Source organism: Serpula lacrymans (genome assembly GCF_000218685.1).
Source record: "Serpula lacrymans var. lacrymans S7.9 unplaced genomic scaffold SERLAscaffold_10, whole genome shotgun sequence".
NCBI classification, from domain to species: domain Eukaryota; kingdom Fungi; phylum Basidiomycota; class Agaricomycetes; order Boletales; family Serpulaceae; genus Serpula; species Serpula lacrymans.
The window spans coordinates 1,622,362-1,758,931 of NW_006763299.1; the positions used below are offsets into that span (position 1 = coordinate 1,622,362).

The following is a 136,570-nucleotide window of genomic DNA, read 5'->3' on the forward strand; positions in this document are numbered from 1 at the left end:
ATCCTCTTCAGTTCCCTACTACCACGTATGTAAGACTGTTCTAAAAAGTGTAACTAAAAGACTATCGTAAAAACTGAGGTCCGAACTGTTGTCTCAGTGTGACCCGCTTGTTAAGCTGTCAGTCCCTCTCCAACTGGCGGATGCAAGTGCACGGCCTGTTTAGAGGAAAGCGAAGATGAAAAGTATGCAAAGTTGTATCTAGTAAAACCTTAACAATTCCACATCGTCTCGGTCTCTAAGTACGGGGTTTGTGGGACGGGTGATAAGTGAAAGGGGAATGGTTTTGAATGAAGAGTTAGAGGGCGTTGTTTGAATAAATGTGATGATGGTAGATGGTCAAGGGGTAGGTGATGTGATAGGTGAAGGTGGTGTGGTGAGGAAAAAGTAGAGTTTAATTGTTAGGAAGAATAGGATTGTGATGGCGGGGATTAAGAATATGATGAGAATAGCCTCTGTTTGGTTCATACAACTAAGTGCTTGTACAAGCTTTTGATTATATAATGTTCTCACTATTCCGAACCAACGGAGTGATAACATCAATCTACTAGCAGGTAGTTGAACTTGGTATATTTAGAAGAAATCAAAAGCTGAGATATGTACAATGGAAACTAGCTACTTATATATGTGGAGGAATGTGTCAGCCTTGAGGCGCTGACTGAGAAACATGAGGATTGTGCATGACTGATGAGTAAGTAGATGAGTAAGTGGTTATGTGACTTTAGAGTCACGAGACAAGATAAGATAAATATTGTTACGTAATTAGATATGGCGATATGAATGTTTCTACTTCAGAGTTCGATAGATAAGATGAAAGTGTAGGTTGTGGAGTTGAGGATTGTGACAGCATGGCACAGTGTGTGAAAATAAAGAATGAAAGTTAAAGCAGAGAGTGAAAGTTAAAGATCCAAAAATTGTGTATTGTAACAGTAACAACCTTTGGCAGGAGCTCCCCATTTGGTAGTAATAAATAGTGATCCTTAATGAAAAGTTGTTCTATATAAATCTGTATAATTCATGAAAACGACGCATCAAGGCAAAAAACCAACAGGTCAGCTGAGTTTCGAATCAAATATCAATGTATATGGAATTGTATCAGCCTGTATTGAATTATATAGAAATTTGGCAGTATTCACGATATTTTTTGATATAATTCAATAGAGATTCTTCATAGCATTAGAATTATATAGAATCATATAGATCTTGTTGTAGCATATCTCAGGGTAAAAATTCGAGAATATCAATATAATTCTATTTGTTTCAATATAATAAAACACAGTGCAAGAACAATCTGAAGAGCATACAACTCACCACTTCTTTTACCCAACAGGTTGATGCAGCAGCAAGAGTAAAGTAAGAATTTAATGACTATATTAGCATAGTATATGTGAAACAGAACAGATACATACCTTACACCGCATATAGCCAATGTTACACCTAAAAAGAGTACAGCTGTGAACAGCAGTAATAGTATAGATGGTAGTGCATAATACCTTACAGCGCATATAGCCAAGCGCATGAATGTTGCTGGAAAGAGTATGGCTGTGAGTATAAACTTATACACATATAGTGGTGGGAAGTACTTACAGCAGAAACAAGGAACGAATGTGCAGGATGTAGTTCAGAGAGAAAGATCTAGAGTATTGTTTAAAATCTCTCAAAGTTGACAGAACACTATAAATGATATCATATTATTAACAAAAGTAAACAACTCACTGGGTCAGCATGTCTTGTGTTATGAGATAGAATCAGAGTTAACTCAAGTTGTGTTGAGCACTTGAACACATGTATTGAGATATACCATTGTGAGTGCACTGATGTCATGCGATGATGGGCCTGTGTTCGGACATTACCGAACATGTTCACAACTTTTCATATAGATTTATGCACAATTATATTTATATAGATCTATAACTAATTATACAGATTGACTTTTCACTGGGGGTGATCCGCTGGTTCAAAAATTGGCATGCCCCGGCACCTCGGGGTCAAAATGTTCGGCATTGCACCCAAGGAATGAGCAAGCACTTTTCCTGCAGGTGCTTTTGTGGAGGAACCATTCATAAGAAATATAGCCCCTGCATATAGGATGGGGGAGGAAATTTTCTGTATTATCGAGTCCCTATATTATTGAGTCCATGTCACTGTACATTATTGATCACCTACAATGAGCTCGAGTTGAGCTCTTGCTGTCAAAAATAGAGTTTGACCTGCTGAGTTGGAAAGAGCTTTGCGGAGTTACTCCTGAGCTCGGGCTTTGGCGGGAAAGCGTCAACAATTCGTGTTATTGACACCGAATGGGGGGCTCTCACACACCACCAAGGCTTACTATGAAGCAGACCTAGCCTTCATCCATTGGTTGTTAGTTTTGGTGATTCTGCACCTTTGTGCTACCTATATATTTTCATTCCTTTCTCTATCTATTCTTCTATCATTCACTATTGATTGTGTTCTCTATTATTTCGCCTTTGTGGCTGCTTTGTTTACCTTTGTTTACAAAACTTCGGACAGTACTGCAGAGTCCAATGCTTCCTATTCTCTAGTTACTCACATTGGACTCTAGGTACTGTATACCTGTCATATTCTCTAATAATATAGTTACTCACATTGGACTCTAGTTCCAGTCCCTGATTGCTCTCAGCAAGTGGCTAGACACTTCCTTCAAGCTTTGTTCTAAATATTGGTTGCCATCTACCCGTTGCTGAGGTATTCGGTGTTAAGGCTTGCTTACATTATACATCAATGCAAGGATAAACGGCCACATGATTAAGACACGTTGTGTTCAAATCAAACAGACAGACTGTAAACCAAGTAGACAGTACCCGACAACAATATATTTTATTTTCTTCAGCTCGAATGATGTCAGCCCATAAAGGACAAGATCATTCCTCACCCAATTTCATGTTTAGTACACCTGAGGGGACATCTCTTGTGCAACATATCCTTGCACCATTGCTTTCGTTCCAACCTCATGACTACCAGATTGAAGGTGTATGCAAATCCCTAGATGGAGTAGACCTCTTGGCCATTATACCGACAGGGGGAGGCAAAACTGCTTACCTGTTCATGTACATGCTCGTCCTCCAGGCTCTTGCTTCTGATCCCACTCTCAGGACACCATTCCGTATGCGTTGGGGAGGAGTGCATAAAGACAGTATGAAGTACCACAAGAGAGGCTGGTGTGTTTGTAATAGAACTTTTACGTGGCTGAATGTTGCTTTGCCTAGGATTGGCCAAGTCAATGGATCACTGGCTTTCCCCAGCGCAAGGCCATTTTTTGGCTGGAGGGCTTTGGTCTGCTCACGAATAAGATGACGGCCCACAATTTGAACAGAGAAAGTTGTAATTGCTGGACGTGCAGGTTTGATGTCGGAATAGGGAACTGAGGGTGAGTACATGCTTTGTTTCTCTTCCTCTGTTACTGGGCGGCCATCAGGGTGTTCCATCCACATTGCAAGTATGTCAATGGGCAGGTGCCGGTCACGACCTCGTAAAAATCGACTGATGATGGTAGCATGCTGTTTCGTTCGGTGAATTTCATTTCCATCATTGTCTTTTATCCGGAATGCATAGTACATGAATTCTGCGAAAGACCAGTGCATTTCCTTGATGATTGTGTTGAATATTACATCTAACTTTTCTTCTGGTGTTTGTCTAGTGCTATAGGACCTGGTAGATGCTGATGATGAAGGGGGGCGACTGTGAGGCGTCTGTATAGGGGTTTGTGGTGTGTTTAACGGTAGAAATGGCAGCTGTGGAAGTGACATTGAAGTCGACAGTGGACGGGCCTCGGCATTGGGGGTTGATACTAGGCTCTGAAGGATTGCCAGTGTATTGTTCACTCAGAATGAGAGGGTACATGTGTGGCTTGATTGTCATCCATGTCTTATTCAAGTCTACTACAATACAGAGGTAGTATACGCTTGCAAATTTGACTGGAAGGAATTGACGAGCCGTCAGCCACTGCTGACTAATGCTCGCTAGTACTTAAGACCGAGACTTCGTTGATGAATATCTTAGCAACGGTCAAGGTCTCACCAATAATCGCAGACCGTTACAAGATCAGGAACGACTGTCTTCCTGTCAATACGGTCTGCTTATAGGAGACTAAAGCAGACCTTATAAACATAGATATATCGACTATCATATATCTGTATTAGGTCAGCTACTGGAGACTACGTTTGACACACCTTTCTCAAATGACACAACTTGATGTGCTTATCCTAGGAGCTGGGTGGATTGGCGAATTCCTTATCCCCCTACTCCAGACACAGAGGCTTGCATTCGCAGCCACCACAAGAGACGGACGAGCTGTTGCGGGCGCTGATACTATTGCCTGGGGATTCGATCCGATTGACGAGGAGCAGAAGGACATTTCAAACATCCCATTAGCAAAATACGTCGTCGTCGTCTTCCCACTCAAAGGGGTTGGACAGAGCAAACTCCTCGTCGAGTCCTACTCCAAAGCTCATGGTGTCTCTACTAGCAATGTCCACTTCATCCAGCTGGGCAGTACCGGCATCTGGGATCTACCTCGCGACAAGCTCTCAGATCCGGAATGGCCTTGGGTCACACGCTACTCCCCATACAACACATCCAATGAGCGTGCCATTGCTGAAGACGAGCTGCTCACCTACGGCGGGTGTGTCCTCAATCTCTCCGGGCTGTGGGGCGGACAAAGAGACCCGAAGCACTGGGTCAGTCGTGGTACAATCGGTGGATCAAAAGAAGCGGTATCGTTGAAGAAGAGTCTACACCTGATTCACGGGGAGGACGTCGCCCGAGCCATCGTGGCTGTGACAAGCAACTGGGAGGCCGCGACGCGAAATGGAAATGGTCGATGGATGCTTACGGACGGCTTTGTCTACGATTGGTGGTCTCTTTTCGCAGCATGGGCGGACGAGACAGAAAGTTCAGGGGGTGGCGTCGACCGCTCGCCGAGTAAACAGGCACAATGGGTTTACGAACTCATGGTAGAGGAGGAAGTGCGAGCGCTTCCGCGTTCCATGGAGACACTGGGCAGATGTTACGACACGCGGGAATTTTGGAACACCTTCCGGCTAGCACCCTTGAAAGCAGGTCTCTGAGTGTCTTTGCAAGTAATCCTTTCCAAATAGACAATATACAGGAAGATCGTGAAACGTCTCCAATGTCGCTTCAGTGCATAGCGGGGAAGAGTGGAGTCGGAGCAGGTGATTGGATGAATAGCATGCCCGTTAAGCGCAGGAATTTTTTAAGCATATATCAGTGACGATAAGATGCAAAAGCTTGGAGTCTAGCATGATAAGTCCTAATCCTATCCAGCTTTACCCCCACAAGCACTACGAAGCTCAGGCCTAAATTACCAAACAGGTCATACTACCATCACTTGAAGATTTCTCAATGTAACGGGTTGCCTACAGGGGAATCAAAGCAACACATCCCAAGCTAATTTCCCATCCATACCCCAGTATTGACTTGCATTTTGCTAACCTTGAACCAAACACGAGCAGCTCGAGAACGGCCAAGCTGACGTTTGCGCCGCAATGTCTCCAGCTGTCATCTTTGGCTGCGGTCCATTAAAGTTTTAATTAGGTCCTACGAGCTCCAGTGAAGGCTAAAAGCCATTGGAAGCGACAGTTGTATTGCTCCGAGGACAAGGTAGCGACGCTTTTAGCGCGAACGATGGATCCAACACAAAGCAGAGCAAGAACAAGGTAGCCAGACTTGCCGAGGCGAGGTGTATTGACGCAATCTCAGCAACAAGACAAAGTTGAATTAACCCCACCACTCCCATTATATTTCTAGCAAATTTATCAGGGGGTAGCTATCAATGCTACTCTCGGATTTTGGGACTAAGAAAAAGAAAATACGTTTCTCCGATAAGAATATCATGTTGCCTGCCCATTTCTTCGCCTACACTAGCAGCTGGAGCCGCAATCTGAACGGCTGGGACAGCCAATTTCAGTAAGCTGCCAAGTTAGATCTGCAGCGTTGATCGATTAGCTTGCTGCAGTCACTCAGTGAGGAAGAACACAATAACACCTTCGCCGCCCATTCCTCGTCAATTCTCTTTCCAGCTACTGCCCCGACTATTCTCGACCGCGACACCCTCGTCCTTATTTATGATGATATCAAGCTTGACCTGTGATGAGTCAAAGTCAGCCGCTGAAACGGTTTCTTTGCACAATGTGAATCACCTTTGCCGTCGCTAATTCGATTTCTTTGCAGAACTCATCGGTGAAATTGTTCATGTATCCCCGAGCTAATTCTCCACAAGCATTGCATGGAAATGACTGGCTTACAACTCGAAATCCTGTAGCTTCCTCTACAGTATTTCTGGCTGGTTTTGTCATCAAAGCCGCGAATATATTTTCCTTATACTGGATCCACCATTCGGGGGATTCCTTAGTAGTGGTATCGCTGGACTTTGGCTTGCCTTTTTTCACTTTCTTCTTGCCCATAGCATTTTTCGGGGAATGCACTGGGCAGAGTGTCCATTCAGGCGTGTTCAGTAGAGGAAGGTTCTTCAAATCCCGAACAGCAAGAGTACACTGAATGCGGTAATCAAGCAGTTTTAGAAGGTCCATGGCTGAAATCAGGTTCAGCTCTGGTATTTTCGGGGGGATCAGTGGTTGGCGAAGTGTATATGTTGCTGCAAGGCGTGTCTCCTTTTCCAGCTGAGAATGGCGCGCAACGGCAAAGACGCGAAAAGGGTCTTTTTCCAAAACCTTTGCATCACTGAGGGCGAGTCCCACCTTCTTCGTTATCACTTCCACCGAATACTTCTTCGCTGCACATACGACCTCCGCCAAAATCTTAAAGATACCCGGGTCCCCCAGATCAGGATCATCCACTAGAGTGGAAGGGTAGCAAAATCTGAGCAGTATGTCGATTGTGCTGCTATTCTCCGGGAGCGACATAACTGATAGCTTAGCTTTGGCCTCGGGTCTATAGGGTGATTGTGGCGAATTAAAGACTGTGTCAAAATGTGGTGATGCAAGGGACAAGAATAATTTGAAGACACAGAAATCAATGTCATCCGAAGAACGCAGTATTACATCTGCCTTTGGATGATTGAAGGGCGGCGGAGCAAGGGTCATGGTCGGTACTAGCTATAGGCACTGGGGGGGGTATCTAGGGCCAATATGAGCGTTTTTACCGCGCTATATTGTTGCTTATAATGTTTGAACCTTAAGGCAGCAGCGAGGCATCAAACACTATTGGCACCTCATGCGGGATCTAGTTTCATGCCGTTTTATAGGAAAAGGGACTCCCAGCACCTCGAGTAAAAGCAAAACGTGCAATGATAAATAATTCTCGTTCGTGTTTCTTGTAGCTTCTTTTTGTGACTTCAAGCTCTACTAATTATGACCCACCACTTTCCCGAGAAACTGGATATCATACATGGAATCATTCTGCTATATCCTAAGAATTGTCACGCGGTTCTAGATTCTTCAATAAATATTTGTGACTGTCATACCCTCTATGTCAAGTCGAATCTGAAATAGAAATTGGTTAGTCCTTATTGCTTGTATATTCCGTTGGAAAATGTTTACCAACCTCTGCGGTCACCCTCTCGACTGCTTCTGAAAATACTTTCGTAAACTCGGTCATTCTTTCAAAAACATTCTGGCCACAGTGCGAGCATCTATCCCTAGCTTTGCTGACTGCTGCATCTAAACCTCCCAAAACTGTCGCGCCACATGGTTTATCCCGCAAGGAGGCCCAAGTTGTGTCCATATATTCGGCCCACCAATCTGGAGGAGTGTAACTTTGTTGGATCCTGTACTTGCTGCTACGTGAGCAATTGCAACGGTTGTACCCATAAGCATCTTGACCACTTGTTAGCCATGTGCAACCCGTATTCCCATAGTGATTATCAATCCAGGTCAACGACGTTAGTCCCTCCACTGCCGCTGCACATTGTATGTGGTAATCTAGAAGTTGACGAAGATCCATAGCTGTGATCAGATCCAATTCCTTAATCACCGGGGGGATAAGAGAGTAATGCAGCGTGGATTTAGCGGCAATCCTCGTCTCGTTCTCCAATTTGGAGTGGCAAGCAATGGCAAAGGCACGAAATGGCTCCTTCTCCAGAACAGCTGGACTGCCCAAAGCATGTCCTACTTTCTTCTCAATCAACTCCAACGAGTATTTCCTCGCAGCATCCAATACCTTCACCACATCCGTCAGCTCTTCCAAGTTGGGGTCCTCCGCCAAAGTCGACGGGTAACAGAATCTGAGGAATGTATTCAAGGTGCTGCTATCCTCAGTCACCGAAATGACAGCTAAACCATCCTTGACCTCATCTCCACTGCTTTCTGGTGAGGGCTGTGGGAGCTCAAACATCGCTTCAAAGAAAGGCGATGCGAGGGAAAGGAATAGTTTGAAGACACGAAAGTCGACGTTGTCTGAAGAACGTAATATGATATCTGCCTTTGGATGATCAAATGGCGATGGCGCATGAACTGAAGGTGGAACGTCAAATGACGAGGGAGTTTCAGGCGACGGGACGTCTGTCGACATGTCGGTCAAGGAAGGGGTGTAAAGGGAACTGAACAATCACTACGAATATCTCAGGCTGATTATATTACTGAGAACTCGAGGCAGCAGTGAGGCATCCAACCAGTGAGGTAAACAACATATTTAGGCAATCGTAGATGGCCGAATTTGTGAAATCGTATCTCTAAAAGTGTTGTGACATGGACAGGGGTGATTCGGACCTAGACTTAGAAAATCGCCATGATAGGGGTGGGCATGTGCTCACCCGAAAGGTATCACGCCAACATTCAATCTAAATCTTGGGGAATTAGTTCAATGTCAAAAGCCCTTTAGTGATATTGAGGACTCGCTTGAGAAGCAAGATGGGTTGCGTCCAGCTACCCAAGGTGGCGACGACAGGCTGATGATCAAACCTATTATATTTTACATGATATACATGATTAGCGTGTTAAAGCATTGCGACGTTCTGCTCTTTTTGAAGACAATGCACAGAAAAATTGTATACCCCACAAAATTCTACATAGATTTCAAGAAACTAGTCTTGTCAATCAACGGGCATCGTTACTCTTCATCGCTCTGGTCATCTAAGAACGCCGATATACTTTGCCAGGCCGTCTTCTGTTGAAAAAGGTGAGAGTTCTGTCGTAGCTATGGGCATTCACTCACCTTTTTTCTCGGTGGAACTTCTTCGTTAATGGAATCATTATCACTTGCACCTTCAGCTTCCACCGAGGAAGCCAGTGCAGTTGATCCTTGTTTACTTCGATTTTTTTCTGACTGACTGGCATGAGCTTCTCCAAAGGCACGTACATCTTCTGTACGATATACAACACGAGATTTAGTGCTGTCAGATGTAATTATATAATGTAACGGTAGCATTACCTAGTTCTTTCGCCAGTTCTCGTTTTGCTTTGATGGCCTTAGCCTTTTCAAGAGTTGGTCGTCCATTCATCCCTAATTCAGCGATGACGTCCTTGATTTTCTTGATTTGTTGCGAGGGTTTATCAATATTCTGGAATTCCTTGGACCAGACCTTGCGCACACCACACGCATAGACAATTGCCTGGCCAGAAATAGTCAGTTTGTCTTTATAATACTGACAACACCAAAGATAATTGCCTTTAATCGCTTAACAGTTTCTTCGTCTTTCGAAAGTTGAACAGCTCCTTTCTTCTGCTTCTTTTCTTTGGGTTGCTTTTGGCTTTCATCAGGTTCCTATAAACTTGCCATTTTTAGCCTATGGAAATCATTAAAATTTTAACCGTACCTTAATCTTTCTTTTACGTTTCTTGGGGGTTTCGTCAATGATAATAGAACGTTCGGATTCGCTCGCCTAGCTAAGTTTCGATAAAATGCTAATATGAAAACGTACAACGAGAACTGACCTCTCCATCCCCAGTCGTAGTATCCTTTTCCCCAGAGGAAGGTTTCGCTGGAGCCTTCGGGTTTGAACCCACATCCTGTGAATCAGCTCCAGACAGTCGTGCATTAGAAGGCGAAGGGTTGTCATCATTTTCAGAATCAGCTACAGGGGCTATCTTCTTGGGCTGCCGCTTGGGTTTCGCTTTAACCTGAAATGTGATCGGCATATACAAAGGCTATGGCGGAGGCGGAGAAAATACCTTTTTACCGTCCAACTGGTCCGCCTTGACGGGAACTTTCAGGGGTGACTTGGAGACTTTATGCATAGAAGGTTGGGATGATTTAGTTTTTCCCTCGAAATCTTCTTCATCTTCCGAAGAATCAACTATTGACTAATGATATCTTGAATAACAAGAAAACACTCCGAAGTATGGTGAAAAGCTTACCGACGCTTTTGCCAACTTTTTCTTCGCGCCACCTCTAGAAGTACCTTTCTGTTCCTCAGAGACGTGTATTGACTTCTCTTCTGCAACTTTGGACCGCGGTTTTCGTTTCGGTTTTGCCTTTGCGACATGAGTTTTATCCTGTTCGGATGGTCCGGGCTGGTCAACGCTAAGATCCTCTTCTTCAGCTTTGTCTCCTTCCTCGTGTGTCTGCTGATGAGAATTCTAACGTCCATTTAACAGGGGTGACACCAAGAAGGACGCGTCAGTGTTTACCACTTCATCTTGGACAGCCTCTTTGACAACACCCTTAAATGGCTGTTTATCCAATGTTCCCTTCTCTAGCGCGAATTTCGTTTCTAGCTTCTCGCGAACAATTCGCAGAGTGAGAAGGCTAAATGACTCAAGATTGACTTTCACAAAAGTACAAGAGTGTTGCAGTCTACACACCGTAAACTGTCATCCTTTCTAGCCGCCCTCACCATATCCCTCGCGGCATTATCCACTTGTTCGACATCTGGAGTTGCCATGTTTCTTGTTAGTCTGAGATGAACGTGAGAGCTTATTCAACTTTCGGTTTAGCACTCATACCGTGGTTCAATACCAGTGTAAATGAAGCAGAGTCTTGCAAGACGGTCGCGTCGAGTGAACTCGAACAGAAGTATTCATTCATTAGTGCACACGCGTGACATGAATGTGACATCATAATTATCATGTCACGGTAGTATACGATCGTTGACCAAATCCACAGACAAGTGCTAGTGTAATAAGAAGAGATAGATAATACAATGTGGGGACATGCAACGATAGGAGATGCTCAAGGTCTACATTCGAATAGCACCTACAAGAACGCGCAAAAATCATAGCTTCGCTTTTGCATTAACTAGCGATGCTCCGTGCAAGAGAATCTTCGATGCATCTGCTACCATCTCGTCAACAATTTGTTGAGCAGGAAGCACGTCATTGATCAGGGCAGCTACTCGTCCTATCAAAAATGTTCTAGCTTGCAACGACTTCTCGGGATGCTTCTCCATTTCGTGGTTGTTTGGAATGATGCCTTGCGACGTGAGTTCCTTGATTTCCGCTTGTCTGTTGTTGTTCCTATGAAAGAAACATTAGCGAATAGTCGTTGGATACTCTTTCTAAGAATGAATTTACCAATCTTCAACATAGGGAGTTCTCCTGACTCGCAGTGGCCTGCCAGTGTATATAACAGTAGTAATAGCGTCTTCATAACCAGCACTTGTTAGTGCATCCTTGTGAGCTTTGGGAGCGCCAGCTTCGACCGAGGCTACAAATCGCGTTCCAACCCACACTCCTTGCGCGCCCCATGCCAAGTTTGCGGCTAGTCCACGACCGTCATAAACCGCACCAGCACCGACGACATACACAGGTTTGCCAGTCAAAGGAGACTTGTGACCTTTGACGGCATCCACACATGCAGGTATAAGAACAGAAGCAGGTGTGTCACCCGTGTGTCCTCCGCCTTCTCCTGCTTGAGCGCAAATGAGGTCAACGCCAGCATCCAGAGCTTTGGGGACGTGTTTAGGGTGTCCAACCATCTGCACACTCGTGTGAGACAACTGCGCAGCCACTTAACGAAAGAAACGTACATTCATGATAGGGATACCAGCTTTGTGCAGCTTATCTACTACAAACTGTGGGGGTACTCCAACTGCACAGACGAAAAGAGAGGCTTTCTCTTCGATGATAATGTCGATTAGGTCGCCTAATTTCCCATTCTGGTAGTCATACTATCGCAACCAGATAAGTAATTCAACGGCGTGAAGACACTTCGAAAGACGCCTACATTCGTCTTCCTGGCAGAACCGCCAACTGCAGGGATCAAAAGGTCGACTCCAAATGGTGCATTTGGGTCTTTCAAGTCTTTCTTAATGGCTTGAATCTTGAATATTGTGAGTAAAGGCAAACAAGATAAAGATGACGACGACGACGGACCTGCTGCCTGAGGACTTTTGGTGTATATCCGTGCCCACCAATAACACCGAGACCTCCAGCATTCGTAACAGCAGCTGCCAGTTCTGGGCCAGCGGCCACATTCATACCTGTGCCTCGTCAGCACGGGAAAACGAGTGTCAAAATAACCACGTACCCGCCAAAATAATGGGGTGTTTGATACCAAACAATTCAGTAACAGGTGTGGTGATGAGAGACATTATGGGTACAACGGTACAACTGTGGTGAGTGGGAGCAGAGGTGCGATGAACAAGGAACAGAGTCAAACTTATTGTGAAGTGAGAATCACATACCCGGCTTCTTCTATAACCGGAGCCGGCTTCGTCCCCGAAGGTATGCCCGAACGCCGCAAAAGCCAAAAGGTCATGGCGGCCACTCAGAAATTACCATTATGATGAAAGTTCATGATGCTGGGCGTAGATGGTAGCGGTAACATAAATACATTTGCTTATTATCAGGAGCGACACGGGTATACGACAGAACTGCTAGCAGGGCAAATGAAAGGTGCGAAAATAAATGTGCAAGTTAAATGAGCGATAGAAAGGTTTTTGTAGTCATCGACTTAGATATGAATACTGTCCTTAGAACCTATGATTTCATGGATCCAAATTCAAATGGCAAGTGCGTGATTATGAATGAAAGCGATGCGTGTCCCCTATGTCCCATCGACTGATGGTGGTGGAGCAGACTGATCAGCGGTCTGCATGAGCCTTCGGAGGCGTGCCAGTTCACCCGACAAGTGACTACAATGTTCACGAGAACATCAGCAATGAACTAGTCAGGCAAATAGAATAGAACATACTCCGCAGTCCGATTTGATTTTTCACTTTTTTGTGAAAAGCTCTCCACTTGTTGCTTGAGCTGACCAATTTCCTGACGAAAACTGTCCTCGATCTGTTTCCTTACTGTGTCATCCTCGGAGCGAAGGCTTTTAATAGTTTCTCGGTCAGTCTCCGCGGCTTTCACTTCCTCCAGCAATAGTTTGTATTTTTTGCCAACGCTTTCCATCTCCTTCCTTGATTTCTCCTCTCTTTTCCGCATCTCTTCCCGTAGTCGACCTGTATCTGTTTTCCAGCTTTCTGTCATAGATTTCAAGCTATCTCGGAGTGTGATATACTCTCGTTCACATTTCTGAGATAAAGCACTAGATTCTGCAAGAGCTGTTTCCATCTCTCGTAAAGATTTTTTCGAGGTAGCCGTTTCTGATTTGAGCTGAGATTTGAGGGTAGCAGCCTCTGCTTCAGCTTTACGGGCCCGTTCGAGTAACTAACATATTGGTTGATAAACTCGATGCAACAATATGACGGATGGGGATAATCACCTCTTGAAGAAGCCGCTCTTTTCGAGCAACGACATTATTTAGCCCTTCATTCTCAAGTCTCAGGCGCTCTCGACTTTCCTTTAAATCTTCTGTTTGTCTAGTCAACTGAGCGACTGTTCTTTGAGACACCCTTAGTTGCCCTTTGGTGTTCTCAAGAGCATGTTTCGCATTGCTAACACCTGTCTGTAGGTCAGCCAGAACTCTTGTAGTGCCCCCAGGTGTCAAAGAAATACGTCGGTTTGGCGAAGCAGGAGGTTGAAGAGATGGTGTCGAAGGACTCAGTGTTGAAGAAGAAGAATTGGCTGCGTTGGCATCTATCGGAGGAACTGAAGGTGACCGGCGGCGAGGAGTTGAACCTTCATCGGCCAATGCCCGAGCATTGCCTATAGTAATTCGACCACAGTGAATGAGAAAAGAAAATTTCAAAATAAGATAGTATGATGTTCGACTGACCGACTGAAGCCTTAGGTATGCCTACATCATTGACTGCATGAGCTAGACGTTTTGTGGGTAGCGAGATTTGCAGAGTCAAAAACGGCAAACGTACGACTAAGAGTCCGCGTTGGGCTCGATATTCGCTTATAAGCAGTTGGCGTTGATGAACTAGGACCAAAATCCATTGGAATTCCTTCGCGAATGCCGTCTTGCTTCATTGATGCTATCCCATTACCATCTCGTCTCGGGAGCGGTAAACTTGATTCCGGGCCCGCAAGTCCGTGGAGAACGTCAAAGCTTGACCGCCTCTTTACTTTTGGAGAAGAGTCATAGCTTGGAGGACGGGAAGAGCAATAGCTTGGAGGAGAGCTTATGTCCAAAACCTCTACAGGTGAATGAGGGGGAGAAGACATAAAACCAGGAGGAAGTGGTCGAGGTCCGCGCAAGATAACGTTTTCTAGGGTATGTAACTGGGCTTGCTTCTGTCTAATAGAATGTTTCAACGAGGATACCTGGTTTCGAACGGCCACTAACACAAAAAGGCGGCCTTTAGAGGCAATAACAAGGGATATAACGAGATAAGCACACCTGAATCATCTATGGGGACGGAAGGACTGATCGCCCGCGCAGACTGAACCGAAGTGCGCGACGATGGTCTTGATAATGGGCGAGAAGACAAAAAAGGTGAACCCAAAGAGATGCTATTTGGCATTCAAGAACGCTGTTTGGGTTATTTGAGATGATATTGCACTGAGTTAGCTGGGTATTGTTCCGAAAGATGGTGTATAATTGTTAATCCAGTATCCGTATTGGCCTTGTACTGGTCCAATTGGTGTGGCCACCACGCGTCCGAGACTAAGACTACTGAAGGCACGGTGTCAGTTCAGTGTCCGTCACTGACACTGCCGCACACATGCTGTCCAGTTGCCACAGCTTGGGGGTCCTTATTTGGCTTTGTTTCACCAACGCGGTCACGTGTATCAATATACGTTCTTTTCCAAGTGCAACGCGACTCAACGAAAACATTCACCCGACACTAATTGCACTTAATGGCTGAGTGTGGTATCTGTTTAGACCAGCTGAAATCACCCGTTTCTATACCGTGTGGTAAGCCCTTTGTGATCTTCTCAAAGTCGTGCGTTTTATGTGCGTGTGGCAGGCCATGTACACTGTGAAAGCTGCCTGATAGCACACGTCAATGCCAGCCCAGATGCGATGAAGGCCGCTTGTCCCACCTGCCGGTCAAAATTCTATGTTGGTCAGTTTGCTCCGTCTTGTTTGCTTTACCATCTAATGCGAACTTATCCCTCAACCAGTCTCTCAAAATCTTGCTCTCGTGCCACCAAAATATCATGATTTCCTACTTCCCAGTGTTCGAAAACTGTTTATTGATATCCCATCGCAATCCCGTCTGAAAAAAGATGTCGCCATACTCAACGGGCGTGTCAAGTCGTTGCAAAAGGACAAAGATTTGCTAATGGAAAAATGCGAGGCATACATGGCTTCTGCAGACAAGCACGCACAAGGTGAAAAAGAAGCCAGAATGAGAGCCGGGGAGGCTCAGAGACAGCTCGAAGAACTACAGAAGAAGTATACGCTCATGAAAAAGAAATATCGAACTGAACCACGGTAAGTACGGTTGTATGGATCCCTAGAGTCGCACATCTGAATGGTTGCCTAGGGATGATTGTGTAAATGCGAGTAACGCGAGCACCTCTATGATGTCCGTCGCTTCTACTAGTCGTCAGAAACCCGAGTCAGCGGAAGCACCTTCGCAACGTCTTCCTGCCCGAAACTTCCTTGAACCCCTTAAATCCTCAACGTCTTCTCGACCCAAGCGCCCACTTCCTAAATCTAGGCTTTGGCTTCCTTCCCACTTGGCAGACAATAATATGCTTGACCCTCCTCCCATATTCAGGAAAAAATTGCGCACCATCAGACGCACGGACGTTCATATGAGTGGCAGCGATACCGAACATTCATAGCAATCAAATCAAGGACAGGTACTGGATTCCATCGCTTACTCGTTTTCCTACATGGCGTTCCTTATCTTTATGTCACTGACCAGTCTGAGCTGTACCAACAGTTAACCTTGCACTCTTTCAAACACCATTACATTATATTCTCATCGGATACTGGTAACTTGTGATTAGCCAGTATTTTATCTCACAAGCTTTCAAATCGCAATACAGTTTAATGATGACTAGCACGGTTCATATTTTGATATCAATCATGTATTTGTAGGCTGGGCATATAGTCGTCACGAAAGGCGGTCCAAGAACGGTCCAAGCTTTGTCCAAGTACGGGTCAGAATATCGGGACTAATTTCATCCTGAGAATACGACGCTTGACACTGAGAACTTGGCTGCAAATCAATATTCAATAGAAGCTTGTCCTCGAGGTCTCGTTGTGTATTACATATTCGTTCACAGCAGTGATCTGGGAATGTTCCGGGTGGGAAAATAGCATGCTATGACATTTATCCGATAATCTTATCAGAACATTGCTGTTTCCCATACCCCATTGCTCGACAGATCATACTCCACAAAACCGTCAATCAGTCAATCAGGAACACCGAGAAGGGAGCTTCACGGCGAGAGAAACCACACGGTGTGAATTATTACTGTGTTCTTTGTTATTTCGCTCGAAGCCAGAGACGACGTCTACAGTACTTAGCCGCGATGCGTCCGTAAAGTGGCCTGATTATTCCGGTTGCCTTGGAAAGAGTTGACTGACCCACCCTTGATATTGTATTAGGTCTTTGAGAGTTAAAGAAGATTTACGAGGCATAGATGGGAAACCTGATCTGCTTAAGAAGAAAAATGATCAAAATAGGCTTCATGGTTTTAGAAGCACCCGAGGTCGCTACCACGCTAGGCACACGCTGTAACAAGCGCACGCCATTCCAAGGATTTAGGGGGACCGCAAGGGAGTAGTCCTCGGGTACATCAAAAATTGAATGGTATTTTCCCGTCGGACGCGTTCCAATACAATGGAACAGGTCCCGAGGTTCGAAATCTTCGATGCTGTTGAATGTTTGATGGATGCCTCGTCGAGATACATATATCTCAGAATAACCTGACAATAAAGAACTCATCCCACCTAAGGTCCTCGAGAGAAAAACACTTCCCATCATGCACACCGCACGAGCACCATTCAACACCGCCAAAGCAGACATAGTCATCCGCTCATCTGACAACGTGTATTTTCGTGTATTTAGATGTCTGCTCGCTCTTGCCTCGCCATTCTTTGACGCCATGTTTGATCTTCCGCGACCTCTCACAGAAATACCCGACTACGAGACCTATGACGGTCTAGAAGTGATACCAATGACAGAGGGAAGTCGGACAATTGACATGATGTTGAGATTCTGTTATCCAGTGCCTTCCGTTGGAAGCCCAAGACTGGATAATTTGACGGATATAGAGAATTTGTTGGAGGCAGCCATAAAGTATTCGATGGATGGGATCGAGAAGAAAGCCAGCGAAGCGCTCATTTCTCGTCATCTTCTGGAGAAGGAGCCCCTTCGAGTGTTCGCAATCGCCTATCGGTATCGTCTCGAACGAGAAGCCAGGATTGCTGCAAGGTATACGTTGCACAAATCACCATTTCCACTAGACAGCCCCGAGCTACGATACATTCCACCGCAAGACCGGCTTAAGCTCGCGGAGTATCGTAAAAAATCTAGCGCAGCTATTCGGTACTTAACGACGAGTTTAGAATGGATAAAGCGCTCGGAGACTCACCAGTTCTACGAATGGTGGACGAGCTGTTGCCAGTGTCGTAGCAAATGCGACGTCAGATACCTACTACACAGCACATATGCGCGGGAGTGGTGGGCAGAGTACATGGAGGAGAGTACAACGGCATTACAAGAGAGGCCATGTGGTCAAGTGGTATCTGAACCATTGACGAAAGCCTTGGAACGTGCCAATGAGTGCCCTGCGTGCAGGCGGAGAGCTTATACACAGATGATGGAATTTACGACGAGATTTGCAGACGAGATCGAGAAAACAATAACCGAAGTGAGTGGATGTTTCCATCCATCTTGAAAAGTAACATGTCGGTTGAATATTCGCGGCTTTTCTGACAGGTTGTATTGGATATCAAGATCTAAGTAATCCAGTACGGTCAAAGAAGAAATGAATGCATTTTCATGCTGTGGGTGGGAGATCACGATGCCAGGCTGTCAGCGATAGTAGCAGAGCGAAGAGATATATCACTCGCAATCACGTTGGGTATTTTAGTGGCGATAGCGCAAGGGCATAAACTTGTACAGTAAAGGTTGGATTTATAGATCCTGATCAATGCGGTTAGGAGGTATGTTATCAGCTTTAGCCGGAAGTTGCCATGGGAGAGACAGCCCGAGCGAAACGGATGAGGAAGTTCCAAATTAGGAAGCCTTGATACGATTCGACACTTTGTAAGTTGCCGTGGCACCGGATGGTCAGCCTCATACCCGCCCAGGTAACTGCTTATCAGCAAGCCAACCAAAGCAAAGTGAACGAAAGTCGACAGCCCACCAAAGTCACTGTATAACTCAGAATATGTCAGACTCCGAATGCACGATGCTCGAAGCAGACGTTGAAGACAAAGCTATGGACGCCGCAGCCCCTTTCGACAGACCAGACGCAGACATGATACTACGCACCTGTGACAACGTCGACTTCCGTTATTACAAATTCTTGCTATCCCTTGCCTCACCCTTCTTCATGAATATGTTTGCACTTCCTCAACCCACTGAGTTAGCAAGTGACCAGACAAAGTACGGTCTCCCTATCATCCCTGTCTCGGAATCAAGCAGAGTAATGGAGAAGCTCTTGATGTTTTGCTCACCAGTGTACGACACTGATGTTCCTGCGCTGGACAATTTGGACATTGTCATGGCTGTGCTGGATGCGGCGGACAAATATGATATGAAGAGAGTAGGGAAATTTGTTGTAAAGATGATTATTTCCCCCCACTTTCTGGAGCCAGAACCCATGCGGGTATTCGCAATCACATGTCGATACAGGTCGGAGGTCGAGACCAGAGTGGCTGCAAGATATATGCTGCGTTATGCTATCTCGGAGCCGTCTTATGTGGCAGAGCTCGACTGTATTTCTGGGGGAGACTACCACAGACTAGTCAAATACCACGCAAAGTGCGGCCAAGCCGTACCACAGCTCATCAATCTCTGGTCCAAATACCCTCTACCGCAACTCGATTGCAAAGCTTGTAGGAAAAAGGGAATCTCGCGGTTGCCTTTGAAGGAATACCAGGACAGCGTTATCGAGGCTCTACGCGCTCGACCATGCGCTGAAACTTTGTTGAACCAAGATTGGATCGATGCGATGGTCAAAAAAGCCGGGAGCTGCACAAATTGTCGGGATAGGGCTTATCGAAACATGGCGGACTTCGTCAAGGAATTTGCCGAGCCAGTTGACAATATCATATCGCAGGCAAGCGTTTTTTTTTTGGTTTAACTCACAGCTTCATGTGTTGATGTAACTGGCACAGATTGAACTAGAAGTAAAGTTCTAGGAGGGAAACAATGTGGCTGGCACAATCCGTTGATAACTTAAAGTTGAATTCGACGGACTCGGACTCGAGGGACTTGTACTATAGTCAGGTATTTATATCATACCACAGGCCATGGACGCATAGGTTTTTGTATGTTGTTTTGAGGAGCATTGCTATATCTATAGTCTTCATATCACGATAGGGGATATATCAGTACTGATGAGCGGAAGTTGGAGGTTATGTTCGTTGAAACCTTGCATTGTATTTGTATCTTCGATGAGTTGTTATTATATTATCGGCGTATATGCGCAATACCGTGAATTTGTAGTGCACTTTAGCTTTAGTAACAATCCAGAACGATTTGAGATACTTGGGTTGTATTTGTATAAGCAAGGATAAAGGAGTCATGTCAAAAAAAATAATACAGTTTAGCGGGCACTCGGCGACTTACATTTCTCTCTCCACCTGTTGGTTGCTTCACAATGGGAGTTTGCGCATATGCCTGATGCGACACATCCATTTGATGGTCCTAGAGCGGATGTAATCCTTCGCTCGGTGGATGACCTCGACGTCAGATTTCACAAATTTTGATTACCGCTGGCATCCCCCGTATTCGAGATCATGTTGACGCTACCTCAATCCTGTGAACCAAAACCATCAGATTGTGATGACACTAAGGATGGTCCACCCATAATTAATTGACGAAGAGGAGTGTAGACCTGGCAGGTTTTCTAGACATGTGTCATCCTGCAGAAGGAGAGAACACCTTCGAAAATTGGAAGGTGATATTCGGCGTTGCAGAGGAGTACGAGCATAGAAAGACACCTATGCGGGAATCTGAAGTCATTCGTCGAAGCGGAGCCTTTCAGGATCTATGCTCTCGTAAAGCAGTACAAGCTGAGGGTGATTGCTCAAAGGCTGGAATACGCTTCAAGAACCAGTCAAATGGTTGGTACCTGGAACCAGAAAACATGACGGGAGGCGATCGCCAGCGACTGCAAGACTATCATCGCAGGTACGAGGACCTTGCTGGTAGCCTTTAGAAGACGAGAACTGCAGACTCGGAGCCCAGTGTGAGTGGTGAAGTTCAAACATTCATTAGCAGAGAAGATCGACATTGGGATTCCGGAGGTAGGGCATGCACATCATCATGACCAAGACTATAGAGTACTTTATAACACGGCTTTTATATCTGGAGTGGGGACTTACGTTCGACACGTTCACTATGAGGTTAAAAGGGTACACAGTTGTTTTTGAACTGGCATAGAGGTGTTTGCGGTCACACATTGGTAATGTAAACCCTAACCACAATATTATAACGCGGTGGCGTGACCTGGTAGTGAAACGTGACGCGCCTCGCGTGCAGACACACAATACTTGTCTTTTTCTTTGAGCGAGGTTCAGAATGGCGTTGCTGGAGACACCTTCGAGGGTTTGGAGACGCATACAAGCTGTGGATGATCATGACCTACCCTCTTTGCCATCCTTGCCTGCTTTCGACGATTCTGCCATCACCGAATCCGAGTCTGAGCATGCTTCAGACGACGTTCTAGTGCCCGTCCATTCAACTCCTGCAGCTGCGTCTTCTCATACAGCAACCACAACCATTCGTTTGCCCTCTAATAACTCAAGTACCGCTCGCTTTGCTAGCTCCATTGCATCACGCTCCGTTTCTGCAAAATCTTCCCTCTCTTCAGCATCTAGGGTAATTGGCAGGGACCGCTACGAAAGTTTCGATGTTAGCGCAATTCCTTCGCTTCCAGGTGTCGGTGGTCAAGATACATCAGAAGAAGACTTAGGCATGAGTAAAAACAGCGTTCCAGAGTCCTATCTTCCGCCCGAAGAAGATAACAATGGTGTAGACGATCTCTCATTAACAGACGCCCTTGAATCCATCAGTCGATCGAGTTCACCTTTTCCTCCTGAAATGCCCGACATGCAGCCAACCCCCAACAGGAAGTATGATTACTCGATATCACTCCGTGCAGAGCCCCAGGTGCGTAGTCACTATATTCTATTTTAGCTCGTGCCCAAAACTAGATCGCAGCCGTCTCCAATCGACAAATACCGCAATGTTGCGATCCGTAGACCTCTGTCTCGCACCCGCACTCCTTCGCTATCCCGTACAACTCCCTCGCCTGTGTCGTCACCAGCTAATTCTACACCACATAGCACAAGATCAATACCACTGCCTAGGTCTAGTCCCTCATCGCCTATACCAGGATTAACAATACCTCTCCCTCGTTCAGTGACCGCATCTCCTGTGGTCCAACATCCACCTAGCGTTGTGATCCAGCCACCAGAGGAAGACATAGCTGACCAATTCTACGCCAGTCAAGAGCAGTTGTCTTCAGAAGAAGAATCCCCGCCCCAGCCTTATGATCAACAGGAAAGCGAGCCCGAAAGACAATCGGATTATGAGGATAATCAATATACACAGGACATCGCTAGTTCTGAGCATGTCGATGAGCGAGAGCCCACTTTCTCTTCAGCTTCCTCCGACCCCAACCATTCCCCATATGAGACCTCGAACAATATAACTGTTATGAATCGGTCTCCTGCACTTTCAGCAGCCTTTTCTTCTCCAGGGGCTTCTACAGCATTTACTCCGACTCCTGCAATCCCTCCACGTCCCCGTCCTCGGTTTAACGTACCTCCTCCTCCGCCAGACCTCGTGGAGCAAGACGAGGAGCAAGAATCCGATGACCAAGAAGACCCTGTTACCCCTCGTACGAGGAGAAAGTCTTTCCTACTCTCCGTTATTAACTCCACAGCACGACCGCGGATGAAGTTCCCCACCCCACATCCTCACAGGCGTACTAGCGGCATTGGGGTGGATGAGTCTCGGGATGAAACCACTACGACGCCTGGTGCGGGGCTGAGAACAGCCTTTGCAGGTGCTACGCCAAGACCAACGAAAGGCAGGATGTCTCATCCTCTTGCTCAGACCTACGTCGTTGATACGGAAGCATCTGATTCCGCATCTGCGTCTGGAGAGGGCGAGATGCCAGTACAGCTAGCTTCTCCCTACGATTCGGGTGGAGAGCGCGCGTCGTTCATTTCTACGGCCTCGTCTCATGATTTGACGACCCATATGCGCGCGAACACTTCTTTTGATCCCGTCATGGGACTGGGTAACAGAGGGGGCGTCGGGCGGTTTAATGCAAATAAGTTGAACACGTATTTGCATGGGCTGAATAGGAGGCTGCAGGAAGAAAATGAAGTGCTCGTGCAACGCCTGAAGAAGTTGGAGGGAGACAAAGGCGAGGAAGGGGAAGGTGGGAGAAGATCAAGCATAGGTGCTTTCACGAGTGCGAGTGCTGCATTTAAGAGCAGGAGGATTAGCGCTGGCAGTGCATTGGGAGACGTAGAGGAGGATGTCGGTGCCGAAGGATGGGCCGAAGAGAGGAGAGAACTCGAGGAAATGATCGATCAGCTGAAGGAAGAGGTGGAAAGGTCAGCGGTGGAAAAGGACGAGGCGGAGAAGGCTTTGGAGGACGAGAGGATGGAAAGGTTAAGAGATAAGGAGAGATGGCGGGAGAGAATGGGAGAGGTGGAAAGGGGGGTGGAAGGTATTGTGGGGGGATTGGAGCGAAAACTTGGAGAGGCGGAAGTGAAGGCTAAAAATGCTGAGAAGGCTAAAGAGGATAGTATCAAGGACATAGAGAGGATGGTGGAGGAAATTCGGGATCAGAGAGATGAGGCCCTGGATAGGGCTGAGAAGGCAGAAGCCACGCTGGAGAGCGGGAAAGAACTAGGCGGAGCGCTGAGGGAGGCAAACGAAAGGGTCAGTAAGCTCATGGGGGATCTGAGGAATGCAAACAGCCAGATCAAGGAGCTTGAGGACGAGGTTATGGGCTCAGACCAGAGGATTGATGATCTTGAAAGGGAGTTGCAGGAAACACGAGAGGCCGCTCAGAAGTTTGAAGAGGATATGCACGCCGAAGTGAATGAGCTACGCGAACTGGAAAAACGCGAGCTGGAAAAAGATGCTGAACGGGCAACCGAGCTGGTAAGGCAAATGGAGGACGCACTCGAGGCAGCAGAAACAAAAATGCAGTCGGACGAGGAAGTTCTAGCGGATCTCCGATCAAAGCTCACCGTTCTTGAACGCGAGAGGGAGAGAGAACGTGACACAGCTAGTCTAAGTTACAGTCGATCCGCCCAACACTCACCGGAAGTACTCGCCGAAATTGAAGCATTGGAAGGAGAGCTGGACGAAGCCAACAAGGAAATTTCCAGGCTAAATACTGTTCTTCAACAATCTCCCGCACGTAAAGCTATTGAGAAGGCTAAAGATACTAAAATCGAAATATTAGAAAGAGAGAAGGAGGATTTGCTCGAACGGGTCAAAATGCTTAGGGTGACGGTTACAGATATGTCTACTCCAAGCAAGGTCTTCAACATCACGGGGATTTCTCCTATACATCGACAGGTTCTGTCTATGTCAATGAAGGCTCCCAAGACACCTGGAGGGCCACTTAGAGACGTAAGTTTATTTGATGGATCAGGCAGTAAACAAGGACTGACTTACATCCATAGCTTTCATGGCTCAACAATACGACTGCTGAGCCCTCCGTTTCTCCCCTTCTAACAGAAATATCTCGCCTGCAGCGTGAGCTGGACCGAGCCAATGACAGTATTGACGATAAACTGGACAAACTCGAAGATGCTGGCTTAGGGGTCGTTGGATTAACGCAGGACCTTGAGGATGCGCGCTCAAAGATCTTGGTTCTTGAAGAAGAGATCGCGCAGCTGACAAGACGAGAAGAAAGGCGCCTTCAGCGACTGGAGAGGCTCAGATGCCAAAAATGTCTCGTGAAATTTGACCTGTCAGGCTTGAATATTTTTGCGGATGAAAGGTATGAATCGTAAATTTGCTACCCAATATATCTGCTGACCCCCTTGTCCATTCAGCTCCGCAGAAATATCGCACAGCTACCTTCCATCCAATCCTCCGACACCTCCTACAAAAACGAGTGATGCTTTGCGCTCAGATCTTCAATCTGTCAATGCGCAACTCAGTGCCATGAAGAAGCAATGGAAAGAGGAAAAGTCACAACTGCTTGGTGAAAATGCTGTGCTTCAAGATGCCGCAAACCGACTAAATGCTCAAGTGCGTGATGCAAAGGATGAGGTAAAGAGGGTAGCAGCCATAGAAAAGGCTGGCGAGAAGGCGCGAGTCGGCATACAAGGGGTACGAGTTCTTATTTTTATTTTATCCCAGCTCTTGACAATACTTTATAGGAACTAGACCAAGCTAAGCAAGCGATCGCGGATCTTGAAGGCGAACTTACAGCTGAAAGGACCGGACTGAGACAAATGTCCACCGAGCAGAATCGCGTCCAACGAGAGCGGGAAGATATTGTTCACCAGCTACAAAGGACCGAAGAGGCAAGTGTACATTGAATGTTTCAGTTTGACTACTCACAGGATTTATAGGACATGAACGATGTAAAGCGACAACTGCAGAAAGTCAAACTGGAAAATCACGAGTTGGAAAATGAACTTCGCAGTGAGTAGTATAAGATCTCGCTCCTTAAACGAATCCTCACCCCATCCAGCGAACGCCAACGTTGAGCAGAAGGCTAGACTCCTCGAGGTCAAAGTTACAGAAAATGTCGAAACAATAGACCAGTTACGGCAAGAACGATCATTGCTAGCTACTAACTACAAAGATCTGCAGCGGAAATTCTCAGACGTTTCAGAGGTAAGTGTCCTACAAGTGCATTTGGCTATTACGCGATGTTGAGTGGATGCAGCGTGGTAACAAACTTCGGGAAGATTATGCTCTTTCCCAGACATCACACGACAATCGTCGTCACCAGCTAGATCTCCGCCTACTTGAGATTGAAGATCTGCGACGTACTTTGGCCAACCAGGCCGACGAGCTTCAAAGGACAGAGGCGGAGAAGGCTCGCATTGCTGCTGAGAAAAGCAACATCGACAGAACAGTAGCCGCACTTCAGGCAGACCTCAAACGTGTCAGAAGGGATGCCGAAGCTTTTGGTCGAGACCTGAAGCTCCTCCGCACTGAGAAGGAAAAGGTACAAGAAAAATCAAAGGAGGACGCTTCCAAGGCTGAAAGGGCGAAGAGACAAACTCAGACCCACATTCGTCTCCTGAACGAACAGCTTGATACCGAGCGTACTAAGGTACAGAAGGCGAAAGACGAATTAAAGGACCATGTGTGCCCAGCGTGAGCAGCATTTACCGTTCTCCGTATTCGACGCTAATATTTGATGGATAGTGATGACCGTCAACTAGCGGCTATGAAAGTTCAACATAACAAAGAATGCAAAGGTCTCATAGTTCAGATTCGATACCTAAAAGCGAAATTCACCCGGGAATCCTCCTTACGCGATGACTTGAGTTATCAGAAACATTACTTGTTGGTTTTATTGGCAAGGTTTGAAGCGAGGTGTGTAGCCTCAGGAACTCGTTCTCCGATTGATTCATAAACTTTTGTAGCGAGCAACGCATACTAGCTGCCATAGCTAGAGTAGGCTATCCCAAACCAATCCAGATCCCCACTGCAGCTAAGAAGAATCGTTCACTGAGAAGCGTTGCCTTGTCCTTGATATTTGTGCGACGCGCTAAGTAGGTTTCTCCTGCCTGTCCAGGTCTGAGAACTCGTTCTGACTTGTTAAACAGAGTTGCCAGCGACAAATGGCGAAAGGAGAGTGCATCAAAGCAAGCGGTCGCTGCTGCGCTCCAGGAAGTGCGACGTCGTAGAACCGTCACTACATTATAGATTACCGATATAAAGATGCATAATACCTCAGTTCATTATTTGCACGATCTTGTTGTATTCATTAGGCCCTTTTTGTCATGTATCACTGTATGAATATGTAAACTGTGTGTTTCTAATGTACCCATGACCAAACGGTTTGGTTTCCTTAACCTAGATGTTTAGCGTGGGGGAGGGTGTTTGTGCTTGTGCGTTTGCGATATTATACGAACTGCGTCCTTAGAGAAAACGTAAGACAACCCACTCCAAATAGTTGTTGCTGCCACGGTCCATCTAGGTTATATATGAGTTTACGAAACTTGCTTATAATCGGGGTGCTTACTGCAGCGATGGCAAGGAAAAGGCAAACGCCGCAGGGGCAATTGGTGAGATAGTGGTCACAGCCATGAGCACCAATTGCAGGGCTGTGTTTACCTGAATGATGGATTTGCGCACGGTCAATAGCGAATAATGAGTACTATGTTGTAAGCGAAACCTTGCTAATGAATGTCGGTCGGACTTCTGCTGACGGTATAGAGAAATCCCAGTATCTGGAGAGCGTTTTCTAACAAAGTGTTCAGTAGGTATTCGATATAGAGAGCGTCGTAGTTGACGTACCGGAGCAGGCAATGATGTGTACCTTATGTAAAATGCAGACAGACTCAAAAGCACATCGCGCCCAATAATAATGACAGCTAGTGGGACTAGAAGGCGGTTAAGACATGATATTTGGGTTAATAAACAAGCATACGAGGAAGTAATTCCTTCATGGTCAACGCGACTGTCAGAGTGGTCATTAGCGTTTTGTCCGCAGCGGGATCTAGGATAGTGCCCAACACGGATTGCATCTTGAACCTCCTCGCCAAATAACCATCGAGCTTTCAAATTTGTGAAATTCAGTGAACAGTCAGCAGAAGCAGAACTCAAATCACCAACCAAGTCCGAAAGCCCAGCATAGAGAAGCAATCCCGTTGCGAAGTAAAAGTCGTCGTGCAGGATCGACCAACCGAGCACAGGACATGCTAATATTCGCGAAGTTGTCAATAAGTTGGGTATAGTGTAAATGTTCTCTCTTATAGTTGGTTTGTGTTGTCCCTCTGCGTCATGGTGCTTCTGGGATCGCGACAGACTGGTTGCAAAGTACCTGGAGCTTGAGTAGAATGGCTTTTGGAAGAACTCTTGATGGTGGCATCGAGATAGATGACTCGGAATGCATGGTGAGTTTATTACGGTTCGACGTGCTGTTGCATAAAGACCCGCTCGAGTTGGGATAAAACGAAATTGAAGAAAAGTACGGGTAAGCATCAATGGAAGCTCTGGAAGCCTCTGAATCAGATGTGGCCGCAGCATGAGAAAACAGTGGCTCGACCAATTCTTTGCTTTGATCAGACCTAAGACTTAAGCTTAAGTTGCCCATACAAAAATTATAGATGAATACCAGGTTGAACTACTTAATTACTGTGATGCACCCGTCCAAAACATCATAGAAATTGATGTTCTCCAGTTGTTGCCCAGGATCGAAAATATGATCAAAAAAAAGTTCGGATACCGGGAATCGAACCCGGGGCCGCTGTGTGAAAGACAGCAATGTTAGCCACTACACCATAACCGACTTGTTGAGACAGATGACTTACAACATTATGGAGGGATATAATGCAGTAGCTCACTTTCAGCCAGGCCCAATATTTTTTGCCTAAACCATGTTTGCACTATCCCTGATGGCTGCCTTACTTTGGTGTTATTGAGGGGGACTGTAAGAAATTGGCAGTATTTAATAAAACTAAGTGAAACTCAGCTGCTGCCTAAGAGGCTATAGAAACAACTTTATTATTTACCTAAGTGAAACTACAATAGATGTTAGTTTAAGGTGATCTCTAATAAATGTAATGTAACATACCTCAGCCGCTGCCCGAGAGGCTATAGAAACGACTGAGGTATTCCTATACTAAACCCCCTACTACTTATAGTCGGAGGTGCTACTCGCTACAGTATAATGACTCCTAGGAGAACAATGGTTACTCCATGGAGTGGTGGCTATGCTCCATGGAGAACAATGGCTGCTTCGGCAGAGACCGGGTTTATCCAGTTTTGTCAGTATTCTTGATTCTCCTTAACATATTGTACATGATTGTTGGATGGATAATGTTGAGTGAGGAAGCAAGCTGACATGAAGCATTGTCGGAACCATGACCTCTTTGGAGTAACAGAGTACGGAAGACGAGATGGGGAATCGGCTTAGCTCGTGCGCTAGACCCTTCCATGGACCTTGTTCCCTAGCTCGTTGGAAGTGGACGGAGAAGAAGTAGAGGATGAAAAGGAGTAGAGTAAAGATCCTTTGGAGAAGAATCAGAAAGGACTTTAGAAAAGGACTGGTAAGAAAGCAAGGGAATCTAGTTGATATTTGAACTGCAGGAACGGAGTACAGGAGTTACAACTTATATACTGTCGGGGGAGCAGGAGCTCATAAGGAGTAACTTGTAATGTAGGTACAGAGTTCCATGAGCTCATAAACGTGACCAGTGTTTATCTTCTCAAGACACTCATTGTGACGGACATGATTCGGTTTACCCAAGTTTACACACTCCTGAGGGCAACGTGACAATGTGACAACCCCTGTCTGCCAGTTGATCTCAGGATTGTGTTTAAATAGCCAGGTCCAGCCCAAGATTAAATTAATCTTCCCCAGTTGGGTACCCTTGGTGGTGACTCATTCTCTGTGTCCTTGGTATTCGACAACAAAAGAACATTTGTGCGTGATGCAGCCACCCACGTTAAGCGTACCGTCAACGTTATAGACGGGAATAGATACATCTAATTTTACAAGGGGGAGTCTAATTTGCTCCGCCCAGACCTGATCTATGAAGATTCTGTTAGTGCCTGAATCAAGCAGTGCGCTGGTTGGGTGTACTATGCCCTGGGCAAGGTTTTCCGCACCAACGTCTAAACAGATCTCCTTTTGGAATAAATACGTGCGCATCAACACACACCTTGGGATTTTGGGAAAGGGTGGCTCCAAAGAAGAAGAAGGGGTATCGAAAGTTACATGTTTTTCTATTTTATTTTTACCAGAATCAAGCACCCTATTGTTTGTCTCGCTGGGGCCACACTCCAAGGAAGACGCTGGTACAGCGGTAGTATCATTAATTTTACAGTCACAATGCTTCATACAAGTACATACTTCAGATAACAAATTTAAAAATCTATTTACAAATTGGGGAGCCATCCCCGTCTTTCCTTTATTGCTCATGCAACACCCCGGAGCAGGGGCCACCTTGTTGTGGTTTACTTCATTGTTCGTAGGAGCGAAGGCACCCAAGTGACCTAAGCTCCAAACTCTTTTCCCTGAGCCTTCATTTCAGCAGCTTGCTGATCGTAGAAGAAGGCCCGGATTTCGTCATACAAACGATGTTATGCACCAAAGTTGATTGGTAGCATGGACAGGTGTCAATAACGAAGCGAATATTCAAAAAGACTCGCCTTTGCGCCACACAGGCACAGTGCCACGTGGAATAGTAATTAATATTGCCCTTTTTGAACTTGTGGCTGATCAGCACCACCTCTATTAGGCAATCCAGTCACGCTCACCTTTGCTTTTCCATCCGGTACTTTCCGCATTTCGGCATTTCGGCAAATTTTCGCGTCGCCACTGGCTACACATTGCATTGCGCCCTTGCTTTTGTCGTTTCCCTTACTCCCCTTCCTTTGCCTAGCCCCACCATGGGCCCCTTCCTCTCCTTTTTATTCTCACCCGACGGTCGTTTCTGGGTCCCCATTTTAGTTCACCTCCTCGTCACCTCCACCCTCCTCCTCCTCATCTTCTTTGCACCCCCACCATTTCTGATGTCACCACTTCCTATCCGCTTCCGTCGCCGATCCGTTGACTACCACGTGCCACTGCTGATATCAGCAAAGCCCCAGCGGCCGGTCCAAATAGGGCAACAGGTCCATCTTCATGACGTCGATCTGCCATCATATACTATCAAAACATCGGTTGCTCGTCTTGCCTGGTTGGAGCGTGGGTGGGTAGTTTTTGAGCTGGAGAAGGTTCATCCCCTTGCGTCGCCCATGTTCATCGCTGTCCCATTCACTTGGGTACACTTATCATTTGTCCATCGTCTTCGCTACAGCTACACCTACCACACGCTGCCTGGGACTCACTTGTTCCAAATTGGAACTACTCCTCTCCCTCCCTCGTTTGATCAGGTGGTCCAACACAACCAGTCCATTGGTAAGGCCATGGAACTGTCAGATTTGGACTAGGTGGTGGACCGGTGGCTCCAGTTTCTTTTTTTTCAGCAGAACATTCATTTACAGTGCGATTATTTTTGATTTTTGAATCATTTTTATGGACACATATTTTTTTAGAATGCCTGACTGACAATAAAGGAACTGTGTTGATACTGATAGTGTTTTGCCTTGCTCTTTTTTTTACTGCATCTTCCCATGACATCATGATTTTCCTGCTCTCTTTTTGCTATTGGACTTTACTTTATGGCTGTACAAACCTGTGATATTACTCACAGCATTTATTGTTCTATCCCTTTCTTTTCTTTTTTTTGACAATCTTATCCTGTACTACCTACGCAGGATTCGTCAGCGTACATTCCTTCCTTCATATTCTTTCTCATTCTTTTTGCACAGCTATACTGTGCATAGCCTACTTCTCTTTTACTATATAAACCCCTGTATTTTACCTTGTAAAAAACAACAAGAACTCGATTCCAGACTTCTTCTCTAATCTTAAGTCCACTTCTTACTGCTACTTGTGATCCAGTGTGGTCACAACACTTCCCACTTCTACCACTGTTAACTGCTGTCATCGTCACTCGTCACTTTTGAAAGAGATTGTCATCCCCTTCGATTAGAGTCCTTCTGAGCACTACAGTTTGTGCGTCAGGAGCCTGCTATCACTGGGAACCTCGTCACCTCGTCATCCTCGTTGTTCTCAAACCTACCTTGTGCTACAATTAGCAAGGTAGTGCTCGTCTATACTCGCCACAAACCCCCTATCTTTCTATAAATTCAACTATCCCTCCTCCTCAAAACCCACACTCATACACCTCTGGGTTTTACTTTGAAGGATCTTTATACGTACCACCCCACGAACAACCAGACCACTCCACTGTTCTAGGAGGCAAAGCCCATAAACAAGTTCCGTGGAATCTGGGAGGATTGTGTGTTAGTTTGTTTTGTGTGTGGTTTTCTAACAACAGTTCTCATCATCGACAATTGGAGCCCACCGCGAGGGGTGGTTTCCTTCAAGCTAAATACCAACCATTTCATCGCCATCACTGTCTAATTTATCATCTACACCTTCTATCTCACCCACCGCTTTATCTGTCCCATCCCTCTCTTCCAGTAACTCAATTTCTGTACCAGCTTCTACTCAGCAAGCTTCGCGTTTACCCCCTATACTTTTCACTATGAATCAACCTACTACTCTCTCAGTCATCACTATGCCAATTCCTGGCACTCGTTATGCTCCTAAGAAGTTCAAGGGAGACTATACTCGTGTCAGGGATTTTGTTCTCCACTATGAGCGCATCTGTCATGCAAACAATGTCACTGCTGACGATGAAAAATGCTCAAGCATTCTCCAATACTGCTCCACATATGTTCGCGAAATTATTGAAGGAATGAAGCACTTCATTACGCCCTCATGGAACAGTCTCAAAGACGAAATTCTCCAGTACTTTGATGCTGCAAAAGCAGAGGCCAAATTTAAAGAGCATCATCTTAAACAGCTGGTCGATGCTTCGCACAAGAAGAAAATGGGCTCTCTGGACGATTTCAAGAGCTACATGAGGAAGTATGTTCGTGTTGGAGGATGGCTTCTTGCCAAATCCAAAATCACTCAGGATGTATTCAATCGCTTCTTCTGGAAAGGACTTCCCAAAACCCTTCGTCATCGCGTTGAAAACAGACTTCTACAGAGGGATCCTACCCTTGATCTCTCTCAGCCTTTTGTCTTTGATGATGTTGTCAAGGCTGTAGAGCATGTCCTTCGCAGAGATCGCTTTGATGATGAAGATTTTGACTCTGATGATTCGGATTCAGAGAACTCTTCCAGTTCTTCGGACGATTCTTCTGACTCTGACAAAGAGGAAGAACCACCTCGTTATATCAGGAAAACCACCAAGCAGAAGAAAGAGAAAAAGTGCACCTCTGAGATAGAGAAAGAGAGAAAGTTGTTGAGTCCTTCCAAGTCGAAGAAAACCCTTCACTCTTTAGACGAAGAAGAGCACACTGCTGTCAAACAGGATGAAGTAGAAACCCTTATCAAGAAGTTGGGTTCTATGACAATTGAAGATCCTAACTATCCTCTGCTCTACTATCGTGCTATCAAGCTTGACACTGATGCTCGACTTATACTTCGCCCTCCCACTTTCATGAACCAGTCAGCTAGACCATCTCGATCCTCTCAAGGAAGCAGCAACTTACCCACTCAGCCTACTGCTCCACCCACTGCCACTCTGCCTACAGCACCTCGTGTTCCCTTCCTTTGCTATGGATGCGGAAAAACTGGTCATGGAGTCAATGAATGTGCAGATATGCTTGACTTACTGTCAAAGGGAATTGTCAAGAAGGATGACACTGGTCGCTTTGTCATGTCTGATGGGTCTAGAATCATGCGATCAAGAGAGGAACCTATAGCAACTGCTGTACATCGCACTATCCCCAAGTCTAACCTCCTCACTACGACTTCTTTTATGTCCATTGCTGAAGTAGCTGACTCTGATTCTGATTCAGATGAAGAGCCTGTCTATGCAGTGGATCGTCCAGACAGAGTGTCTAAGGAGAAGCGCAAGCAAGTCTTTGATGGTGTCTACATTCCTCCTAAACCAGATTGGGCCAAAGCTGTAAAAGGAAAGAAGAAAGAAGAAGAGAAGCCTGCCGTTCCAACCATAGCACCTGCCCCATCAAAGCCACACATCTTTGATATTGCACAGCCTATCTTTGATCCCACCAATGACGATGTAATCATGGAAGATGCTTCCCAAAACACCAAGAAGAATCCCCCTGCCGATAAACAGAAGAAACAGCTCAAGACTTCATCTACTCTTTCACAGAATCTTGACTCCAAAGCCATCATTGATCAAATTCTCAGCACCCCTATCCCACTATCTATTGGTAACGTCATTGGTCTATCAAAAGAAGTTTCCCAGAATCTCCAAGAAATGATGAAACCCAAGCGCGTTAATTTTGGACTAGACAACAAGCCCCAAAGCTTGACAGCTGAATCACTTCTTGCCATCACTCATGCCGACCTCATTCGTGTCCCTGTTACCTCTAATGGCGAAACTATTTCAGCAATTGTTAATTCAGGGTCTGCTCTCAATATAGTCAGTCGCACTATTTGGGAAAATCTCATTCGCCTTCCCATGGATACTAGTATTCGACCTGTAGTCAAAGATGCCAATGGAGGATTTGGTAGACTTGATGGTCTAGTCAACAATGTGGCTTTATACTGTGGAGAAGTCAAAACCTATGCCAATATCTTTGTTGGGAAAGACACTGGATATGATCTACTTCTTGGACGACCATGGACGCATGGGAACTATGTCAGCATTGAAGAGAGACTTAATGGCACTTATCTCGTCTTCAGAAAGGATGGCAAAATCGAAAACCCTGCTCTGGAAGTCAAGGTATCATCAGATCATCGTCCTATTCACTATGTCAAACCAGTATCTGGAGTATCCGATACAGTATCCAGCTTCTTAGTCACGGACTATGACTTCAATGGAGAAGATCTAGATGGAAATACCGGTGAATCGGAAACTGCTGCTGAAAGTGTCACCCCAGAAGAAGAAACTGTGCCTGTTCCAGATCATTCCCCAATTGGTTCAATCGAAAATTCTAGTACTCTCAGAGCACTGGAAGACCTGGAGACTCGTCTAGAAGAAACTATTGAAGCCTCCATCCCTATCCCCAATGCCAGTACCTTCGAAACATTCTTCGACCATATTCGCTCAATCAGGGAAGATGAAAGGTCTGCTATTTTTGGTCTACTGAACAACCTTCAATATCGTCACAACATGAGCTCACTCTCAATAACTTCAGACTATGTCATGAGAGGACACCATGGCTTCGATGAAAACCACAACCTTTATGCGGATTATGTCCTACTCCATGCTCATTTGCGATTTGACCAGAATCATGGACCTGGAAGAGCACAATCTATTATCAGTCACTCAGGAACTGCACATATTCGCTTCTTTCCTCAAACAGAGTCATTTTCAATTCCCACTGATGATGATATAAATGGACCTCCATCACGTGATATGAATGGTCAAGTCAATGTGACGGTGGAGGTAATACAAGAATCCGATTCGGAGCCGATACACAATCATATAAATGGATTAATTAATGATGACTCATCCACTGATTCTGAATCACCACCCCCATATTCGCGTCAACAGTTACCATCAAACATCAGTGACTCACCCCCATCACCATCCTCTACCAATGCTACTATTGCTTCGTCAATTTCTCCTGATAATCGCACACTCATGCACCATAATCGCACACTCATGCATACTATTTGCAATGATAGTCAAGAGGATGAAAGGGAGATTGAATCCTCAATGCCCCTTCACTTATCCTTCTCCACAACAATAGGAGTGGAGCATCAACCTTCCATCAATATATCATCCGATATTACTCCTTATCTTCGAACTTCCATGCATCATTATCATCATTTTCCCACGTCACCATCAGCTCAGCCATTATCGATTATTCACACCAGTGCCAGAAATTCTACCCCGATTCTAACACATCTTCACTCCATCCTAAACGCTTACATCGAGCATTACAAGCACCTAACATGTCCTGGCTCGAAGGGTTTCATATTACTAAAGAAGCTCTCATCATCGAGATTGTGGTGGGAGTGTTACTTGTCCTCGCCCTTTTCTACGATTTTGTCTTCCCTCGTATTCGCGCTTATTGTCGACGAGAACGTGTTGAGGTTATTCACCTCCACAACAGGACAACTCATCCATCCAGTGCATCCACATTCACCACCAGCACTGAGGTACTTGCTAGTGCCACAGTTGAAGTTTGAGGTAGATGCTGGTGATACATTTCTATATTCCTTTCTTACTTAACACTCCATTCAGCACTCTTGGACCATATGCCACCTTTTCCCTTTTTCTTCTTTCTTGTTATATATCTATTACTTGTACAAAATGGCCTCTTGGATTTCTATGTTATCCGGTTTTTCCTTCCTTTACTCTTGTACCAACTTCTTTTTCTATTGTCTATGTTCCCCTTTCGTTCTTATCTGATCTTTTTCCTTCCCCCCTTGTAAAACTTCCGACCTCATCCCTATCCTATACGGTCCGAGATGACGCAAAACTACCACGGCACTTTCCTTCTTTAAACACTTTTTGTTTTAACCCTAGTTACATGATAGACATTGTGGACCCTATACCTGTACCAGCACCCGATTGGTCGAGTTTTGGAGCTTACAAACGTGTTGATCGCAAAGTCAAACCTGTTCCTGGAGTATTCCCAGAAGACGCACATGTCACTCGGTCATTTCCAGAAGACCCACTCCTTTCGCTCCCACCCCTTCCTGTCCTTCCCCCAGAATTCATTCCCACGCCGAAGCTCACCAAGGAGCGCCTTTATGACGAAATGAAGCTAAACTCTGATGGATTCTTATGGCCAGAAGAGGAAAAGCTTTTCGCTCACATCATGATACTCAATCAGCGCAGTCTTGCCTTCGAGGAAACTGACAGAGGAACGTTCAGAGAAGACTACTTCTCTCCCTACGTCATACCTGTTCTCCCACATGTCCCTTGGGAATACAAGAACATTCCTATTCCTCCTGGAATCAAGAATGAAGTCATAGAATTGCTCAGAGACAAAATCAAAGCTGGAGTCTATGAGCCTAGCCAGTCGTCTTATCGCTCTAAGTGGTTTTGCGTTCAAAAGAAGAATGGCAAGATTCGCATCGTCCATGATCTTCAGCCACTAAATGCAGTCACTATCAAAGACTCAGGAGTACCACCTATCCTTGACGACTTTGTGGAGCCATTTGCTGGTTCTCAATGCTATACTGTATTTGATCTTTTTTGGGGATTTGATGCTCGAAAAGTGCACCCTGACAGTCGTGACCTTACCTCTTTTCTATCGCCACTAGGACTTCTGAGGATTACTTCTATGCCTATGGGATTCACCAATTCCGTTCCAGAATTCCAGAATTGCATGACTTTCATCTTGCAAGACGAAATTCCGCATATTGCCAATATCTTTGTTGATGACCTCCCAATCAAAGGACCTACTTCTCGTTATGAAGATGCAGATGGCAACCCAGAGACCATTCCTGGCAACCCTGGCATTCGTAGATTTATATGGGAACATGCCATTGACGTTCATCGCATTATGCATAGAGTTGGTCATGCTGGCGGAACTTTCTCTGGAAAGAAGACTCAGTTATGTCGTCCTCAAGTTGTGATTGTCGGACAAGTATGCTGCCCAGAAGGTCGTCTCCCTGACAGTACCAAGGTGGACAAGATTCTTAAATGGCCAATTCTCCAGACTCCCAAAGACGTTCGCAGTTTTCTTGGTCTATGTGGGACAGTTCGCATTTGGATCCGCAATTACTCTGCTCTTGCACGCCCCTTGACAGAATTGTATCGCAAAGGAGCTGAATTTCAATGGGATGAACGCAGACAAGAAGCATTTGATGCTCTGAAGCATGCAGTATCTTCTGCACCAGCACTTCACCCTATAAATTATTCGTCACACAATCCAGTCGTTCTTTCAGTTGATACCAGCAAGATTGCTGTTGGTTTTATCCTCTCCCAGCTTGATGAAAATGGAAGGAAGCGTCCAGCTCGCTATGGCTCTATTCCCATGAATGATAGAGAGGCAAATTACAGTCAACCCAAGCTAGAATTATATGGTTTGTTCAGAGCACTTCGTCATTTTCGCCTTTACATTGCAGGAGTAAAACACTTGCATGTGGAGGTGGATGCCAAGTATATCAAAGGCATGCTCAACGATCCAGATCTTCAGCCTAATGCCACTATCAATCGTTGGATTCAGGGCATCCTTCTCTTTGATTTCAAGCTCATTCACATACCTGCTGATCGTCATCGTGGTCCTGATGCATTATCTCGTCGTCAACCAACAGAGGAAGACTTTGAAGATGCTCAAGAATCAGATGATTGGCTTGATGATATCGCTCTTCTTGTTGATCTTGCCAGACCTCTCCCATATCACCCTATGTCACTCCCTTCGTTCCTTACCAATGATTCTTCTCAGTATGATACCCTTCGTCGAATCTTCCACTTTCTTCAAACTATGGAGCTGCCTATATTTTCCTCTCTTCAAGCTCAAAAGCGTTTTGTCAAGCGATCACTTCAATTCTTCTTGAAAGGAGACAGCATGTTCAAGCGTCGTCACTCTGCTCCTCCTCTCAAAGTTATCTTCAATCCTGACCTTCGACTTCACATCCTTACTGAAGCACATGAAAGGCTTGGTCACAGAGGAGTCAATGGTGTATTCTCTACAGTCAGAGAGCGCTTTTACTGGCCCCATATGTTACAGGATGTCAAGCATCATATTCGCACCTGCCATGGATGCCAGATCCGAAGTGTACGCAAAAGTGAAGTCCCACTTACCATCTCATCACCTCCTACAATCTTCACCAAAGTCTATGTCGACATTATGCTCATGCCCAAGGCCAGAGGATATCGATATCTTGTTGCTGCAAGAGATGATCTGTCACTTGCTGCAGAAGGAAGAGCATTGAAGAAAGCATCTGCACATAATCTTGCTCACTTTTTCTGGGAAGAAATCATCTGTCGCTATGGAGCTATAGGAGAAGTTGTCACAGATAATGGAAGCGAAGTCAAAGGAGCATTTGAAGAGCTTGTGGAACGTTACCAGATCCCTCATATTCGCATTTCTCCCTACAATTCCAAGGCAAATGGTGTTGTTGAGCGTGGACACTTCGTCATAAGAGAAGCACTTGTCAAGTCCTGTGAAGGGAATGTCGATTTATGGCCAACCAAGGTCCATCATGCCTTCTTTGCAGACAAGGTCACTACTCGTCGTTCTACTGGATTCAGCCCTTTTTATCTGTTGCACGGAGTTGACCCAGTCCTACCATTTGATCTGACAGAAGCGACTTTCCTTGTTCATGGATTCCATACTGCAATGTCAACAGAAGACCTCATTGCTCTGCGCATTCGTCAACTAGAAAAGAGACAGGATGATTTGCAACAAGCTGCACTCACTATACGCAAAACTCGTCTCAGATCTAAAGCGCAGTTTGAGAAACTCTATGCACGAAGGATGTTCAAGAACGAATACCAGCCTGGAGAGCTTGTTCTAGTGCGGAATACTCAGGTTGAGAAAGAGCTGGATCGTAAAGCAAAGCCTCGTTACAATGGCCCTTATGAAGTTGTGCGACGTACTAAAGGAGGATCGTATGTTCTAAAAGAAATGGATGGATCAGTATCACGAAGAGGAATTGCAGCATTTCGCCTACTTCCCTATTTCAACCGCCACTCTATGCCACTCTTGGACGAACTGGATGACCATGATAACGACCTAGATGAACCAGAAGATGAACCTGACTATGAGCATAACGACTCAGATGATGAAGATAACGATTAATGACTTACCTGAACGAATTTTATGCTGACATGACCCTTCAATGTGTTGCCATGTTTCATTCCCTATGACCCTACCTTTATGGAAGCAACTGGGGACAGTTGCAATTTCAAGTTGTCCGTGGATGTCATGCACCAAAGTTGATTGGTAGCATGGACAGGTGTCAATAACGAAGCGAATATTCAAAAAGACTCGCCTTTGCGCCACACAGGCACAGTGCCACGTGGAATAGTAATTAATATTGCCCTTTTTGAACTTGTGGCTGATCAGCACCACCTCTATTAGGCAATCCAGTCACGCTCACCTTTGCTTTTCCATCCGGTACTTTCCGCATTTCGGCATTTCGGCAAATTTTCGCGTCGCCACTGGCTACACATTGCATTGCGCCCTTGCTTTTGTCGTTTCCCTTACTCCCCTTCCTTTGCCTAGCCCCACCATGGGCCCCTTCCTCTCCTTTTTATTCTCACCCGACGGTCGTTTCTGGGTCCCCATTTTAGTTCACCTCCTCGTCACCTCCACCCTCCTCCTCCTCATCTTCTTTGCACCCCCACCATTTCTGATGTCACCACTTCCTATCCGCTTCCGTCGCCGATCCGTTGACTACCACGTGCCACTGCTGATATCAGCAAAGCCCCAGCGGCCGGTCCAAATAGGGCAACAGGTCCATCTTCATGACGTCGATCTGCCATCATATACTATCAAAACATCGGTTGCTCGTCTTGCCTGGTTGGAGCGTGGGTGGGTAGTTTTTGAGCTGGAGAAGGTTCATCCCCTTGCGTCGCCCATGTTCATCGCTGTCCCATTCACTTGGGTACACTTATCATTTGTCCATCGTCTTCGCTACAGCTACACCTACCACACGCTGCCTGGGACTCACTTGTTCCAAATTGGAACTACTCCTCTCCCTCCCTCGTTTGATCAGGTGGTCCAACACAACCAGTCCATTGGTAAGGCCATGGAACTGTCAGATTTGGACTAGGTGGTGGACCGGTGGCTCCAGTTTCTTTTTTTTCAGCAGAACATTCATTTACAGTGCGATTATTTTTGATTTTTGAATCATTTTTATGGACACATATTTTTTTAGAATGCCTGACTGACAATAAAGGAACTGTGTTGATACTGATAGTGTTTTGCCTTGCTCTTTTTTTTACTGCATCTTCCCATGACATCATGATTTTCCTGCTCTCTTTTTGCTATTGGACTTTACTTTATGGCTGTACAAACCTGTGATATTACTCACAGCATTTATTGTTCTATCCCTTTCTTTTCTTTTTTTTGACAATCTTATCCTGTACTACCTACGCAGGATTCGTCAGCGTACATTCCTTCCTTCATATTCTTTCTCATTCTTTTTGCACAGCTATACTGTGCATAGCCTACTTCTCTTTTACTATATAAACCCCTGTATTTTACCTTGTAAAAAACAACAAGAACTCGATTCCAGACTTCTTCTCTAATCTTAAGTCCACTTCTTACTGCTACTTGTGATCCAGTGTGGTCACAACACTTCCCACTTCTACCACTGTTAACTGCTGTCATCGTCACTCGTCACTTTTGAAAGAGATTGTCATCCCCTTCGATTAGAGTCCTTCTGAGCACTACAGTTTGTGCGTCAGGAGCCTGCTATCACTGGGAACCTCGTCACCTCGTCATCCTCGTTGTTCTCAAACCTACCTTGTGCTACAATTAGCAAGGTAGTGCTCGTCTATACTCGCCACAAACCCCCTATCTTTCTATAAATTCAACTATCCCTCCTCCTCAAAACCCACACTCATACACCTCTGGGTTTTACTTTGAAGGATCTTTATACGTACCACCCCACGAACAACCAGACCACTCCACTGTTCTAGGAGGCAAAGCCCATAAACAAGTTCCGTGGAATCTGGGAGGATTGTGTGTTAGTTTGTTTTGTGTGTGGTTTTCTAACAACAGTTCTCATCATCGACAACGGATTTGCTGACGCGCCCAGTCATGCTCAGCTTGTGGTTGAAAATATTTTTCAATCTCTACCTTGAGATCGTCCCAGGTGGGCCACACTCCCGCAGTGTAGCACTCCTGCATTCTAACTTGGGCGCATTGACCCGCCACAGGTCCTTTTAGTCGAGACAGCACAGCTGTCGCTATTTCAAAATCATCTGCGAACATGTCCCAGTTCGCTTTGATCCAAATTTGGAGCTTGATCCACCATTTGGCAAATCGAGCCCTATCTCCTTTGAAAGTGCCGGGGTCAGCGACGATCTCGACCTTTTTGTTAAACTTTTGCTCAACCGTAGGTTCTGCTGCTGGGGCAGCCTGAATCTCGGCGAGCTGGCCTGTCAACGCCTGAATCTGCGCACACATGTTGTGCAGCAGAGCATTGATATCCGGTTGCGACGACATGTCGACTTGTTCTCTTTGTAAAGTAAATAAAAAAATGTAACTGGGGGTCCCCGCTTGCTATCTGCGGATCTACCTCTTCCCAGCTGAGTATTGGATCTCAATCTCCGACTACCCACACTGTAGTATTTTGAAAATTGTATGTAAAGTTATAGTATTAAACCCTGGCCCGAACGGTTGTCAGGGGGTGGTCCGCTTGTTAAGCTGTCAACCCTTCTCCAGACTGGTGGAGGCAAGTGCCCGGCCTGGTCAGAGGTATTCGAAGAGGAAGTTTTGTATTATAAAATCTAATCAACAGAGGTTCCACACCACTGCTGAGCTATAGTACTCCCCTTAACGCTGGGGGCTGCATATCAAAGGTTTTGTTTCTTCTCCCAAAGCACTACAAGGCCGTCGCGAAGAGCGCACCTATCTGCTATGCGGGATATTCCTAAACAATAACCAAATCTCCTTCACCCTGGAGTCCGGGTGCCCAGTGGGACTTTTTGCACAACGTGCGAGAGAGTAGAAGAGCAAGTCCTAATGTAACAACCAAGAGTTAGTTACTCTGGCGCACACAGGAACACACTATAAAGGTAGTGAATGGGGAGTGTTTACCCCTTAGGCTGCAGAGAGTTTGTTGGTTAACAACAGGAGGACTCGCTGAGGAGTCTCCTGGATCTATTGGGGTATATATACTAATACAGAGTGTTTGTACTTATGTACTGTACAGTTTGATAAAGTTAGTGGCTGATGATGTCATGGGGCCTAGCCCGCATGACCAGCTCCACTGTGTGAGAGAGTTGTATCTAAAATAAGAAGAAGGCAACGCGGCGCGAGAAAGAGGAGTTTGAACAAAAGGGGAAGTGCTGCGTGGCACCATGTGTGAAAGTTAAAGTGTACAAGGTTAAAGCGGAGAATGAAAAAGAAGGAAAGGTCCAAAAATTGTGTTATCGTAACAGTAATACCAATCTAATATTGTAATGCTATGTATCTGTAGTGCAGTAGCAGAATGTACTTCTACGTATCAGCTGTAGTTTCACAACCAACCACAGAATCATTAGTAATAGCAAATTTTAACAGCCAGAAAATGGCACGAGACATAAATTTGATACCATTGAGCATAGGCTCATCATCCACTGCAAAAGAGTATCATTCTCCCCACATCCAGTGATGTCCTCATCATTCTCACCACCACCCAAATCCTCTTTTTTTGTGGCACTTTCTTAAAAATATTCTTATAATGTGGCTTTGAAATGAATGGCCTTCAAGGCTATACACCTGTGTAACAATGGAGATTTGGCACCAGTAAAAAAGTAAAAAAAAAATACATTACCAGCTACCATGATGCTATTGCTGGTGCATCCTTCCAAGAACATTATATTCAGCAGTGTGCTTGCCAAAGTCTTTCAAGCATACTAGGTGGCTGTGAAAAACTTTGGCATAGACAGTGGTGTCATGCACCAAAGTTGATTGGTAGCATGGACAGGTGTCAGCAGACTCCAAACCAGTCAACAGATGTGTGTGTATGCTACATCCTAGTGCTTAGTGATTATATAATCTGATTGTATAATTATCCAAGATTTTGCCAAAACTTGAGTTGAGCATAACACACATGGCCGACTGGCACAAATTGTAGTGGTGCCAAGTTTGGCCCTATTTGCCTTTCCGCTCCTTCCACTCAAATTGTGACCGACGTCCGGGGAATGCCAATTGGAGTTGTAAAAATAGAAAACAATATGAATATAATGGATGATTCCATGTGTCTTCTCATCCTTAAGTATCCAGGTGATTTCAGGATCCTCCAAGGAGGTGGGCTTCCCTGGTGAGGGCTTAAGCTCCTCTCCAGTAACAACTCAGAGAACTTTTTCCCAACATAGCTTTGAGATGATCCGGAGTTTTTCCATATCTGGAAATCGTTGGGTCCAGTGAGAACTGGACATGCAGATGTATTGTGTGCTGTGGTCATGGTTCTGAGGTTGCTGTTTCCATGAGAATTATTTCCTGTGTAGCTCTTGCACCACCAGGGCTCATAACCTAATAAATCTAAGTGAAACTCAGCTGCTGCCTAAGAGGCTATAGAAACGACTGAGGTATTCCTATACTAAACCCCCTACTACTTATAGTCAAAGGTGCTACTCACTACAGTATAATGACTCCATGGAGTGGTGGCTATGCTCCATGGAGAACAATGGCTGCTTTAGCAGAGACCAGGTTTATCTGGTTTTGTCAAATAGTGCCTGCAGCATTATAGACACTCAGTTGCAGCTGCATGGCAGTTCCTGCCCAGGATCTGCCAGGTTGTCATATAGTCTACAACTTGCATAGTGCTATGTATGCCTTTTTATTGATGGTGTTTTGGGTCTATGCAAATGGAACATCACAACAAGCTCTGCACTTAGTTGATAAGCCCATCTCTATAAGACCAAGACCGTCAAGCACAGTATCAGCGGCTCAGGTCAAGCATTGCCCCAAGTACCATATATTTACTCATTAGTTAGCTGATATACTATATTTACATATACACATATTCAGCTTACAGGTAATTCAGTCATCAACAATATTGTGTTGACACCGAGATATACAACTAAACAGCAGATCGTATCGCAGGCATTCGCCTACTCGTGTACGTGATTTGAACGTGTCATTCAATGATGGCAAAACAAAAATGTTGAAACGATTTAGCAAGTCCAGGATCGTTCCACTAGCACCGTTGCCCCTGGCCTATCATACCCTAAGCCTCAGGCGCCGCCATGTCCGTCTCATAGTAATTATTCGTCTGCGTGTTATCGACGATCATTATGGGAATGACGAGATAAAAGCGATATTACACACCATATCAGAAGTGGAAACGCTTGGCGTATCATGGTTGGCATTCGAACTTATGGCAGGCATCACGACGATGCTACGTCTGAACTCGAGTTTGGAGGATGGTCGTGTATTGGCGCTAGATGGTTGGTTCTCGGGAGAGTTTACCCTTGTGGCAGAAAAATTCAGCAGCGTTACAATAGGTCTACTTCGGTTGTCTCACATGGCGACTACAGGAGAAGAGCTTAGAAGGTTTAATGTATGAAGTGGACGTAAGAGAGTACATACAAAAAGTATTGATGTAAACCTTACTCTTGCATAAATGGAACGACATCCTACGAAATAAAATATGAGCATCAGTCACTGAAAGCACGATGCATTTATTCAAGGTTACCAGTAAAGCTTATTTGGAGCGTAAGAATATGTGACCAACGTTCCAAGTTGTACGACATTTACGAGAATTCCACGATCTATGAGAAAGATGAATACAGTCCTGACAGGAGATCTCTTCCTGCAACAGTAAATCAACAGCCGCAGCGAATAGCCACAGTCTTATTCACCTTGTTGAACTACGAATGGGAGAAAGCATATAGCATAATGCTGAGGTGGTGATGATATCACAAATAACCGCACATCCTTCTTCCATGTCAACCACCAGCTAAGACGAAGTACTATATAACTGCGGACAAATCATGATAAGTCGTACATACCGTTACACTTAACGTGGCTAAGTGATTGGTAGTTTGAAAGACCATGAACGCTGTCCTGGCTTCATATAGATAGAGCATTAGGAGGTTTGATACATATAGAAAAAGGTTTTCCCCTTGCCTATCCCCAAGGCTGACAAGAAGCGGCCTGTAAGTACGGCTTAGGAAATGCAATTCTGAACAAGGACGCACCAAATGAGACAAAGGCTAAAAATACCTATACAAGTTGAAAAAGTTGGTATTTTTCGTCGCCACAGGGAAAGAAAGATAACAACACACCACAAAGGCAGGTATCATCCAATTGAGAATAGGACGAGGTAGAAGTGGGTGCTGCTTGTCTACTGAAAAGAAATAGGTAAGGAGGAGTATTCGAGCGCAAACAACCCATATACATACGTTGATATATTCTAAGGGCAAAATATAGCTGGACTCTGATCAGAGCGTTAGATGGCATCCAAGAGCGAGTTGAACTATACATACATCCAAACAATGATAGATGTGATAGCATTTTCCGCACACCACGAGCTGAGGCATTATCGTTACTATATGATTTTAGGGACTACAATGATATGGAGCACTGATTCACCTGGTGACCTTTGAAAAAACGCGATAATTCCCAAAATTTATGAGCTTGTAAAAGGATGAGTGATGATATTAGCGAAACACGAAGGAAAAGGACAAATGACACACAAAATAATAATATATGGTGTGTGCGAACAGCAAACTAGTAGCTGGATCTAGTATCCTACCAAACGACTGTCAGTGGTGTAGAGCATCAACATCATTGACGCAACTATGGCTCACAAAAGAAGAATAACCTAAAAAAACAGCTTCATCTTGACTGAAAGTTAGGAAGGATCCATGCTCACGAGTGACTTTGAAGCCCAATGACCATGTTTGTTGCGGGCGAAATATATGTACCCCTGCACGACAGAGATACCAACGAGTCTATTGTGATTATGCACTTGAGTCATAAAGGTCATATGGAGATAGTTGAGAGGACAAACGCTGTTGAAAACACAAATCCTGCCAATTGCCATACACCATCTTGTAATCCCATCAATAAACCCATAACGTTCACACTCACCCCAGAACGGTGCTATGAAATTAACACTAAGCACCATCTCGCACACCCCAGCGTCACGGTATTGCTTCAGATAAAACTACCCGTTATGGGGCGATCCAGCAGTGTGATGTTCAAGTATGTCGACAGTTGGAAAGGTTCCAAGACTGCTTATTCCCAGGCCAAATTGAAGGCTACTTATTGGAAAGGTTGGTTGCGACCCTATTCATAGGGTGCTACGTACTAATGAATTCAGTGACATTTTTAGCACCTGGGATTGGCTAGATCCATGACTATTCTGGACGGACCATCCACTCTGACACGCTTGTACCAAAAAGTTGCAAACCTGACGAGAGAAAAAATATTGTTGAGGCCAAGCTGAGGCTAGTCCTCACCGGTCACGGTTTCAACGTCAGATACAAGCACAACTGGTGAATCGGATTTAACTCCGCGATTTAAATAAAAAAATATCACGACTAGGCCAGTTCATCAAATCTGCAACTGGACAGCCTAAACTTGAAAGTGGTGGCTGTAATCTTACAGGTATCAAAAATCAAAGCAACATAGCAGAAACGGATCAATGCAAGGTCCACTTGGCTCGGTCTGCTACCATAGCCTGTAGTTGGGTTTCGTCAAGTTGCTGTTGAGTCGGTGAGTCATTTATATATATATAATCTCGGACTGTATAATATACATTTAACTGCACAAATGCAGCTTTTTTGTTGCGCAGCTTGAGCAAACTGTTTAACAGCGAAATACGGGCCAGAAGTTGTGGCGTGGATTACCATTCCTCGAATCAGAGTCACATACATACCAGCACACGACGGATATATTTGAACGCTCGGGACCATTGTCGACTTATCAACGTCAGGGAATTTGAAATCGTGCCTCCTTCATCATTTCAACGGCCATTGGAAACCGCAGCCATCATTCCGCTCCATATAATTTGACATCGATCTCGCCGGCAAATGGGCCATGTCAATTCCAAATGCATGTCAGGCTGAGCTCCATGTTGCCAGGAGTCCGGAACACGACGCATCAAGCTGTTTGTCAGATCCGTTTGATATTGATTTGCCTCTATTCCAATCACCGAGTGTTTGTTTGATAATAAGATAGTAATGTGCTTTATAATAAACATTGCTGTCTGTACATTAGTAGTTTACTGTATGTATAATGCAGAATTGTACGTATGATATAGATGTCAAGAAAGAGTGATATACGAGGTGGATAGTAAGTTAAATCCGATACAACAAAACAAATGTCAGATATCCAATAATTAAGGGTCCATCCTGCAGACCTAGCGGTTAGTACTGTACAGGCGGTCTAGATCGACCTTGTATTCTTCCTCCACAGCTTTGCGTCGTATATTTCCTTTGGTTGCCGTCCGGGGCAATGATTTTGATGGAACAACTACGATGAAGTTGGGAGACGTGATCCGTTCGTGAAGATAGCGTCTAGAATGAAATGGTCTGGTTTTCCGAATTATTTCTCTTTTAAGCCAGTTGTGATCAACACCACGAGCCGGTTCAATGAAGAGAACAGGCGACGGACGGCCTGTGCCAACGACGATGCACTCTTCAATGAGATTTGCACAGGTTGAACGAACATTATCTTCAATAGCTCTGCAAAACCCACGGGCAAGGATCAGTTTCTCTCAGGAGACAGCGATGACCGAAAACGAACTTGGCATCACATCTCAGGCTGTTCTCGCTTTTTATCCAGTCGTCATTGCGACCACGGGACATATATGAGCCTGGCGTTATTTCTTGGAATAAATCACCAGTGTGGAAATGGCCATCGCTTTGTCGTAACGAAGGATGAGGACAATCGCCCGACTCCGCAAGGATGACAAGCTCGAGTAGCTGTGTATTGGTTTGATGGTTCGCCTCATTACCGTCCATCGGAGTTATCGGGGAAAATCCATATGACACGCCCTCCAAAGGACGCAAGAAAGCAGTATCAGAACCCTCGATGTGAGAGGACAAAAGCATAGCACCACACTCCGTACTACCGAACAGATTCTGCAAAGAAGAGTAAGAAAAACTTCTTTCACGGCAAAGAAAAAAAATGCTTGAGCTTCACCTTCAATTTCAGACCATTGCAGTAAGCCCACTCCTCTTCTTCACGATTCAGAGGCAGGCCACTGTACAATATCTCATCTAAACTCCGAAGAAGGCTCAGTAGTTTGGGGTTATGGCGGGCATTTCGAAGATGACCAGCAAGGAATGTAGAAAACTGGTTAAGGCGATTAAGGTGACAGCGGTGAATCATATCGACCAACTCGTCTGTGGAGAATCCGATTTGTGTTGGCTGAACCGTACATGACCCGTATTGTAGGGAACCAATTAACACTTCAAGTTAAATCAGCATCACTCATTATCAAAGTGTTACATAACTCCTCACTAGATGTCTGTGCGATATGACACATACTTCCCCTAAAACGCAAAATCAGACAAAGCCGAAATGGAAGTTATGAATATAACGGCACTCACATCCATACGCTTACATCTTGCCGCTCAAGATCTCGAGGCCTACCGGCTTGTTTTGCTTTAGCAATAATGGCTGAGAGCCAAGAATACGTGCAAGGTACGAGTTTTGGGCTGCCAGAAGTTGAACCGCTGGTGTGAAAGACGAAGACAAGCTGGTCCCCGCTTCTTATCGAGGGCATATCAGGAAGTGGGTGGTTTTCGATGGTAACATCACTAAGATCGGCCGCGCGATGAACTGGAACAGGGCAGTCGACAAGGCCAGACTCGAATGTTGAATCATATATCAGTGCTTTCGCCTGCGACTTTCGTAGTAGCTCAAAGACGACGACAGGATTGGGTAGTCGTATGCTGAATAGTTGAGGGACAAAACCAGCCCTCGAGAGGCCGTAGATTTGAAGGACGTCGCAGTAAGTCATGCCTCCAATCCTGCAAAAAAGAGATACGATAAGCGTGACCGAGAACATAGGACACCATAGAAACACGTGCCATAGTCCAACTACGCTTCCCGCAGGGATGCCATCAGATTTTAGAATCACGGACCAATGTCTCGCGAAACATTCTACGTCTTCCCGGAATTGCTTATAAGAGATCGATGCCCAATCTTGTACCTGGTGTGTTGGATCTGATCGGGGCACTCGGAATGCAGGTGAGGAGGGATAAAGGGTGGCAGCTTGCTCGAGCACTGTTAGATGGGATGAAAAGTGGCTCATGGCTGATGAACATGCAGACAGACGTACCTTTAAATACGTGCTGTACGAAGTGCCAATGGCTGAGTCATGCCCGGGAGTACAGAAACGAAACGACCGATGTAAATGGAAAGACGTTATCATGCTATCCTTGATCATTGGACAGCCGCAGAGATGATAGCACAGATGCGGCGACTTGAAACATGAAGCAGGCACGACAAACGGACGGCGACTAATGCGAAACGTCGATAGAACGACACTTTGATGAATGCTATGGCGGCAGTGTGAAGTTTTTCCCAAGCCACCTTTTGCCTGGTGTAACCTGAAGAACTGCCTTTATCCGTGTATCAAGGAAAAGGCAAGACCTATAAAGCACTGTCACGTGATGCATATCCTATGATGAAAAGATTCCGTCACAGTCTTCCAAGAAAATCTCCAGTTCACGAGGCTTAACCACAGAAATGCAGCACGGCAGAGTCTCCGTTGCCACCTGACAGAAGCTGAGCTTGCTCAAGTCTTGGGAAACAGCAAGCACCTTGGGTATAAGCTTGGCCATGAATGTTTGATGCCGTGGTGCCTTGAGGCTTGGTCTATTTCCGTTGCGATCTCCTGGCGGATGATGGGTGCCATAAAGTATGGATAAACACATACCATCTGGATATATCTTGAACCCCTGCTTTCTCCGACTCCTGACTCTCCGTTCGAAGGAGAGCTACTCTTCTCGTGTAGTGACAAAGGCGCCTCTTGACGATTCGGGGTGCACCGGTGCTGACAGGCGGGTGACCTCCGAGTGTGTCGTAACGCTGGGAGGAGCTAGTGCGAAATAATATCAGAGGTTGTGACTAAGGACCCTTTTTTGGTGGCTCTGCTAGATTGTGACTCACTGCGGTTTTCACTTAGGAATCCTTGATGCGGCGTAACTTGAACGAACCTCCAATGGACTAGTGGAACCCCGAGAGCCTACCTATCACAGATACGTGAACTAAAATTCAAGACCCTATTGCAAGCAGAGACATTAATGACGAGCCCGCGGACGTGGTGAATGGAAGTTCAGTGTGAGAGGAACTCAGTAGATGGATGTAACTGAATCAACTATTTGGAGTGACCGTGACTTCTGGTGAGCGTGTTTTCTTCGCAGAATCTGGCAATGATCTCACAAGGGAATAGCATTGTATTCGTGAAATTCGTGTATCCTCAGGCCTCATGTTCTAACGAAATGCCAAAGATGTTACGCAAAATCCAAGTATCCGTCTACTAGATCGTCCGGGAATAATAATAGGCTATTAAGGACGCGATGTCGGAATGAAACCTTGTACTTTCATCAACGTATGTTTAGGGTTATATCCGTCCGTGGTGGTAGCAATTATGATAGGACTCTTGGGACAGCGTCAAAAAAAATCTACGCACCTTAATCCTTATCTGCACCAGATCAAGGCGGATCTTTGTAATCGCGGGTAAAACGGTGACACCTCAACAGCCCACATGTTATACGCCTGGCAGTGTGGATGAGATGTTATATTAGGATGAATGTTCGTTTGAATCCTCTTGCTGATCATAGTCAAGGCTGATGCGGCGGCCTGAACTCACGGGACATTTCGTAGCGGTGGTCCATACGAGGGTACAGTCGTGCCATGGAAATCCAAACCTTCTCAAGTACCTCCGAGCCCAATGAACTCCTTCTCGCCCCAAATCTCAGGGAATTCGATCGCAGCATACGAATGTGCCTCCTCGGTAAACTGGATTCCGAGTACTGGGACCAATACCAGTCAATGAAAAGGTGAGCAAAGCGACTCACCCATTCGCCAGATAGCGGTTCGGGGCCAATAATATCCTTCCTAAAACAGTCCCCTGATATGTGAAAACCGAAAACAAGTAAATGAACTCCTGATCCAACTCGAAGATAGGTCTACAACTTGCTATGTCTGACGTGAAGACCTGAGACAATCGCAATGCAGGAAAGTGCGTCGATCTCGTTGAAATACGAGTACTATTCCACTCATGGATATCCGTAGCTTCACAGTGTGAACATTCTATCATCCTTACACAACACGATTTTCGGCTCTGTAGCGGAAGAGATATTAGAACAAGGGTAAGAGATGCAGTCCACGAATGGAATGTTTAGCTCGCTCCACTTACCTTGTACGATGTTTTCACAGCTACAATTACCTGAGGCTCCCAACGGCGACGAATCGAAGAAACAAAATTATGCAATGCGGTCTGCGCGTACCCTGTCCGATTCGGAGCTGCGAAGGCACCCTGAGCAACAATGGGGCTCTAAGATGGAAATTTTGTCTGTCCGACCATGCGCGGAGTCTGAATACTCACACCGAGCAGTGCGTGCTCTGAGGATCGCGTTGACTTCCAACAGGCTCCCAGTGGACGGACCAGTGACCTTGTCAGAAGGTACACTGAGGCAACCAGGCAACAGTTTCATCGTCGCTGTTGTGGGCGTCAAACACTGGTTGCAGTTCATTATACAAATTATTTTGGTCAAGGCACGCTTAATACCAGAATCTAGCCCATCCCTTGACAGGAACTGGCGCTGTTGCAACTGGATGTTAAGCGCTTAAACGCTTGGAGCTAACGCCCAGAAACAGTTCGATTTTTCCTGATGCGGATCGAGGCTGAGTCGATCGCCGCACATATGGACCTACATATTGATGGTAGTCGCATCCCGAGCTTCCGTGTCTATAAATTGTGTACGCGTTGGAGAACATTCCGAATCTCTCATAACGGGCTGAGTATCCCAAGGTTTTGTGTCCCCAATTGAATTGTGCGTTCTTCCAACTCGATCTCCAGCGCAAAACTCAGGGATGGCGGGGAACGGGCCAATTTGACACGCAGCGACGAAGGTGCGATTTTCTTACAGTTACGCGACATTACTGTTGAAGCTTCTGAAACTGGAATAAATATTTGGTGTCAACAAATCATAGTCACACGCTGATTTCCGAGCCACAACTGTATCGCAACATGAGCCAGCATGCCGTCCTTCATGATTAACTTGAATTGGCCAAGTAAAGGAAAAAAACACCTAAAACTTACATAAAACTTTTTGAACACTACAGTGGCCGAAAGGCTCTTTGTAAATCGATACAACCTTGCCGTGGGCAATGGAGAGAAAGAGTGGTCTATTTTCCTTATTTTCATGACCATACTGCGTAAAAGAGCGTTTTTTATTTTTTTTCGAAGGCTCTTTTCCTCCATCCACATCATCGCAGAGGTCAAATCATGTCTGTGCCTTTGGACCTCTTGGAGAAAACCTCAATCTCGAATCCAGAGCTCCTATGGATAACCCAATGTGCCTGTGGTATGTACACTATTCTTGTCATCGTGCATGTCCTGATAATTTGCAGTCGCGTCCTTGACATTGGTGCTCTGGGAGATGCTCATTAATCTGGGAGACGAGTCGAGTCTCATCTGGCCGTAAGCAGCGTGTTTAAAGTGCCTCCTATTCATCGTGACATCTTTGACAGAAGGTCTCACGGTTCTTACCTGACGATCATGGTCAAGTGGGCTTACCTATTTTCTAGGTACTTTGCAATCGCCGTTCAAATGTGTGCCTTCGTTTCTCTATCTGACTACGTTAATCGCTGATAATATCTTTGGCCGGTTTTCTAGAGCCAATATTAATGTGATCTTTACCTTCGCTCGGGCAGCCCCTGTTGCGGCCGATACGTGTAAAAGCTTCTACATCTATCAAGGCTGTTCAGTGGAGGCTCTGCTACTCGCGTTTGACTTCGCTTTACTCGCTCGAGGTTCGTCTTCTTCGTTAACACGTGTTATATTCGTGCACACTTACGTACATAAAACGTGCAGTACACGCACTCTATGGTCAGAAAAAACGTTACACGATTATCGGGTTAGCTGCTATTCTGGTGGAGCTCATGACGATGTTCATAAGCGGCTTTTCCGCCATTCCGAATGTGCCGTACAATCAGGATTGCCTTGTGATGAGTACTCCTACGAGTGTGGTATATTTCGTGCTCGGTGTCGGTTTCTCACAATGCGTTATTCTGGGGATGACGTATTACAAGAAGATAGAGCTTGAGCGTGGATCCGGAGGCGGAAGAATACCTGTCTTGTGGATTGTCGTTCGAGATGGTGCTCTTGCTTTTACGGTTATGGCCAGTCAGTCCTTCGATTTTGCACTAACAGTGAGAGATTGTGTTTGACAGTGAGAAATGATAGGCTTGTTAATTTTGCTTTTCGTATATACTCTTTTTGAAAAGGCGATGGCCAATCTTATCTACTAGTATGTGGCATCATTTAAACGTACGTCCAACCTTGAAGCTAACTTGATCACAACAGTTGGTTTTCTGCAGTTCTCTCTGTTATTGTCGGTATTTCTTTCTTTATTGTTAGTTGAATGTACACCTTAACGAGATCTACAGACCTGTCGTTTGATACTTAACATGCGGCTCCTCCCATCGTCTGCTGATGAGACTACTGATGGGCAGTTCACGACCAACTTCCCGCATCTTGATAGAGATCCAGATTCAATTCGGCTGGACTGTGTCAACTATGTGTATTCCGGGAGTGATGACGCATAAGTCGATGTCAGGTTGGCTGGTCGCGGACAACTGTGTCAAACTCAACCCACAGTTAGCTGGTATATATGTCTAGGAGCGCCATGCGCTCGTACACACAGACCAGGCTCTCCGCTTTCTATTCTGTGAATGTGTAGCATATCGCTCCTTAGCTGTTTTTCGGTCTAGGGAGTGAGTGATAGTTTACTTACACCGCACTCTATTTTACCATTTCATGCAGCTAGCTCTGGATACAAATATGCATTTTCTACGTACAAGTTTCACCATGTTTTGGTATAGCACGCAGAGTTGTCCACTTTTACGAAACCATTTCAAGTTATAATCTACCGTATTGACGGTGACTTATATTTTTCCACTGTAGCCTACAAGTTATCTGCTAGTATTACATCTCAAACACGACAGTCTTTACCGTTCGTATTCCCTCTCAGCCTTGAACTTCCACTGGTATGAAGCTGCTCGTGCCACAGCCGGTGATGATGGAGTTGAACTCCCGCTCGATGTGGATGCTGCTGTCTCAGTTGTTGTACTCGTTGAGATGGAAGCAGTCTTCGTCGTTGAAGCCGACCCACTATTCGCGATTGAAGAAGCGACAGCTTCGGCATTCATGGACGTGGAGTATGAGGCTGAAGTCGTACTCGAGGATGTGTTGGTAGGAGCAGCAATCCATTCAACATCCAACGATCCTGTGGCTGCAGCAGTGGTAGAAGAAATTGGAGCAGACGTTGTAGTATTGGTCCCAGATGTGCTAGTCGCAGCATCCATAGTATTGGGAGAGGGCCCGGCTGTAGAGACCGTGGTGGTTGTGGTCACCTGAGTTGTGATCGTAGTGGTCGCTTCGGTTTCGTTAGCGGCACTGACCTGATTCGGGGGAGCCGGACTTGAGCTATTTACAGGCGAACCAGAGGGTGTGACTTGAGGAGCAGCAGGAGCGAATACGAGTATAACATTTAGACTTTGAGCAGACTGAGAACTTGAGGAGTCCCGAGAAACGAGGGGATCCCCTGTCACTCTATCATTAAAAGTGCTGTCAGCTTCCGTATTTACGGCACTCGAGTTGGAGGGGGCTGAGGGAACTGGTCCTGCGCTAGAGGTTGAGTTTGAGTGGCTTCCAGTCGCATTTGTCCCGTTAATTCCATACTCCCACCTGGGATCAACTACGCCTGTAAAAGTGTTATATGTAAACAACTGACTCGTGTGCTCTTCGGTTTCGAATTCATTGGAACAAGGCTCCATCATTAAAGCCTGAGCTTTGGATGGTTTTGGATCAAATGTCGCGCAGTAGGGGACCAACGCTGCCTTCGAAGGATCGTATACATCAAGCTCTAACTTGACAATCATGGAACCGTTTGAACTGGTATCAGCGTTTGAAACATTGTTGGGGAAAGCCACAAGGTAAAATTGAGTCTGATTGGTGTTGGACGCGTTGAGAGAAAATGATGCGTCGTTGGTCGAGTTGGCCGATTTCTCAATGACTAGAGAACCTAGACGCTGTTGTTGTCCAGTACTCGTACTATTAGCCTGAGAGTAATAATAACTTAGCTGTTTATGGACCAAGAAACGGGTAACAGACCATTATATCAACAGTTCCTGGAACCCTCTGGTCTTCGTCCCCGACTTCCGAATCCGGTGCAGTATATTGCCTGCGACTATGTGTGGAACTTTGAACTACATAAGAAGTGCCTCCAGAGTCATGGAGAACTAGAGAGCCATTTCCATGGGGATACGATTGCTCTCCATTAGATCGACGGTGCTCGTGAACATATTCATGTACATGCTCATGAATGTGCTGGTCACTGTCCTCCTTCTGGCCATAGATGTGGATGCGACTGTGACTATACGCGTGGTCATTTTTCCCTCGCCTATCTGGTTGATCGCGATACCTTTTACCGCGATAGCGATCGTGGTCATAATCGTGATTCGCCTTCGAAGTCGAATGTCGTTTGTTTGGACCGATCACGTAGCCCTACCGCCCGCATATAAGGAACAAGGAAGCATTAAGATGAAGTGAAATTTGAACATGCCTGTTTTTTGAAATGCTCCGTTCCCTTCTTTCCGCGACTGGTCTCCTGTGCTGACTTCTCGTCATGCATGTTGTTCCTCCCTCGTCTATCAATGCGATCGTGCGTGTACTTGACGCTAGGGTAAGTGCTTCTCAGGTAGACGTGATCGGTGGCCTGAGAACCATCGCGCGCCTTGATGTTCGAGTCATAGTGATGAACTGATGCAGCGGCCACGTGCACAGTCGAAGGGAAAAATACAGTAACCAGTGTGCAGAGCGCAGCGAGTGAGACGAAGCGGGAGTTGAGAACCATATGAACGGTAGATTCTTATCGTGTGCTAGAAAAAGGTTAAAAGTATGCTATAAATCACGGGGTAGAGTGAAGTTGGATATTAAAGAGAGTGTATTGCGAGGCCTGTCGCGTAGAAGGTATAGAATGCGCAACCAGTCGCTAGCAAGAAAGAAAATTAGATAAATGATATAAAGATCACCAGGATCTGTGAGATGGAGATGGGGAATGAAAAGTGGGAATTGGAAGACATGGCTGGTATTTATTCAGTCCTGGCGGGTGGTTCAAGTGTGATGTCATAGAGTTTGGGACTGTCAGCCAATGTGCGGAGATGATGATCAGACTCGGAGTTGCAGACTGGTCTCAAAACGGAAACTAATATTCCTTTTACGGTAACTACAGTATCCCACGACTTCAGACTCCGGTTTCAGGCGGTCATGATCATTTTCATATTCGTGTCTGGTGGTCAGACCAACTGATTAGGATGCATCTACTCACTGCTAAACGCGCCCTAAGACTAGTAGGTTTTATTAGATCATACTCCAGCCGTTCTTCTATAGAGGTATGTGTACACGGTCTTTGGTGCATCGTTAACAGTGTTCATTCAAACCACCATCAGTCTTTACAGGCAGCCTTTCGGGACCCTTCTTCTCCCTTTCATATCCCGCCGGGAACACAGGGCCCTGCTTCACCTGACCCATTATTCGAGGCCAACCCCATTCTTGATTCTGTACCAGAATTGGCTCCGCGAGAGGAAGCTACACAAAAACTACTAGCTTTAGGGTATGATCCATCCTCCCTCTGGGAGCAAAGTATTGTATGGGGACATCACGATGCTTTTCAGTGAGTGTACACCTGTTATTGTACCTCATCACCTTCAAACTACCATTTCTTAGACACGTCAACAATGCTCAATACGGTACAACCCCAGTCACTTCACGCTAATTAACAGAGGACACTGATGCACTAGTACTCCATTGCAGTCCGCTTCTTTGAGTCTGTGAGCCTTTCAATTGAAATACACTCCCCAATTTTCACTACTTATCACCGAGGGCATCCTAGGGTCGAATGGAATGGATAATGTCCATCGGAAATGACCTCGGCGGCCCCACAAAGGTTCAAGCTATGCTGAAAGCCCAGGGAATCTCCTTCATTCTGAAATCCATCAGTGTCAATTTCCGCCGGCCCGTGACTTATCCTGATACTGTGCGTTTCCCTAGTGATTTGCCATCTGCCGTCTTGAATGCATTTTATCCTGTGACACAGCTTCTCATCGCGCACAAGCCGCACTTACTTGACAGCGAAACTTTGGCAACTTCGAAACCAAAACGTGGACCTCCTCTATCGCACACCCAATTCAATCTCCACGGCATTGCGTATTCGTACTCACAACGTGCTATTGTTGCAGATTCCGACGCTGTGATTGTCTGGTATGACTATGACAAACTGAAGAGATGTGATCCTGGAGAAGTAGCGCGCAACGTCATCTGGAATCGTATGAAACATGCAAGTATTGACGGAAAGCAGGTCTCATAGAAGTTTGGTTTCCTTGATATCATTGATTGTGATACTTTCTGAGAAACATCATGGAATGATATCCTTAGCAGATAGATTCCAATACATCACTTCGTGGAGGATTTCATTAAATGCGCTCTCACCTCCTGTCCCATAATATGAGCTCAACTAAGCTGCTTAAATGAGGTATCAAAAGTGTCAACACCCAGTATGGTGTATTCTCCATCAACACGAAATGTATGGGATAGGTAACTTTGATTACTGGGTTTTGACAAGGAAATTCACAATGCAAACTCCCGAACTATATTTTCTTGTAAGTGTGTTACAAACGTTGGTATAGCAAAATTTTGATAGCTGTTCTTCATTGACTTCAATGGGCTTTTAGTAAACTTTCAACTTGAATCGTTTGTTTCTTGAAGCTATTGAAATCACGTGACTGATTTTTGGCAAAATGGCCACATTATCATGATCCAGCCTAATCGTTCTACGCTCAAGTAATGTCACCCAGTACTGTCAACGTCTTCGTAGTCTCCCTCGATACGCGCTCAGAGCGTCGTTTTGACCTTCATATCACAGTCGAGCAGCTTAAAGTTGTGTATGCACAATCATCATAGTGAAACGGCTAATCTAACAGATCATTTCGCATTCGATCCTTATCCTTCCTATTGGTTCTTCAAATCGAATTACTAGGCAAAGCTTGAACTTATAACTGGGGTACCAGTGCCCAACCAGCAGATCTCGGTATGCGATGGCAACGATGAATCTCACATCGTCGTTGGTCTGGATGAGGACAATAGATCGCTTGGTTTCTATGGAGTAAGAGATTGGCAGATTCTAAAAGTAGGTCATATCGACCAGACATTCTGGAAATTAAAAGGTCATCTCGCTGATCAATTTGACATTAGGTCACAGATACCAATCCATCCGTTTCACTCACAGGCCAGTTGACCGATGTTTCGCAAGTCGAAAAATTTGAGCTAAGTAAGGAGGCTTATGCTGAGCGACAAGGTGATTTGCTCCGTCCTTCATATGACATCGGAAAACCTATGTTCGGATAGACAGTGTTCTCGCATACAAGCAACGAAACAAAGTGGGGCGTTTTGCACCAAAAGTCGAGTCCGCGAACACACCTGTACCGCGAGTCGATATCCCTGTCGGTTCACGATGTGAAGTAGAGTCAGCGGAAGATAATTTTCACAAGCGTGGCACTGTAAGATTCGTAGGGCAGACAGCTTTCGCCCCAACAGGCATTTGGGTGGGCATAGAGTATGACGAACCAATTGGAAAGAATGATGGCTGGTGAGCTGTCATCTCTACTATCTCCAAACCGAATATGCTCAGGTTTTGCCACTTCCAGTGTTCAAAGACAACAGTACTTCACTTGCGGTCCAAGTCACGGCGTGTTTGTTCGTCCGGATAGAGTTTTAATTGGCGATTTCCCTCCTGAAGAAATAGACTTTGATGACGAAGAGTTGTAACTCTCGCAAAAAAACCGCCTTGCGTGGTGCATAATCTCGGTCGTGAAAACAGCGGGACATTTCTTCATGTTTGATTTACCTTAGATAGGGTTCGAAGCATCGGATGGTGATTGTTACTTGGCTCTTGATTATTGCTACTGTATATCCAGAACAGTCAAAAGGTTGAATGCCGTTCACTGCGTAGTCTGTTGTGTGGGTTTCGAAACTTCGAGCTGCTGGAATGCCGTCGAATGAACGGGAACTGCTTATAGAGGGCGGAAGGCACGTGGCTCCCCGGACTTCACGGCCGGTGTTTGCCGGTCGAGCGAAACGTCCCCCCACCCAAGGACGCGCGTCGCTCTCCTCATCCACTACATAAAGCAGAAAAGCTCTGCGGCACTCCATCTTCAGTGAACCTTACTTTTTAAAGAATTTGTGATAATGGCAGATCCAAGCGGCGCTCCCCCTCAGCCTGGACCAAACGATACTTCTACCGCCATTCTGAGACCAAAGAAATCGTAAGTGATTGAATTGTCAATCACAAGCTTTTTGACATGCTTATGTTTCTGATAGGCCAAATCGTCTCATCGTTGATGAAGCCACTTCCGATGATAATTCAGGTATGTAGCTATCATCCGCTATATGCGCCTAATATTTGTTCATATCGTATCGTAATGGTACGACAGTTGCAACTCTGAACCCAGCAACTATGGAGACTCTGCAGCTATTCCGTGGGGACACGATCATCGTAAGGTGTGTATTCATCCACTTGTCTACTGTGGGTTCTCCCAGCTCAAAGATGACTGATGCAGGGGAAAGAAGCGACGCGATACTGTTCTCATCTGTTTAAGTTCAGATGATGTTGAGGAGGGCCGGGTGCAAATGAACAAGGTTGCCCGTAATAACTTACGGGTGAAACTCGGTGACCTTGTAAATGTCCATTCATGCCTTGATATCAAGTACGGCAAGCGCGTACACGTTCTTCCATTTGATGACTCCATCGAGGGTCTCAGTGGAAATATCTTTGATGTTTACCTTAAACCTTACTTCCTTGAAGGTATGTCTTATATTTGAATCTCAGTATCTATTCGCTAACTTAGCACAAAGCCTACCGTCCTGTTCGCAAGGGAGACACCTTCCTTGTTCGTGGTGGAATGCGCACAGTCGAGTTCAAGGTGATTGAAACTGACCCAGCCGAATTCTGTATAGTTGCACAGGATACCGTTATCCACACAGGTATGGTTTAGTATATCCTCCTCTACAGTCGACAATCTCATTTCCTATTTCTATAGAGGGTGATCCCGTAAAGCGTGAAGATGAAGAGGCAAATTTAGCGGACGTTGGCTATGACGATATTGGTGGCTGCAGGAAACAAATGGCCCAGATCCGCGAACTTGTTGAACTCCCTCTCCGCCACCCACAACTGTTCAAATCCATTGGTATCAAACCGCCAAGAGGTATCCTCATGTTCGGACCTCCGGGTACTGGTAAAACTCTCATGGCACGTGCTGTTGCGAACGAGACCGGTGCATTCTTCTTTTTGATCAACGGCCCCGAGATCATGAGTAAGATGGCTGGTGAGAGTGAGAGCAATCTGAGAAAAGCGTTCGAGGAGGCAGAAAAGAACTCTCCGGCTATCATCTTTATTGATGAGATCGACTCGATCGCACCTAAACGTGAAAAGGTTTGTGACATTCGTGCAATTTCCGATGTCGATAATCTTACGAAGTGACTGCCATTAGACTAATGGAGAGGTTGAGCGCCGTGTTGTTTCCCAGCTGCTCACTCTTATGGACGGCTTGAAAGCTCGTTCGAATGTTGTTGTTATGGCTGCTACTAATCGACCAAACTCCATCGACCCTGCTTTGAGGCGGTTCGGACGATTCGATCGCGAGGTTGATATTGGCATTCCCGATCCAACTGGCCGTCTTGAAATTTTGCGTATTCACACCAAGAACATGAAGTTGGCCGACGATGTGGATCTAGAACAAATTGCTGCTGACACACATGGGTACGTCGGTTCAGACGTCGCATCTTTGTGCTCGGAAGCTGCAATGCAGCAAATTCGGGAAAAGATGGATTTGATTGACCTGGATGAGGACACCATTGATGCTGAAGTGCTTGATTCTCTTGGTGTTACGATGGAGAATTTCCGCTTTGCTCTTGGCACTTCGAACCCTTCGGCACTGCGGGAGACTGTCGTCGAAGTTCCCACTGTTACATGGGACGATGTCGGTGGTCTGGACAAGGTCAAGCTAGAACTGCAGGAGACCGTGCAGTACCCTGTCGACCATCCTGAAAAATTCCTCAAGTATGGCATGTCGCCGTCGAAGGGTGTCTTGTTCTACGGTCCTCCTGGTACTGGTAAAACACTACTGGCTAAGGCCATCGCCAATGAATGTAATGCCAACTTCATTAGCATCAAGGTAAATTGTACATCAATTCAGACTTCATACTACTTTCTGAACATTTCGTGTTCAGGGTCCCGAGCTGCTCACCATGTGGTTCGGTGAATCAGAGGCGAATGTCCGTGACGTGTTCGACAAGGCTCGCGCTGCTGCTCCTTGTGTTATGTTCTTCGATGAACTCGATTCCATTGCTAAAGCCCGTGGCGGATCTTCTGGTGATGGTGGAGGTGCAGGCGACCGTGTACTCAATCAGATCCTCACAGAGATGGATGGTATGAATGCGAAGAAGAATGTCTTCATTATTGGTGCGACCAACAGACCTGATCAAATTGACTCGGCGCTTCTCCGTCCGGGTCGTCTCGATCAGCTGATATATATTCCTTTGCCCGATGAGCCATCACGATTGTCGATTTTGACTGCTGCGCTGAAGAAGTCCCCAATTGCACCTGATGTCAACTTGTCCTTCCTCGCGAATCGTACTCATGGTTTCTCTGGTGCTGATTTGACGGAGATATGCCAGCGGGCAGCGAAATTGGCAATCAGAGAATCGATCGAGTCTGATATCCGGAAACAGCGGGAGAAGAGAGAAAAAGAGGAGGCTGCAGGTGATGATGCCAAGATGGAGGAAGACGAGGAGGATGATCCCGTACCACAAATCACAAAGTTAGTAACCCAAGTAATGCATATTAATTTATCTAACGGTTTAATTTGATACAGGGAGCACTTTGAAGAAGCAATGAAATACGCTCGTCGTTCGGTGTCTGATCAAGACATCCGACGTTACGAGATGTTCTCCCAGGTGAGACGATGACCCTGCTGCAGGGTTGAGCAGATCAACTGACGCCTTCTTATAGAACCTACAACAGTCCAGAGGGTTTGGGAACAACTTCAGGTTCCCTGAGGGTCAGGATCCTTCTGGTAGTGCGCCTTCGGCACCTGCCGGAAATGCAGGTTTCGCAGATGATTCACAAGATGACGATTTGTACGCATAGTTGGAGTGCAAGCTTCGCTTCTTTTCTACTCCTTTCCTTAGCTCTCGTGTCTTAGTTGGAATCTTGCCTCATGATTGAATGATAGACTGTGCACAGTTTCTGTACGTTAGATATAACTACACAGCAATAAAGCGACGAATTGTATCTTTTCACATTTTCACTACTATACTATCACGTGAGGTGGGCGCGCCGGTAATTTCAAGCAGAATTGCCGCTTATACCGGCTGCACTCTTTACTGAAACACTTGCACCTCAACATTGCAGCAGTCAATTAACGTACTCGACTTCAAACCCAACCATCATGGAGCATGGGCGTGCATTCAGCTCTACATCCAGGAGTCTGTCGTCCGCGTCGTTGCGGGATCGTCTGTCGAAGCTGACGGCCACTCCACTGCGCCCCGTGGCTGCTTTGCAAGCGAATATCGAGTTGAGGGCCCTCATCGCTGTGGTTATATGAAACCCGCTAACGAAAGAAACTGGAATGTGTTTGCTTTACGCCTGGTGATAGATTCGTACCTTCGAAGATTCCGAGGCAGAGGAGATTGCAAATGATGGTCGTTGCAGTTTGGTCAGTCATGATTCCTATTACATGTTTTGTATGGTTGATGCTTTGGTGAGTTTATTCTGTGGTATAAAAACTGTTTAACTTTGATTCACTGTGAAATGAACGTGCCCAGCTCTATTCCAGCGCTGTGGCCATTCTTGATAGCGTATTTGCTTTGGATGTTTCTTATAGATAACAGCCCAGAACTGGGTGGCAGGCTAAGCCCATGGTTCCGCTCATTATCTTTTTGGAAGTATTTTGCAGATTATTACCCTGCTTCGTGAGTATTGAATGTATTCCTACACCTGAGCAATCTCACCGATCTGCAAATTTTGGTCACTCGAAAAGCTTATTGAAGGTAAGCTGAAGGGATGATGCAGTCATAGCTCCCATTGAATGCTATGTGAATGAATGTGCTGTTTACTTTTATTGGTATTTTTAGGAGTGCGATCTTCCTGCCGACCGACCGTATGTGTTCGGATATCATCCACACGGTGCGTCACATTACGGTATTATTTGGTGAGGAATATAGGTTAATGCTTGGAGATATTCTAGGTATCATCGGGATGTGAGTTTACCAAAATGACACTGAGTTTATGTTTACTCACTTCAACCTCATGCCTCACATCAGGGGTGCTATGGCTACTTTTGCGACAGAAGGTAAATCATCTTGCCGGATTTCGAAAGTCTGTTCCATAGCTCTTTACAGGTACTGGGTTTTCTGAGGCATTTCCTGGCATCAAGCCACATCTGTTGACGCTCGTCAACAATTTCCATGTCCCTCTTTATCGGGACATTCTTATGGCTCTTGGGATCAGCAGTGTGAGCAAACGCTCGTGCTCAAACATCCTTAAAGCAGGCCCTGGATCGGCTATCACCATTGTAGTAGGAGGTGCGGCAGAAAGCTTGAGTGCACGTCCTGGCACTGCAGATCTGACACTCAGAAGAAGGTGATTACAACTTTTTATTGCTTAAAATTTGATGTTTATTACGCTTCTCAAAGACTTGGGTTTATCAAGGTCGCTATCCAGCACGGGTGAGTTGATTTTCTCTAATTCGATACCCTTATGTGCGTGTATATCTGATTTTTTTCTTTCCCAGTGCCGATCTTGTTCCCGTCTTTTCTTTTGGTGAAAACGACGTTAGTGGATACGCTCCTACCTGCTTTGATACCGAGTGAAACTGAGCTGATGACATAAACAGATCTACCAGCAGATGCCAAACGAGAAGGGGACGACTGTCTACATGCTTCAGAAGAAATTCCAGAGCATGTTTGGTTTCACGCTGCCTTTGTTTCATGGACGAGGACTTCTAAACTGTATGCTTCTTTACTTTCTTGTTTCGCTATCACTGTCATCATTGATAAATGACTCATGAAAATAGATAACTTGGGCTTGATGCCCTACCGCCGGCGGATAGTTTCAGTTAGTGAGTTGTGCTCCTTTTTCTTTACTACATGCGCGAAACTGTGACTATCATTTACTTTGCGGTATCTTACAGTTGGTCGTCCGATTCATGTCCAAAAATGCGAAAAGCCCTCTCTTGAAGAGGTTATGCGGGTACAAAAGATGTATATCGAGGAGCTAACAAGGTATGTTTGGTAACCCTCACTTCATTCCATTATTTATTTTGTTGATATGTTTCGTTAACAGGATCTGGAATACGTACAAGGATGAATTTGCAAAAACGAGATTGAGAGAGTTGAGCATTATCGATTGAATGTATCTCACCCAACTCGAACGTCGGTATTTGATATTGTGAAGAGCTGAGAGCCTCGTTATATTGGGATCCACTTGGGACGAAATTTGTCGGGTCTTTGGCTCATCTGCGATTATTCTACGAAAGTAGATAACAAAGTCGATCCTTATATTATAAGTATGCAAAATAGTTCATGTACATAGACATAGATTTCTGGAGTTGTTGTCGTTGAGGTATGTTATTTGTAAGTTCTTTCAATTGCTCAAGGTGTTGCGATGTCGCAAGAAATACATATCATGTTTTAAATATCACACTACGATGTGATCAGAAATGAATGAAGTCTTGTTCATGTTGCAGTAGTTCAGCCCGATTCTAATACGACGATTGAAACTTGTATGTTCGGATGCGCATTGTTTAGATTTTTGTAGATGTGACATTCCGTAAGATCCAGATAAAATGAACCATATTTATATTTGATCAGCTTAGCAGCCCATCGTCACGCCATTGTAGGGTCCATCGTGGTTTGACAAATCACCGTCTGTGATGCTGGGAACGTCACCGACGATGCACTGCGTGCTTGGGTTATCTTGGCCTACGGTGTTCATGTATAAGCTTCCCCAGCTCAGAATAGAACACTTCACAACGGGACTAACCTGGGCAAGCAGCCCATTCGCCGGAATCTTGGATGTGAACTTCACCAGCGGGGTGAACGAAGCCCAAGAACATACCCGGGCAAATGGGGATAGGGTCCTCCTCATTGTTGACGTGTGTCAAGTGGAGGTTTGCATCGACGTAGTTGGCAAAATCCTGGTTACCGACCTATTTTACAGAGTTATTAGAAAACGGCAGGTCCGTAGACGTGAGGTGTGAAGAACTCACACGGGGTAGACCGTAGCCGTAGGTTGTGAAGGTAGTGCCCGAAGGGAGGTGGAGTGGGAGGTACACAGAGTCAAGGAGGGTGATAGCAGCACCTGGTTAATTTCACATTGGAAGAATGTAAGCAAATGTTGAAATTATACTAAGAATCGCTAATAACGAACCCAAGGAGTGACCGACCATAGTCACAGAGGTTGTGCTATATGTCGACATTGTGGACTCTACAGCAGCGAGGACGTCAGTAGCAGTGCTATTAATTTACATGCGATATCAGATATAGTAACTCAGGAAATTCGGGCAAACTCACTCTGCTTGAGCGCCGGCGAATCCATTGTGGACCTCGATGCTCGAGTCAATACCAGGGAAAAGGGTCGAGTTCAAGTTCGTCAAGAAAAAGTCTCCGTCGGTGACAAGAGGCTCGCTATAACAAAGAAATAAGCCAGACATTGAATATTTGGCGAGACAAACTTACATCTCGGAAGGGTCTGTGCCCTGGTGAGAGACAATCACAGTATCGAGAGACGGGTCGTAGCCCACATACCCTATAAATCGACGCGTTCTGATTAGCAAGGTTCTCATAACTCTGAATTACTAAGGTAAGACTCACAGTACTGCACTGAATCACCGTTACCGCCGGATGCGGTAGGTTTGAACCCGGGGTTAGCTTGACAGTTTGCTATCGAAAAGGTGAGACTAAATGAACGGGATGCAAAACATTGAATGGTCTCAGAAAGACTCACCTCCACAGTTCCATGCGAGAGTAGCAGAGGCCTGACAATAGCCTGCGCTTGCGTACCAGGTGAATGGGGTGAATGCATCGATTTGCGAGGTCGACAAAGCCGTGATGCTCTGCCTCGCCACAAGCGAGGGAGAGGCTTGGACGAGAGCAGCACCGACGAGAGCAGCGACAAAGACAGAAGACATCGCGATTTGTCTGAGTGGAATTCACTTGGAATTGCGACTGAAACACGATCCAGCAAGACAAGCCTTTATACTAGAGGCAATGTAGAAGCGACGGATGCATAAATAGGTCAACAAGACAACATTCGTAACGAGATTCGTTGCCAACTGATGAAGCTAAGCCATAGCCACACTTACAGAGATGCAGGTCTGCCGTGATAGATGCACATGCACCACGATGGCAGGAATGATATGAGTATACGATGCATATGATTGTACAGAATATGTACCGGCCGGTCGAACAAGAATAGGAATTTCGAGACATGCGCCAAGAAGTCCTAGTTTTACGGTGATCCTGAGTTCAAGTTAAACCCTGCATATTCCTTCCTTGACACGGTTCTGCTGAACTTTCAACTTCCATGGATGCCCCTAATGCTGTTAGTTATAAATATTTGAATCGGCATAGAAAATAATTCTCACAGAAGAAGCATTCCATGGGAGAACACAAATGGTTGCGGTCAGTTTGATATCAAAAAATAAAGAACATGCCAGATAACCATGCGGTCACACTACACGTGACCGAGATACTCGCTTATATGTGTCACATCCCAGAATAGGACATCGACAGCATGCCACGGCGGGGCGACCGTCTCTCCTGCACTCGTCCATAGCAACAACTGATCATCGATCACCAATGACGTCCATGCCAGTCCCAATAGTATATAACCCCTGTTCGTGTGCAAATACCATATTTTCTTTTCCCAACGCTCGTTTCTCCAAAACCGTATATGCGCGCTCGTCGTCTTTAGGACATCATATACAATGGCTTCTTCTCTCCTGGACAAGTTATAATAGGCACGCTTTCGAGTCTGCTGACTCTTTCTCCCACTTACTAGTCTCGGCTCAACCTATGAGGTGGGTTCACATTTCTGACGATCCGTGAAATTCGCCCGAATTCCAGCTCGGCGCACGACGCTCGCCATCTGAATCCGCGTGGGTGGGTTCAAAACAGCGTCTATGAATATTCGGTTCCACCTAGCTCGAAACATATAAATTACGGTCCTGGCTAGAGAAAGATTCTTGCTTCTGCCCCGATCCAACCATGAAGCTCTTGCTCACAAGCCTCTCCTTTTTACTTCTCGCTGTGTCCCAGACATGGGCTGCTATGCCAAGTAAAATTTATGGTGTAAACCTGGGATCCTGGTACGCTCATTATCATCACGTCCCGCCTGGTTTTCATATCTGATAATGCTCTAGGCTTGTGCTTGAATCATGGATGCTACCCCAAGGTTGGCAGACACTTGTAGTATGAAGGGTTGCTCGATACTAACAGCGTAGTACTTTACCACAGGATGGCTTGACATGGGTGGTCAGTCGTGTTCTGACTGTTCGACCTGCATTGCTACCGAATCGTGAGGGTTTTTTCTTCAATTGTTACGTTATAATTATCCGAAGAGCTCACGTTATCCGATAGTTCCTTCGCCAAGGCATATCCCGATACCGTCAATGAAAAGTTTGCTCAACATTGGGACACCTGGTTTACGCAAGACGATGTCAACCAACTCAAGGCAGCCGGAATTAACACTGTTAGAGTTCCCGTGAGTGCTTTCTTTCATTCACTTTCCCTTTATTTCTGATATATGCCCGCGTTAGCTTGGCTATTGGATCGTCGAAGCGCTCGTGGACTGGCCAATTGAAACATATCCTCAAGGAGGGTTGACTTATCTCGTAAATCATATTATATTCCATGCAGTTATAGTTATAACGTGACTGACGATCTTAAAGCGTCGGGGTTTAAGTTGGCTCCAGGATGCCGGTATTACTGCTATTCTCGATCACCACGCACTTCCGGGTGTACAGACACCCAACCAACAATTTACTGGAAAGTTCGTGACCCCTTCCACATGGTCATATTCGTTATTCTGACATTCTGTGGTAGCTGCACGACCGATATTCAATTTTACGTGAGTTCATTTAGCTCTTTTTCCGTATATGTATCATCATACTCATATCTCCCATAGACTCCTTATAACTACCACCGTGCTTTAGTGTGGACTGCTGTTATGGCCACTCTTTCACATCTTGACCCTAACTTCGGTAGCGTGGCTGCTATCGAGGCTGTAAATGAGCCAATCATGGATGCAAATGAGACTCCGGATTATGGGTACTGTGAGCTTACCTGCTTCGTCACCCCGTTTTATATTATTCACATTTCTCAAAACCAGTCCAGAAGTATTTTGTGGAGACTGTTCGCGCAGTTGAGCTGATGCTAGGAATTTCCGTACCAAGCATGTCTCTTAACGTCTCCGTTTCGTCCAGTAATGTTACTGCTGCGATGATCGAAGTCTCCAGCTATTCAATTTTCAGCCCTGAAGTCCAATCTGCATTGGCAGCGGCTGCCCCAATTTTGCTCGATATCGGTTCCCAGTTTAGTATGGAGACTATTTTCGATTTCAACCTCACTTCAGCGCCTCTTTACAACAGTCGAGAGCCATTGATTACCAAGTACGTTGGTCATGTATGATGAAGAAATAGAGATTAATGCCTGTTTTCCCCCCGAAACAGTTTTATGGATGTCAATTGGCAATACGATAATCCTCCCAACCCTGCATATGCTGCAATAGGGCCTCAAGGATATGACAACCATCTTTACTACTCGTCAGTTTTTCTTTCATCATCATAGGGACTATTCACTGACTCGTTATCTCCGATAGGTACGGAGTATGTCTCTACTTTTCTCTCTTGAGTTACGTCTGATGATATGCGAAACAGGGAGTGGCTGATCCTAACCCAACCGCTTACCTTGAAAGCGTCTGCAGTAAGTTTGAACCGACTGCAGCAAGAAATCCTTATGCTCATTAGTCATTACTAGATTTGAATCGTATCCAGGCTGACGCGGCTCTCGGCGATACCCCTCTATGGTTTGGAGAATGGGGGTTACCTACTCAGTTTAACGCAACGGATGAATTTCTATACCAGTGGGCTGATGCTCAAAAGTGGGCATACAGTAAAGGCGCGGGATGGATTGTGAGTCTCCTATGACATGTTGATTGTACAAACAGAATCCTGATGAAAACTAGTTCTGGAATTTCAAGACAGAAATCTCAGAGTTGGCCGCTGGGCTAGCTAGACAATGGCAAGTGATGAGATTCCACCAATTAAACACATGCTTTCTAATCATCGCTGCTCGCGCACAGGTCTTATTTGGAAGGTTTGAAATTGGGTTTCTTTACGATGGATCCATCACAGTACAACAATGCCAGCGTGTGTGATGCGTACATAAACAGCACGAGCACTTGATAGTCTTCTCGTATACGACAATTCCGTAACTTATTGTTCATAAGGCGGGTTTTTTTGCCGAAGATAGTCACATTACTTGTCCTCTCGCTCATCGCAACTTCGTATCATATCTGCTTGCTTTTTTTCCCCAGGTCTAGTCGGATAATCAGGTGTTGTACATGATATGGTACCAAGAGTTTCTGACGTTGGACAAGTGTTGGCATTGACATGTGTTGTGGTAATTGCCTTTCACAGGCTCGAATTGTTAGCTTCAAATACCTACTAGCTGCTTGTAGTACGAACATAAGATAGCAATACAATGATTGATTCAAAATTTTAGAGTGATGACTTGGCAGCGGCGAAGCCAGACAAGATCAGACACCCCTGACTGGTTTTCTACTTAATTTGTGACATTCGTGAACTCAATCGTTCCTCAAGGCCTCGAGCTTCAAGATTCAAGGCTGAGCTGGTTTCTGTGATCATTACGCTACTGAGAGGGCTGACTTTTAGTTAGTACGTATACTTAAGTAGTGCTTTCGTTACTACCAGTGAGGATGACATGTGGGCGGAGGCACCGGGGCACGACATTTCCCACGTCCGCACATCACATCAAGACTTCCGACCTGTGCCTTCGCTCGTAGGGGCGACGTCCAAGTATCTTGAGGGTTTAACGACCATGCCTAAACTATCTACGTTACCCACATTTTTGTCGGCACTCGTCCTCACCGCCGTGGTCGTATCCGCTCACGAACATCATGATGAACTAAGCGAAGAAGAGGCTACAGCTCCAGTCGATACCATCTTATGGATCCACATGGGCCTGCAAGCACTTGTCTGGGGCATTTTATTTCCTGTTGGAATGGTTCTCGGAATCACACGAAGTCGCTGGCACGTTCCCCTCCAGGTATATGCGATATCCAATAATTATAATCTCTCTGGACTGAGTTCTTGTTTTTGTTCAGAGTGCCGGCTTTGCACTGACAATAGCAGGCATAGTGTTGGGTCACTCTCATAAAGGGCGTCAATTCCTGCCTTCCGCACACGGTGTCTTCGCAAATGTCCTGTTCATCCCAATATTTGCTCAACTACTGCTTGGGATCTATCTTAAGCTACACATACATGAGCGCACCATACGACCTTACGCTGTTATCGCACATGGCATTGTAGGAAAATCCTATCCCGTACTTGGATGGACCCAAATGTTGTTGGGTGTGATCGCCTTCAGAGGTTATTGTCGGGATCACTTGGGCCAATGTTTAGCTCACTATATTATGGTGCGCTAATCCAACCATCATCCGTTTCTTGGGCACAGAGATATTAACCGATACAAAAAATCAGGGAAGTGGGTTCGTTGCTTACGGTGTTATCATGGCGATCTTGCTTGTGGTGGGCGAGGCTTGGGTGAAACGAAGTGGTCGCAGCCCAGAATGGTGGGATTCGTGGGTTATCACTTTGTGGGTGAGTCGTGTCATAATAATGTTGATCGGGTTTTTCTGATATCTGGTTCAACAAAGGGTATTGGTACGCATATAATCGTGATCGTAAGAACTGTTATTGATCGACATATAGTTAACACTTTCACCGAACACCGTGGATCAACGTGGTCTGTCAAGGACATGCAGCATACGTGAGCATATAGCCTCATTCCAGAGAATTATTGGTTGACCGTCTAACATCAGCATCATTGGCATCGTATGTACGAGATACTCACTCGCATCAATCAACCAGTATTACTTAACGTGATTATGCTGTAGGGTGGACGGGAGGCATACTAGGGATATTTGTATCTCAAAATAATCAAGTAGATATACACTCCTACTTAGCTGCTTTCGCTTTGCTAAAGTCTTTTATCAGCGCAATGTGGTTCCCGGTTTGATGTGAGTATATGTTAAAGTATTTGTATTAGGATGTCGCGATCATATTCTCACAGCATTATTTTGACTGGCTGGGCAATGTCGCAGCACGCTCAAGCTCTGGAAATATCCACGAAGGTACGGCCTCCATCACTTTCTGCATCGTTTGAAATGCCTAATTAGCCGTTAAGGTTCATACAACTTTTGGATACACGCTTATGCTCGCTGGGTTTTCTCGCATAGTCGAAATCTGCTTTGTCCCATCGAAACCTTCAGATGTGTCCAACAGAGACGATCAAAGTGAACACACTCTTGCAGAGTCTACTCCAGTTTACTCGCCAAGTGATGATGGGAAGATGGCTGCTGCTAGAGCCTTCCGTCACCTCCCACCTTTCGTGAGTCCAAAGTGATATCGTTATAAACAGTATTCAAATATGGGACTTTTCTTTTATGTGTGTAGCTTCTCATAGCATCTGGGTAAGGGCTCAATCATGATCTCGGCTTTAGCTTTGCATAACATATTTTTGCAGAATTTTGTTCATGTCCGCTACCGACGAGGAACTTGACTATGTACACGACAATGGCATGGATCATGTCACTTATCTTCTGATTATGTTCAGGTCCGTCCTGTTATATGATTTTACACTGCCCACTCATGACTAGATGGCATCAGTCTTGCATTCGCGTTGTACACTCTCATCCTCACGTTGATCCGCCTATTCTCTACTACCGGAAGAAATGCCCAATCTTTCTCAACTACCGGTAACAACATTGAACTGGCCTCACCACGGAGCCTATCAAAATGGTACGCGCCAGTACCCAGAGATGATGTTGCTACACATATCTTAGGACCCGATGAGGACGATTGAACATAGCCTAAGTTTTGTTGCCCAGTTGTTCGAGATTACTTGAATTAATGGGCTAAATTGGGTCGTAGTCTCGCGTATAAAATCGATTTGTTTGATAATACTGTAATTTTTGTTGATGTACTACTCTCTTCGAGCATGTTTTCCGTTTATTTGATGTTACTTAGATGCGGTTTCAAGTTTGAGTGGGTTGGCTTGCAACTTTTTCGTTGTCAGGTATGTAAATGCATTGGTTAGTGCTATATTTGGATACCTGAAGGTAAGTTAGTTCCTTATGCACTGAGATCTACCGCCACAATGAGCTCATTCTCGACTTCTTGTTTCTCCCCAGTCCACCACGACTATAGGCTGGCTATAAGGGGATCTTGTGACAGCTTTTGGGACGCGTACCCTATGTGTGCCGTCCTTCTAGGCGTTTACATTGAACCAGCATGACTGAATACAGAAGCCAAAAATTGAGTTTAAACAAATGAACTTTATACCAGTCTAGTTGTGTGAAAAAACCTACAGACACGCAATCACCATTCTTTGGACTGGCTCAGAAGTGATTGCATCACGCTATATGTGCAGTCGGCATGACACTCATGTCCTTTTCTTCCACCCCTATAGTGGAACCCCTTTGGCCTCTATCTAGTGAGCTGATGAGACAGATCTTATCTTGTTGGCATATTTTATTCATAGCATAATAACATTCTTGTTGCAATTGACATACCAGCACCTACTTACACTTCACTTTTCTGTACTTTTACTTTCATTTTCCAAGTCTCATGACCATTTACTTTACTTTTCGGACTGTTCATAGTCACATGACCAGTCATGTGACACATTACCTGACCAGTTGAAGGCTCTGGGAGTGAGGAACAATCTCACAGGAGCTGGGACTCATGCCGAGACTGAGTCTTAAGAACGAGCTCCCCGCCACGGAATGCTCTGGCAGTCTCTTGTCCTCGTTTGACGACGTCTCTCTCATCGACTGCTCTTCCTCAGCTTTTGACCCTGGCCATGTCCTCCCAACCCCGCAGGGCCTTGAAGAACATGGCATCCACTGTTCCACACACCTTGGATCCCATCCCAGAATCCTCATGCACTCTCAGCTCTCAGCCTGGCCTTCCATTCCCTTTGGACGAAATCAATGCCGCCCTCTCGTCCACCATCCCCTGTCCTCCTCCTTCGAGGCCTTCAACTTCCCCGCCTACTGGTGAGCGACGTGCTTGCCAGCCTACCACTCCTGATCCCAACCTCTCTGCCCTTCCATCCGGCCCCTTCCCTCGCCCTCCTTTCAAGTGCAACTGCATCGCTCCCCTGTTCGCCTCCCATGCCACTACCGTTCTCACTTCCACCCTCATCCGGGTCCTTCCTGCAAGAGGAAAGAAAAAATGTCATCGCCCCAACGACCCTCCTTGCCTCTGTCCAACTCCCCTTCCTCTCCTTCCTCCCCGCATGTCCCCACCTCTGCTGCCCCTCATGGTTTCTACACCAAAGACGATTTGCTCGCTGTCGCTGCCAACACCGCTGCCACTGCCCTTTGAGCCAAACTGCCTCCTGTTACGAACTATGTTCCCTATGGACTCTATTTCTTTTCAGAGTAACTACCTACCGCTACTCCTTCATACTTCCCACACTTGTTACTTATTATGGTCTCACCTGTTATTGTTTGTTCAACACAAATACCTGCCCTAAAGTAGACAGTATATATATACACCTGTATTGTAGTTACATCTTCAATATGATTGTACGCTTCAACAGTGCAACTTGGTATTCATCAGTAAATCCTCATCATCAGAATACGTCTCAAACTTGTGAACCACGGGCTTATCAGAAACCGCTTCGTCACTAGAAACCCCTTTTTACCAGGCTTGTACATTCCAAGCGTAACACCTCCTCCGACACCCCTAGAACCATTCTCCCTGGCAGGTACATTGTTCCCCCCCCTTTATACCTTCCCTATCTTGCGTTGTGCCTCCATGCGCTCGCCTGTGCATCTAGCACCTATTGTGCCTTATTTGCGCTCCTCTATGTGCATACATGTGCTCCTCCATCTGCATACATGCACTCCTCTATGCACATACATGCGCTTTCCCCTGTTGTGGCTTGCCCGTGCTCATGCATATGCCTAAGCACATTCCAGTGTCTGCTTAAGCGCCTTCCATTTGCACCTACACGCGCTATCATGTGCGCCTACATGCACTCCTTCACGCATTTCCATACACTATCTGCTCTTCTGGAGTACTGACCTATCCCTGACCAGAACTTGCCTCCAGATCTGTGGCCAATGCCTCCACGCCTCCCCGGGTTCATTTATTGCCTGACCCCGCTTGCCTTAAACAGCTTTCCTGGTCAGACAGTGCCCACCCTGACGCGTTCATAAAGATCATGCGTGCCGGGTGGACTAAGTACTTCGCTATCCATTTACTCACCAATGAGCGCTCCCGTGCTGCCCTTTGTGTCAATCCCTCTTACAGCAAGACTGTCTCCTTCACTGATGGCCGCATTAAGCTGAAAGAAGCTGAGCTTGATCCCTCTGGCAAACGGAATATCACTTACAGTGACCTCCGTGAAGCTGCCACTTGCTTCATCAAGCTTATTGATCAATACTTGAACTCTCCACATCGACACAAAATTGCAAACCTGTGGTACAGTCACTATGAAATACTCTTCAACCGTAGTGACCTCCAGGTGCATTTCCCTCTTTATGTCCTATATGACATCCGCATTTGTTTGGCCTACATCCGCTGTTTGGCTACTTTCTCGCCCGCTGCCTTCCACCAGGCTGTTTGGGATGAGATTCTCGAGCAGCATCACATTTCTCAAATTTCGGCCATGCAGTCCTATGTCAAAAACTTGCAGTCATTGTCCTTTTGGACAAGTGAAGCTTCAGGCTCCACTTCCTCTACAACCCCTGCTGCCCCTCATTTGGCCCCGCCCATCCAGACTTCCTCTCATACCTCTGCTGGTTCTGTGGCTCTGACGCCCACAAACCACGTGACTGCACAGTCACTTCCACTGCTTTCCTTACAAAGGATAACAAAGGAAAGTGGACGGGCCCTGGCAACGTCTCAATTTGCTTTGCCTGGAACGGGGCAAGAGGCTGCAAAGCCGCCCCTTGCAAGTATGCTCACCAGTGCACTTGCTGCGGGTCCGGCGAACACAATGGGCAATCCCACCCTGCGTAACTACTTTTTCCCCATTGTCACCCCTCTGCTCTGGCAGCAGTGGGACCATATGTGGTGTGATGCAGATGCCCTTCATTTATTCCCCGATGTTCCAACGGGTATCCGAGACGGTTTTTGTCTTGGAGTTTCCTCCACTATTGCTTCCATGTTTTTGCCACTGAATCATAACTCTTCCATCCAGAATTCCAATTTTGTTCAACAAAATATTGCAAAGGAGCTCGAATGTGGGCATTATTCTCCCCCTCTCAATATCAATCTTTTCTCTCGTGCCTTTGGCCATTTTTGCTCCTCTCCTCTTGGAGTTACTTTCAACCCAAGCTGTGGTTTTTGATGTTGACGCTGCACATAGACGTATGCCCATTGCTCCGGAAGATTACCTACATGCTACAATTGTTTGGGACAGCAAGGTATACATTGATAATGCCGCCTGTTTTGGCTGTGCAAGCTCTTCTGGTATTTTTGGCAGGGCTGCTGATGCAATCATTGTAATTTTTCATCACCACCAAATCTGTGACATTGTCAAGTGGGCAGATGATTTTGTTTTTTTCTATGCCACTGCCTCTGGTTTTCTTTATGACGCTTCTCTTATCTGGTCAATTGCTGATCAGCTTGGGTGGCCATGGTCACCTGAAAAGTTCATAGACTTCAACTCCTCTTTTCCTTATATCGGTTTCTCATGGAACCTTGTTACTCATTCCGTTTCAATTCCAGACAACAAAAAATTAAAATATCTCCTCCGTCCTGCTGCCTGGACTCCTGGTCAATCAGTTTCAAAGTCTGATTGCCAAGTCCTTGTCGGGACTTTGAACCACTGTGCTATGGTCCTTGTAGCTGGCCGCATACATCTTTGCACTTTTTCCGCTTTGCTGCACAATTTCCACCCTCCACACATTGTCTTTCTCGCCTTTGCATCCCTTCTGATGTTCTTGTCAAGATTTCTTGGTGATCTTCACAATTTTCCCTTCCCTGGTGCGAAATGCACCTATCTCTGCCACCTGCCCCTTCTCCTTCCATTATCTTTGTCAATGCTTCCACTTTGTGGGGTATATATTTTGTTTTCCAAAACTGCTTTCTCGCTTGGCAACTCCTGCTTGGCTGAAAATCTGATGGTCGTGATATTGGTTGGGCTGAGATTGTCGCTATTGAACTTGCGCTCCTAGCCATTATTCATCCAGGCCATTCAGACTGCCATTTTATCTTAAGTTCAGACAATTTGGGTGTTGTTGGAGCCTTTTCATCTGGCTCCTCCCATAACTCTCAGCAAAATTCTGTTCTCCGTTACATCATTATCCTTTTCCAAGATTATTTCCTTTCTCCTTTTCCCCATCCCCCCCTGATTCCTCGTCATTTATTACCGTTTGTAGCCCCTTCCTCTGTATTGCACTTGTAGCCTCGGCTTCTCAGATCATGTTCTCCAGACCCCACCCAAACCTTTAGATAGAGACTCATCACATCCAGAGCAGTTGCACATGCGTGAGTTGAAGGCTCTGGGAGTGAGAAACAATCTCACAGGAGCCAGGACTCATGCCGAGACTGGGTCTTAAGAACAAGCTCCCGCCACGGAATGCTCTGGCAGTCTCTTGTCCTCCTTTGATGACATCTCTATTAAGAACAAAGCTTGAAGGAAGTGTCTAGCCACTTGCTGAGAGCAATCAGGGACTGGAACTAGAGTCCAATGTGAGTAACTAGAGAATAGGAAGCATTGGACTCTGCAATACTGTCCGAAGTTTTGTAAACAAAGGTAAACAAAGCAGCCACAAAGGCGAAATAATAGAGAACACAATCAATAGTGAATGATAGAAGAATAGATAGAGAAAGGAATAAAAATATATAGGTAGCACAAAGGTGCAGAATCACCAAAACTAACAATCTCTCTCATTGACTGCTCTTTCTCAGCTTTTGACCCACCCACCCTCTTCCTTTTCTTTGTCTTTATCGTGTCTAGGATGGACTCTTTCCACCTTAGATACTCCCAGGTCTGGATAGAACCTGCTCTGAGTAGCCACTCACTCTGACCTCGGCTTCTCGGATCATGTTCTCCAGACCCCACCCAAACCTTTAGATAGAGACTTATCACATCCAGAGCAGTCACACACGCGTGAGTGTCTAGACTCACCATGTGACTGGTCACATGCTGGACATCAGACTCTGAGCTTTATTTACAACTGTATAGTACCTCATGTATTGTAGTATATACACCTGAGCAATACATGGGGAAGGACTCAGCAAGCCTTCTCCTAGTGTATACTAACATTAGTGAAGGCACCCTCCTTTGATTGGTTGTACCACCATTCCTTTGAGTTATAGCCTTCAATGGTTGTCCTCCAGTGCCCCAAGATAGAATCTTGTTGGTGTTGTCACAATTCTACCATTTATTTTTCTTCATCAGTTACACATTATTCTTTTTTCTCTGATTGGCCCTTTTCTATTACATTACATAAGCTTGAATCATTCCCATGCTTATTCCAAAACTCATAGCATTTAACATTACACAAACCTCAGTCTCTTAATTATAAGACTGAGAAACATTCTCTATTAGTCTTCTCATAGTCTCACATATCTTGTGTTAAAACTAGACAAGATGAAAACTGGATATAAAAGACCATTAATATGTATCATAATATAAGACAAATAAAACATTGTAACACAACTGAGGGGGAAAAAAGAGTGGTTCAAACAGATATCAACCTGGCGTGATGGTCATGTGAGCCCTTGATATTTGACTTGTACTCCTTTCTCTCCCTCATTTGACCAGGTGGTCCAATACAACCAGATTATTGGTAAGGCCATAGAACCATCAGATTTGGACTAGGTGGTGGACCAGTGGCTCCAGTTCCTTTTTTTTTAGCAGGACATTCATTTGTAGTGCAATTATTCTTGATTTTTGAATTATTTCTATGGACACATATTTTCTTTAAAATGCCTGACTGATAAGAAGGGAACTGTGTTAATACTAATAATATTTTTGCATTGTCTTTTTTTTATTGCATATATTTATAACATCATGACTTTGTCCCTCTTTTCTTATTGGACTTTATTTTATGGCTGTACAAACCTGTGACATTACACAGCATTCATTGTTCTATTGCTTTCTTTTTCTGATTTTGACAATTTTATCCTGTACTACCTATACAGGATTTGTCAGCATATATTCCTTTCTTCATGTTCCTTCTCATTCTATTTGCACAGCTATAGTGTGCATAGCCTTTCTTTTTTTTGCTATATAAATCCCTGTATTCTACCTGGTAATAAATAAATAAAATTCAATCCAGACTTGTCCTCTAATCTCAAGTCCACTGTCTACTGCTGTTTGTGATCCAGTGTGGTCACAACACTTTTACTGCCATTGCTATTAACTGCTGTCATTGTCACTTGCCATCTACAGAAGCCACTGTTATCCCTTTCAATTAGAGTTCTTCTGAGCACTACAGTCTGCACTTTAGGAGCCTGCTATCACTGGCACTGGGAATCTTGTTACTTTCATTGTTTTAGTACAAAGCCCCTAAACTCCAAATTCTATCTATCCCTCCTCCTCCAAGTCCACACCCACACATCTCTGGGTTTCTCTTTGAAGGATTATTACACATACCACCCCACAAACAACCAGATCACCCACCGTTCTAGGAGGCAAAGCCTATACACAAGTTCCGTGGAATCTGGGAGAATTGTTGGTTAGTTTGTTTTTGTGTGTGGATTTCTAGCAACAGTCTCCATCATTAACAGCGGCCAGAAAAATAACTGGAGTAAATTTTACTCTAACAGGACAAAGAAGGATGCCTATTGAATTTTAAGCAACAACCTTAAGCTTACACTGTAATTGAGTGTATCTCAGCTGCTGTCTTTGTATGAAGCCCTCTTTTATTCTGAAAGATAGGCTATTTCCTGATATACAAGGCCTTGAAGGCATTGGGAGGTACACTATTTACTTTATACTAGTTTTATTTTGCTAATTTTCTCTCTTTTCCGTTTTGTTTTTCAGCATTTCATGTACCCCAAATGGCTGGACAGACCATGAATGCAAGAAATGGTTCAGTGACATATTTATTCCTGAAGCCAGCTCTCACTATGTCAACAACAAACTAATTGTACTGACCCTTAACACCCATAGCTTGCATGAATAGCCTGCCATGCAAAAAAATGTCTGCTTGCCAGTTCAAAGGAAGTGGGCCACTCACATCAGCCAACTTGCTCTTGATGTAATCATTATTGACAGGTATAATGTTATACATGAGTACATAACAGTTCATGCTGTTATTACTCCAGAACTAATTTGCACAGCCTTTAAGCAGACAGGGATTTACCCTTTCAACCAAAACACGTTCACTGACAATAACTTTGCCCTGAGCCACATAATCTCCTCCTCTGCACACCTCCCTGGTGTGATATCCATGCCAGAAGGCATAGCTCCGGAATTCTGAAGAGGACAAATTCTCAAGCCCAAACTCCCAAATCTTTGGTACTCTCAGGATTATGCTCCTTGTGTTCTGCTGTTTGGCATAACCCTGTACCCCACCTCCACATGGTACTCCAGATGTTTGCTCTGCTACTACTGCACTGGACTTCTAGTCCACCATACATTTCCTCCACGTGTTTTCATATTCCCCATGGGCTCTGTAGTTTAGACCTTATGGTATACTCCTCCCACCTACAATTTCCCCTCACTAGATAGTTGTCTGCATGGAACTCCATACCTACAGTATGGGTTACTCCTTACTCACTCCCAGTCCTCCAATAGTATATAAGATGTAACTCCTGTACTCTGTTCCTGCAGTTTGGATATTAACTAGTTTCCCTCATCTTTATTTGAGTCTTTTTCTAAGTTTTCCAGCCCTTCTCCAAAGGACCTTTACTCTACTCCACCTTTCATCCTCTACTCTCATCTGTTTACTCTGACAAGTTAGGGACCAAGGTCCACGGAAGGGCCTAGCACACAAGCTAATTCAATCCCCAACTTCATACTCCATTCCACTCCCCACACCATCTCTGCACTCTGAACTCCGCTTTTCTGAAGGTCACCGTTCTGACATCCGATGTTGATGATGAGGACTGTAGTCAGAAAATCACACACAAAACAAACTAACGCACAATCCTCTCAGATTCCACGGAACTTGTTTATGGGCTTTGCCTCCTAGAACAGTGGGTGCTCTGGTTGTTTGTGGGGTGGTATGTATAGCAATCCTTCAAAGAGAAACCCAGAGATGTATGGGTGTGGGTTTTGAGGAGGAGGGCTAGTTGGAATATAGAAGATAGGGTTTTTTTTTTTAAGAGTATAGACAAGCACTACCTTGCTAATCGTAGCACAAGATAGGTTTGAGAACGACAAGATGACAAGGTTCCCAGTGATAGCAGGCTCCTGATGCACAGACTGTAGTGCTCAGAAGGACTCTAATTGAAAGGGATGACAATGATTTTTGAAAGTGATGAGTGACAATAACTGCAATTAACAGTGGGAAGTATGTATTGTGACCACACTAGATCACAAGTAGCAGTAAGAAGTGGACTTGAGATTAGAGAAAAAGTCTGGATTATGATTTCCTGTTTTTACAAGGTAAAATACAGGGGTTTATATAGTAAAAAAAAGGTAGACTATGCACAGTATACTATAGCTGTGCAAAGAGAATGAGAAAGAACATGAAGGAAGGAATGTACACTGACAAATCCTGCATAGGTAGTACAGGATAAGATTGTCAGAATAAGGAAAAGAAAGAGATAGAACAACAAATATTGTGTAAATAATATCACAGGTTTGTACAGCCATAAAACAAAGTCCAATAGCAGAAAAAGAGCAAGAAAATCATGATGTCATGGGAAGATGCAGTGAAAAAAGGGCAAGGCGAAAAAATATCAGTAGCAACACAGTTCTTTTATTGTTAGTCAGGCATTCTAAAAAATATGTGTCCATAAAAATGATTCAAAAATCAAAAATAATTGCACTGAAAATGAATGTTCTGCTGAAAAAAAGGAACTGGAGCCACCGGTCCAAACAAGTGAGTCCCAGGCAGCATATGGTAAGTGTAGCTATAGCAAAGATGATAGACAAAGGATAGATGTACCCAAGTGAATGGGACAGTGATGTACATTGGCAATGCAAGGAAATGAACCTTCTCCAGCTCAAAAACTACCCACCCACACTCTAACCAGGCAAGACAAGTGACCAATGATTTAATAGTGGAAGATGGCAGATCAACATCATGAAATTGGACCTGTTGCCCAATTTGGACTGGCTGCCGGGGCTTTGCTGATATTAAAAGTGGCATGTGGTAGTCAACGGATTGGCAACAGAAGCAGATGGAAAGTGGTGACATCAGGTATGGTGGACGAGCAAGAAAGACAAGTAGGAGGAGGGTGGAGGTGACAAAGCAGTGGACTAGAATAGGTAGCCAGAAACAACTGTCAGGTGAGAATAAAAAGGAGGGTATATGGTGGGGCTAAGTAAAGGAAAAAGGGTAGGGGGAAATAACATAAGCAAGGACACAATGTGTAGCCAGTGGCAACGCAAAAATTTGCCAAAATGCCAAAATGCCAAAAGTATTGAACAAAAAACAAAGGTTAGTGCAACTTGATTGCCTAATAGAGTAGTGCTGATCAGCCACAAGTTCAAAAAAGGCAATTTTAATTACTATTCCATGTGGCACTGTGCCTGTGTGGCGCAAAGGCAAGTCTTTTCAATATTTGCTTTATTATTGACATCTGTCCATGCTACCAGTCATTTTTGATGCATGACACTGAGTCCTATTGTTCCTCCTCCAACAGCAGCAGTGAGATGGCCAAGTTGGTGGGTAGAGTTAGTGAAGTTGAGGGCAAGGATGAGGCTGAAGAGGAGGATGAAAAAGACAAAGAAAAAGACAATGCAGATGGCTCCCTCTTCCCCTGTCCCTCCCTTGGTTCCTCCAAGCTCCCTTCAGAGCTATTCCATCTCCCTGTCCATCTCCGGCCCTGGTACTGACCACCAATACTCCCCCTCCCCACTTTCCTGCATCCATGGCCTTGACCTCCCAAGCAAATTTGGTTGAATCTATCAACTTGGTCCAGATTGGCAAACTGTTAGTGTTGAACAAGATCAAAAAAGAACTCGCCCAGAACTTCTTACCGATCTTGTTTCAACCCAAACACAGCTCAACCTCATTGAACAAGACCAGGCACAGTGTAACAACCAAAGTTTTGATACTCTAGTGCACAATTCAGACAAGCAAGTGTGAGGGAAGTAGGAGTGGATAAACCCCTTAAGATAGGACTGAGTTAGTTGTGGGTAAACAACAGGAGGACTCACTGAGGAGTCCCCTTGATTTATTGAGTTGTTTATACAATTACAGGCTATTTGCACATATGTACTATACAGTTGGTAAAAGCAGTGGCTGATACTGTCATAGGGCACAGCCTGTGTGACAAGCTCCATCACATGAGAGAGTTGTATCTAAAAATAGAAGGGCAGTGCAGCGCGAGAAAGTGAAAGTTTGAACAAAAGGAAAATGTTGCATGGCACAAGTGTGTGAAAAATGAGAAAGAAGATTAAATTGGAGATCGAAAGTCAAGAGTCTGAAAATTGAGTATTGTAACACACAGTTTCTGGCTACATGCCAGAAGCTGGAGGAGCATCTAGGCCAGATGCAGGCAGAAAGAAACACTGTGTTACAATAACACAATTTTTGGACCTTTAAATTTCATTCTCCTCTTCAACTTTCTTTTGTAGTTTTCACACCCTGTGTTATGTGGCACTTTCCATTATTGTTCAAACTCCACTTCTTGCGCTGCGCTGCCTTTTTCTTATTTTTAGATACAAGTATCTCACGCAGTGGAGCTGGTCACATGGGCTGTGCCCCATGACATCATCAACCACTGCCTTCATCAACTGTATAGTATATATGTACAAACAACCTGTAGTAGTATATGTTAGAATATACTCTGACATACCAATACTCCATAGGATAATACCTCTGATTTGTAAGCCAGCCCAGTATGCAGCAGCTATTCTGTGTAAGACGTCCGTGGTTGCATGTCATGTTTAAGATCCTACATTGTATAACCTTGGCCATATAGCTCAATTGGTAGAGCAGCTGGCATGTATCCAGAAGGTTCCAGGTTCAATCCCTGGTCTGGTCATTATCCAATTTTATCAGTATATATACCCCAATAGATCAAGGAGACTCCTCAGCGAGTCCTCCTGTTGTTCACCCACAATTAACTCGGTCCTATCCTAAGGGTAACCACTCCCCTCACTACATTTATAACTTTGTCTGAGTTGTGTGCCAGAGTAACAAACTCTTGGTCGTTACACACTGCAAATGCCCATTGCACTATCATCTCCCATGTGGTTGAGGAAACATGCAAGCAGCTGAGGGTTTTGACTAAGAAGAATAAGAAGTGGGGGACAGGAAAGATAAAGACTTGGTTTGTTACTCACCCAGCTATAAAGTCGCACTTTGACTGGGAAGAGGCCAAGCACAGCAGAAAGGCAAAGGAGAGGGCAGAAAAGGATGCTCAGAAAATTGTAGATGAGGCTGTCCATACTGCCTGCATTCACAAGAACACAGTGTTGAAGAACCTTGAGAAGCCCCTGCCATCCTACAAACAAAAGAACGACCTCATCACAGTTGCTGGGGCCCTGCAACTGTCACCACTTGGACAGTCAAGGAGCTCCTCACTAGGATCAAGGCATACCTGGATGAGGATGAGGAGCTGGCAGGCCAGTCTCACTTTGCTGGATTATTTGGCCATTATGCCCCAAACTCATTTTCCCCTGCAAGTGGGTCCAGCTCTTCTTCTGCCCTTTTTTCACCCCACTCTCCCGCTTTCCCCTCTGCGCAATATGTGGTGTCCTTGCATGTATATGACCCCCAGCTCCTCTCCTTTTTTACTCAGCAATACCCCTCCTTGTACATATCCTCCCATGCGCCCACCCTGAGTTCTTACACTACCAGGTCCAAATGACAAGCTTGGTATGATTTATTACAGTCCCAGTGCTTGTCGTGGCTACATGTGGTTGTAAATTTGTATATAATTCTCTATCAATATATGTGCTTTTCTCAGATTTTGCGTGATAAAAAAATGATATATCCTACTAAAAAATTTTACTACAATTCCTACTACTATCTAGGGACAAGCGAATTTTCTGCTCTTGATAGTGCCGAGCGGGATTCTAACACGGCTTCTGTGACCTCTCTGTGACAATGTGTTACTTTTGTGATGTCTGAATAGCCCCCATCCGAACTGACGGTTAACGACAGTATTTTACATTTTTCTGATGCCACTGGCACTGCCAGTGAGACTTACTAAGTATACGTTAGTGAGGATGACACGCGGGCGGGGACATCGGGACAGGAGATTTCCCACGTCCGTACATCAAGACTTTCAACCTGCGCCTGTGCCTTCCCTGGTAGGTCCCAATATCTTGAGGGTTTACAACCATGCCTAAACTCTCTACGTTACCCACATTTTTGTCGGCACTCGTCCTCACCGCCGTGGTCGTATCCGCTCACGAACATCATGATGAACTAAGCGAAGAAGAGGCTACAGCTCCAGTCGATACCATCTTATGGATCCACATGGGCCTGCAAGCACTTGTCTGGGGCATTTTATTTCCTGTTGGAATGGTTCTCGGAATCACACGAAGTCGCTGGCACGTTCCCCTCCAGGTATATGCGATATCCAATAATTATAATCTCTCTGGACTGAGTTCTTGTTTTTGTTCAGAGTGCCGGCTTTGCACTGACAATAGCAGGCATAGTGTTGGGTCACTCTCATAAAGGGCGTCAATTCCTGCCTTCCGCACACGGTGTCTTCGCAAATGTCCTGTTCATCCCAATATTTGCTCAACTACTGCTTGGGATCTATCTTAAGCTACACATACATGAGCGCACCATACGACCTTACGCTGTTATCGCACATGGCATTGTAGGAAAATCCTATCCCGTACTTGGATGGACCCAAATGTTGTTGGGTGTGATCGCCTTCAGAGGTTATTGTCGGGATCACTTGGGCCAATGTTTAGCTCACTATATTATGGTGCGCTAATCCAACCATCATCCGTTTCTTGGGCACAGAGATATTAACCGATACAAAAAATCAGGGAAGTGGGTTCGTTGCTTACGGTGTTATCATGGCGATCTTGCTTGTGGTGGGCGAGGCTTGGGTGAAACGAAGTGGTCGCAGCCCAGAATGGTGGGATTCGTGGGTTATCACTTTGTGGGTGAGTCGTGTCATAATAATGTTGATCGGGTTTTTCTGATATCTGGTTCAACAAAGGGTATTGGTACGCATATAATCGTGATCGTAAGAACTGTTATTGATCGACATATAGTTAACACTTTCACCGAACACCGTGGATCAACGTGGTCTGTCAAGGACATGCAGCATACGTGAGCATATAGCCTCATTCCAGAGAATTATTGGTTGACCGTCTAACATCAGCATCATTGGCATCGTATGTACGAGATACTCACTCGCATCAATCAACCAGTATTACTTAACGTGATTATGCTGTAGGGTGGACGGGAGGCATACTAGGGATATTTTTATCTCAAAATAATCAAGTAGATATACACTCCTACTTAGCTGCTTTCGCTCAGCTAAAGTCTTTTATCAGCGCAATGTGGTTCCCGGTTTGATGTGAGTATATGTTAAGGTACTTGTATTAGGATGTCGCTAAGTGATGACATTCTCACAGCATTATTTTGACTGGCTGGGCAATGTCGCAGCACGCTCAAGCTCTGGAAATATCCACGAAGGTACGGTATTCATCGCTTTCTGCATCGTTTGAAATGCCTAATTGCCCATTAAGGTTCATACAACTTTTGGATGCACGCTTATGCTCGCTGGATTTTCTCGCATAGTCGAAATCTGCTTTGTCCCGTCGAAATATTCAGATGCGTCCAACAGAGACGATCAAAGTGATAACACTCTTGCAGAATCTACTCCAGGTTATTCGTCAAGTGATGATGGGAAGATGGCTGCTGCCAGAGCTTTCCGTCACCTCCCACCTATCGTAAGTCCCAAATAATATCGTTATAAAGTATAGTCTAATATAGGACTTGCGTGTAGCTTCTCGTAGCGTCTGGGTAAGGGCTAAACCATGATTTCGACTTTGGCTTTGTTTCATATTTTCTTGCAGAATTTTGCTCATGTCCGCTACCGACGAGGCACTTGACTATGTACACGTCAATGGCATGGATCATGTCACTTATCTTCTGATTATGTTCAGGTCCGTCCTGTTATATGATTTTACACTGCCCACTCATGACCAGATGGCATCAGTCTTGCATTCGCGTTGTACACTCTCATCCTCACGTTGATCCGCCTATTCTCTACTACCGGAAGAAATGCCCAATCTTTCTCAACTACCGGTAACAACATTGAATTGGCCTCTCCTCGGAGCCCATCAAAATGGTACGCGCCTGTGCCGCGGGATGATACCACTACACATGTATTAGGACCCGATGAGGACGATTAAACATAGCCAAAGTTTTGTTGCCCGGTTGTTCGAGATGACTCAAACTAATAGACTAAATTGGGTCGTAGTGCCGAGTATAACATCAATATGTTTTATAATACAGTAACTTTTGTTGATGTACTGTCCTTATCGAGCGTGTTCTCCGTTTATTTGATCTTACTTAGATGTGGTTTCGAGTTTGAACGGGTCAAATTGCAAACTTTTCGTTGTCAGGTATGCATACGTATTAGTTAATGCTATATCTGGATACCTGAAGATAAGTTGGTTCCTTATGCACTGAGATCTACCATCACAGTGAGCTAATTGTCGACTGTTTGTTTCTCGCCAGTCTACCGTGACTATAGGTTGGCTATAAGGAGATCTTTCGACGGCTTTTGGGACGCGTACCCTATGTGTGCCGTCCTTCTAGGTGTTTACACTGAACCGGTATGACGAAGTACAGAAGCCAAAGTATATAAGTATAAGTACTGCTCTGTTCAGCTTGTCCAAACACTCTGTCAAACACTTCCCATTCCCCACACATATGTCTGGTGAGTTGGTGCAGTAATGGCGATACTTTCAATGGATTTAATCCTAAAGATCCATTGTAACTCTAGGTCAATCTGCTCTTATTTTTGGCGCAACTGGTTCCACTGGACGATGTCTTCTCAAGGAGGTCTTGTCTTCATCACACTTCACTCGTGTTGGAGAATTCGGCCGTAAAGTGACGCCAGCTGATCAGCTGGAGTCCGCTCCAGGCAGGCAGAAGCTTGAGCAGAAGACGATTGACTTTGAAAGGCTGGATCAGGCAGGTTTGAAGGATGGACATTGGGATGTTATATTTGTGACGTAGGTCGCTTTTTCTCTAATATAAGCATACATCGATCCCTGATAAACGTACCTTTAGGCTCGGGACTTCCAGAGCTGTCGCTGGCGCTGATTTTGAAAAAGTTGACAGGGAGTAAGTACCATCATTCTCCTGATATCTTATTACATTGCTACAATGCCAATTTCGCCAACAATTGCTTCCACAGATATGTTGTCAATGCAGTCAAAGAGGCCAAGTCGACTGACCCTAATCATTCTCAGCGCATAGTCTATCTATCGGTGCGTGGTTCAATCTAAGTGATGTCAAAGGCATCATGCTGAGTTTGATCCGTCGACAACTTAGGCTTCAGGCGCAAACTCATCGTCAACATTTTTGTATCCGAGGTACAAATCTTGATAATCCCCTGTTGTTGCATTGCTCACATGTGAAACGTGTAGGAGCAAGGGTTTGACCGAGCTTGCATTGGCTGGCTTGGGATATATGGACACCATTGTATTACGGCCTGTCTTACTAAAAGGTCGAACAGATGCACGAGTTGGAGAGATCGTTGCTGGGTAAGTAGTAAATAAATGAAATTGCTCGCTTCACATTTTCACCGTTGTTATGACTAGTTTTGTGACAGGTGCCCTGTCGCATTTTTCGTCGAATATGGAGATTCAGGTGCTTGTCTACCTCCACAAACGACCTCACAACTTGCACTAAACACACCCATCTTTGTAGGTGGCCCTACTTGCGAAAAGTATGCTCAATGCTGGTATATTGGGCTCTGCTGGATTACATACGGCGGTTGGAGCCCAGGAAGCGGGGAGAGATGGTGTATCTTTTACTGTTCTTGACAATAAGGGCGCAGTAGCACTTGGGAAGATGAACGTGAACAAATAACTCTAGATGGTATTTTTGAACTTCCTATGTTTCCCGTATCAATTTGTAATCTGGGGGATGGTAGTATAATGTTATTCCAAGTTCTGGGCAGGGGTAGTAGAATTCAGTATGTCAGAACATTGCATGTCAGATCCGGAAGTCATCGACTAGTCATCGCTTGGAAGCAAAGCCATTTTCACATGTGGCAATCTCGCAAATTTCGTCATATGTCCTCTTCGAATGCAATCGGCTTAGGGACGCGTACTCTTCTGCTCCACGACGCGTCAATGGGAACTTATCTGAATGCCAGTGCGGCATAGCCACCTGCGAACTTGAATAAGCGTGAATCTCAGTGAGACTGGTCTCACCAAAAGCAAAGCACCACCACGGTTTCCCATAACTAGAAATTACATCTTCCCACTCTACTCATGCCTGGTGAGTGGTATTAACGTTCACAAATTTGAAAAGCCCATCATCGTAGAAGGTCAATCCGCTCTCATTCTCGGCGCAACTGGTGCGGTTGGACAATATCTTCTCAAAGAGATCTTATCTTCTTCACACTTCACTCGTGTTGGCGAGTTTGGCCGCAGAGTAACCCCAGCTGATCAATTGGAGTCCGTTCCCGGAAAGCAAAAGCTAGAGCAGAAGACGCTTGATTTCGAAAAGCTGAATCAAGCAGGCTTGAAGGACGGCAAATGGGACGTTATTTTTGTGACGTATGTCGATGTTTTCCCCCCACATAGATGTCTTCATCTCTGAGAGTGGCATTTGTTTTAGTCTTGGCACGACGAGAGCTATTGCAGGAAGTGCCGCTAATTTTGAAAAAATTGATAGAGAGTAAGGACTGCGAGCCTTGTTGCGTTGCACTTTTTCACTGACGTTCGGGATACCTTGACAGATATGTTGTCAATGCGGTGAAAGAAGCCAAATCGAATGACCCAAACCATTCTCAGCGCATAGTGTATCTCTCAGTATGCATTTCCACATCCCATGATACTGCATACTAGTGCTAAGTTGATTCCCGGTGACTTAGTCAACAGGCGCCAACTCGTCCTCGCCATTTTTGTATCCCAAGTACGAATTTCCTTGATGGTTCTCTTGACTGGTCACTTACACCGAGCCGCACAGGAGTAAGGGTTTGACAGAACTAGCGTTAGCGGGGCTCGGATACAAAGACACCATTGTATTTCGACCTGCCTTACTGAGAGGCCGGCCAGGGGAACGCTTCGGGGAAACGCTTATTGGGTAAGCTGATGAACTTGATATTTGTTCTTCCCTCACTCTAAGGATCTCATCGCCGCTGCTAGCTATGTGACAGGTGCTCTATCGCACGTTTCGTCTAACGTGGAGATTCAGGTAAATGCCGCAATTCGCCTACAGCAACCCCTGTGACCTGTACTAATTCGCCCGTCTGACAGGTGCCCCTACTTGCGAAAAGCATACGCAATGCCGGCATATTGGGCTCTGCTGCGCTACCTGTTGCGGCTGAAGCGCAAAAGGCGGGTAGAGACGGCGCATCCTTTACTCTCCTGAACAATAAAGGCACGATGGCACTGGGGAATGTGGAGGTAAACGAGTAAAAAAGCCGCATGGGCTCAAGTTTCCTTCTTTGCCGCATACACCCCCTATGGACAACTACCTTATCAGAATTAGACCTGTGGCCTCATGGAACAATGCTATTCCCGATTTCTTTTTCGCTTTGGTCATTCTGTGTCACTGATAGGTCATGCGCAAAGTTTTATGAACGTAAGATCCCGAAGAACAGAAGATGGATGGGTGCCATCGAAGTAGTTGGCCGTAAAGGCTTTTTTTATCCATTACAGTTATGAGAAGCGATGAATAGGGGCCCAAAGACCAAGAACCATATAACAACAGATGGGGAATGATATGAGACATATAAATGGATTGGCATGCAAAATGGACAGCGTGAAAATATAATTGCAAGTTGGAGGAAGACTACATTAGTATATATAGATGCAGATAGGTTCGCATATGTGGGTTCTACCAAATAAGACATTAACAGACAAGACGAGTATACATGGCATACATAGTGCTTATAACAATTAAACAAGTTAATTACAGATAAATGTGAGAGATAACCCGTAGAAATCCTGCCAGGTGTTATCCAGTATTGGGTGTTCCGACTCGCGGTGGTGTATTTTGCCTGTCACGAGAAGACAGGGTAAACGAGAAGCGTTTCCGTTTTTGTGTGTCCGTGGTATATTCCGGGTCTGAACGCCGTGATTGATGGTGTCTTAAGGATGGGAAAAGACGCATGGACTGGGAGCGCTGATTTTCTGCTTGCCGATTTGACGCTCGACCTTCCATCCACATGGCAGGTATGATGGAATGGTCGAAGCCCGCGGAAAGAGGGGGGGTCTTCAGCGGGGGATCTACAGAAGCCAGATGATTGAGAGGCTGATCCGAATGAGATACGGAAGAGATAGAACACATACAAGCATTTGCAGGTTTACGCAAAGGGCGTACGAACTCGTACGTATCGGCGGAGGTTTTGGTTTCCATGTCCAGGAAAGACTTTCCCTGTAGACTATCTGGAAGTGCTGGCATCGGGGGTGCTTCCTCCTTAGCCACGTCCGTCGGTGACTGTGGCCCGCCTCCTCTGACTGCTTTTGGTAGCCTCAGACTTGCGTTTGACGCAGCACGACTGCGTGTTTTAGCTGCCGATACGCGACTGTGATGGCTGTCTCTTCGAACGAGTATTCTACCGCGACCACTGCGACGACTGCGGACAGACTTGTTATCGGATACCTGTAGATGTTGCGTGGAAGGCTTGTTGGGGATTAGGGTCGCTTTCTGGGCAACTACTCTCGCAGTGACCCCAATGACCTCACCCATATCGGTGCTGATATCCTCGTCAAGTCCATAGTCACCTTCAATGTCGCCATCCTCCTCATCGCTAAACTCAATCTCGTCGATCTCCTGCGCAATATTCTCTGCTTCTCTCCAGGCTTCCTCGAGCTCGTCCTCCAGAGCTTCAACCTTCTCCTTCGTCTTTCGTGTCTCCATGACTTGTCGCTCATAAGATTTGTTGAGTTTCCGCAGCGCGATACTGAGGGCGCTGGCCCAATGCCTATCCTGTACCTTCGATAACTGGGCCAGCTGATCCGCGACCCGCAGTAACTCCACTGTCAACCTATCACATGTAGCAGTAGCATCTGACAGTTGGGTGATGATACCACTTAGTGAACCAATTCCCCCATCCTTGTCCTTGTTATCAGTTGGTGGAGCTGTCACGAACGAGTTCAGTGCCTGAAGAAGCATGGTGCGACGATGGACTTGAAAGCGATACTGAGCTTGGGTGGTTGCTTTCAAAGCGCTCAAACGCTCAGTTTCGGTGACAATGGCTTCATCAAGGGATTCTATCGACAGAAGTCGAATGAACGATTCCTGAGCGGAAAGACGAATGGCTCTTGATACTATCTCCTGCAGTTCGGGTTGTGATAACGTCCATTGTGCAGCGTCTAGAGGAAGTCCTTTCCATGGTATAGGTACCGAATCAAAATTGATCTGGGGCGGTGGTGCGAGGGTGGCTGGTTTAGGGACATATTTGATTGTTGGGGAGGCTATTCGGGGCGGAAGGGGAGCTTGCACTGGTGATGAGGGTGAAATAGGAATGGCTTGAACGCCAATCTCTGCTGTAGTTGCGATATGAGAGGAAATGGTGACTGTGGGCGCAGACAAAGAGAGTGCTGTCGTGTCTGAGCTGGTTTCTTCTTGATGATGAGTGGGAGTTAGAGAAGGCGATAAGAACGGATTAGAGAAGGAAGGTGATGCAAGAGTCGAACTGTGAGGTGAAGTCGGTTCAAGAGATGAGGAAGTGCTGCTGATTTCGAGAGCATGCTTGGGGCGGTTCCGAACACGAGGGCCGTGGGGTAATGGAGGACGAGCTGGGCGATCACGTACCAGGGATGGTCTTCGACTGGAGTTCTCGTCAACGTCGAGGTCCATTAATTAGCAAAGATGGGGGCGATGGCAACAGCTAGTAAAGATACGATAGAATGAGAGACGACGCCGAGAGGAACTTGAACGGTGGCACAATGTCGGGCTGAAAGCGCCCAAATGCAGGTACGGCGCTGACAAGAATAACGTTGCCTGTACGGCAGCCCTGAATAAAATTAAACCAGGGATTAGTGTAACATGATGGCACCGGAGACTTTTCCGGTCGCATTGAGGAAATGGTACACACAGATCGAGGAATCTCGAGCACGTTAGCCTTAGTTGAAGAGCACGTCTGATTCGGGGGAAGAATGCAAATGCAATAACCACTTGTTTTGTCTGCTGCCGGAGGTATAGTCATTGGTTTCGGGTTTAATGTGGTTGTACATAAGATAAGGCTTGGAAATGGAAACTGACCAGCCTAGCTCTTCCTAGTTCTGATATAAGATACTATGTGAAACCGTTAGGGCGCGTCCGTGTGTCAATGTGCTGGAAATATTGTGCAGTGATGGGCCAAAGATGCTTTACGACCAGCGCTGAGACGATAGGTTGCCGGTCCCGCCCTGTGACTGCACCATCACGGACTTCCAAAACAGAACTCGGTCACATATTTCACATTTAGTGGGAAAATAATATTGCCAATATTACTACAATTATTCGTATTTCTGTTTTTGTGACAGGACAACGAAAGGTTGTATCGATCATACATAATGAAACTTAACGTTGTCGATGCGCTGGCTTTCTAGGGTCTCTATCGTTCCGTACAGCAGCGTGGCGCTTTCCACGCACCAGGGGCACCAGCATCTGACGAGCACGCTGAGGTCGGCCCTAAAAACATTTGTTTTTTTCTCTATGGATGATGCATTGATGCTCTCATTTGTTTTTTTTGCACGCATGTCCGATTTTGGCGCGTCATCCGCATCCCATATAGGGCTATATTCGGAACGTATAGCTGGCTCGTGGTGCTATGTTATTTTACTATCATGGCACACTGATCCCTGGGCACTTTCCAGTCTCACGAACTGCTTGCACTCACTGACCACATAAAGGGAAGAGCGAGGCACACGGAATCGAAGGAGCTACAAAGGGAGAAATACCGTGGGTACCTTTATCACTATCATCAGTTCGTGGCAAGCGCGGAGCTGACTTTTCCGCGACGGCACAAGCTTACAGAGAAATAGCCTTCGCCCATCGCTTTCAATACCGCCCTCCGTTAAATATTAAAAGACTCCTGTTTTTCATCATATACTGATGCTACCTGTCCCCTCGTTCTCCCCACTTCCCAGCCATCGCGGACATAATTATTACTACACCCCCGCTTGTCTCAGTAGGACACATCCCACTCAACACGTTGCACACAGAACCGAGCACTATATCTTCTTTTCTCCTTTCCTACCAGTAAAATCACCACTCCACAAATCTGTACTGTTATTCTTTCCTGTGCGTTCATCTGACTTTGTTACCGGTGATTTTCCTCGTTCGAGCCCCGCCCTTTCTTTTTAGTTTTTAGAGTAACGGAATCGAGCAAATATGGCAGACTCATCCACAATTGATTCGTGGGACGCGCCGCCCTGTTTTCCGGTGCCTCTCGACGTCCTTTTTGACATCTTTTCCCATCTCTCCCTCAAAGATGTATTAATATTGCGGCGGGTCAGTTGTTCTACTTCACAGCTTCATCCTTGTTGATCTCATCTTTAAATCGCATAGACGTGCAAGGCCTTTTTCGCCACTACACGTTTGCGCAGCATCTGGGCCCTTTTATACCGCACTCATGTGTTGGAAAAGAATGTCCCCGTCCCAGGCATCGATAGCGATACAGTCGAGTCGATGTCCGCCGACCAGCTAGAAGATTGCGTTCGTCGCGCCCTCACTCTGCGCAGAAACTGGTCTTCACCTGCGCCGCAAAAAACGAGGCAGTTGAACTTCGTTCCCACTGCTGATCCCAATTCACGTAATATTTTCTTGCAATTTCTGCCAGCCAGATCAAATCGTTGGTTAATGTCAATCACTATGTGTCCGTCCCCGAGAAAGTTCTCCATCCAATGTTGGGATGTCGCTGTTCCAGAGCCGAGATGTGTCGCCGAGTTGATACACGTGGAAGGACCCTTTGGGGGGATCGCCATTAATTCCGACCCTACCAGCCCCGCTATCGTAGCCATGCAATTTGCCCAGTCTGTAACTGATCAAAAATAAAGTCGCCTATATACTAATCGAATTTACCCTGTTGTAGGACTGAAATATTCACCATCGACTTCGAGGCGGATGAACCTGAGTCTGCATTCGAAACTCTAGCGGCTGTCGATGGAGTCAGAGAGCTTCACGCCTTGAAGGGCTCCACTCTTGTCACCAGATACCCTGACGGTGACGTGTGTGTTTGGAACTTGGGTGACCTTGAAGAAGACCCCGAACAAGAGAGTTTTAGGCTTAGAAATCCCGTACAGGTGCAGGTAACTCTAAGCCTGAAGCACTCCAATTCGGAACCTAATCTGAGTCATTGAACTTGCAGGTCGATAAATGCCAAGCAGTTCATGTTTCCGACGACTGCGTAATCATTATTCGCACAACTACATTGGAGATATACCCCTTGGCTCCCCGCTCTCCTAATGTTACATCTACTAGCCCATTACTGGTATTTCCTATTGCGCAGTACCGCTGGCAATGGAAAACGGACAGCGTCTACGTTGCTGAGCAGGTCTCCTACCACACCACAAGGGCTAACAAGCCCGCTCCAATCAACGTGTTCGTTCGTTTTAACAGTGGGTTCCCATGGCCCGTCAACCTCCTCCACCACTTTTCCCTTACTCCAAACCCGATGTACACGCGCGAACGCCATACATGTGCGGCCAACCTACCCTACTTCGCTGATCCTAGACATGTCCAGTCATTTGGGTCTCCGGTCCGTCTATTTGCGACATCCTCTGTTGCCTTAGGCCGGTATGGTACTGCCCTCTGGACGGACAGCCATACAGAGGATAGGTTTGTGGAGAGTCACCGTGGTCAGCGATTGGCAGGCGCCATTGCAAACTGGCAAGATGAAGAAGAAAGCGGCGCACCTCCCATGGTGAAGGCTTCAATGGTGTTCGAGGTAATACAGGATGACGCTTGGACCCGTATAGCGATGGTGGAGGAGACCGGCAAGATTGCGCTAGGTGGAGTGGATGGAGACATCACGATGCTGGAATATTCATAATTGGCTTAGTTTTTCCCTCTATTTTTGCATTCATGTATTTGCTCGTCGCCCTTCTCGTCTTCTCAGATTTTATATAGATCCTTCCGTCAACTTATGCTCAGGGCATGCAATACTCACAGGAGTGTTGCTGAAGCATTGAACAATTATATCGATAGCTACCGTTTACTTCATCCTCATTGTTGCTGTATTTGTACTATACACGCATTAGGTGGACTTGGTTGAGGCAGCAAGGCTGTGGAGGAGGCTTTTTTGGATTCTTCCTCGGTACAAGTCTTATCTCCATCAATCAGTAACAATCTATGAAGAGCTAGAATACATTAGGAAGATCTTCTATTCCTGCTTGGGCATGCTCTTTCAAGAAATCTGACGTCCGCGAACGGTCCCCTGTTACTGCTATGATACAATATGATACACGGTTCCTCTCCGTCCTATCAAGACGCAATGAGAACCTAGATGCAAGTTTAATGACACAGTTATAAGCCTTCACGTGTGAAAATGAGCGGAAATGATAACGTACCGCAGAGGGCGTCAATCCGAGGTCTCTCAAAGTCCGACTGAAATCTGCTTGAGAGAAGGCTTTCCTGTATTCATAGAGACGTGCGATTAATACAGGCAGATGAACCCCATGTGGGGCCGCACGAATCGGCATTTTTACAAATCGGGGATACTGACCTGGGGTGACTTTGTACGAAGGCAACGGTCTCTACGTCCACCGACATGGTTTGAGCTGCCAGAAACTCGGCAACCTCGCGTAACGCTTTCAGCCATGTCAGCCTGTGTTAAGAACGTTCTGCAAGAGAAGGTGCATACTGGCGTCGCTAGATAGCGTAGTAGTATACGGTTGTCCCCCACCCGCCAATCGAATCTGGAGCCTCGTTTCTTTGTAATCCCTCCCTGCGACGCCACTTGAAGCTGAGGCAGCAGGCCTAGCATTTGCGGCCGACGTGCTGGCGGGAGCGTCGACTATGGGCCTGCCTTCACGAAGGGCCTTCTCTCGTGCTGCTTTCTCCGCACGTGCGCGTTTATCGGCCTCGATTTGTGCCTTGATAGCTGCCTTGGCTTTCGCATCCTCGATTTTATCTGCCACGGAAAAAACTTGTGGCTCATGTGAAAATGGTAAAAAAGGCTCGAATTTTACCTCGGCGTTTCTGTTCAACCTCTTTCTGAATCTCCTTCGCCTGGAGATCCTCTTTGACCTTGTTCATGTCCTTTGAGCCGATCGGAGGAGATTGTCAGATAGGTATGTGGGAGCACATGCGCCAGTCGTCACCCACCTTACCAGCCTTCCGCCGAAGCGCTTCGTTCGCCTTGTTTTCCTTGGCTTCCTCCTTAGCCTTCACTGCACGTTTGGCTGCCATCTTCTCGCGTAATTCTGCCAGTTTTTGTACCTTCTCTTCTTCGGTCAACGGCTTGACCTACGGTTGCAAATTGATGTAAGTGAAAATGCAACTGATGCATGAAGGCTTCACTGGCCTCTTCCGTCGACTCCTCAAACTGATCGTGGCCGCTCTTCTCCGCGTGAAAATTGGCCAGTGCAGTATTCTTAAAGATCTTACCACACTCCGTACATTTGATGCTCTTGAAGTTTGGAGCATCATGGGAGGACGGGTAATTGGATAACATAAGTACATATCATCCCCTGATGAATCTCCCCGGACGAGGAGTACTCCACGCACCTTGGCTTCTAGATCTGCTGCAGAGATAGGTGCTCCGGACTTGGCGGCAATAGCTCTCAAAGTGTCTGCGTCGTCTTCATCTTCGTCCACGTCCATCGGTTGGTCAGTACGTCCTGATCCACTCGTTGAACTTGTTACGGCACTTAGATCGGGGACAGGCTGTCCTTCGTGCTCCAGAATGTGGTCCATTGCGGAATGCAAACCGCGATTCCCTGTCGCCTTCAGGGCCCCTGGAAGCGATGCAGAGTGTGGCTGTCAGTTGATATACCGATAGACGTGAGGGATGAAGCGAACATTCTACTCGAGATGGGTCAAAGCCCATACTGAGTAGTGTTTCTTTATCGTTGGCCATGCTGGAAGGAGTATACAACTGCTTATCAATGGAGAGGAGACGGTAAGTGCGTATATGACTTATGGACAATAATGGATAAGGTTGTTTGCTGCACTGGCAGACTGGGAAAACCGCCACCGCCACTCACCTAATCCAAGGCAAGTCGTTCTTACCTTCCTAATCGAGCATTGCATACCGCTCTCACCCTCACGCATCCCTGAAGCTATGTACTTCGTATAAAGGTTGCATCGTTTCGCTAGACGAGCCCTATTCGTATTCGTATTGCGCACTAGTCTGAATATCGACTCATCACCATCGTTGAAAGCGTCGAACCTGCAGGTGTCCTAAAGACACCTAGTACAAATAACTCATGCTCAAACTGGATGGTTGCGGGAATGAAAGTAAATTTGACCTGTCTACCGTAAGTGCGCAACTACAACGATTGAAAGATCTCCAAACGTTCTCAAGATTCTTTTTTCAGTCTTCGCAAGGTCTGAAAGATTCAAATTCAACGTGCTTGGCTTCAGTATCCAAAACGCGTATACGTTCAGGGAAAACGTATCTCCTATAATATATTTACGAGTCAAGAAAATTGATCTGAAATACGCAATGTATGCAAGATTCTCTACCAATGGAGTCGGACTCTATCTCTACTGTACCGCGGCCCCCCCACAGTAAAGTTTCAGGAAGGCTCACCGAACATGAAGGTGCGGAGCTGCAAGGAACTATAAAGTTGAGTCAATTTCGATATGGACCATGCTAGAAAATAAAGAGATACTGACGCACCAACTGAACCTGTCAGGGTCAGCCTGAAATTGTAACCTGTGAGGTTGTCATGTGGCGGCTAGACATCGACAAGGAGACCAGCAATAAGTAACAGTCGTTCCCGTATCAACGATCGAAAAAAAATGGGTCACAACTCAACACAGCATCAATCGTTAGTGCGTCGGGGCCGACCAGCCAGTAAACCCCTATGACTACGGCTTATATGTAAAAGCGCTGATATATAGCCACTCCAGCGGAATTGCCAGCAAAGATTGGACCTGGTGTAGATGGTTGGCATGCAACTAAATTCGTCGTAGGTGAAACCTTAGAATAACCAGTCGCAACCCAATATTTGTCTCCTCGAATAGAGTGCGAGATGAGACACCGTTAGTAGACCACCGATCTAAACATTGTCGTAGTATATTCCTCCTGTGAAATTTGAAATATCAGCATAACCTTGAATGAATGTAGGTTGATCACTGCAGGCCTCGAGGTCGGGTCATATGTGCTGTGAAAGAGAGGTTTGGTAGGCAAAGCAAGTAGAGCCACGAATGACAGCTGCATCGTATCTACGTGACCAACATGTAGGTTGGCAATGAATCTGGAGTCCACACCTCTTGGGTGACGGTGTGCGCGAGGAACGTTGGCACAATGGCCATGTCTGCTCAAACACCAAAGCCCGTCGTGAAAAATCGAGCTAGAAGTGGTTTCAAAGCCGATCGGAGCTCGAGGGCGCTGCATCGATATCAACCTCCGGTCTTGCTTTGTTGTAAAGGCCAAACTGCCAACCCTGAAGAAGCGGCCTCACAATCCGATACTGCAATGCCCTCCAAAACAGAATTTGACTCGACATACATTCAGCCGCGATCACTGGCAATGGCAGATCCCAATCCCATTGTACTGGCTCAGACTGCAACGTCCATCTGGCGCGGAGCGATTGGTGTCAGTGACGAAATGCAGTCGGATTTGAAGAGCACCGGTTCACGATTCGATGCATTATGCGTAGTAGAAGAGATGGAAGGCCACTGGTAGGATCGATGTTGGTAGTAGGAACGCGTAAGTTGTTCAGGAAGACTCGAACTCACTGGCGATAAGTAACTCTGAACGAACCGTACCGGTCGATGATCCTCGGTTCTTCGACCCCCGAGAGTCAGAGTCGATCGCGAACCAGAGATCGGTAGTTTCCTGGTAAGTATTTGGAATCGGAGGAGATGGCAACTGATGGTTACTCACCACTGACATTGACTCGTACTACCAGTAGTAGTCACGGTACCTGGATTGAACTGCGCCATTTCAAGTCGTTGAGAACTGCGTTCAAATGCGGCTGATCAAGGTCAAATAACATTAGATACTTTCGCTTGATTTATGTATATGAGCGTACAGAGTTTGTGACATACAACATCATCAGAAAAATAACAAGACAAAAAAAAGATTATGCAACATGCTAGGATAGAAAGTGTAGAGGATAACAAACAACATAATGCGTCAGCCAAGCAAGGGAGACACATGCATCGATCACGAGCGCTATAGCTACAGAAAAGGATACAAAAACATGACAAAAGCGGTAAAACATGTAGTGCCCGAAAAGCAAACCAAAGGTGAAGAATGCGATACAATCGACATAAGAAGCAATGGATCCAGGCAAGATGTGACTTTAGCTCTAGTGGACGACCCCCTCCTTTCTATTACTCCTGAACAGACCCATCACATTCATGTTTAGTCTAGAAGGCTTAACTCCTAACGATTTCTTCGCAGGTAAGCTCGCAGTGCTTGAATTGACGTTACGAAAAGGCAGATTCAGCGCCCTGCTGGTCAACTTGCCCCGAGTATCCACGGTCGCCTGGGCTATAGCAGCCGTAGAGGGTGTCGCGGGAGTGGCGGGGACGGCAGGCTCGAATGAGGACTCGATAAAGTCCTTGCGCACCTTCTCAGCATCTAGAGGTGAGCTGGAAGGCTGTTTGAAGGCGGGGCTCGGGGGGCTCAACGTGAGCGGAGCGGGGCGTCTACGTGCCTTGCCTTTGGGCTTCGGTTTAGCCACGGCACCAGTGGCGCTGGCAGGGAACCTTGCACCCTTGGGAGAACCGGGGATGCGGGGGAAAGCGGCGTCTACCATGTACTCCGGCTTGCGGAGATGCTTGGCTGTGCGTCGAGAGCGCGCAGGAAGCGCTAGGACGGACATGGCGGGCTTGCGCGAAACGAGTGGCACCAGCGCACTGCCAAACACCGCTAGATCGTCTGTGTCAAAGTGATCTGTGGGCTGGACGATGTATTGGGGATCGAGGTCCGAGTCCTGGGTAGATACACTCCCGCGGCGTTCTTCGCCTTCCCCGGCGGTGCAGGGTGCGATCAGTGTATGCGCGTTCTTGGGCGACTTTGCACCGTTGTCGAACGTGACCCAGTCCATGTCGCCCGTACCTTGCGTTTTGGGATCGCTTCCACCGAGCAAATGGGCATATTCCCACTCCTCTGCCTGATCCCACCATACACCGCCCTCACCATCACGGTAGACATCGCCAACGCCAGCGACACGGCCAGGACCAGCAACAGCTTTCGCCTGAGCATCCATGACGCGTTTGATGTGCGAGTCCATATTCCCACCGTCAGCAAACTGCATGAGCGCGAGTTCGTTGGCGAGAGGCGCGGGTCTCGTGGCGGCGTATTTGGCCCTCTTGCGCTTGGCAATCGCGTCTGAGGAAACTTTGGATTTCATTTTGTGAGCGGGTGGAGAGGGAGGTGAGCTTGTTGTCTTGGACTGCGCGCGCTTTCGGAGGAGCTTGAGCACAGAGAGAGAGCGGGAACGCGTGAGGGTGCGGGTTTGACGCGATGGGGATACGGGAATGGGAGGAATGGGGATGTGGGTCGCGTCTGGACCCGCAGATTTAAGCACAATAGGCAGGGCAGCAGACAGAGGGGTATTGGGAAGGTGGACGAATACGGAGGTGTAGCCGACGGCTGTCAAATCGGCCTTGAAGTTTGCAACGGATGGGGTGGTAGCGGAGCGGTAGGTGGTAGGGGTGTCGATGATGTTGAAGAAGGATCCGGAAGGTACACGGGTGGAGGTGATAGACGCCTTGCGGCCGATGCCGATAGAAGGACGGCGAGTGCTGGTCACAGAGGGGCGTCTGCGAGGGGAATGGGGAGAGATGGGAGCCGGGGAGCCGGGCTGGACGTGTGAGGCCCAGGCAACGATGGTAGAAAAGGTATGGGAGCGGCGCCGGGCAGAAGGTTTCTGGAGGATCGACTGAGTTTGGGAAGGAGGAGAAGGAAGTGGTTGTGTGGGACGCTTCTTTTGAGGCGGGGGATGAGATAGGAAAGCGTAAGCGGGAGGCTGCTGTTTAAAGGTTACGGTGATGTCCTGAGGCGAACTATGGAATGGGCCAGCAGACATGGATTTGATTAAGAGAGTAAGAAAGCGGTGTATTAGGTAGATGAACGGAGTTAACCGATTTGCTGTAAAAAGCAAGGACATCCGTTTGTTAGCGCAGGGGAAATGAAAAGAGAGAATTGGGACTTGCAAGAGAGCTACAAAGGGGGAGAGAAGTGATTAAAGGTTATCGGAGTCTTGATGGATAGGAAAGTTAAGGATACAGGTGACGGAAAGAATGAGAGAGACGTTGGGGCAATGATGAGACGTTGAAGGAGTTATAGGGATACAGGACACAGGAAGGAGAGAGCACGAAAACAAGAAAGCAGAGATGGGAGACGATGCACAGGAGACTAGCTCGACGGAGTGATGGAGTCGAGACCAGTGCTGCTGGGTTTAAGAGCAAAGACAGGGAACAAAAGAGTACAGGCCACTATGCAAGCGACTGTCCAAGGACAATAGCTTTTCTCCCGTCTATAACCATTCTTCACTGTCCAAACTGGGACCCACAAATATCCATAAACAAATCAGCCATTGTCTGCCACAACCCCAGACACCCCTCGGCTATCTCCGCACCGCTGTACACGGTTTCTGGGGGGGCACTCTCGAATACAACGCCTGCCTAATCCATCCTCCTCGTGCCATAGCACTTTGTACGCTTCCCCTCCTCAGCCTTGTCGTAAAAACGCTCCTTGTGCACACCATAAATCTCGAACTTGCCATCTGCTTTGCTCGTACTTTTGTCACTTTTTGTCCACTCTCCGATGCGTTATCGTTGCATATTACATCACTACAAGCGAACCGTCCAATCAGGATCCCATGACTCCTCTCATCGTCACCTGGCATCCTCATCTAACGTGCTCACTTCATATCTAAAACCTCCTATCAGAGAACACATCTTCATTTCAAAATCCAGATAACAGCATGTCCTCTAAAGGCATTGTATTCTCCAATTCTTTTCACCGCGGTTCTCCCATTGGCCTCCACGCTTCCAACTTCGTTCTACTTTGATTGCAAATAACAAAAGCCACTTTTGTTATGTTCTGCCTCCCCGCTCGGCCTTCCGAGTGTAATCTATGTTAGGAACGGCACAGTAGCTCACGGAACCAACCCTTCGCAGTACTGCTCGCCCTTCTTCGCTTCTCATCGATCCCATCCCTCGCAGAACGTGCCCCAACTTGCATCACTCGTGTCTGTCTCGTGGTGTCCTGACGGGCGGAGTGTGAGCTACAAATCCACAAGCTTTCCGCGTGCCTGGTCCGGATCCTCGACTCAACATTAAACGATTAATAATCGACCACAATATCCAACACATTTCTCATGTCACGGGTCTATACGCCTTCCGCATGTTTTTCGGTATTATCTGATTTCATAATGGTTTTCCTTCGCTGCCATATTTCTTTTGTTTCTCGGTGATTTTTCTCATTGGCTACCTGTGACTCTTGACTACGAACCATACTCTCCCAAGAAATGGTGGCGGCCTTTGGTAGCGCACATGCATTTGTATGACTATGCAATGTTCAATTGTGTTCACGACTTACCCAAAAAACTAAGAATAATACACTGCTCCTTATCATAATACATCTTGTTTTGTCTTTCTGCTCTTGCTTTTACGACGAACTCTTATGACCCCCGCGCACTCACACCTCGTCCCCGCCCCCTCGTGCCGCCTCTGATATTGATAATGCCTCCACGTCCAGATCCGCGAGGAGCAAAGCCTCGCGGGGCGCCCCCTCCTCTGCCCCTGTACGACCTTTCATCTGCAACTGCGTGAGGGGCATCATCAGTGGCAACCATAGATCCTCCACGTCCAGTATGTCCATTTGCATGAGGTTGAACGACGTGAGCAATCCTCGCTCTTCCCCTGCCACCCCTAGGCCCAAACGTATTCGGACCAGTGTTCGGGCCAGTGTTCGGGGCCACCTTGGCAGTGTGCAGTTCCGGGTGTACAAAGCCTCCGTTCTTTCCACCACGCCCAAAGCGAATCGATGGCGGAACAAGAGTCAGCGAAGTAATCGACTGCGCTAGATTGTCGACGTCTGTGGTGGAGTGTGCATCGTTCTCTGCATCCATGTGCTCCGATCCCCTCTTCGAAAGAGGAGAAGACGCGGTATTCGAGAGGTTCGGGGCGTTCTTGAGTTCTGCGAAGCTTCCGATCCTCGGTGTCCGTCCTTCATCCTCGGAATCATCTTCATCCATATCGCTATCTTCGTCCTCGTCACTATTACTTTCATCGTCTTTGTCTTGATCTTCATTTGCTCCATTCTCTCTTGGCTTCCATGTGCCTCGAATCATGCTAGCCCCATCACCCCAGCGCTTGAGCAGCCCTCCAACCCCCTTGTTCGTGACGGCGAAAAAGAACTCTTTGGGATACTCGTGTGCTTGTATAAGGTGCAGACGCCGTGCTTTGGGAGTGAGGAACATGCGATTGCACGAGGCGACGAGACACGCGAACTGATGGATGCATGGCATACAGCGTGATGGGATCGACACATAAGTCATCGAGTCCACACACACATAATAGCTAAACTGCCTACGATTTTCTCTCCTCGTTCCTTGCGTACCGCAGCTAATGGATCGTGACATTCAGTCTGGTGCTGATGTATTGCATGTTCCATAGATAGATGCCGTGTGATTGACGTTTGTTGATATTGAGCTCGCATGATGAATACCATTTGATCCACTCACCAGCTCGAGTAATCGCGCGTCTGGAAAGACGTATCCGCACCCGCGCTGTTCGCAGACGTGAGCATGGTATTTTGCATAATGCATCTCCAGCTCTTTCGAATCTGCGATTTGAGTGGCGTTGTGGTGGGGTGGATTGCATGTTGGAGGAAGCGTGCAGAGGAGAGGGCGGTTCATTGTGGTTGAGCTTGAGCCTGGTGCAGACGAAGACGGGTAGGTGCGAATGATCTTGGATGTTGGCTCTAGAGTCAAAGGACGGTTTGGAGCAGATGGCTGAGAAGAATCAGATGTCCTGGGTCGTTTGGATGACATTGTGGCCTTCGCCTTCTCTTCACGTTTTTCACGACTTTACCGTGACAGCCGCAATGCAGCCTGCTGACGCTTGCTCGAATCTGGTAACTGAGAAACAAATATCCGGTCAGTAACGAGTGGATGTATAAAAAAGGCATGTACAAACGACAGTAAACAAAGATATAGCACGCAGAGTATGTGGTGGCAAACTTGCGACCCTCCCTAGGCAGACATCTCTGAAGATCTGTGAAGCGAGGGTTAGCGTGCTGCATACCATTTGGGTGGTAGGAGGGACGACACAGAAGCAATGCTGAACCCGAGCTATAGGAGGAGTGAAAGGGTTTTACTCACACACCAAATTGTTGTGGGGACTGCCAAGGTCTCCTTTTGAGACGTGAAGTGAATGAATGCTGAGTGAATTGCCGGTTTATCTTGAATGTAGGGTGCTAATATCTGGGGATGCCCCCTGAGATAAATTAGGAGGCATTACTCTGTAACAACCAAGAGTTAGTTACTCTGGCGCACACAGAACCACACTATAAAGAAAGATGATGGGGAGTGGGTACCCCTTTGAGCTGCAGAGAGTTTGTTGGTTAACAACAGGAGGACTCGCTAAGGAGTCTCCTGGATCTATTGGGGTATATATACTACTACAGGGTTATTTGTACATGTGTACTATACAGTTGATAGAGACAGTGGCTGATAATGTCATGGGGCCTAGCCCACATGGCCAGCTCCACTGTGTGAGAGAGTTTGTGTCTATAATAAGAAGAAAGGCAACGCGGTGCGAGAGAGAGGAGTTTGGACAAAAGGGGAAGTGCCACGTGGCACTATGTGTGGAGGCTAAAGTACAAGGTTAAAGCGGAGAATATAATAAAGGGAAGGTCCGAAAATTGTGTTATCGTAACATACTCTGCTGTGAGGCAACGATAAACTATAACAAAAACACTACCCGTCTCCGACTGCACTTGCAGGGAGTAAGAGGTACAGTGAGTCTTGAAGATCGACAGATGCTAGTGAATATAGCAAGTAGAGGATATGGGATTAGACTCAGAGGTTTCTGATGAGGAGTAAAGCGGGTATTTCAAGTAATAGAAAGCTAAAGAACAATACATGATTATATAAGGTTTTTTATAGCTAACCGTCTATTCCTCAGACCGAAAGAAGAATAAAAGGAAAGTGGTCTGAGGGGAAAATCAACCAATGAGAAAAAGGATAACTATTGTATGACTTTGAAGATTAATCAGCAGGTGGGAAAGTGTACTAATAATAAGTGTTGTCACGCGTGTTCAGGAACTGTATCCTCATGATGAGGTACGATCTGACTGAAGCGTTTATTAGTATCTCCAGGCACTGATGGGGCTTGGAGCTGGTTGGTGAGATGCTTACCACCAGTCCTTACCCATTGTGCTGGCTGGCTGGGAGTGATACCCAGTCTCTGATCTGTAATATAAAGTGGTAATGATGGTTGAGAAAGCCTGTGAGGGCTATGAGAAGTAGAATAGCAAACAATACCTCCAGCCCTAGGGCCAGAGGTGTAACGGGGAAAGCGTTCAAAAACCAAGACATAGAGAAAATAATAAATGGTCCTTACATCTGCCATCTTTCTTTGGTTTTCATGACCTCGAAGGGTACACCTTGTAGTAGATACTTGATGTCATGCACCAAAGTTGATTAGTAGCATGGGCAGTTGCCAGTAATGAAGCAAAAATTCAAAAGACCCACCTTTGTGCCACATGGTATAGTAAATAATGTTACCTTTTTCGTGCTTGTGGCTGATCAGCACTTGTCTATATTAGGTAATCAAGTCACACCTACCTTTGCTTTTTATCCGGTACTTTCCACACTCCGCATTTTGGCACTTTGGCAATTTTTTTCTGCCACTTGGCTACACATTGTGCCCTCACTTTTGTTGTCTCTCCCCTACTTCCTTTTCCTTTCCCTTACCTGGCCCCACCATGAGCCCTTTTCTGTCATTTCTGTTCTCACCTACCGGTCATTTCTGGATCCCCATCATTTTTCACCTCTTCGTCACTTCCACACTCCTCCTCTATACCCAATGTCACCACTTTCTATCCACTTCTGTCGCCAATCCATTGATTACTACATGCTGCTGCTCATATTAACTAAGCCCTGACAGCCAATCCCCATTGGGCAGTTGGTCCACCTCTATGACATTGATCTTCCATCTTCCATCGTGTCAACAATCACTCATCTTGTCTGGTTAGAATGTGGCTGGGTAATTTTTGAGCTGGAGAAAGTCTACACTTGCATTGCCAATGTTCCTCACTATCCCATTCACTCGGGTATATTTTGTAGAAATTATATTATGTAAGCAAACAAACTTCAGAGCTTTGCCCAAAGTTTTACTCTGCAATTATAACTGGCTTTTTTGTGTGGCTATCATTGTTTTTTCACATGGTATTTACATATGTTTGTTATATAAAAAGCTTTGTATTTACATTGTTATGGCATTTGTTTGCCCAGGAATCCTTCTCCCACACTTGTTCCCACACCCTGAGGGTCCAAATATCCAACACATTTATCCTTCACCCATTGTCTTTGCTACAGCTACAATTACTATACACTGCCTGGGACTCGCCTGTTCCAGATTGGAACCACTCCCCTCCCTCCCCTCCCTCCCTCATTTGACCAAGTGGTCCACTACAATCAGACCATTGGTAAGGCCATGGAACTGTTGGATTTGGACTAGGTGGTGGACCGGTAGCTCCAGTTCCTTTTCTCAGCAGAACATTCATTTGCAGTGCAATTATTTTTGATTTAGAATCATTTTTATGGACATATATTTTTCTAGAATGCCTGACTGATGACAAGAGAGCTGTGCTGATACTGATGATGTTTTTGTGTTGCCTTTTTTTACTGCATATTCCTATGACTTCATGATTTGCTTGCTTTTTTTTTTGCTATTAGACTATATCTTATAAATGTACAATCTGTAACACTATATACACAGCATTTGTTGTTTTATTCTCATCTTTTCCTTATTCTAATGATTTTATCCTATACTACTTGCACAGGACTCATCAGCACATTCCTTCACATTCTTTCTCATTATTTTTGCACAGATATACTGTGCATAGCCTTCTTTTCTTTTTACTATATAAACCCCTGTATTTGACCTTGTAAAATCAAGGATTTCAATCCAGTCTTCTCCTCTAATTTTAAGTCCACTATCTACTGCTACTTGTGATCCAGTGTGGTCACAACACTTTCCAATGCTACTGCTGTTACCTGCTGTCATCATCACTCTCCACTGTTGAAGTCACTATCATCCCTTTTGATTAGGGTCCTTCTGAGCACTACAGTTTGTGCGCCAGGAGCCTGCTATCACTGGGAATCTTGTCATCTTTATCGTTCTCAAACCTGTTTTGTGCTACAATGAGCAAGGTAGAGCTTGTGTTACGATAACACAATTTTCGGACCTTTCCTTCATTTTCATTCTCCGCTTTAACCTTGTATACTTTAGCTTTCACACATGGTGCCACGCGGCACTTCCCCTTTTGTTCAAACTCCTCTTTCTCGCGCCGCGTTGCCTTCTTCTTATTTTAGATACAACTCTCTCACACAGTGGAGCTGGTCATGCGGGCTAGGCCCCATGACATCATCAGCCACTGACTTTATCAACTGTACAGTACATAAGTACAAACACTCTGTATTAGTATATATACCCCAATAGATCCAGGAGACTCCTTAGCAAGTCCTCCTGTTGTATACCAACAAACTCTCTGCAGCTTAAGGGGTAACCACTCCCCATTCACTACCTTTACAGTGTGTTCTTGTGTGCACCAGAGTAACTAACTCTTGGTTGTTACATTAGGACTCGCTCTTCTACTCTCTCGCACATTGTGCAAAAAGTCCCATTGGGCACCCGGACTCCAGGGTGAAGGAGATTTGGTTATTGTTTGGGAATATCCCGCATAGCAAATAGGTGCGCTCCTAGTGACGGCCTTGTAGTGCTTTGGGAGAAGAAACAAAACCTTTGGTACGCGGCCCCCAGCGTTAAGGGGAGTACTATAGCTCAGCAGTGGTGTGGAACCTCTGTTGATTAGATTTTAGAAAACAAAACTTCCTCTTCGAATACCTCTGACCAGGCCGGGCACTTGCCTCTGCCAGTCTGGAGAAGGGTTGACAGCTTAACAAGCGGACCACCCCCTGACAACCATTCGGACCAGGGTTTAATACTATAACTTTACATACAAATTCAATACTATAGTGTGGGTAGTCGGAGATTGAGATCCGATACTCAGCTGGGAAGAGGTAGATCCGCAGATAGCAAGCGGGGACCCCCAGTTACCTTTTTTTACTTTACAAAGAAAACAAATTGACATGTCGTTGCAACCTCAAATGGATGTCAACGCTCTGTTGCACAACATGCATGCACAGATCTTGACATTGACCACTAAACTCGCCGAGCTGCAGGCAAATCCCCCTGCGGCAACTCCCTCGGTCGAGAAGAAATTCAATAAGAAAGTTGAAGTCGTCGCTGACCCTGGCGCCTTCGAGGGAGACAGAGCGCAATTTGCCGAATGGTGGATCAAACTCCAAATATGGGTTAAGGCAAATTGGGACGCATTTGCCGACAATTTTGAGGTAGCCACTGCGGTACTATCTCGACTAAAGGGACCTGTGGCGGGTTGATACGCCCAAGTTAGATTGCAGGAGTGCTACACCGCGGGAGTGTGGCCCACCTGGGACGATCTCAAAGTAGAGATTGAAAAATATTTCAAGCCGCAAGCTGAGCGTGACTGTGTGCGCCAGCAAATCTGTTCCTTCAAACAAGGCAACATGAGGACGGATGATTTCGTAACCCGGTTCCTGGCCCTCTCCATCCAAGGGGGTCTTGGTAATGAACATGCAGTAGAGCTGCTGGAACGCAATGTGAACCCCCACATTGCAGAACAGCTTTATCTGCAGGATATGAGAAATGAGAATCTCTCTCAAGCAGCAGAGGAGGTTCGGAAAATAGGTAGGGCCATAGAGCTCTACAAAATGCACCAAGGTGGCGAGACCACCAAAAACAACAAATCCCAGAGGCGCCCTGGGTCATCAAACCATCATAATCACTCTCACGGGTTCAAGCCGTTCAGGCTGCAGCCAGGACAGGGTGCTCCTATGGATATCGGCGTGGTCCAAGGCGGACAGATGCACAGATTCAAGGGCAACTGTTACAACTGTGGCCAAGAGGGACACATGTCCCGAGATTGCAGAAACGGGGTGCAGGCCGCCCAACAAAAAAATAATCAAGGGCGCCAATTAGAAACCGAAAAACCGGACAATCGGCTCAATACTCTGGCCGGTTGTTCGTACGACGAAATCCGGTGTTGATGATGAGAACTGTTGTTAGAAACCACACACAAAAACAAACTAACAAACAATCCTCCCAGCTTCCACGGAATTTGTTTATAGGCTTTGCCTCCTAGAACAGTGGGTGCTCTGGTTATTCGTGGGGTGGTATGTATGAAGATCCTTCAAAGTAAAACCCAGAGATGTATGAGTGTGGGTTTTGAGGAGGAGGGATAGTTGAATTTATAGAAGATAGGGGCTTAGTGACGAGTATAGATGAGCACTACCTTGCTAATTGTAGCACAAGGTAGGTTTGAGAACGATGAGGATGACAAAGTGACAAGGTTCCCAGTGATAGCAGGCTCCTGACGCACAAACTGTAGTGCTCAGAAGGACCCTAATCAAAAGGGATAACAATGACTTCAGAAGTGGGAAGTGACGATGACAGCAATTAACAGTGGTAGCAGTGGGAAGTGTTGTGACCACACTGGATCACAAGTAGCAGTAAGAAGTGGACTTAAGATTAGAGAAGAAGTCTGGAATTGAGTTCCTTTTTTTTTTTTTTACAAGGTAAAATACAGGGGTTTATATAGTGAAAGAAAAGTAGGCTATGCACAGTATAGCTGTGCAAAAGAATGAGAAAGAACATGAAGGAAGAAATGTACGCTGACGGATCCTGCATAGGTAGTACAGGATAAGATTGTCAAATAAAGGAAAAGAAAGGGATAGAACAATGAATGCTGTGAGTAATGTCACAGGTTTGTACAGCCATAAAGTAAAGTCCAATAGCAAAAAGAGAGCAGGAAAATCATGATGTCATGGGAAGATGCAGTAAAAAAGGGCAAGGCAAAACACTATCAGTATCAACACAGTTCCTTTATTGTCGGTCAGACATTTTAAAAAAAGATGTGTCCATAAAAATGATTCAAAAATCAGAAATAATTGCACTGTAAATGAATGTTCTGCTGAAAAAAAAGAAACTGGAGCCACCGGTCCACCACCTAGTCCAAATCCGACAGTTCCATGGCCTTACCAATGGACTGGTTGTGTTGGACCACCTGATCAAACGAGGGAGGGAGAGGAGTAGTTCCAATTTGGAACAAGTGAGTCCCAGGCAGCGTGTGATAGGTGTAGCTGTAGCGAAGACGATGGACAAAAGATAAGTGTACCCAAGTGAATGGGACAGCGATGAACATGGGCGACGCAAATTGGAGGTGTCACATTCAACCTTGAATGGATCTTCATTGTTAGGGATTGCGAGCGTGGGCGAGGTGGTGATTGTCTTTTTGAGAGCATTGAATGCTTGTTGTTGGTCCTTGGCCCATTCCCAACTACTTTACCGGTGAGAATTGTCAGTGGTTTTGCGATTTTTCCATAGTCTCTGATAAATCGTCTGTAAAAGTTTGAAAATCCTAGAAACGACTGTAACTCCTTCTTTGTGCGTGGTATCGGCCATTCTGCGACTGCTTGTACCTTCAGCGGGTCCATGCGAATTGTATCATGAGAGATGATCATTCCTAGATATTCGACCTCTTTCTTCTCGAACTCACATTTCTCTGGTTTGAGATATAGCTGATTGTCTGCGAGTATCTGAAGAACTTTGGATACGATCTTCCTATGTTCTTCTAGCAAATCAGTGAATATCATAATATCGTCAAGGTATACAATGACAGATTCTTCGTTGATCAGGTCTCGGAGAAGTCGATCCATCATTGTTTAAAAGGTGGCTGGGGAGTTCGTAAGTCCGAAGAACATAACTAGAGGTTTGAACAATCCTCTGTTAGTTCTGAAGGCAGCTTTGTGCTCATCTCCTTCTTTGATTCAAACATTATTATATCCCCAACAAACATCCAGCTTGGTGAAGAATCTAGCACCTTTGAGCCGGTTTATCAATTCTGAAATGAGGGGTAATGTATATCGGTTTTTGATCGTAAGGGCATTGAGTTTCTGATAGTCTTGTACTGGTCTGAGAGATCCATCCTTTTTCTTGATAAAGAAGAACGGGGATGCATAAGGGGATTTTGATACTCTAATCCTCCCTGTCTCCAGGTTTTCTTTTAAGAACTCGTTAAGATGGATTTGTTCATCGCGGTTAAGTGGATATGTTTTACAGTCTAGACCTTTGGCTTCCGGCAGAAGTTCAATTGCGTGGTCCCAGACCCATCATGGGGGTAGTTTATCAAGTGACGCTTTCGTGAATACTGGCTCAAAACAATGATAAAATGGGGGAACGACATCTCTGAACATGAGTGTTGACTTTGCTCGTTCTGATTCTTCTGCAATCTGCTGGCTTTTGGTCTGAGATACGTTGTCAATCCTGCTCTGTAAGTCTACAGCGATGACTCTATCTCCGTCTTCAGGGTGATACTCCATATCATCAGAAGGGTACGTGATAGTGTTTGTTTGCCAGTTGATGTTGGGATTTGTGCCACGTAGCCAGTCGTGTCCTAATAAAATTCTGGTCTCTCTCTGTCCAGTGACCAGGAAATCCATTAATTCAGTGTAACCCGCCACAGTTAGGCGAAGTGTCACATATTCTGTCAGAGGTCCACTGCGATTTTTGGTTCCATCTGCATTTGAAACGATAACATGAGTTGGAAGTTGTTTCGTGGAAATGTTGTGTTGCCAAACAAAGGCTTCGTCAATGATGGAGTCTGTGCATCCCAAATCTATCAGAACTGGTATAACATGCGTCTGGTGATTGTTAATTGTGGATAATTGGCATTGTAGTGAGAGTTTGCATTGGTGAGATGGGGGAAGGGATGAGAAATCTTTGATCACATTCAATTGCTCTACAATGTAATCTTCATTGTGCTGCTTGAGAAAATTGATTGTATCTGTCGTGATATGTGGGTAACACTGGGGTGAGGCCCAGTTCCGAACCAATGCTTTGGCTCTTTCTTCTTTCTGGTCTTTCATTCGTCGAGCCAACCATTCTGCTGAATGTGGTTTAGCGTATTTCTCGGCACGTGGGTTTAAGGAAACTTCGAGAAAATCCTTCGTCTTTGTCTCCTCCTGGGTTGTGGTTGCTTCTCTAGCTGCAACTTTCTTCAGAGGGCAGTTCCTTGCAATATGGCCCGGCTGGCCACATCCATAGCATAATCTGAACCGACTTTGTCGGTGTCGATGATGAGAACTGTTGTTAGAAAACCACACAGAAAAACAAACTAACACACAATCCTCCCAGATTCCATGGAACTTGTTTATGGGCTTTGCCTCCTAGAACAGTGGAGTGGTCTGGTTGTTCGTGGGGTGGTACGTATAAAGATTCTTCAAAGTAAAACCCAGAGGTGTATGAGTGTGGGTTTTGAGGAGGAGGGATAGTTGAATTTATAGAAAGATAGGGGCTTTGTGGCGAGTATAGACGAGCACTACCTTGCTAATCGTAGCACAAGGTAGGTTTGAAAACAACAAGGATGACGAGGTGATGAGGTTCCCAGTGATAGCAGGCTCCTGACGCACAAACTGTAGTGCTCAGAAGGACTCTAATCGAAGGGGATGACAATCACTTTCAAAAGGGACAAGTGACGATGACAGCAGTTAACAATGGTAGAAGTGGGAAGTGTTGTGACCACACTGGATCACAAGTAGCAGAGTAGTGAACTTGAGAGTAGAGAAGAAGTCTGGATTGGATTACTTGTTTTTTTTTACAAGGTAAAATACAGGGGTTTATATAGTAAAAGAAAAGTAGGCTATGCACAGTATAGCTGTGCAAAAGAATGAGAAAGAACATGAAGGAAGAAATGTACGCTGACGGATCCTGCATAGGTAGTACAGGATAAGATTGTTAAAAAAAGGAAAAGAAAGGGATAGAACAATGAATGCTGTGAGTAATGTCACAGGTTTGTACAGCCATAAAGTAAAGTCCAATAGCAAAGAGAGAGCAGGAAAATTATGATGTCATGGGAAGATGCAGTAAAAAAAGGGCAAGGCAAAACACTATCAGTATCAACACAGTTCCTTTATTGTCAGTCAGGCATTCTAAAAAAATATGTGTCCATAAAAATGATTCAAAAATCAAAAATAATCGCACTGTAAATGAATGTTCTGCTGAAAAAAAAGAAACTGGAGCCACCAGTCCACCACCTAGTCCAAATCCGACAGTTCCATGGCCTTACCAATGGACTGGTTGTGTTGGACCACCTGATCAAACGAGGGAGGGAGAGGAGTAGTTCCAATTTGGAACAAGTGAGTCCCAGGCAGCGTGTGATAGGTGTAGCTGTAGCGAAGACGATGGACAAAAGATAAGTGTACCCAAGTGAATGGGACAGCGATGAACATGGGCGACGCAAGGGGATGAACCTTCTCCAGCTCAAAAACTACCCACCCACGCTCCAACCAGGCAAGACGAGCGACCAATGTTTTGATAGTATATGATGGTAGATCGACGTCATGAAGATGGACCTGTTGCCCTATTTGAACCGGCCGCCGGGGCTTTGCTGATATCAGCAGTGGCACGTGGTAGTCTACGGATCGGCGATGGAAGCGGATAGGAAGTGGTGACATCAGAAATGGTGGGGGTGCAAATAAGATGAGGAGGAGGAGGGTGGAGGTGACGAAAAGGTGGATTAGAATGGGGATCCAGAAACGACCATCAGGTGAGAATAAAAAAGAGAGGAAGGGGCCCATGGTGGGGCTAGGCAAAGGAAGGGGAGTAAGAGAAACGACAAAAGCAAGGGCGCAATGCAATGTGTAGCCAGTGGTGACGCGAAAATTTGCCGAAATACCGAAATGCCGAAAGTACCGGATGGAAAAGCAAAGGTGAGCGTGACTGGATTGCCTAATAGAGGTGGTGCTGATCAGCCACAAGTTCGAAAAGGGCAATATTAATTACTATTCCACGTGGCACTGTGCCTGTATGGCGCAAAGGCGAGTCTTTTTGAATATTCGCTTTGTTATTGACACCTGTCCATGCTACCAATCAACTTTGGTGCATGACAGCGTCAGGAGCCTGCTATCACTGGGAACCTTGTCACCTCCTCGTTCTCAAACCTACCTTGTGCTATGATTAGCAAGGTAGATCATATAACAAGGTAGAGCTTCTCCGTACTCGTCATAAGGCCCCTATCTTCTATATTCCAACTATCCCTCCTCCTAAAAACCCACACCCATACATCTCTGGGTTTTACTTTAAAGGATTGCTATACATACCACCCCACAAACAACCAGACCACTCCACTGTTTTAGGAGGCAAATGTTATAATTGACGTACCAGTACCTACTTACACTTCACCTTTTTCATACTTTTACTTTTATTTTTCCAAGTCACATGACCAGTCATGTGACCATTTACTTTACTTTACATTTTCGAACTTTTCATAGTCACATGACCAGTCATGTGACACAACACCGGACCAATGTCTAGACTCATCATGTGACCGGTCACATGCTAAACATCGGACTTTAAACTCTATTTACAACTGTACAGTACCTCATGTATTTTAGTATATACAGGAGCAATACAAGGGGAAGGATTCAGCGAGTCCTCCTGTTGTCTAGCACAACTAACCCATTGAAACCTAAGGGGTGATCCCTTTCTCTCTTCTCTCTTCTCTTTTGCTTGTCTGAGTTGTGCACCAGAGTAAGAAACTCTTGGTCGTTACAGCAAAGCCCATAAGCAAGTTCCATGGAATCTGGGAGGATTGTGTGTTAGTTTGTTTTGTGTGTGGTTTACTCTGAAAGTCACAGTTCTGACAGGCATCCTATATTCAATGTGGCCTCACTTGGTATGAACTGAAATGGCATGTTGGGAGGAGCAAACTGCAGCGTGAAAGGTTTGCCAAAGGTTGTACCTCCTCTGGACTTGCATTCAAAAAAGGCATATATTTAGACTACCAACAGACTGTAGCTATGAAAACATGTCTAACAATCTACAAAAACTTGCCATGCCAAATTTAAACTCCACACAATTATCTCATCTACAATCCAACTACATTTACAGTAGGTAGTTTAACATTTGGGTGTACAAGATCGGTAGATAACTCCGGGAATATTGCACCATTCATATACAGGGAATGACAAGGATAGAAATATACTGATTTATTTGCCCTTTCCAGGATCTTCCTCAGCTCGCCGATCATGAAGATATCATGCTCCTTATCCATAATGCCGTAACGGCGTACGTCCCTGTGATGTCTGTTAGTATCGAAAGATGCGGGATACCTATCAACACCATGCGTTCCAGCAAAGTCGAAATCCATCAGCATGGCTCCTTCTTTTGGATGGAGTACAATATTCTGAGGACGGAGGTCTCCAAACACCAAATCTCCCCTGTGGAGCAACTGCACCGCCCTCTCAACGCGGTCAAGGATATCGAGGTAGTTCTTCTGTTTCAGACAATCAGATATTGGAAGACTCTCAATGTAGTCCGTCATGACCATACAATGGTCGCTGATAAGGCGAGCAAAGTATTGCAACCTGGGAGCTAGTTGTTCTGTTTCCAGAAGTTTATGCGCCGCTTTGTTGTACCTCGCGGTAAATTCTGTCTAGCAGAATGTAAAAGACTCAGAGTTGGACAGAAAACTCTGAGGTATATATAAAACTGTAAGCACCTAGAGAACGTAAAAGACTACATGAGGAACTAATGTGAGCTAGGTGAAACTACATAGAATAGAAGATGTCTCACCTCAGAGTTGGACGGAAAACTCTGAGGTGTCTTATCGATGAAAAAGAGCTATATATCAGCTAACGGAAACAAAACAAAAAATTGCCATCTGATGGCGCACGGGCCATTCCATTCACTAGGCCTGCCTAGTTCGGTCATTGCTCCAACATCTCGCGCCACCTCTCTATTTCGTGGACGCTTGCACTTGTATTCCTAACAGTAAACTTAACTACGACATCCGCCTCGCCATCCGAATCAATCATCTTTGCTCGGTATATAGCGTAGGGTCTTTCGGCGTCTGCTTCCTCTCTGCGCTCCTCCTGCATGACTTGGATGCATCGTCCGCCATGTGATAGTTTGCACATGTACTTAAGGGCTGGAACAGTATCATAATCTCTGGCGGGAAGCGGGCTGGGATACAGGTGTCTAGTAGTTCGTGCCGCTTTTAGGTCAAGCGCTCTATAATATTCCTTCCAGTCATTGTAGCAGAGGCGTAGGGCCTGACACATGCGGCCTACATGTAGGACCAACTTTGCTTGGAATGCGTCGATGTACAGTTCTTGAGAAATTAGCTTATCCATGTAGACTCCGCCGATAAACACAGCAATCAATATTTCAATACGGGAGCCCGTGACGCCGATAATGACAACGGGGCAATTAGACCTCTGAACGTATGGCTTGTACTAAAAGACTCATGATAATTTAAATGGTGCTTCACTAATATTTGTCAGAACGTACCGATTCCTGAGCGACAGCTTTCCTAAAACATACCCAGCCTTGTAAAGAACTGTCCCCTCCCACGCCCGGCTCGTTCTTGTCTTCGCGGATGACTATAAGCGGATCACCCCAAGTTGCATCTACTATGCCCCCACGATCATCCAATTTGGTTTCGTAACTGCCATGATCTAGTAAAACGCTCTCGAAGAAAGGCTTTAAAAGGACCCTTCTGTGCGGTTCATTCTCGTATAATTCAGCGGAGCCCGAAATGAAGCTATGGCAAAGCCCTAGCAGCTCAGAACTTGGCTCCGAATCAGGCTGCCAAATCGTGGGATCGTCGAGACGGTCTAGACGATGTTTGAGCCTGGCAAAGGCGTGGTGGAACAGCGAAGAATGTGGACCATAGTTACAAGCTGGCCTGTGAATGTATAGATCACCATACACAGACCCAGAGCTGTCCTTGAGTAGCTTGATTTCTTTGCCCAATGGCGATCTAATGTCTCTAACATTGGCTGCCTTCCGGACAGACACTTGAAGTAGATATTAGGATTTGCCAGCAGCAAATGCTAGAGAACTCATTTTGAATTGAATCAGAACGGGTGATGTCAAGGGCCTGCAACTTGGCACCACCTTCCCAAACTCAAGATACTTTGAGTAAGTCGAGCGAAACGGCTGATTAACGTAGCACATTCTGGAATTGGTCACGACGATTATATCGACCTTCCTCTCCTCCTCGTACGCAGGACCTGTGGGGAAATGCCGTTTCATCCGCTGGTGTCATTCCTAGGTCGTCAGAATGTTCGTGAAGCCACTCTGTAACACGGTTAAAAAGTGTGTTTGGTGGGTCCATGGACAGCTCGCCACAGTGCACAAGGATGTGAGCACGACAGAGCAATATATGCTGATAGGAGATGAAGACCTGACCTTTATAAGATTAGATCCCTCGCCTTCCAAGGTTCGTCTGTGACCCAGAGACACGAATTGCCGCTTTCAAGTCTGCTACTTTCGCCCCCTCTGGCACATAGAACGGATAACACGTAGCTCTGGGGTCGTCTTGCGTGTAGGCGACGAAGCGAACAGGCATTGTAGTAATTGTATCGAAAGTGATGGTACGGAGACGTGACGCTCGACAGACCTATAATATACGTAGTCATGAAATGATTTCCCTCGGTCCGCCCGTGGCCATTTCCCTTGCAATGACCGATTTCTCAACAATCGTCCAAGCGAAAAAGCGTGACGCACGAACGGTTCGGTCACACCTCCTCGTCTCCCCATTACTACTAGTACCTATAAGCCTTTTGTTACAGTCTTCGCCACCGTCAAGCACAACACACGCACCAAGATGTCTTCGAAACGAAAATGGGATCAGGCTGCACCGGACACTGTACCAGAAGACAGCGACCACCCCGCCAAAGTTTCAAAAGCGGATGATGGCAAAACGGCTTCTGAAGCTGCTGCCGCCGCCGCCGCCATTGCTGCAAAGATTGCTGCTCAATTCAGCGCTGGAGGTGGGGGAGGTCTTTCGCTAGGTGCAAAGGATCCACATGATGGGGATTTCACGCATGACATCGATATCAATGACGTCCGGAATCGGTATATGCTCACCAAGGGGTCGACACAGACGCAGGTGAGTTGGATAGCTCTAGCTGATAATTGATGTCGGTAGCCCGTTAGCAAGTGAGGAACTGACCCTAATGTGTTTTCTTTTTGAAAGATACATGAAGAAACTGGTGCTTCGATAAGTACCAAAGGCGTGTGGTACCCAGACCGCTCGAAAGCGACCGAAAAAGACCCTCCGCTATACCTTCATATCGCTGCGTCTTCACAGGCAATGCTCCAGGATGCTATGGATAAAGTGAACGAGCTCATAGCTATCGATCTCGGTCCTCTGGTGGAAGACAAGAAAGATCGCTTGCGAGAAAAGGTACAGTTATCAAATCCTACCCATTTGCCAACGCTGCTTACATATTGCTCGTATTATAGCGAAAATGGCCTGAAGAGAAGATTCCTGTCGGCCTCGAGACTATACGAAACTTTAACGTGAGAGCAAAGGTGGTTGGCCCATCGGTAAGCTCACCATCCTACCTGTCTACGCCATTGCTGATGTCTTTCTTCCAGGGCATGTTCGTGAAATACATTCAACAAGAGACAGGAACAAGAGTACAAATAAAAGGTATCGGTTCAGGTTTTGTGGATCAGGAGACGGGTCGCGAGTCCGACGAGCCTATGCATATACATATAACGTACGTATTCATGCCCATCTTCAACCTCATAGAATAATATTGACCGTCCACCAGAGGACCTGACGAAGGTCAAGTAGCCCGTGCCAAAGTCCTAACCGACGACCTGCTCGAGGTCGTCAAATCAGAACACGCCAAGTCCCAAACGCAACTTCATCAACAGCAAATGGAACTGCATCAGGCACAAGCTCAGTATGCCGCATACAGTGCTATGGCTGTATGTTTTCCGTGCTTTTTTGAATCAATGCTAGTCTGGTTGTTGATGTATTGGATTTGCTAATCAGGGATACGCTCCCCCGCCTCCAGCCAATGCTCCACCACCCCCACCACCCGGCGAACAGCCGCCGCCTCCTCCAGATGGCAGTGCCCCTCAACCTCCTGCACCGGGCGGCTCAGCGCCGTATCCAGGCGGGGAAACACCAGGAGATACCAGTGCACAGGACACATACGCTGCATATTGGTAAGATTTTCATTTATCTTGGCATTATATGGAATAATAATGGTGATGTTGGTTGGCGCTACAGGTCTGCATATGGCTATGACGTCAACTCGCCGCAGTTCAAAGAATGGGCAGCCAGCCAGCAGCAGCAATATTCTCAGTATTACGCTCAAGGATACACGGGCGCTACCCCCGACGGTGCACCACCTGCACCTGGTGGTCAACCTCCGCCTCCCCCAGCGTGAAAAAGCTTTTGCAAACTCATTGGCACTATATACTTATGCTCCGAAGCGAGAGAGTGGGTCCAGTTGATTATGATCTATAGTGCTACATAGTATAATTTGTTTGTGCGAACATGCATCTCATGTACCACTTTTTTCCTTTGACATGCAATAACTCGAACTCGACGAGTTGTTTTTGCTCGACTCGTTGCCCGATGAATGATCAACCAACTGGCTGGTTAATCATTCACAAGGGTTATTCTTAGGGTACGAATATCTCAAGTTTCGGCCAGTAGCGGATTATGGAAGCTCAAATGGAGCCACATAAACATGTGCCCCATGGCTGAGTTGGTCACAGCGTCCGACTGTTAAGTTCGAAGTGTTCGAGCGGATCATCGGAAGGTCGTGAGTTCGAGCCTCACTGGGGCAGTTGATTTTTTGTTTCCATTCCTTTTGCCACTCTCCAAACCTTAACCTCACATATTGTATTTTGATGTTTTACTATTATTCCAGTGCATGTAGAATTTTCCTACTCAGAATCTGGTGCAATTCATACAGGAGGGGTAGATGCCAGAACCATGGCCTTCAGAGTTGTTGGAAGACTTAGAAAAATTTTTGGTAAAAGGTGTGGGGAACTTATTGATAATTGAACTGCTGGAATGGAGTACAGCAGTTACAACTTATATCTAAAAAAAAGGGGACAGTGGTCCCAAAAGTCACGTGTCAGCCATGTTGTGTCGGTCATTTTGCTTAGGTGGTTTTTGTAGCGCCACAGGTGTGGAAGGTGCTGCAGGCGCCTGACACTTACAGCAAAGCTGCCATAAGTGCAACTCATACTATCAGAGGGAGTGGGGTTTGTAAGGAGTAACTTGTGATGTAGGCACAGAGTTCTATACAAACAATTATCTAGCAAGGAGAAATCTTATGTGAGAGGAGTTTATCATAAGGTGTGAACTACAGAGTCCATGAGGAACATGAAAACATGCTGAGGAAACATATGGTGGACTGAAGGTCCAGGGTAAAAGTTGGAGCAGATATTCAGAGTATTGTATGGGAGCAAAGCACAGAAGCATGCCGGACGGCAGAACACAAGGGGCACAATTCCCAGGGAGACCAAAGGTTTGGGAGTTTGGACTTGGGGGTTTCTGACTATTCAGAGGTTTGGGTTCCTTGGCCTGTGGCACAAATATGACAGTAGATCAAATTCAGGCTGTTATACTTATGTATCACAAATTGCACATATTGCAGTTTTGCTGCAAGCATTAGGCACTTTCCACACAAAAAAACATGTGAGTAAAACTAAGCAAAAGAATATGCTCCCATGTACACAGTGCTTGGGACTACTATCTCCCCTTTTTTTAGATGATCCCTTAATATCACCTTGACTCACCTAGAAACAGTGGATTAGATTGATCAGATTGTACTTATTACACAATTTGAATGGTTTATTTTTTTTACATACATCTGAGTGAGGGATATATCAGGCAACAAATACAAAGCTATATAACAATCAACAACAACAAGTTAATCCCTTAAGATAAGGTAGTAGTGCTGAGTACCATTGACTGAAGAGTATTTGTATAGGTGCAAATCCAAACTAATATTGAATCAAAGAATAATACACCAAGTGGCTACTCTTTATATAGGGAATAATAAGAATCAGGCCAAAAAGGGAAAATAATGTCTGATCCTAAAATCAACCTATAGGAAAAAGAAAATGAAGTGGTACAACTATTATAATTAATAAGCATGTGGAAGATTTCTCATGAGAGGAATGTGCAATTGGCTAAAACAGTAATCCTATTATAGGATACTGTGCTATAGTCCTTCCTGCTTATTGAATTTCCTCCAAAGTATTCTCATACAAAGCTTATTAATGAAGCTATGTGAGTGGGATATCTCCTTGTAGGTTTGAAGGGAGTATCCTGCTTTATAAATAAAATAGACCATGGGTATGAAGGGAAAATAGAAAAAAGAAAGAGATAAGTAATATTTTACCAACAGTGACTTCTAGTGCAGTGGCCAGCAGAGTAGTTGGGAAGGAGTCTGAAAGCTATGACATAGTGAGAATGTAATAGTAAAAATTGATTCCTAACAAGATACATGAATAAACCTCTCATGCATATATGGGTGGCCACAGCATGGTGAAATTTGTGTTTGATCACAAGTTAAATGCTGGTAGATTGGAAAATATGTGAGCTACAACTTGGTATTTTGGCTACAACATTAGAGAAAGGTTTTTTTGGGCCCAAACTGATACTCTAGGGTTATCCTGCACACCCTTAAAAATATCTTCCCTCCCTACTAGTACATTGAGTACTCAAAGTGTTGTATAGTGATGTCAGAATTGTGACCTTTAGGAAAGCAGAGCTTGGAGTGCGGAGATGGAGTGGGGAGCGGGACAGAGTATGGGATTGGAGACTGACTTAGCTTGTGCGCTAGGCCCTTCTGTGGACCTTGGTCCCTAACCCGTTAAAGTGAACAGATGAGAGTAGAGGATGAAAAAGAGTAGAGTAAAGGCCCTTTGGAGAAGAACCAGAAAACTTAGAAGGGGATTTGAGTAAAGGCAAGGGAATCTAGTTGATATTTAAACTGCGGGAACAGAGTACAGGAGCTACAACTTATATACTGTCGGAGGACTGGGAGCTTGTAAGGAGTAACTTGTAATGTAGGTACAGAGTTCCATGTGGACAACTATCTAGCGGGGGGAAATTGTATGTGGAGGTGGGGTACAGGGTTATGCCAATTGGCAGGACACAAGGAGCATAATCCCAAGAGTGCCAAAGATTCAGGGGGTTTGGACATGAGGAATGTCCTCTTCAAAATTCTGGAGTTATGCCTTCCAATATGGATATGACAGGTGAAGATGAAAGAAAATTTTGGGCTAAAATCATGATAGATGATTCTAAATTATCTGAACTTGCTTATATAATGGTCACAGGTCTTGTCACACCACAAAGTTGTGTTAGGTAGCTAGCAGTGTTCAGAAAACTAAGTAAAATGCCTGGCCATGCTAATCTTAATGAGTAAAAAAAGTAACTTTCCTGTAAAGAAAAAGATAGGCTCATAGTGAGAGCAGTTTTTGTGTATCAGGATAAACAGGCAAAAGGGGAGGACATAGATAAGAAAGGTCTTATCTGGGTTTGTTAAGAGGTTTGAACAAGACCATTTTCAAGAACAAGGTGTCAAGGTTACACTTAATTCAAAGGCATTTTCAAACTATGTGAAAGGAAAGCAAATATTTAGCTCATTCAATGCTAGCAAAAGATGGTCAATTCCACAGGAAACAGAGATAGCTATCAAGTATACAAAGGATATAACTTGCCATGGACTTTCTCTTAATCACCAAATACTCAGGGAACATGTTAATAAGATCCTTTATTCTTGGATTGGAGACTGTTTCAAAAGTGTTAGAAATAACTGGACAAACCATTCGGTGCTTGGGGATAAAGGAAAACTTGGGACCTACTATGCAAAGGGACTTGATAGTGTAAGGGGCCAAGTAGTTAATGAAAAAACTAAAAGCACATACTTTGCTCTGTCAAAGGAAACAGGGTATTGGATGAGACAGGTTTACAAGGTACCGGTGGAGGTCAAGCCTGAGAACAAGTTCTGGCTGGCACACATAGTCTATCAGCAGAGATGTGGCAACAAGGAGACAATAACTGTCATGGTTGCTATTTATGCAGATAGCAAAATATGCCACCAGCTGTGATATTTAGCTTGGGTGGCAAAACCCCATATGATATGGTAAATGGCGCAAAACCTGACCTGCGTGGAATCCGAGAGTTTGGCTGCACCGCATATGTCAAAGACATAGGTGCGGGAAAACTCGAACTGCACGCCAAATTGGGAAAGTGGCTAGGATTTGACAGTGAGTCAAAAGCCCACAGGATCTACTGGCAGGACAAACACACCATAACTGTCGAACGCGACATTGTTTTCAACCCAGAAGAACGACTCATTCCTGCGCCGAATGCAGGCGGCAACGATTTGGACTGTCTATTCGCTGATCCAAACAAATCCTCGCAAAATGATGAGTCAGCAAATGAACAGCAAAACAAAACTGTCAACCTACCGGCCGCTATTCATCCCAACCTTGTGCATAAGGCTATACCACCTGTCAAACAACCACATCCAAACTTACCAGCAGCCATCCATCCTATCCCAGGTCCAATGGTCCCAATCCAACTTGTCAAACTCCCTCAGAACCTTCCCAACGAGCAAAACGACGCTGTTGAAGCAGTCAAAGAGCTCAACAACCGTCCCAGACGCAGCGAGCCAAAGCTAGCCGGCTATTACAAGGCACTACACGAAGGATGTGTCAGCCTAGCCACCGCAATCATGGCAATTGCTGAATCCAATGAAGACAACAACAACTACGCTTACTTCGACACTCAATTTGCAGCAACGGCCATTGACACTTGTCCCAAAAACGACACACCCACAATGGGCGAAGCGTTAAAAGGACAAAATTGAGAGGAATGGCTCCAGGCTATTAATGAGGAATTGAAACAAAACGAAAAACTACGCACCTGGACGCTTGTAAAACCACCACCAAACATCAACATCATACACTGTCACTTTGTTCCCCGCATCAAACGTGGACCCAATGGTGAGATAATCAAGTTCAAAGTACAACTTGTTGCAAACGGCAACACCCAAGTCTACGGTCTTGACTATACAGAAACCTACTCTGCAGTTTCTTGCATGACCACTAACCGCCTAGTCCTTTCACATGTGGCAGCCCAAGGCTGGGAGGTACATCAAATCAATATCAAAAGTGCATACATGAATGCTAGTGTTGACGAGGACATATACATGCATCCGCCACCACACTATCTCGACGATCAGCAAAAGAGTCTGGTTTGCAAACTTAACAAGGGTCTATACAGACTAAAACAAGCAGGCAGGCAATGGTACGAAAAGCTATCCAAGACCTTTGAACACCTTAGTTTTAAAAAGTCCCAACACGACCGTGCACTATTCATAAAGTATCAAGGTCAAAATGATATCTTAGTATCCGTTTCTGTAGACAACATGCTGATAGCAGGCAACTCAAAGCTTGTTACCAAAGACTTCAAAAACAGCATAAAGCAGGAATACAAGATCACAGACTTAGGAGAAATTAACTGGCTCCTTGGTATTGAAATCAAACGCGACAGAAACACTCGCACTATATCACTCTGTCAACATGCATATATTGACACCATTCTCAACAGATTCAACATGTCCAATTGCAAACCAGTTGCAATGCCAATGCAACCTAGCATTTTATTAGATGACAAGACAACCATCACTCCTGCAGAGATGAACGAAATGAGCAAAATACCTTACCGCAAAGCCATTGGCTCATTAATGTATCCAGCTCTTTGCACAAGGCCAGACCTCTTGTTTGCTATATCCTCTCTATCTCATTTCTTGTAAAACCCTAAGCCGATCCATTGGGAAGCAGCGAAACGAGTCTTTTGCTGTCTCAAAGGCACTCGAAATCATTGCCTAATCATAGGCAGTACAAACAAAGGACTAGTAGAATTCTCTGACACAGATTTCGCATCCCATCTCCATTGACACTCAATCTCTGGCTATCTCTTTCGTATCAACGGAGGAGCCATATCCTGGAACTCTAAAATGCAGCCAATAGTAGCTCTTTCCACCACCGAAGCCGAGTATATAGCCCTATCAAATGTGACAAAAGAAGCAATTTGGCTCAGACAGCTATGGAGCGAAATCGAGCTATCACAGCCACCATCCCAATCACTCTCTACTGTGACAATCAAGGTGCCATTGAACTATCTAAGAACAATGTCTACCATGGTTGAACCAAGCATATAGACACTCGTTTTCATTTTGTCCGTGAAGTCGTTGAACAAGGTTTTATAAAACTTGCATTCTGTCCTACTGAAGACATGCCTGCAGACTCTCTAACCAAACCTCTGGCTCGTCCCAAGCTACAATTTTTTGCAGGAATCATGGGGTTGCGTTCAGTTTGAGGGGGTGTGTTGAGGTATAGACTTTATTACAATCATTCTAGTATCCATTTACTACTATACAAACTATCACTGAACACTTTACATATTTTCCTTGTTTTCACTTTTTTGCACATTACATAATCTTAAATTCCCACACTCGAATAGCAAAATTCGGATACATCAGTAACAACAACCTCAGTCTTCTCCAAATAGACTGAGGTATGTCAAACTGCTACTATAGACCATTACAACAAACTCACAATATTTCTTAGTTACTCTATTATTACAGACAACAGTTCAGTGTCTATTCTTTTCACTGCAAGTCCCATCTGCTCAAGCTCATACATCATTGGCTATGTGATGAAAGTAATATCACCACTCAGACATCAAAATGGACACAATTTGTTGCTATCACAAAGTCCTGCAAATATGTATGAGAGGCAGTTGCAAGATGCACTCCAAAAATTGGAGGCCAAAGTGATCCAGCAGAAGCAAGAAGTTATTGCAATATATGTAAGCTGAAAATGTCTTGCAAGCAAACTATTGTGAAAAAGTGCAAAGCCAGCTAGAAATATAGGAGAAAAAGAGAGAAAGGAATAAAAGGGGGCTTGTGTGTGATGGTCTACCCTGACTATGCACTGATAGTGTTTTCTATGAGGCAGTAACACAGCATGAAGTGGCTCAGACAACAGAGAAAAAAGATCAGGGAGAGCCATGCTGCAGTACTTGCAGGCAGAAAGAAGAGAGAGAGCTTATAAAGAGCATAGCACAGAGTCAATGGAAAAAACATGCAGAAGTGCTATTGAGCTGGCAAGGTGAGCAGAAATTGGCAAAAAAGGAGGGTAGGCATGCCAGGTGGCTAAAGCCCAAGTGGCCACTGGCTGAAAGTCCAATTCCTTGACCAACACCCTGCAGAGGAGAGAAGTGAAGCTGATGGGAGCAAAATTGAGGACAATGAGGATAAATTTGGGGAAGAAGATGCATGATAATGGTCAACTGGTACATTTCCTTGAGCAATCTAATTATCATTTTTTAATACTTTTATATAGTAATCACCACGTGATGTGACATTGTGTAAGAACTGGTTTGGGGCCAAAAAACAATTTCTCATTATTATAGTTAGTGCATGTTCTTCTGAATAATCCAGTAAAGTATTTATTCAACATCTACTACAAGGCCATGTATTTATATTATTCTAAGTATCTTTCTAACTACTGCAGAACACAGTGTTATGGTTTTTTTGTGTAAAAGACTAGGTATTCACTGTATCACATTGATCCCATGTTTAAGGCCCTAGAAGAAGAAAAAATAGGCAACCAGGTTAAGTATAGATGCGCTGGTTGTGAGACTTTTGACCACCATGTGGATAATAAAGTATCAAATAGGGGTAATTCCTAGATACATAATTATCTTTTTTTGTTGGTGTAAGGAGCTTAGACCTTGTTGGGAAATTAGCATCAGCGATGTAAATTCATAATAACACAGCCTTCATAATAATGTGTTTAAGATATAAATTATAGCCCTACTCTAATATATATTGCCTGGTACTTGTACTATTTTTGTCCACACTTGGCTATACTGGTTTTAGACCAACCAAGTATAGTAATATGTTAATTGAGAATCCATGTGTAAATCATAAAAAGTCTTTAAATAAATCTGCTGTGCCTGTGGCTGTAATTGTTTTATTTGTGGGTATGAACACAACTTCCTTTGAGAAGCAATTGACCACTATTACTGAATCATACCCATTTGACCCAGGTGTAACAACCAAAGTTTTGATACTCTGGCACACAACTCAGACAAGCAAGTGTGATGGAAATAGAAGTGGATAAACCCCTTAGTGGTAGGACCAAGTTAGCTGTGGGTAAACAACAGAAGGACTTGCTGAGGAGTCTCCTGGATCTATTGCAATATTTATACTACTACAGGTTATTTGTATATGTTGTACTATACAGCTGATAAAAGTAGTGGTTGATGATATCATAGAGCACAGCCTATTGTCATGCACCAAAGTTGATTGGTAGCATGGACAGGTGTCAAAAATGAAGCAAATATTCAAAAAGACTCACCTTTGCGCCACACAGGCACAGTGCCACGTGGAATAGTAATTAATATTGCCTTTTTTGAACTTGTGGCTGATCAGCACAACCTCTATTAGGCAATTCAGTTGCGTTCACCTTTGCTTTTCCATTCGGTACTTTCCACATTTTGGCATTTTGGCAAATTTTTGCGTCGCCACGGGCTACACATTGCGCCCTTGCTTTCGTCATTCTCCCTTACTTTTTTTCTTTACTCAGCCCCACCATGGGACCCTTGATCTCTTTTTTATTCTCACCTGACGGTCGCTTCTGGATCCTCATTCTAGTTCACCTCCTTGTCACCTCCACCCTCCTCCTGCTCGTCATCCTTGCTCCCCCACCATACCTGATGTCACCACTCTCCATCCGCTTCCATTTCCGATCTGTTGACCAACACGTGCCACTGCTGATATCAGCAAAGTGTGAGGAATCGATTTTTCTTATCGCATTCCCGTCATGTCGTGGTTAGCAGATTCGATCCCCATCACTCCTCTTGCCCTTGGACTAGAGATTACAGCTGGTGTCTTATTACTTTTATCATTTTTCTTCTTATTCTCTCTTCACACTCACGTTCTATCGTACCTACAACGAGGTAGACTCGTTGTCGACCCTCAAGAAGATATCCAGATGACATAGCCACGATTCAGTGCTATGTCTGGGAATACTTCGGAGGAATATTGATAAGCGAAGAAGGTAGTGAATCAGCGCCTTCTCATGGGCTTACTGATACAGCCAATCGCATATCCCTTACCAATACGTTTTCTGATACGATTAGTAAACACGATAGATCGGACCACTTCCTCCCTTTTTTCTTATTGGTTAGTTAGCTGGTCAGACCACTTTCTCAGTAGTTCCCTTTCTCGGTCTGACCATCGCCGTTCACTATATAGAGAAGTATATACTCAATGTATTGTTCTCTAGTTCAATATTAGTTTGGATTTGCGCTCTTACCGATACTCTTCATTCTCATACTCTGATTCACCGCCTTCAAGGAAGGACTTGACCAGACATTGAGCTTTGTTATATAGCTTCGTATTTGTTGCCTGACACAAAGCCCTGGCGGCCAGTCCAAGTTGGGCAAGAGGTCCATCTTCATGAAGTTGATCTTCCATCATATACCATCAAAACATTGGTTGCTCATCTCGCCTGGTTGGAGTGTGGGTGGGTAGTTTTTGAGCTGGAGAAGGTTCATCCCCTTGCGTTGCCCATGTACATTGCCATCCCATTCACTTGGGTACACTTATCTTTCGTCCATCGTCTTAGCTACAGCTACAGCTACTATACGCTGCCTGGGACTCACTTGTTCCAAATTGGAACTACTCCCCTCTCTCCCTTGTTTGACCAGGTGGTCCAGTATAACCAGTCCATTGGTAAGGCCATGGAACCATCGGATTTGGAATAGGTGGTGGACCGGTGGCTCCAGTCTCTTTTTTTCAGCAGAACATTCATTTACAGTGCAATTATTTTTGATTTTTGAATCATTTTTATGGACACATATTTTTTTAGAATGCCTGACTGACAATAAAGGAACTGTGTTGATACTGATATTGTTTTTCTATATCCTCTTTTTACTGCATCTTCCCATGACTTGACTATGATTTTCTTGCTTTTTTTCTGTTTTTGGACTGTATTTTATGGCTGTACAAACCTGTGATGTTACTTACACAGCATTTATTGTTCTATCTCTTTTTTTTTCCTTATTTTGACAATCTTATCCTGTACTACCTACACAGGATTTGTCGGCATACATTCCTTCCTTCATGTTCTTTCTCATTCTTTTTGCACAGCTATACTGTGCATAGCCTACTTTTCTTTTACTATATAAACCCCTGTATTTTACCTTGTAAAAAGAACAAGAACTCCAATCCAGACTGGCGGAGGCAAGCAACAGGCCCGGTCAGAGGAAAGAGAAAGCAAAGTTTTGTATTCTAAATCCAATCAACAGTGCTTCCACACCAGCTGCTGAGCTAAGGTACTCCCCTTGACACTGGGGGCCATGTATATTTGTTTGGTTCTTTCTAGTACCTCGGAACAAAGAGCTCGCAACAAACTCGGGGTACATGCTCAAGTTTCTGCCAGCTAGCAAATGCTCAGCACCGGTCTGGCTCCCAAGTCTTACTGTTTGAAAGATGTTCACTTAACCCTGTGGTCTGAGTTTGCACAAAGTGTGAGAGAGTAAGAAGAGCAAGTCCTAATGTTATAACCTAGAGTTTGTATACTCTGGCACACAACTCAGACAAAGCTATAAAGAAGTGAGGGGAGTGGTTACCCTTTGGATAGGACTGAGTTTGTTGTGGGTAAACAACAGGAGGACTCGCTGAGGAGTCTCCTTGATCTATTAGGGTATATATACTACTACATGTTTGTTTGTACATGTGTACTATACAGTTAATAAAGGCAGTGGCTGATGATGTCATGGGGCACAGTTTATGTGGCCAGCTCCACTGTGTGAGATACTTGTAGCTAAAAAATAAAGAAAGGCAGTGCAGCGTGAGAAGGTGGAGTTTGAACAAAATGAAGAGTGCCGCATAGCACAGTGTGTGAAAACTACAGAAGAAAGTTAAAGAGGAGAATCAAATTTAAAGGTCTGAAAGTTGTGTATCGTAACAGCCGCTTTTATCTGCAGGAGGAGGAACACTATAGATTTGTGTCCCTTTCTATTGACGTCAATGTGTACATTGGCCAAGCTTGGGTGTCGAGATTTATCAAAGGAAATTATGGTATGGAGACATGCAAATACTGCTGCTCCCAGTGGGTTGGATAGGTCTAAATGATCTTTAACAAGTTAAATCATGTCAGTAGTAAAGGGTATTTGTTGTGGCTGTTTAGCTTGTGGAGGGGTTAAAATGTTGGCTGCCATCATGAGTGTGGTGAGTCTGTTCTTGTCAATCAACCATGTGAGATCATTGAGTAGATGCCATGCTTGTACCCCATGGAAATAGTTGTTTATGGTTTTGTGGGAGTAAGTCCCTGCCATGCTGGAAATCAAGGTCTCAATGAGATGAATACTGGCTGGTGCTCTGTCTGGTTCCAATATGCCTCACAAATCACAGAACGTATGATAGACTAATAGTCCGGACCCATAGACTTCTTGGATTGAAGTTGACCATGCATTGACCATTACGTGGCAAGTCTGTTCTCTGTCACTGGGCTGTATGAGGGACTCAGTCGATTTGAGATGTTATGGAATGTGTGGTTTCCATAAAAAGATAGAGGACAAAGGGTTGTGATATTTTCTGGCTGCTGGGTTCAGATATGGGTGGGATTATGAATTGAGTTGGGGGTGGAGATGAGAGTAGGGAGTTGTCGTGTTCATAGATGAGGGATGGTTATATGTTTTGATTCAATGGTTGGAGTAAGGGGATGGGAATGAGATTTGGAAGTCTTCAAGGGTTTGACGGATGGTGGGAGAAATAGAACCTCTTCCCATGAACACTGGATATTCGATGAGGAGGCAATCAGCATCATTTGGGATGAAAACGGAGGGAAGAAGGTCTTTGATTGCCATGAAAACCCCTCTGGATGGTGGGCCGGCTGGATTGAGCTTTATGTGAACATACTGAGTGAAGATGCAGCAGTTTATTGCCATTGTGAGTGATACGATTGATCTGAAGACTTTGTTGACTTGTGCATTTTGGCTGTGTCTTTTTTAACCAGGCGTTAATGACTCCTTGATTGTCTCTGTATATACATAAGTGGGTGCTTTCTTGGATGAGAGGTAGGATGGTCTTGACAGCCAGTTAAAACACCATGGCTTCTGCCCAACAGAGACAGTGATGTCTCTGCTATGGGTTTTCCAGGTGGGATCAAGTCTCCATGCTCACCATTGCTTTCCAATGGTGAGTTTGATGCCGACTGATAAGCTTACATCAAAGGATACATTAAGGTTGAGGATAGGTTTTGGTTGAGGTATGATTTGGGATGGGTTGGGTTGAGAGAGATGGTTTTTCCACCAGAGTACAACTAAGTAAGTGCCCTTTGGTGCATGTCTTGCTTTGAAAGGCTATTCATAAAAAATGGCTGTAAATTCCTCAAGGTTGGTCAGACAGGTGTTTCATTCAGTAACCACAAGGGCTGTATGTTGCAATTTTCCTAATACACCACAGGAATAAAACAGTAATAACCAGACTAGCTTGCTTCTAATATGTAACTAAAAAGTTGACTCTCAGTTTCCATTTAGCCAAGCTGTTATTGTTTTAGTGTTTAAACAACTATATTTATGATAGCTTTACTATATAATTGTTGATTATTTGTGTAAAAGATGTACTAGTTTAGTGGTAGTTTAATGTTATTATTTTGAGCTTTGGCTTTAAGTGAGTGACATTTGTTAGCTTGCTAATACCTAAAACCCTAGCCACAAACCAGTCTTTGTTATGTTGGTGGGTTAATTGCTAGTATTTTGAATTTCAACTTTGTGTCTGTGACATCTGTTAGCTTGCTAATACTGGCATCCTGAGCATTTGTGATGTTGTGGGTGGTTATTGTTGCAACATCCTCTGTGTCTCTGCCAGTCAATGTATATGGGTTTACCACCAGGATTGATGATTCTGCCTCTTTCTGATTTTGTACATCTGATGGGGGAGCCATCCCACATGCAGTCTGCGTTGCATTTGGGAAAATCATGGGGGTATGAGCCAAGGCATAATGCACACACTGGATTGGTGGGCATTTTTGTGACACAAAAGGAATGATTGTCACGGTGTTTATGATGTTGATGGTTGCGATGATGATAACAGTTATCGTGGGATGTGTTGCGGGATCTTGACTGAGGGCAGCTGTATGGTTTTTTCTGCCTTCTGTATGGAGATGCATTGTGATGTATGCGGTAGGTAGTTTGTTCGGCTTTTGGGCCTGCATGAGTGTCACTCATCTGACGGTTATGATATCATGTATATATATGATGCATGTGCAAGTGTTGTTGTTACAATATATGATTTTTATTCAATTATAATTATGTGAATGCATTTGCATTTGCATGTGCATGTTGTTGTTACAATTTCATCTACACCCTTTATTTCTTTTCTTTTCTTTTATCTTATCTTGCATTGCCACACAGACATTCTATCTTTGGACCTCTTATCCCATTTGACACTATTGTCTTATCAGCTATCTTTAGCTATTCTCCAAGGATTCTCCTATCTGCACTTCTCTTGACAAATTATGACATTTATTTATAGTATGAGAAAACATGCATTGGCCAGGGCTTGAACCTGGGACTCCAGCTTTCATGGTCTGGTGCTTTACCAACTAAGCTACCAAGGCGTACTTGGAAAGCATACTGATTGGTTACATGCCCAGAAGGTCCAGAATCACTGTATACGGGTGCGGATCCCATTGTGTTGTGATATCTCTTAGATCATACAACCACCCTTTGATCTATCTTTAGCCATTTCTCCTAGGATTCTCCTTATAGCTCATCATATGACTATAAGCCCTTATTGCCATTGGTACCTATTTATATCTTACCTCATGGACACCTCATGACCAACACCCGTCATCACTATTGGTCTATTGTGTTACCTCTTTCATACTTACCCGTTTCCTCTCAACTTATCTACAAGCCTCCCCTGAAGTAGACTAACAGTATATATACCGCATGTATGTAGCATAGTTCTGCATCATGAATCTACCTCATGATACCCAGTAATGCCTTACATGAGCTAGCTCCCATATTACCTTTAGAATCCCTGGCAGCTAGTGGAAGACCAACTTCTCTTCCTAAGAATGGTGCCATACACACTTATCATCAGCAGGAAAGCACCAAAGAACCCGATGTCGATGATGAGAACTGCTGTTAGAAAACCACACACAAAAACAAACTAACACACAATCCTCCCAGATTCCACGGAACTTGTTTATGGGCTTTGCCTCCTAGAATAGTGGGTGCTCTGGTTGTTCGTGGGGTGGTATGTATAAAGATCCTTCAAAGTAAAAACCCAGAGGTGTATGAGTGTGGGTTTTGAGGAGGAGGGATGGTTGAATTTATAGAAAGATAGGGAGTTTGTGGCGAGTATAGACAAGCACTACCTTGCTAATTGTAGCACAAGGTAGGTTTGAGAACAACAATATGACGAGGTGACGAGGTTTCCAGTGATAGCAGGCTCCTGATGCACAAACTGTAGTGTCCAAAAGGACTCTAATCGAAAGGGATAACAATGACTTCAAAAGTGGGAAGTGACGATGACAGCAATTAACAGTGGTAGCAGTGGGAAGTGTTGTGACCACACTGGATCACAAGTAGCAGAGAATAGTGAACTTGAGATTAGAGAAGAAGTCTGGATTGGAGTTCTTGTTCTTTTTACAAGGTAAAATACAGGGGTTTATATAGTAAAAGAAAAGTAGGCTATGCACAGTATAGCTGTGCAAAAAGAATGAGAAAGAACATGAAGGAAGGAATGTATGCTGACAAATCCTGTGTAGGTAGTACAGGATAAGATTGTCAAAATAAGGAAAAAAAAAGAGATAGAACAATAAATGCTGTGTAAGTAACATCACAGGTTTGTACAGCCATAAAATACAGTCCAAAAACAGAAAAAAAGCAAGAAAATCATAGTCAAGTCATGGGAAGATGCAGTAAAAAAAGGGCAAGGCAAAACACTATCAGTATCAACACAGTTCCTTTATTGTCAGTCAGGCATTCTAAAAAAATATGTGTCCATAAAAATGATTCAAAAATCAAAAATAATCGCACTGTAAATGAATGTTCTGCTGAAGAAAAAGAAACTGGAGCCACCGGTCCACCACCTAGTCCAAATCCAACAGTTCCATGACCTTACCAATGGACTGGTTGTGTTGGACCACCTGATCAAACGAGGGAGGGAGAGGAGTAGTTCCAATTTGGAACAAGTGAGTCCCAGGCAGCGTGTGGTAGGTGTAGCTGTAGCGAAGATGATGGACAAAAGATAAGTGTACCCAAGTGAATGGGACAGCGATGAACATGGGCGATGCAAGGGGATGAACCTTCTCCAGCTCAAAAACTACCCACCCACACTCCAACCAGGCAAGACGAGCGACCGATGTTTTGATAGTATATGATGGCAGATCGATGTCATGAAGATGGACCTGTTGCCCTATTTGGACCGGCCGCCGGGGCTTTGCTGATATCAGCAGTGGCACGTGGTAGTCAACGGATCGGCGACGGAAGCGGATAGGAAGTGGTGACATCAGAAATGGTGGGGGTGCAAATAAGATGAGGAGGAGGAGGGTGGAGGTGACGGAAAAGTGGATTAGAATGGGGATCCAGAAACGACCATCAGGTGAGAATAAAAAAGAGAGGAAGGGGCCCATGGTGGGGCTAGGCAAAGGAAGGGGAGTAAGGGAAACAACAAAAGCAAGGGCGCAATGCAATGTGTAGCCAGTGGCGACGCGAAAATTTGCCGAAATGCCGAAACGCGGAAAGTACCGGATGGAAAAGCAAAGGTGAGCGTGACTGGATTGCCTAATAGAGGTGGTGCTGATCAGCCACAAGTTCGGAAAAGGCAATATTAATTACTATTCCACGTGGCACTGTGCCTGTGTGGCGCAAAGGCAAGTCTTTTTGAATATTCGCTTCGTTATTGACAGCTGTCCATGCTACCAATCAGCTTTGGTGCATGACACCGATGCAGGCACGGGTCACACGGAGGTTTGTAACAGTTGTGTGATCAATTGTATTTGCGTGAATGAGTATATGTGCATGGGTGTGTGTTAGTTGGTTATTGTGATTGATGATTGTGGGTTGAATGTATGATGGAAAGTAGAGAGTATTGATTAGAACACAATGTAGGATGTATGTTATAATGAGAAAAGAAGAGATATGCCTATTTGATTTCCCTGGTGTAGGTGCTCATCAAGAGCTGTCTCTCAATGGATCCCAGTAGATTCCCGTTGATGTTGGCTATATTAAAGACTGACTCTGAATTGAGTTTCAGTTGGTTGTGCCGTTCTCTTCTGACTTGAGCTTGATATGCTAACAATGCTTCTTCTCCGTGCAGGGTGCAGCGCAGAGGGTGGTTCTCAATGTGGCTGAAGAACCAGATAAGAGAATCAAGGTGTCTGCATGGCCATGCCAATTTCTCAGCATGGTTGAGGGTTGAGGAATGCAGTGCGAGCTACTGAAAGTTGCGCCATGGTCAGGTTTTCATCTTGGATGACGTTCCGAGAGGCTCAAGTGGAAGATATGGGTCTGAGTGCGACTAAGTCACCCATTTTGGTAAAGCTGAAAGAGTTGGCATTTGATTGCATTGTTGTGGCAGCTTCA

General features: G+C 45.4%; 39 protein-coding genes across 39 annotated transcripts; 20 read left to right on the forward strand and 19 right to left on the reverse strand.

Annotated features, from left to right (window-relative positions):
• Positions 1-3,424: 3,424 nt before the first annotated feature.
• On the reverse strand, positions 3,425-3,875 carry SERLADRAFT_473577 (uncharacterized protein; the record flags this gene model as incomplete). The annotated part of the gene is made up of 1 exon (XM_007321053.1): positions 3,425-3,875. A coding segment is annotated over one exon (339 nt), but the record flags the coding sequence as incomplete, so codon positions are not given.
• A 217-nt stretch (positions 3,876-4,092) lies between these two features.
• Positions 4,093-5,223, forward strand: SERLADRAFT_416991 (uncharacterized protein; the record flags this gene model as incomplete). The annotated part of the gene is made up of 1 exon (XM_007321054.1): positions 4,093-5,223. One exon carries the CDS (start codon positions 4,197-4,199, stop codon positions 5,082-5,084), a length of 888 nt encoding a protein of 295 aa, XP_007321116.1.
• An 817-nt stretch (positions 5,224-6,040) lies between these two features.
• SERLADRAFT_416992 (uncharacterized protein) lies at positions 6,041-7,565 on the reverse strand (the record flags this gene model as incomplete). The annotated part of the gene is made up of 3 exons (XM_007321055.1): positions 6,041-6,121; positions 6,177-7,478; positions 7,540-7,565. 2 exons carry the CDS (start codon positions 7,077-7,079, stop codon positions 6,041-6,043), a joined length of 984 nt encoding a protein of 327 aa, XP_007321117.1.
• Positions 7,566-7,601: 36 nt separating this feature from the next.
• SERLADRAFT_396012 (uncharacterized protein) lies at positions 7,602-8,593 on the reverse strand (the record flags this gene model as incomplete). Its single annotated transcript, XM_007321056.1, has 2 exons — positions 7,602-7,876; positions 7,941-8,593. 2 exons carry the CDS (start codon positions 8,503-8,505, stop codon positions 7,869-7,871), a joined length of 573 nt encoding a protein of 190 aa, XP_007321118.1.
• Positions 8,594-8,882: 289 nt separating this feature from the next.
• On the reverse strand, positions 8,883-10,931 carry SERLADRAFT_473590 (uncharacterized protein; the record flags this gene model as incomplete). Its single annotated transcript, XM_007321057.1, has 11 exons — positions 8,883-9,099; positions 9,148-9,296; positions 9,364-9,544; positions 9,601-9,696; positions 9,749-9,814; positions 9,867-10,052; positions 10,104-10,235; positions 10,290-10,511; positions 10,563-10,680; positions 10,737-10,829; positions 10,878-10,931. 10 exons carry the CDS (start codon positions 10,814-10,816, stop codon positions 9,043-9,045), a joined length of 1,287 nt encoding a protein of 428 aa, XP_007321119.1.
• Positions 10,915-12,527, reverse strand: SERLADRAFT_473597 (uncharacterized protein; the record flags this gene model as incomplete). Its single annotated transcript, XM_007321058.1, has 6 exons — positions 10,915-11,387; positions 11,445-11,848; positions 11,900-12,040; positions 12,097-12,192; positions 12,246-12,352; positions 12,400-12,527. 6 exons carry the CDS (start codon positions 12,461-12,463, stop codon positions 11,147-11,149), a joined length of 1,053 nt encoding a protein of 350 aa, XP_007321120.1.
• Positions 12,528-12,682: 155 nt separating this feature from the next.
• On the reverse strand, positions 12,683-14,923 carry SERLADRAFT_473602 (uncharacterized protein; the record flags this gene model as incomplete). The annotated part of the gene is made up of 6 exons (XM_007321059.1): positions 12,683-13,006; positions 13,066-13,529; positions 13,585-13,967; positions 14,038-14,058; positions 14,132-14,548; positions 14,608-14,923. 6 exons carry the CDS (start codon positions 14,729-14,731, stop codon positions 12,919-12,921), a joined length of 1,497 nt encoding a protein of 498 aa, XP_007321121.1.
• Positions 14,924-15,068: 145 nt separating this feature from the next.
• Positions 15,069-16,004, forward strand: SERLADRAFT_410039 (uncharacterized protein; the record flags this gene model as incomplete). The annotated part of the gene is made up of 4 exons (XM_007321060.1): positions 15,069-15,126; positions 15,179-15,277; positions 15,336-15,648; positions 15,701-16,004. The coding sequence occupies 4 exons, from the start codon at positions 15,069-15,071 to the stop codon at positions 16,002-16,004; spliced, it is 774 nt and encodes a 257-aa protein (XP_007321122.1).
• A 1,149-nt stretch (positions 16,005-17,153) lies between these two features.
• SERLADRAFT_440602 (uncharacterized protein) lies at positions 17,154-18,071 on the forward strand (the record flags this gene model as incomplete). Its single annotated transcript, XM_007321061.1, has 1 exon — positions 17,154-18,071. One exon carries the CDS (start codon positions 17,154-17,156, stop codon positions 18,069-18,071), a length of 918 nt encoding a protein of 305 aa, XP_007321123.1.
• A 389-nt stretch (positions 18,072-18,460) lies between these two features.
• SERLADRAFT_473609 (uncharacterized protein) lies at positions 18,461-19,884 on the forward strand (the record flags this gene model as incomplete). Its single annotated transcript, XM_007321062.1, has 2 exons — positions 18,461-19,460; positions 19,519-19,884. The coding sequence occupies 2 exons, from the start codon at positions 18,567-18,569 to the stop codon at positions 19,540-19,542; spliced, it is 918 nt and encodes a 305-aa protein (XP_007321124.1).
• A 374-nt stretch (positions 19,885-20,258) lies between these two features.
• On the forward strand, positions 20,259-20,564 carry SERLADRAFT_440604 (uncharacterized protein; the record flags this gene model as incomplete). Its single annotated transcript, XM_007321063.1, has 1 exon — positions 20,259-20,564. The coding sequence occupies one exon, from the start codon at positions 20,259-20,261 to the stop codon at positions 20,562-20,564; it is 306 nt and encodes a 101-aa protein (XP_007321125.1).
• Positions 20,565-23,751: 3,187 nt separating this feature from the next.
• Positions 23,752-25,397, forward strand: SERLADRAFT_473611 (uncharacterized protein; the record flags this gene model as incomplete). Its single annotated transcript, XM_007321064.1, has 7 exons — positions 23,752-24,010; positions 24,064-24,383; positions 24,439-24,718; positions 24,769-24,915; positions 24,964-25,036; positions 25,086-25,231; positions 25,284-25,397. Coding segments are annotated over 7 exons (1,215 nt in total), but the record flags the coding sequence as incomplete, so codon positions are not given.
• A 527-nt stretch (positions 25,398-25,924) lies between these two features.
• Positions 25,925-27,801, reverse strand: SERLADRAFT_473617 (uncharacterized protein; the record flags this gene model as incomplete). Its single annotated transcript, XM_007321065.1, has 7 exons — positions 25,925-26,545; positions 26,595-26,686; positions 26,748-26,816; positions 26,870-26,955; positions 27,003-27,129; positions 27,188-27,630; positions 27,690-27,801. 6 exons carry the CDS (start codon positions 27,599-27,601, stop codon positions 26,434-26,436), a joined length of 900 nt encoding a protein of 299 aa, XP_007321127.1.
• A 1,055-nt stretch (positions 27,802-28,856) lies between these two features.
• On the reverse strand, positions 28,857-29,150 carry SERLADRAFT_340373 (uncharacterized protein; the record flags this gene model as incomplete). Its single annotated transcript, XM_007321066.1, has 2 exons — positions 28,857-28,946; positions 28,986-29,150. Coding segments are annotated over 2 exons (255 nt in total), but the record flags the coding sequence as incomplete, so codon positions are not given.
• Positions 29,151-31,707: 2,557 nt separating this feature from the next.
• Positions 31,708-32,481, forward strand: SERLADRAFT_350611 (uncharacterized protein; the record flags this gene model as incomplete). Its single annotated transcript, XM_007321067.1, has 1 exon — positions 31,708-32,481. A coding segment is annotated over one exon (774 nt), but the record flags the coding sequence as incomplete, so codon positions are not given.
• An 8,335-nt stretch (positions 32,482-40,816) lies between these two features.
• SERLADRAFT_440608 (uncharacterized protein) lies at positions 40,817-41,257 on the reverse strand (the record flags this gene model as incomplete). The annotated part of the gene is made up of 1 exon (XM_007321068.1): positions 40,817-41,257. One exon carries the CDS (start codon positions 41,255-41,257, stop codon positions 40,817-40,819), a length of 441 nt encoding a protein of 146 aa, XP_007321130.1.
• A 2,424-nt stretch (positions 41,258-43,681) lies between these two features.
• On the reverse strand, positions 43,682-45,955 carry SERLADRAFT_473623 (uncharacterized protein; the record flags this gene model as incomplete). The annotated part of the gene is made up of 16 exons (XM_007321069.1): positions 43,682-44,012; positions 44,069-44,210; positions 44,265-44,271; positions 44,330-44,376; positions 44,436-44,552; positions 44,602-44,699; positions 44,752-44,810; positions 44,870-44,881; positions 44,941-44,965; positions 45,028-45,089; positions 45,145-45,179; positions 45,229-45,273; positions 45,335-45,485; positions 45,553-45,566; positions 45,618-45,696; positions 45,756-45,955. 10 exons carry the CDS (start codon positions 45,043-45,045, stop codon positions 43,968-43,970), a joined length of 570 nt encoding a protein of 189 aa, XP_007321131.1.
• Positions 45,956-46,907: 952 nt separating this feature from the next.
• On the reverse strand, positions 46,908-49,010 carry SERLADRAFT_362762 (uncharacterized protein; the record flags this gene model as incomplete). The annotated part of the gene is made up of 6 exons (XM_007321070.1): positions 46,908-47,433; positions 47,495-47,832; positions 47,894-48,162; positions 48,215-48,246; positions 48,304-48,726; positions 48,781-49,010. 6 exons carry the CDS (start codon positions 49,008-49,010, stop codon positions 47,109-47,111), a joined length of 1,617 nt encoding a protein of 538 aa, XP_007321132.1.
• An 86-nt stretch (positions 49,011-49,096) lies between these two features.
• SERLADRAFT_473629 (uncharacterized protein) lies at positions 49,097-50,404 on the forward strand (the record flags this gene model as incomplete). The annotated part of the gene is made up of 3 exons (XM_007321071.1): positions 49,097-49,821; positions 49,887-50,103; positions 50,154-50,404. One exon carries the CDS (start codon positions 49,622-49,624, stop codon positions 49,811-49,813), a length of 192 nt encoding a protein of 63 aa, XP_007321133.1.
• A 213-nt stretch (positions 50,405-50,617) lies between these two features.
• Positions 50,618-50,912, forward strand: SERLADRAFT_372025 (uncharacterized protein; the record flags this gene model as incomplete). The annotated part of the gene is made up of 2 exons (XM_007321072.1): positions 50,618-50,763; positions 50,831-50,912. The coding sequence occupies 2 exons, from the start codon at positions 50,618-50,620 to the stop codon at positions 50,910-50,912; spliced, it is 228 nt and encodes a 75-aa protein (XP_007321134.1).
• Positions 50,913-51,130: 218 nt separating this feature from the next.
• On the forward strand, positions 51,131-53,158 carry SERLADRAFT_440611 (uncharacterized protein; the record flags this gene model as incomplete). Its single annotated transcript, XM_007321073.1, has 6 exons — positions 51,131-51,319; positions 52,176-52,293; positions 52,340-52,409; positions 52,460-52,540; positions 52,605-52,741; positions 52,803-53,158. The coding sequence occupies 6 exons, from the start codon at positions 51,131-51,133 to the stop codon at positions 53,156-53,158; spliced, it is 951 nt and encodes a 316-aa protein (XP_007321135.1).
• Positions 53,159-56,289: 3,131 nt separating this feature from the next.
• SERLADRAFT_473639 (uncharacterized protein) lies at positions 56,290-57,458 on the forward strand (the record flags this gene model as incomplete). Its single annotated transcript, XM_007321074.1, has 6 exons — positions 56,290-56,383; positions 56,441-56,664; positions 56,718-56,740; positions 56,805-56,821; positions 56,884-57,027; positions 57,088-57,458. 6 exons carry the CDS (start codon positions 56,306-56,308, stop codon positions 57,355-57,357), a joined length of 756 nt encoding a protein of 251 aa, XP_007321136.1.
• Positions 57,459-57,789: 331 nt separating this feature from the next.
• On the forward strand, positions 57,790-58,990 carry SERLADRAFT_473640 (uncharacterized protein; the record flags this gene model as incomplete). The annotated part of the gene is made up of 5 exons (XM_007321075.1): positions 57,790-57,926; positions 58,027-58,176; positions 58,242-58,344; positions 58,395-58,635; positions 58,694-58,990. The coding sequence occupies 5 exons, from the start codon at positions 57,834-57,836 to the stop codon at positions 58,812-58,814; spliced, it is 708 nt and encodes a 235-aa protein (XP_007321137.1).
• Positions 58,991-59,234: 244 nt separating this feature from the next.
• SERLADRAFT_357339 (uncharacterized protein) lies at positions 59,235-62,356 on the forward strand (the record flags this gene model as incomplete). The annotated part of the gene is made up of 10 exons (XM_007321076.1): positions 59,235-59,311; positions 59,367-59,413; positions 59,480-59,546; positions 59,606-59,850; positions 59,901-60,029; positions 60,086-60,477; positions 60,536-61,219; positions 61,275-61,864; positions 61,919-62,000; positions 62,056-62,356. 10 exons carry the CDS (start codon positions 59,235-59,237, stop codon positions 62,191-62,193), a joined length of 2,451 nt encoding a protein of 816 aa, XP_007321138.1.
• Positions 62,357-62,419: 63 nt separating this feature from the next.
• Positions 62,420-64,751, forward strand: SERLADRAFT_473647 (uncharacterized protein; the record flags this gene model as incomplete). The annotated part of the gene is made up of 14 exons (XM_007321077.1): positions 62,420-62,619; positions 62,702-62,806; positions 62,871-63,017; positions 63,086-63,095; positions 63,180-63,231; positions 63,293-63,305; positions 63,369-63,397; positions 63,447-63,687; positions 63,741-63,773; positions 63,839-63,878; positions 63,941-64,055; positions 64,121-64,165; positions 64,238-64,328; positions 64,390-64,751. The coding sequence occupies 14 exons, from the start codon at positions 62,495-62,497 to the stop codon at positions 64,454-64,456; spliced, it is 1,113 nt and encodes a 370-aa protein (XP_007321139.1).
• Positions 64,752-64,766: 15 nt separating this feature from the next.
• On the reverse strand, positions 64,767-66,731 carry SERLADRAFT_473651 (uncharacterized protein; the record flags this gene model as incomplete). The annotated part of the gene is made up of 9 exons (XM_007321078.1): positions 64,767-65,027; positions 65,089-65,254; positions 65,315-65,406; positions 65,476-65,561; positions 65,619-65,732; positions 65,784-65,853; positions 65,919-65,987; positions 66,052-66,640; positions 66,692-66,731. The coding sequence occupies 8 exons, from the start codon at positions 66,233-66,235 to the stop codon at positions 64,918-64,920; spliced, it is 891 nt and encodes a 296-aa protein (XP_007321140.1).
• Positions 66,732-67,313: 582 nt separating this feature from the next.
• Positions 67,314-69,511, forward strand: SERLADRAFT_372037 (glycoside hydrolase family 5 protein; the record flags this gene model as incomplete). Its single annotated transcript, XM_007321079.1, has 14 exons — positions 67,314-67,414; positions 67,469-67,500; positions 67,563-67,623; positions 67,686-67,809; positions 67,865-67,939; positions 67,997-68,097; positions 68,151-68,175; positions 68,233-68,380; positions 68,437-68,716; positions 68,777-68,873; positions 68,984-69,029; positions 69,084-69,238; positions 69,292-69,347; positions 69,409-69,511. The coding sequence occupies 14 exons, from the start codon at positions 67,314-67,316 to the stop codon at positions 69,509-69,511; spliced, it is 1,404 nt and encodes a 467-aa protein (XP_007321141.1).
• A 655-nt stretch (positions 69,512-70,166) lies between these two features.
• SERLADRAFT_350774 (uncharacterized protein) lies at positions 70,167-72,212 on the forward strand (the record flags this gene model as incomplete). The annotated part of the gene is made up of 12 exons (XM_007321080.1): positions 70,167-70,394; positions 70,453-70,764; positions 70,829-70,955; positions 71,060-71,117; positions 71,170-71,186; positions 71,245-71,291; positions 71,345-71,367; positions 71,421-71,481; positions 71,535-71,623; positions 71,687-71,749; positions 71,874-71,963; positions 72,017-72,212. 12 exons carry the CDS (start codon positions 70,167-70,169, stop codon positions 72,210-72,212), a joined length of 1,311 nt encoding a protein of 436 aa, XP_007321142.1.
• A 999-nt stretch (positions 72,213-73,211) lies between these two features.
• SERLADRAFT_440618 (uncharacterized protein) lies at positions 73,212-75,713 on the forward strand (the record flags this gene model as incomplete). The annotated part of the gene is made up of 2 exons (XM_007321081.1): positions 73,212-73,794; positions 74,458-75,713. The coding sequence occupies 2 exons, from the start codon at positions 73,212-73,214 to the stop codon at positions 75,711-75,713; spliced, it is 1,839 nt and encodes a 612-aa protein (XP_007321143.1).
• Positions 75,714-84,598: 8,885 nt separating this feature from the next.
• SERLADRAFT_473665 (uncharacterized protein) lies at positions 84,599-87,004 on the forward strand (the record flags this gene model as incomplete). The annotated part of the gene is made up of 12 exons (XM_007321082.1): positions 84,599-85,014; positions 85,073-85,384; positions 85,449-85,575; positions 85,680-85,737; positions 85,790-85,806; positions 85,865-85,911; positions 85,965-85,987; positions 86,046-86,106; positions 86,160-86,363; positions 86,420-86,436; positions 86,490-86,579; positions 86,633-87,004. The coding sequence occupies 12 exons, from the start codon at positions 84,787-84,789 to the stop codon at positions 86,826-86,828; spliced, it is 1,380 nt and encodes a 459-aa protein (XP_007321144.1).
• A 111-nt stretch (positions 87,005-87,115) lies between these two features.
• SERLADRAFT_451435 (uncharacterized protein) lies at positions 87,116-88,637 on the forward strand (the record flags this gene model as incomplete). Its single annotated transcript, XM_007321083.1, has 8 exons — positions 87,116-87,358; positions 87,425-87,656; positions 87,715-87,768; positions 87,842-87,914; positions 87,979-88,019; positions 88,074-88,190; positions 88,248-88,296; positions 88,357-88,637. 8 exons carry the CDS (start codon positions 87,352-87,354, stop codon positions 88,516-88,518), a joined length of 735 nt encoding a protein of 244 aa, XP_007321145.1.
• Positions 88,638-88,848: 211 nt separating this feature from the next.
• Positions 88,849-90,193, forward strand: SERLADRAFT_396101 (uncharacterized protein; the record flags this gene model as incomplete). Its single annotated transcript, XM_007321084.1, has 8 exons — positions 88,849-88,932; positions 88,982-89,213; positions 89,275-89,334; positions 89,396-89,468; positions 89,531-89,571; positions 89,626-89,742; positions 89,805-89,853; positions 89,916-90,193. 8 exons carry the CDS (start codon positions 88,926-88,928, stop codon positions 90,075-90,077), a joined length of 741 nt encoding a protein of 246 aa, XP_007321146.1.
• Positions 90,194-90,958: 765 nt separating this feature from the next.
• On the reverse strand, positions 90,959-92,992 carry SERLADRAFT_473676 (uncharacterized protein; the record flags this gene model as incomplete). Its single annotated transcript, XM_007321085.1, has 3 exons — positions 90,959-92,623; positions 92,705-92,796; positions 92,872-92,992. A coding segment is annotated over one exon (1,506 nt), but the record flags the coding sequence as incomplete, so codon positions are not given.
• Positions 92,993-94,742: 1,750 nt separating this feature from the next.
• SERLADRAFT_372046 (uncharacterized protein) lies at positions 94,743-94,984 on the reverse strand (the record flags this gene model as incomplete). The annotated part of the gene is made up of 2 exons (XM_007321086.1): positions 94,743-94,907; positions 94,955-94,984. 2 exons carry the CDS (start codon positions 94,982-94,984, stop codon positions 94,743-94,745), a joined length of 195 nt encoding a protein of 64 aa, XP_007321148.1.
• A 9-nt stretch (positions 94,985-94,993) lies between these two features.
• Positions 94,994-97,790, reverse strand: SERLADRAFT_473683 (uncharacterized protein; the record flags this gene model as incomplete). Its single annotated transcript, XM_007321087.1, has 9 exons — positions 94,994-96,093; positions 96,162-96,225; positions 96,317-96,401; positions 96,455-96,724; positions 96,783-96,852; positions 96,919-97,059; positions 97,118-97,222; positions 97,321-97,550; positions 97,615-97,790. 9 exons carry the CDS (start codon positions 97,670-97,672, stop codon positions 96,076-96,078), a joined length of 1,041 nt encoding a protein of 346 aa, XP_007321149.1.
• A 1,394-nt stretch (positions 97,791-99,184) lies between these two features.
• On the reverse strand, positions 99,185-102,231 carry SERLADRAFT_417006 (uncharacterized protein; the record flags this gene model as incomplete). The annotated part of the gene is made up of 4 exons (XM_007321088.1): positions 99,185-99,441; positions 99,502-99,584; positions 99,650-99,740; positions 99,798-102,231. The coding sequence occupies one exon, from the start codon at positions 101,883-101,885 to the stop codon at positions 100,077-100,079; it is 1,809 nt and encodes a 602-aa protein (XP_007321150.1).
• Positions 102,232-104,252: 2,021 nt separating this feature from the next.
• On the reverse strand, positions 104,253-104,772 carry SERLADRAFT_473686 (uncharacterized protein; the record flags this gene model as incomplete). Its single annotated transcript, XM_007321089.1, has 2 exons — positions 104,253-104,377; positions 104,469-104,772. The coding sequence occupies 2 exons, from the start codon at positions 104,640-104,642 to the stop codon at positions 104,279-104,281; spliced, it is 273 nt and encodes a 90-aa protein (XP_007321151.1).
• An 11,206-nt stretch (positions 104,773-115,978) lies between these two features.
• On the reverse strand, positions 115,979-118,267 carry SERLADRAFT_362778 (uncharacterized protein; the record flags this gene model as incomplete). The annotated part of the gene is made up of 4 exons (XM_007321090.1): positions 115,979-116,538; positions 116,888-117,347; positions 117,403-117,912; positions 117,961-118,267. 4 exons carry the CDS (start codon positions 118,147-118,149, stop codon positions 115,979-115,981), a joined length of 1,719 nt encoding a protein of 572 aa, XP_007321152.1.
• A 14,435-nt stretch (positions 118,268-132,702) lies between these two features.
• On the reverse strand, positions 132,703-133,188 carry SERLADRAFT_440632 (uncharacterized protein; the record flags this gene model as incomplete). The annotated part of the gene is made up of 1 exon (XM_007321091.1): positions 132,703-133,188. One exon carries the CDS (start codon positions 133,186-133,188, stop codon positions 132,703-132,705), a length of 486 nt encoding a protein of 161 aa, XP_007321153.1.
• Positions 133,189-136,570: the final 3,382 nt, after the last annotated feature.